The sequence below is a fragment of the Ranitomeya variabilis genome, chromosome 1 (genome assembly GCF_051348905.1).
Source record: "Ranitomeya variabilis isolate aRanVar5 chromosome 1, aRanVar5.hap1, whole genome shotgun sequence".
NCBI classification, from domain to species: domain Eukaryota; kingdom Metazoa; phylum Chordata; class Amphibia; order Anura; family Dendrobatidae; genus Ranitomeya; species Ranitomeya variabilis.
Genome location: NC_135232.1, coordinates 973,989,043 through 974,133,221, shown reverse-complemented (window position 1 = coordinate 974,133,221; position 144,179 = coordinate 973,989,043). Strand labels below are relative to the sequence as shown.

Here is a 144,179-nt window from a genome sequence, read left to right as displayed (position 1 = left end):
TTCATGGTGACAGGTTCCCTTTAAAAGGTCTTTTAACTACTCTTTTATGACATTTTCAGCTTTTTTTTTTTTTTTTAAACTCTGCATCTTTAACCGTTTAACCAGTTCCTGACCAGGCAAAAGCTGTAAAAATTTCTTTCATATATTCAAATAGTTTTTGCATCTTTTTCGTGATACGTGGGGCTTAATTTTTCTGACACTGTCTTACTTTATTATTTTTATTTTTTGCCAATATTGGGTGATGTCGGTGAGAAAATAAAGAAAATATGTCTGTTTTTCATGCTTTTTATTTTATTTTTAGGACCACTGAAATAAGAAATACATTTAAAAAATTATTCCCCTTTCTGTAACAGTTATTTTTATATTTCAGATACATTTTTTTCTGATGAGGGTGGTGCTAGTAACAGCGATTCGGATTGACCGTGGCTTTTTTATTGCTTATTTATTTTTTTTACCATTTAATTTTTAATTTATTTCACATATTTTTCCTACATAAAGTAATTAAATGACAGTTGGAAGGCATTTTAGTATTTAAATACTTTACTTTTCACCTAATTTGTTACTGGGGCTGGTATATTAGCATTAGTTACAGCAGAAAAGGAGCCTCCTGCCATAGCCCAGTGGGTCTCCTTTGACCCAACAGCTCCTGTTACCTCCATTCATATGGTGATCACATGAGTATAGAGCAATTGAAAAGTACGGAATAGTAACAAACAATTCCTGCCTTCTCTATAGGGAGTCTGGCTGTGTCGCACAGTTGGCTCCCCACTCCCGCAGCTGCACAATCGCATGCAGCTACTCTACTATGCAGTGACATTTTAGTTATTGATGAGCGAGTATACTCGTTGCTCGGGTTTTCACGAGCACGCTCGGGTGGTTTCCGAGTATTTGTGACTGCTCGGATATTTAGTTTTCTTTGCCGCCACTGCATAATTTACAGCTGCTACCCAGCCTGAGAACATGTGGGGGTTGCCTGGTTGCTAGGGAATCCCCACATGTATTCAGCCTGTCTAGCAGCTGCAAATCATGCAGTGGCGGCAAAGAAAACTAAATCTTCGAGCAGTCACAAATACTCAGAGACCACCCGAGTGTGCTTGGGAAAACCCAAGCAACGAGCATACTCTCTCATCACTAATTTTTGTGCGCCACTGCATAGTACAACACATTTATCATTTATGGGTGGTCTAAAAATAGTTAAGCATTTTGTTCCTGATTCATCAAGACTGGTCTTATTTGTGTTAGTCTTGATCATAGGGCGTGCTGGAGTCAGGTGCACGCTTCCTATTCAGGCATATCTTAAAAGAGGCATATGCTTCTGTGCGCCTTCCACGGATTTTTGGTGTAAGGTAAGCCACAGCTTCTCATGAATTAAACACGCTGACGTCACCACATCCATCCCCCCACAGCTCCGCCCCTTATCATTAAGCTGGTTGAAACTGGAGTGAAGACACTTTTCAAAGGGAATGCATTGTAAAATGATTTATTTTATTGTACATTTAGTGTAAATTTTAAAGATGTTCTCTTGCAATAAGACAACAAACTCTGTCCATTTTCCCTATGGGAGTATATGGCACATCATAATGTGCGTCACCTGCTTCAGACCATTTTTTACCAAGCACATACTTGGCATTCCCGATCATTACATTCATTATTATTATTATTATTATTATTATTATTATTATTATTTATTGTTATAGCGCCATTTATTCCATGGCGCTTTACATGTGAGGAGGGGTATACATAATAAAAAACAAGTACAATAATCTTAAACAATACAAGTCATAACTGGTACAGGAGGAGTGAGGACCCTGCCCGCGAAGGCTCACAATCTACAAGGGATGGGTGAGAATACAGTAGGTGAGGATAGAGCTGGTCATGCAGCGGTTTGGTTGATCGGTAGTTACTGCAGGTTGTAGGCTTGTCGGAAGAGGTGGGTCTTCAGGTTCTTTTTGAAGATTTCGATGGTAGGCGAGAGTCTGATGTGTTGTGGTAGAGGGTTCCAGAGTAGGGGTGATACGCGAGAGAAATCTTGTATACGATTGTGGGAAGAGGAGATAAGAGGGGAGTAGAGAAGGAGATTTTGTGAGGATCGGAGGTTGTGTGTAGGTAAGTACCGGGAGACGAGGTCACAGATGTATGGAGGAGACAGGTTGTGGATGGCTTTGTATGTCATGGTTAGGGTTTTGTACAGGAGTCTCTGGGCAATGGGGAGCCAGTGAAGGGATTGACAGAGGGGAGAGCAGGATTCTTTTTTGTTGCCAAGAAGGATGGCTCCTTGAGACCCTGTATTGATTATCGCCTTCTTAATAAGATCACGGTCAAATTCCAATACCCTTTACCTTTGCTCTCTGATTTGTTTGCTCGGATTAAGGGGGCTAGTTGGTTTACCAAGATTGACCTTCGGGGGCGTATAATCTTGTTCGTATTAAACAGGGTGACGAATGGAAAACTGCATTTAATACGCCCCCGAAGGCCACTTTGAATACCTAGTGATGCCTTTCGGGCTTTCTAATGCTCCTTCTGTATTTCAGTCCTTCATGTATGATATTTTTCGCAATTATCTTGATAAATTCTTGATTGTGTATTTGGATGATATTTTAATTTTTTCCAATGATTGGGAGTCTCACGTGAAGCAGGTCAGGATGGTATTCCAGATCCTTCGTGATAATGCTCTATTTGTGAAGGGGTCTAAGTGCCTATTTTGGGTCCAGAAGGTCTCTTTTTTGGGGTTTATTTTTTCTCCTTCGTCTATAGAAATGGATCCTGTTAAGGTCCAAGCCATTCATGACTGGGTTCAACCCACATCTGTGAAGAGCCTTCAGAAATTTTGGGACTTTGCTAATTTTTATCGCCGTTTCATTGCCAACTTCTCTAGTGTGGTTAAGCCCCTGACCGATTTGACGAAGAAGGGCGCTGATGTGGCAAATTGGTCCTCTGAGGCTCTGGAGGCCCTTCAGGAGCTTAAGCGCCGATTTACTTCTGCCCCGGTCTTGCGTCAGCCTGATGTGTCCCTTCCTTTTCAGGTTGAGGTTGACGCTTCTGAGATTGGGGCAGGGGCCGTTTTGTCACAGAGGAATTCTGATGGTTCCTTGATGAAACCATGTGCCTTTTTCTCCCAAAAGTTTTCGCCTGCGGAACGCAATTATGATGTCGGCAATCGTGAGTTGTTGGCTATGAAGTGGGCATTTGAGGAGTGGCGACATTGGCTTGAGGGAGCCAAGCACCGCGTTGTGGTCTTGACCGATCATAAGAATCTGATTTACCTCGAGTCGGCCAAGCGGCTGAACCCTAGACAGGCTCGATGGTCCCTGTTTTTCTCCCGTTTCGATTTTGTGGTCTCGTATCTTCCGGGATCTAAGAATGTTAAGGCGGATGCCCTCTCTAGGAGTTTTTTGCCTAATTCTCCTGGAGTTCTTGAGCCGGTTGGCATTCTTAGAGGAGGGGTGATTCTTTCTGCCATCTCCCCTGATTTACGGCGGGTGCTTCAGGAATTTCAGGCTGATAAACCTGACCGCTGTCCTGTGGGGAAGCTGTTTGTTCCTGATAGATGGACAAGTAAGGTAATTTCTGAGGTCCATTGTTCTGTGTTGGCCGGTCATCCTGGGATTTTTGGTACCAGGGATTTGGTTGCTAGGTCCTTTTGGTGGCCTTCCTTGTCGCGGGATGTGCGTTCTTTTGTGCAGTCCTGTCGGACCTGTGCCCGGGCTAAGCCTTGCTGTTCCCGCGCTACTGGGTTGCTTTTGCCTTTGCCTGTCCCCGAGAGGCCCTGGACGCATATTTCCATGGATTTTATTTCGGATCTTCCTGTGTCTCAGAGGATGTCTGTTATCTGGGTGGTTTGTGATCGGTTCTCTAAAATGGTCCATTTGGTACCTTTGTCTAAATTGCCTTCCTCCTCTGATTTGGTTCCATTGTTTTTTCAGCATGTGGTTCGTTTGCATGGCATTCCGGAGAATATTGTGTCTGACAGAGGTTCCCAGTTTGTCTCCAGGTTTTGGCGTTCCTTTTGTGCTAGGATGGGCATTAATTTGTCTTTTTCTTCGGCGTTCCATCCTCAGACAAATGGCCAAACTGAGCGAACTAATCAAACCTTGGAAACCTATTTGAGATGCTTTGTGTCTGCTGATCAGGATGATTGGGTGGCTTTCTTGCCGTTGGCCGAGTTTGCCCTTAATAATCGGGCCAGTTAGGCTACTTTGATTTCGCCTTTTTTTTGTAATTTTGGTTTCCATCCTCGTTTTTCTTCAGGGCAGGTTGAGCCTTCTGATTGTCCTGGTGTTGATTCTGTGATGGACAGGTTACAGCAGATTTGGACTCATGTGGTAGACAATTTGACGTTGTCTCAGGAAAAGGCTCAGCATTTTGCTAACCGCCGTCGGTGTGTTGGTCCTCGGCTTCGTGTGGGGGATTTAGTCTGGTTATCTTCTCGTCATGTTCCTATGAAGGTTTCTTCCCCTAAGTTCAAGCCTCGGTTTATTGGTCCTTATAAGATTTCTGAGATTATCAATCCAGTATCTTTTCATTTGGCCCTTCCAGCCTCTTTTGCCATCCACAATGTTTTCCATAGATCGTTGTTGCGGAGATATGTGGTACCTGTGGTTCCCTCTGTTGATCCTCCTGCCCCGGTGTTGGTTGAGGGGGAATTGGAATATGTGGTTGAAAAAATTTTGGATTCTCGTTTTTCGAGGTGGAGGCTTCAGTATCTTGTCAAGTGGAAGGGTTATGGCCAGGAGGATAATTCTTGGGTGGTTGCCTCCGATGTCCATGCCGCCGATTTGGTTCGTGCTTTTCACTTGGCTCATCCTGATCGGCCTGGGGGCTCTGGTGAGGGTTCGAGGACCCCTCCTCAAGGGGGGGTACTGTTGTGAATTCCGTTCTGGAGCTCCCTCCTGTGGTTGCTAATGGTATTTTTGTGAGTTCTGCCCTTGGGCTCCCTCTGGTGGTTTCGAGTGGAACTGCTGCTCCTTTAGGTAGCTGTGGCAGCTGCCTTCACTAATCGCCTTGCCTGGGTTTGTTATTTAAACCTGCTCTGGGCTTTAGTTCATGCCAGCTGTCAATGTTCTTGGTTGGATTTGGTTCTCTCCTTGGATTTCTCATATGGCCTGTCCTTGTCAGCAAAAGATAAGTTTTTGCTAAGTTTTTGTTTGTCCATTTGCCTGGACTCTATTGCTCTGCAAATATGTCTCTTTTTGTCCAGCTTGTCACTATGATTGAATGTAGGTCAAGATGTTTAAGATTTCCGCGAGGGTGTGAAAGTTTGTGGGGTGGGGATTGTAGACATGGAGTGGAGAGAGATGAGAATGTGAGAAGGTTGTGGTCAGAGAGAGGAAGAGGTGAGTTAGAGAGGTTAGATAGGGAGCAGAGGCGGGTGAAGATGAGGTCCAGTGTGTGACCATCTTTGTGAGTGGCTGCAGAAGACCATTGAGTGAGGCTGAAGGAGGAAGTGAGAGATAGAAGTTTAGTGGCAGCTGAGAGGGAAGTGTCAATGGGGATGTTGAAATCTCCCATGATGATAGTGGGGATGTCCGCAGAAAGGAAATGAAGTAGCCAGGTGGTGAAGTGGTCAAAAAAGGTGGTGGCTGGCCCTGGGGGGCGGTAAATGGCAGCCAGTTGGAGGTTGGAGGGGGAGTAGATGCGCACAGAGTGCACCTCAAAAGAAGGGAGGGTAACAGAGGGTGGCAGTGGGATTGGGGTGAAGGAGCAGTTATCTGACAGGAGAAAACCAACTCCTCCGCCATGCTTGCTGCTGGGGCGGGGTGTGTGAGAAAGGTGGAAGCCACCGTAAGAGAGTGCAGCAAGGGAGGCTGTGTCGGAAGGGGTGAGCCAGGTTTCGGTGATGGCGAGGAAGGAAAGTTTGGTAGTAACAAAAAGATCATGGATGTAGGAAAGCTTGTTACAGACAGAGCGAGGGTTCCACAGAGCTCCTGTTAGTGGGACTGGGGAAGTGGGGGCTGGGCGAATGGGTATAAGGTTAGAGAGGTTACGGAAGTTTGTGATGGAACGTGGGTGGGAGGTAGAAATGACTGTGGGAATATGGTGAGGAGGACCAGGATTTGGAGAGATATCACCAGCAGTGAGAAGGAGCAGAGATAGTATTAGCAGGTGGGAGCAGGAGAGGGCATGAGGGGGCTGTCTGTGCTTTGAGACAGAGGATTGTATGTTAAGGAACAGTTCTGAGGAGGAGGTGAGATGGATGGGGAGGATTGAAGAGGAGATGAACAGTTCCTTACTTGGTGTGGGGATTGGGGGAGGTAGCAGAAAGTGAAAGATTATAGGGGTAAAAGTGACAACAAAATGAAACATTGTTTGCAGTGACTGGCCAGTTACCTTCAGGTTCAATTCAGGTTTTAATTCTAATGTAATCCACACTTTTAGAACACACTTCTAGAAATCACACTCCAGACTAAAGTCATGCAGACTTGTGCTATGCAATATATGGAAAACTAAGTGCATTCAGGTGTGAAGCAGAGAGGAGTGGTCTCTGCTCATCTTGGTCAGAGAATTAAGGGTGGACCAGATGCATACAATCATGCCTAAGTAAACAAGGTCATAAATATCACAGGGTAAGTTGGGGTTAGCTGAAAGGCATGCCATGAGAATGCTAGGAGCAGAGGAAAGTCTATGTGCAAAGCTGGGTGATGTACTATGTGCACTTCATAGCAGGAGAGCTGGGTGGATGAACATACCATGAGAATGCTAGGAGCAGAGGAAAGTCTATGTGCAAAGCTGGGTGATGTACTATGTGCACTTCATAGCAGGAGAGCTGGGTGGATGAACATACCTGTTGGAAGAATAGAGATGCTTGTTAGAGTGCGATGGTGGTAGGTAGCAGGGCACAGTCTGTATACATCTTTCAGGTTTTAATTCTAATGTAATCCACATGACCATTATACATAGTTATTACATGTTTTTAAGAGGCAATGTCCACTTTTCTAAGTGTTTTTTATTTCATTATTTATAAAACCAAAAATTTACCGTAGAAACATTTTGTTACAAATAATTAATTACTTATAATTAATTACTAATTTATTTAAATTACAAATAATTACAATTGTCTTATAATTTTGTTTCCACGGCTTCTTTGGACACACTATACCTCAATGATGTACCACGGAGACAAACAGTAGGTCTGTGTAGGACCTGCAGAAATAAAACAGGAGAACATTTTTAATTGCAGTCTTTTACAATATACTTTGGTTAGATCATCAATATTTCAGTCCAGGACAACTCTTTTAAGAGTTGCTTCATAAATGCAAAGTATTGCCCATTCACAGGATCAGTGGTATCTTACTGATCATACCGGATCTTTCACCATTCTATGATTGGCACTTTGTAGTACCTCGTTTGAGTGGAGTGATGGTCCCGAATGCACACACCGCTTCGACAGTCTACTGGATTGGGACAGTCTTGGCTCCCTTCTTACATCTGTTGGTCTGGTCACTAAAGGTGGCTGTACACATTAAAAGTTTGTTGAACCCATTTTTTTTTTATTTCGATTATCAGACATCCATCACATGTGTATGTTAAGGCCCCGTCTCACTAAGCGATTTACCAACGATCACGACCAGCGATACGACCTGGCCGTGATCGTTGGTAAGTCGCTGTGTGGTCGCTGGGGAGCTGTCACACAGACAGCTCTCCCCAGCGACCAACGATTAGGGGAACGACTTCGGCATCGTTGAAACTGTCATCAACGATGCCGAAGTCCCCCTGCAGCACCCGGGTAACCAGGGTAAACATCGGGTTACTAAGCGCAGGGCCGCGCTTAGTAACCCGATGTTTATCCTGGTTACCAAAAAAAACAAACAGTACATACTCGCCTTTCGGTGTCCCTTGCCGTCTGCTTCCTGCTCTGACTGAGATCCGGCCGTACACTGAGAGCAGAGCGCAGCGGTGACGTCAGCGGTGCTGCGCTCTCACTTCTCACTGTACGGCCGGGAGTCAGTGAGAGCAGGAAGCAGACGGCAAGGGACCTGACGGACACCGAAAGGCGAGTATGTACTGTTTGTTTTTTTTGGTAACTAGAGTAAACATCGGGTTACTAAGCGCGGCCCTGCGCTTAGTAACCCGATGTTTACCCTGGTTACCAGTGAAGACATCGCTGGATCGGTGTCACACACACCGATTCAGCGATGTCAGCGGGGCCTCAACGACCAAAAAAAGGTCCAGGCCATTCTGACACGACCAGCGATCTCGCAGCAGGGGCCTGATCGCTGGTACGTGTCACACATAGCGAGATCGCTATGGAGGTCGCTGTTGCGTCACAAAACTTGTGACTCAGCAGCGATCTCGCTAGCGATCTCGCTATGTGAGACGGGGCCTTTAGTGTCCTCTGATGTTTTGGGAAAGGCGTATAAGGTATATTGGATTTCATCATGCTCTACCCTTTGTTCCTACAGGAGATAAGCTACCAGCAGAGGTCTTAAGCCCCCGTCTCACTAAGCGAGATCGCTAGCGAGATCGCTGCTGAGTCACAAGTTTCGTGACGCAACAGCGACCTCCGTAGCGATCTCGCTTTGTGTGACACGTAGCAGCGACCAGGCCCCTGCTGTGAGATCGCTGGTCGTGTCGGAATGGCCTGGACCTTTTTTTGATCGTTGAGGTCCCGCTGGGTAGCACACATCGCTGTGTTTGACACCTTACCAACGACCTCGTTGACGACTCAGACACTGAATCGTCATAATAGCTCCCATGTGAGATCGTTGTACAGGTCGCTACAGGTCGCTGGTGAGATGTCAAACAGTGAGATCGCAGCTGCGATCGTTAGTAAGATCTCACTGTTTGACATCTCACCAGCGACCACATAGCGACGCAGCAACGATCCCTGACAGGTCGTATCGTTGTTGGGATCGCTTTAGCGTCGCTAAGTGAGACGGGGCCTTTAGCTGAGGGGTCCGGCAGGGGCTCATTCTTGCCTCCCCATTGTGTGCATTTGTATTGGGTTGAAGAGGAAGATCTGTCAATAGTGATCTCCTGACAGCTACTGAAGGTGTTTGATTTCCTTAAGACAATGTGATTAGTTGAGTCAATGTACAAAGTGAATAGCGTCTTCCTGTTAGCTTAGGTATACTATCAGTTTACAGCTGTCATTCTTACAGCAAAGGGAATATTTTAATTTATTGCATTGGTATAGCCTCCATTATTATAGCGCAGAATATTACAGAGCAGATTGCAGACGGTGAGCTTTAGTCTTTCTGCTTATCTTAATTTATATGTGTGTAATAGGTTGTAAGTTAATTTTGCTATCTTAACTTTCAATTACAGAACATATTGATAATACAGATAGATATGCATGTTGGCACCTGATCACTTGCTTTAGATAACATTAACACTTAAGGCGCACATGCACAGATCATAGCCAACTTAACCTGCCAACTATCTTATGTGTATGGTGAGGTACTCTCCGTTGAGAGCAAATGTTGGTGAAAAGAAGTATCTCTTAGTAGAAGAATTAATTTAACTGTAAATATGGCACGATCAGAGGTGATGGTTTATTCACCACTGAAAACACTTGTACCCCTGACCGAACTGAGCGTACATGTATACATAGGAGGCTGGAAGAATGTGAGTAGGTTGGGACTTCTAAAAGGTGTATATTGCTTGTATATATCATTCATCCATAGGAATGTTTTTACATTTGATTATTCAGCTAATTAATTTTTGTTCCTTTCTGGGACGGGGCAGGGGCTACCGCAGTGACCACAGCCTCTGCGCCCTGATGACGCTTCGTTTAAATATCATCAAAAAGGAAGTGAAAACAAATTAGAAAAGCAGTTACATAGTGTAGTTAGGGAAGGATAGGGATTTTGTTTATTCCAGTATATTAGAAAATAGTTTAGATTATGGCACTAAATAGATAGGGATTTAGGTGGAAAATGACTTTGGACTTCAGACCATGCCTTTAAAAATAATTTTACCTAATGAACAAGCATGTTGGGCATTCATAGCGTGATTGGCAGCCTGTTTACACTGGCCGATTAGCGGGAAAAAATAGTTCCTTGTAATTTTTGTTCCCAATAATCATGTAGTAGAAATGATTTTTTGTTATTCGGCTAATGTGACTTATAATGTTTGTCATTAAATTAATATAAATTGAGGGTGATTCCGGAACGGAAACTGTATTGATAATAATAGTATTGTGTAGACAGAAATGTAGTAAAGTTTCTTTTTAATCTGGAAAGGATGCATGTCTCATACGTTTGATAAAAATGCTGCATTGTTTGCTATGTAACGAACATTATATCTTAGATTTCTTTTAGTACAGTCACAAATTTGATTTTTATTGAAATTCCAGTAGCATTAGACAAAATTAAAAGCAATGGATGGATGACACATGCACTATATATAGAGAAAAAACTATATATTGGTAAAGAATATATGGGTCAATTCATCAAGACTGGCATAGCTCAAGTTCATGCTATATCACTCTTGACAGGGTATGTGGCACCAAATTCATTAAGAGGCATTTGCCACATAATGAATTTGATGTCTCTAGTATGTGGAATTTGTCTTTGTGCGCTGCCCCAGAAATGCTACTCCAGCGCAGCTCCTCCCCAACTCTGCCGATTTCAACAAATAATCCAGTGTGGCGTTAAGCTGTCAAAAGTGGCAACATTTTGTGCAACTTCATTGTGCAAAAATGTTGTGACTTTTCAGTCCTTTTACATCACTTTTGGGGTAAAAAAGCTTTGCTAAATCTGCCCTATAATTTTTTTCGCTTCTGTGAATAAATTGGGGGAGGTCAATATACTTACTACACTCGTAACTAGGGTTGAGCGAAACGGATCGGACAAATTCAAAAATTTCAGCGCCATTTTTCAGCCAATGAAGGAGGACGCAGAGTGTGGGCAGCGTGATGACATAGGTCTCGGTCCCCACCATCTTAGAGAAGAGCATGACAGTGATTGGCTTGCTTTCTGCGGCGTCACAGGGGCTACAAAGGGGCGTACACGCCGACCGCCATCTTACTTCTGCCGATCTTAGAATAGGGAGAGTTTGCTGCAGCTTCATCAGAAGGGATATAGTTAGGGAGGGAAGATTAACCCCCAAACTGCTTGTGCTGTAGCGATTTCCACTGTCCAACACCACCTTTTTTTTGCAGGGACAGTGGAGTCTATATCTTTGTGCATCAGCTCTGTAGCTTATTAGGCTGCCTTATAAGGCTCCCTGATAGCTGCATTGCTGTTTGCACGCTGCTGTGCAAACCAACTGTTTTCTTAAAAGCAAAAATCCTGTTGCTCCTTTCTGCACAGTTATCTTGTGTATTTGTCCACACTTTTGTGTGCAGCAGTCCTTTTTATTGCTGCCATACTTGTCCTGAGATCATTGTAGGGAGATTGAAATTGTACTACAGTCCTTGTATTTTTTCATATACCTTCCAGCCACTTTCTGCCACTTACATTGTGTTGTTTTATACACTGGGCCTGAGTTTTGGTTCAGTCTCCCCCAAAAAAAGGGAGATTCAAATTCTCACAAAGTGGATATACTTCAGTCCTGTTAGTTTGTCGTATATCAGCCAGCCGCTTTCTGCCACTTACATTGTGTTGTTTTATACACTGGGCCTGAGTTTTGGTTCAGTCTCCCCCCAAAAAAGTGAGAGTCAAATTCTCACAAAGTGGATATACTTCAGTCCTGTTAGTTTGTCGTATGTCAGCCAGCCACGTTCTGCCACTTAGATTGCGTTGTTATATACACTGGGCCTGAGTTTTGGTTAAGTTTCCCCCCCAAAAAAAGTGAGATTCAAATTCTCACAAAGTGGATATACTTCAGTCCTGTTAGTTTGTCGTTTATCAGCCAGCCACTTTCTGCCACTTACATTGTGTTGTTTTATGCACAGGGCCTGAGTTTTGGTTCAGTCACCCAAAAAAAGGGAGATTTAAATTCTCAACAAGTTTATATACACCTTCTACCCAGGGCCGTATTTAGAGTTTCTGCTGCCCTAGGCACTTTTAGCTCTGCCTCCCCCTTTGGTGAGTATGACACTATCGGAAGTGACTTTGGCAAGAATCGCTGATGTGAAAGTCGCCTTTTGCAGCAGAGACGTCAGTTTTTCTGCATCTACCGCGTAACGGATCACTTACAGCAACACTGCGTTCGACCTCATTCATTCCCTATGGGATTTGCGGCACTTGCCATGATCTGGCAAATGCGGTACCATACCTCCCAACTTTTGAAGAAGGGAAGGAGGTATAAAGTTTGCGGCGCACATGATGCTCCATACTGTATAATGGCCACACATGATGCTCCATACTGTATAATGGCCACACATGATGCTCCATACTGTATAACGGCCACACATGATGCTCCATACTGTATAATGGCCATTGGCCACACATGATGCGCCATACTGTATAATGGCCACACATGATGCTCCATACTGTATAATGGCCACACATGATGCTCCATCCTGTATAACGGCCACACATGATGCTCCATCCTGTATAACGGCCACACATGATGCTCAATACTGTATAATGGCCACACATGATGCTCCATCCTGTATAACGGCCACACATGATGCTCGATACTGTATTATGGCCACACACAGTTCTCCATACTGTATAATGACCCCCCCTCCTGTATGCATGGCTCATATTCACCCCCCTGTATGCATGGCTCATATTCACCCCCTACTGTATGCATGGCTCATATTCACCCCCTACTGTATGTGCAGCGCCCCAGAGTCCTGGTCGTTGCAGTACTGTGGCTCCGCCACTATGGGGAGCCATGGTGCATCCGATGGCACTGAAGGAGTTCATCTGATCAGGTATCACAGACACCAATATATTTCACAGCCGGGCCTCCGGGGGGAGCTAAGGGTTCTATTCATTAGGCCACTCCCCACCATAGTGGGTAAACTGGGGGTCAGGCAGGAAGTTAGATCAGAAAGCTGACTGGATTGGACGAAGCAACACCTAGTGGCAGAGGGTGTTGTGGAGGAAGAGACAGTAGGGTCTCTGTCAGGGGTGGGATCCTGACAGAGGCTTGGCATTGAAAAGAACGTAACGGGTCCGCGCCAGCTCCGGGAAGCGGCGGGACCCAAGAAAGGACTAGAAGCGAGATAGATTGTGCTGAGTGAGAAACGAGATCAAGCAATAGGAGAATTCCAGTAGGGGTCGTGCTGTAAGACCGGAGCAACACCCTACTGAGGCGCATTACCGGTGGCCGGAACGCCGAGGGAGTATTATAACATTCAGCTTCAAGCAATACTCTGAACAGCGGCAGGACAGTCAGTTTAAGGCGGGCTGTCTAACACATATCACCTATGAAGTCTTGGGAGGCAATTGCGGGAGAGGGGCGTCTCTAGGGTCCCGGAAGAACTCCAGGCCTATCTGACAAACGGGTGCCGTTCCAACTGTAACATCAGGAAGGGACGGAAGATTAGAAGAACATCATTTAATCGAGTTGTGAGGGAACTTAAGAAACAGACACAACGGTTGTGGGGTACTTTCCGTAAGCACAGCAGGGAAGGACTACAACACATAGCGCTAAGAAGGAAGGCACCGATTTCCACCTGTGAAGTGAACTCTGGAGGTGCCATTGGACCGGCCGGACTTGCGCAGCCTGGTGAACCGTATTCTGGACTGAGGACTCAGAGATCTCCAGTAAAGAGGTAAAGAGACTGCAACCTGGTGTCCTCGTTATTTACCGCGACCTGCACCCCACAACTGCACCGTTACAACACCACTTATTGCACTGGACGTCCCCCACTGACAGACAGGGCCACGGACCGGGTCTAGCCACCGTGACAACCCCAGAGCAGAGACCCAGAGGCCCGGCTCCGGGTACCCCTCGGCCCTGCGGTGGTGTGGGGGGCGCTCCAAACTTGGCGTCACGAACAGGATCTACTTAAGCCTGAAGAATCAGGTCATGTGTGCCTTGGAACTGTGATTTACTGTGCTTGGACTGTATTATGTTGCAAAGACTGTGTCCCGACATTCCCCGCCAAAACCGCCGCCATTATAACACTATGTGGCGCGCAGGGAGCATGGGGCGTGTCCTCGTGGGCGTAGCTTGGAAGAGTGGCGCGAAGATGGAGCCCGCCCCTCACCGTTATTACTATGTCCAGAGAATGTGCCCATCAAGGAGAAGGGCCCGCCTCCTAGTGTGGGATGGTGGAGGAGAGAAAGGCCGCCCTCCGGACGGGGAGGGGCAAGAACTGCTGGAGACCGCGAGGAAGAATCCGATTGGCAGCATGGAGCGCGGAAGCCACCCCGGAGAGGGAGAGGAGACCTGTGCCAGGTTCTACCAATGGGAGCCGGCGGAGTCTTTACCAGGCTGCATCACTAATCAGGAAATCCTCGGGGCGGAAGTGGAGGAGCTGTGCCGGCAGTTCCGGAGTCTGTGCCAGCGAGCAACCATCCCTGGCGAGGGGCCGCACCAGGCATCGCTCTCACCATCGACTACAGAGGAGACCGACACCGGAGATGCGGCGGGAGCAGGTAACGGCGCCGACCCGGGCGTGGCGATTGAGGAGCCCCTATTGGTGGATGTAGACTCGCCCCCACCACGACCACCCGGACAGGTGTGTAGCCGCATTGAATGCGAGAGGCCCTGGGAAACTCTGCAGACGGCCGATCGCCCCCTACAGCCCATTAAACAACCCACGCAGCTCCAGGGAGAATGGGTAACCTTCAAATGGACCCGCGCGGCCACTACCAATCTGATGGGGTTCCCAGGGGATGCCCAGGAGGAGGGGGAGAGTGTCGAGGTCATCCGCCAGAGGGAATACCGCCAACGGCTGCGGCAGCAAGAAGAGGAGTGGGCCCGCAAGAAGGAGCTCCGACGTCAGGCTGAGCGGGAGAAAGACCTTCAGAAGAAAGCCCAAGTCAGGCAGGCTACTGAGGAGAATTGGGGTCCGCAGCGATATGGCGTGGTCAACACCTTCCGGATGCAGGGAGGTTGGGGCTTTATTAAGGAGCCCGGTCTCGCCTTGGAAGTGTTCGTAAACCGGCGGGATGTAGAGGCGCATCTCATTGAGGGACACCCAGGCCGGGATCTCTATCCAGGAGACCGAGTTAAGTATACCCGCCACTGGGGGGATAAAGGGTGGTATGCCTTGCATGTACGTAAATACAAGCCGGAAGTGACACTACCACCCCCTGATGATTCCCCAAGACCTGCGGCCATTCCCCCGATCTCCCTGTGTGCCAAGTGTCTGCGGACCATCACTCCGAGGAGAACCGTGAGTACTCAGACCCCTATCCAGGGTGCAGATGCCCTTTATGTGGTGGCGGGAGGAGGGCAGTACTCACGGAGACCGCCTCCAGACTTAAAAGAATAAACCTCGATACCATGAATCTGTAAATAGTTACTGTTTTCTGTTGGGCTGCTAAACCCGTTCAGGGTAAACTCTTAAAGGGATCCCTTTGTTGACCCGGGATCCCTATTGTTTGTTTTTGTTACCAAAAGTTTTGCACAAGTTTTAAAAAACTGCTGAATCATGAACAGTGCATGATCCGAACTCTTTTGTATATAGTTTGCACCTTATTAAAGGCGCTCCCTACTGGTTTTACTTAAACAAGGACTCTTTGCGAAGATACCGTACTGGAACCTTTGATGAGTATGGACTGGTAGCTTGAGAAGATGTGCTACCTCTCAGAGATTTGGTCCCCTCTTAAAGGGGATGTTCATTTGTTGCACGTAAATGGTGATATTGCTTTAAGACCGGTAGCAATAATGTCAATGGAAGAAAATGCTGATAATATTTACATGTAAAAGTTATATGTATGCCATTAGTTAATTGTAAAGGAATGCTGATAATGTTCTCTGAAAGAAAAAGTAAAAGGAAGTAATGAGAAAGTTTAATGTTGTGAAAAGAAGATAGTTGATAATGTTGATAAGAAAAGGGGGGGGATAGAAGGTAAACCCTGCGTTCCCCATCGAAAGTTAGTAATGTGTTACTAAGGACAGAAAGTGAACCCGTAAGGGTTAGTGGGTGAGTCCTTATAGGAGCCAAGTAGAGCCGGCTCAGTGTTCTCAAACTGAAAGAAAAGTTATGTTCTATACTGTGTATAGTAGTTGAAAAGGCAGTAGGCCCTGGCTGAACGGGGCGGTCCTGTAACAGAAAGGAGAGGCAGTAGGTCTGGTGCCGATAGGACAGGCGGTCCTGCAGATCCAAGGTAGGAGATTGAAAAAGTTAAAGTGCCTTATAATGTGATTATAGAAAGGTCTTTAGTGGATTTAGAGTGTGAGTCCTTAAAGGCAATGTTAAATTATTGTTCAACAATTTTGCACTTAAGTAGAATGCCCGGTTGGGTAACAGAAGTAAATTATAGCATGTTGCTATGATATTTTTTGCCATGTTTGTAACGTTCAAGTGTCCTTACCTCCCATAAAGGGAAGCCTGTTCAAGTATACCTATTGTCATTGCACTCAACAAAATTGTATGTCTTTTTGCTAACTTGTATTGTTGTTTTCTTCCCAGTCCCGGAGTACTGTGTTTAACCAGGGGGGAGTGCAGCACCCCAGAGTCCTGGTCGTTGCAGTACTGTGGCTCTGCCACTATGGGGAGCCATGGTGCGTCCGATGGCACTGAAGGAGTTCATCTGATCAGGTATCACAGACACCAATATATTTCACAGCCGGGCCTCCGGGGGGAGCTAAGGGTTCTATTCATTAGGCCACTCCCCACCATAGTGGGTAAACTGGGGGTCAGGCAGGAAGTTAGATCAGAAAGCTGACTGGATTGGACGAAGCAACACCTAGTGGCAGAGGGTGTTGTGGAGGAAGAGACAGTAGGGTCTCTGTCAGGGGTGGGATCCTGACAGAGGCTTGGCATTGAAAAGAACGTAACGGGTCCGCGCCAGCTCCGGGAAGCGGCGGGACCCAAGAAAGGACTAGAAGCGAGATAGATTGTGCTGAGTGAGAAACGAGATCAAGCAATAGGAGAATTCCAGTAGGGGTCGTGCTGTAAGACTGGAGCAACACCCTACTGAGGCGCATTACCGGTGGCCGGAACGCCGAGGGAGTATTATAACATTCAGCTTCAAGCAATACTCTGAACAGCGGCAGGACAGTCAGTTTAAGGCGGGCTGTCTAACACATATCACCTATGAAGTCTTGGGAGGCAATTGCGGGAGAGGGGCGTCTCTAGGGTCCCGGAAGAACTCCAGGCCTATCCGACAAACGGGTGCCGTTCCAACTGTAACATCAGGAAGGGACGGAAGATTAGAAGAACATCATTTAATCGAGTTGTGAGGGAACTTAAGAAACAGACACAACGGTTGTGGGGTACTTTCCGTAAGCACAGCAGGGAAGGACTACAACACATAGCGCTAAGAAGGAAGGCACCGATTTCCACCTGTGAAGTGAACTCTGGAGGTGCCATTGGACCGGCCGGACTTGCGCAGCCTGGTGAACCGTATTCTGGACTGAGGACTCAGAGATCTCCAGTAAAGAGGTAAAGAGACTGCAACCTGGTGTCCTCGTTATTTACCGCGACCTGCACCCCACAACTGCACCGTTACAACACCACTTATTGCACTGGACGTCCCCCACTGACAGACAGGGCCACGGACCGGGTCTAGCCACCGTGACAACCCCAGAGCAGAGACCCAGAGGCCCGGCTCCGGGTACCCCTCGGCCCTGCGGTGGTGTGGGGGGCGCTCCATATGCATGGCTCATATTCACCCCCCTACAGTATGCATGGCTCATATTCACCCCCTGTATCATGGCTCATATTCACCCCCCTGTATGCATGGCTCATATTTTCCCCCCTGTATGCTTGGCTCATATTCCCCCCCCCCGTATGCATGGCTCATATTCACCCCCCTGTATGCATGGCTCATATTCACCCCCCTACTGTATGCATGGCTCATATTCCCCCCCCTGTATGCATGGCTCATATTCCCCCACTGTATGCATGGCTCATATTCACCCCCCTACTGTATGCATGGCTCATATTTCCCCCCCCCCTGTATGCATGGCTCATATTCCCCCACTGTATGCATGGCTCATACGCCCCCCCCCCCGTATGCATGGCTCATATTACCCCCCCCCTGTATGCATGGCTCATATTCACCCCCCTGTATGCATGGCTCATATTCACCCCCCTACTGTATGCATGGCTCATATTCACCCCCCTACTGTATACATGGCTCATATTCACCCCCCTACTGTATGCATGGCTCATATTTCCCCCCCTGTATGCTTGGCTCATATTTCCCCCCCGTATGCATGGCTCATATTCCCCCCCTGTATGCATGGCTCATATTCACCCCCCTGTATGCATGGCTCATATTCCCCCCCTGTATGCATGGCTCATATTCACCCCCCTGTATGCATGGCTCATATTCCCCCACTGTATGCATGGCTCATATTCCACCCCCCCTGTATGCATGGCTCATATTCCACCCCCTCCCGTATGCATGGCTCATATTCCACCCCCCCTGTATGCATGGCTCATATTCCACCCCCCCGTATGCATGGCTCATATTCCACCCCCCCCATCTTGAATGGCTCATATTCCACCCCCCCCTGTATGCATGGCTCATATTCCACCACCCCCGTATGCATGGCTCATATTCCACCCCCCATCTTGAATGGCTCATATTCCACCCCCCCCTGTATGCATGGCTCATATTCCTCCACCCCCGTATGCATGGCTCATATTCCACCCCCCATCTTGAATGGCTCATATTCCACCCCCCCCTGTATGCATGGCTCATATTCCACCACCCCCGTATGCATGGCTCATATTCCACCCCCCATCTTGAATGGCTCATATTCCACCCCCCCCTGTATGCATGGCTCATATTCCACCACCCCCGTATGCATGGCTCATATTCCACCCCCCCATCTTGAATGGCGCGGCTTACCGTCCTCCTTCTTCCTACCTCCCCTGTCCCCCCATCCCTCATACTCACCTGTTCCTCACCGCACGGCCGCGACGTCCCTCTGGCTGTCCCGACTCCCGGCGCGCTGCACCTTCTTCCTGCGTGAGCGGTCAGGTGATACCGCTCTGCTCATTAAGGTCATGAATATGCGCATATTCATGACCTTCATTAGCGGTACCACATGACCGCTCATTCAGGACGAGCTCCAGACGCCGAGACCATGCATCGCTGGAGCAGGGTGAGTATCGACTTCAAGGAGGGCGGGTGAGCGGCCAGGGGGGAAGGCGGGGGGGCATTGGGGCGGGGTCGGTCGGGAGGTGACCCAGCTTAAAAAAATAAATAAATAAATAAATAAATAAATAAAAACAAACCTTGCTCAGGTGTCGCCCCCTGCATTTTCCCCGCCCTAGGCCCTAGTGGCAAATACGGCCCTGCTTCTACCTTCACAACCTATAGATTTTCTTCCAAAATTAAGTTTTTGCTTCCAAAACAACAGAGAGCAATTAAAGCTACAGCACTACAGTCCAAATACTCATAATCATATTTTTGGGGACTGTATAACATAATGGAAACAAATAAGCAACATCATATCAGCAATAAATATGTGAGAATCACCAAAAACAGACAAAAAACCAGGAGATAAGGGATTTTGCCAAGCAGCAAAATGCAGGGTGGAAACCACACCGCACTAAATTCCTAAATATATAAAATTGGTAGCACGGCAGCAGGATTTACCCACCCTCTACAGATCAATCATGGCTACAGGTATAGCAAGCTAATATGCTACATCTTACATTTTCCTCATCTTTTTGTGCTAGAGGTTTAAACTAGTTAGTTACCTTTTTGAACATGATATATTATCTTAGTTCAATCATACTCTGTTTGAACCTTTCTTTTAAGTCCATTATGACTTAAATGCCATGGTTGTTTCTACATATGGAATCTCAGATTGGGGCCTTTTATATATTTAGGAATTTAGTGTGGTGTGGTTTCCACCCTGCGTTTTGCTGCCTGGCAAAATCCCTTATCTCCTGTTTTTTTGTCTGTTTTTGGTGATTCTCACATATTTATTGCTGATATGATGTTATCATTTAGAATATTTAAATAAAGTTTGTTATCTTTATAAATTTTGCTTATTTGTTTCTATTATGTTATACAGTCCCAAAAAATATTATTATGAGTATTTGGACTGTAGTGCTGTAGGTTTAAATACACCTTCTACCTTGTTTTACAGTACCATATAACGGTTCTTATTTTGGTTAGATTTTCCAAAAAATGAGGAAGTCTGGTGGAAGAGCCCGTGGGCGGTTGTTGCCAGCTGGTACTGATGGTGGTGGTGGTGCATCTGGTGGTAGTGGCAAAAGCACAATAGCACCTAAGGCTGGAGGTGTTGAGCCAGCGTCATTGTCTGGCTACACAAGGCCTCGAAGGCTCCCTTATCTGGGAGTAGAAAAAACGCTTTTAAAGCCGGAGCAGCAGGAAAAAGTTTTGGCTTTCCTTGCTGACTCAGCCTCTAGCTCTTTCGCCTAGTGTTCAGAAAGTTCCAAATATAAAAGCAGCGAGTCGTCAGTGGATGCTCCCGGTCAGGAACAAGACATTTCCTTGTGTCCTTCACCCAAACCAAAAGTGAAGGATGCGTCAGGCGATACTACAGGTTACTCCATGGAGCTCTTTACACATACCATGCCTGGGTTAGAAAGGGAAATTGTTAACTGTCCATTACAAGATGAATCGGACATGGAGTGCACTGATGCATAGCCACAGCTAGATTGTTATGCTGCTCTATTGACTCAGATCACTACATTGCCCTCGCAGTGTACTGAGCCAGAATCTGACCCTGATGAGACTATGGTGCCCCGTCCCCAACGCTATAGCACCTTACACGGTGACACAGAGGAAGGTGCACATGATATTGAAGAGGAGGTGATAGATGACCCAGTTGTTGACCCAGATTGGCAGCCATTGGGGAAGAGGGTGCCGCTGCCAGTAGCTCAGAAGCGGAGGAGAATGATCCACAGCAGTCATCTACATCGCAGCAGCTGTCATCTGGCAGGCCATATCAGGCCAAAAACGTTTGTCAAAAACAAAAACAGTTTTAGGACAGCGTGGCCATCCAGTGAAAGTAGCACAGCGTGCAATGCCTGAAAAGGTATTCCGTAGTAGGAAGAGTGTAGTGTGGCAATTTTTTAACCAAGATCCGAATGATCAGTCAAAACTTATCTGTAAGAAATGCTCAAAGACCTTTAGCAGAGGGAAGAATCTTACAAATGTAAATACAACGTGCATGCGTAGACATTTAACCAGCATGCACTTGCAAGCCTGGACTAACTACCAAACGTCCCGTACCGTTGGTGCACCTGCTCAGAATGAAGGTAGACAGCAACGCTACATTGCTTCCCTCACTGTAAGCCCACCGGTTAGGACACCACCAGCAGCAAATGTGGAGGTAAGGCCAAAGCAGTCAGGGAATCACAAGGTTATTGGTAGGAAACACTGTATGTAGGCCAACATCAAGAATACCATCAGCAACCCTCTCTCAATCCGCCATGTCCACCACCGCTAGTTCCACCATATGCAGCTCTCCAGTCCAGCTCACCCTACAAGAGACTCTCGTTAGGAAAAGAAAGTACTCACCCTCTCATCCGCGTACACAGGATTCGAACGTCCACATTACTATACTAATCTCATTAGAGATGATGCCCTTCCGGTTGGTTGAAAGCGAAGCTTTCAAAGACCTGATGGCCTACGCAGTACCACGCTATGACCTACCCAGTCGGCGCATCTTTGCGAGAAAAGCCATCCCAGCCCTCCACCAGCATGTCAAAGACCGCATTGTCCATGCACTGAGGCAATCAGTCAGTGGAAAGGTGCACCTCACAACAGATGCATGGACCAGTAGGCATGGCCAGGGACGTTACGTGTCCATCACGGTGCACTGGGTTAATGTGGTGGATGCAGGGTCCACAGGGGACAGCCATAGTGGGACAGTTCTGCCTAGCCCACAGTCTAGGAAACAGTTGGCTGTAGGCGTTCGCCACCCCTCCTCCTAAAGAAGCGAAAGCTCGTCCACAGAGCGCAGTCGCACAACCACTCCATCCGCAGCTGCCAGTGTTGCACACGAGGTGTCCCATTATCGAACAGCTAGTGGTAAGCGTCAGCAGGCTGTGTTACAAATGAAGTGTTTGGGCGACAACAGACACACCGCGGAAGTACTGGACGAGTACTTGCAGCAACAAACTCAGTCATAGCTGGGCAGTGTACATCTTGAGGCAGGCAAGGTAGTCAGTGATAATGGAAGGAATTTTATGGCTGCCATAGCCCTTTCAGAACTGAAACACATACCTTGCCTGGCTCACACCTTGAACCTGGTGGTGCAGTGCTTCCTCAAAAATTATCCGGAGTTACCAGCCCTGCTCCTGAAGGTGCGAAGACTTTGCTCGCACAAACGCCGGTCGCCCGTACACTCCAGCCATATGCTGAACCATCAGCGATCGCTGAATCTTCCCCAGCACGCCTAATAATCGACGTTGCAACAAGGTGGAACTCCACACTGCACATGGTTCAGAGGCTGTGCAAACAGAGGCGTGCTGTAACTAATTTGTGGGAGGATACACATACACGGGCAGGCACTTGGATGGCAGACATGGAGTTGTCTGGTGTGCAGTGGTCGAAGCTACAAGACCTCTGTCAAGTCCTTCAGTGTTTTGAGGAATGCACACGGCTGGTAAGTGCATACGACGCCATCATAAGCATGAGCATCCCACTAATGCGTCTGCTGATGCAAAGTTTGACGCACATTAAGGAGCAGGCGTCTGCAGCCGAGGATGAGGGAAGCCTTGATGACAGTCACCCATTGTCTGCTCAGGGAACTCTCCTGGACGAGGTGGCGGACGAAGAGGAGGAGGAGGATGATGGGGATGAATATTTATGGGAGGAGGATGCTTCTCAGGGGGCAATAGAAACTGGTGGCGTTGCAAGGTCAGGTACAGGGTTTTTGCGGGACACAAGTGATGTTGATTCGCAAGAAATTGCTCCTCAACCCTGCACAAGCAGTGAATTGACACCTGGAACATTGGCCCACATGGCTGTCATGAATCCCAATGGCTAGGGATAGCACAGGACAAGCAAGGTACAAATATATAACGGACGAGCTCTAGGGTGATGGAACCTGGGCTGACCGCTGCCCTACGCCTGACAAACGCAACTAGAGATAGCCAGGGAGCGTGCCTACGTTGGTTCTAGACGCCACGCACCAGCCTAAGAGCTAACTAGTACTGCAGAGAAAATAAAGACCTCACTTGCCTCCAGAGGAACGAACCCCAAAAGGTATAGTTGCCCCCCACATGTATTGACGGTGAAATGAGAGGAAGGCACACACATAGAGATGATATATATAGGTTTAGCAAATTGAGGCCCGCTGTAAACTAGAAAGCAGAACGATACAAAAGGGGTCTGAGCGGTCAGCAAAAAACCCTAATCAAAAAACCATCCTGAGATTACAAGAACCCATGTGCCAACTCATGGCACATGGGGAGAACCTCAGTCCACTAGAGCTACCAGCTAGCATAGAGACATAATAAGCAAGCTGGACAAAAAAAACCAAACAACTGAAAATCAGCACTTAGCTTATCCTGAAAGATCTGGGAGCAGGTAGGCAGGAACAAAACAGAGCACATCTGAATACATTGATAGCCGGCAAGGAAATGACAGAAAGGCCAGGTAAAATAGGAAACACCCAGCCTCTGATGGACAGGTGGAAACCAAAGGCCGCAACCCACCAAAGTCACCCAGTACCAGCAGTAACCACCAGAGGGAGCCCACAAACAGAATCCACAACAGTACCCCCCCCTTGAGGAGGGGTCACCGAACCCTCACGAGAACCCCCAGGGCGATCAGGGTGAGCTCTATGGAAGGCGCGGACCAAATCAGTCTCATGAACATCGGAGGCGACCACCCAGGAATTATCCTCCTGACCATAACCCTTCCACTTAACCAAATACTGGAGTTTGCGTCTGGAAACACGAGAATCCAAGATCTTCTCAACAACATACTCCAATTCTCCCTCCACCAGCACCGGAGCAGGAGGCTCAACCGAAGGAACAACGGGCACCTCATACCTCCGCAACAACGACCGATGGAACACATTATGAATAGCAAACGATGCTGGGAGATCCAAACGAAAAGATACAGGGTTAAGAATCTCCGAGATCCTATAAGGACCGATGAACCGAGGCTTGAACTTAGGAGAAGAGACCTTCATAGGGACAAAACGAGAAGACAACCACACCAAATCCCCAACAAGAAGTCGGGGACCCACGCGGCGACGGCGATTAGCAAACTGCTGAGTCTTCTCCTGAGATAACTTCAAATTGTCCACCACCTGATTCCAAATTTGATGTAGCCTGTCCACCACCACGTCCACTCCAGGACAATCCGAAGACTCCACCTGACCAGAGGAAAAACGAGGATGAAACCCCGAATTACAAAAAAAAGGAGAGACCAACGTGGCAGAACTAGCCCGATTATTAAGAGCAAATTCGGCCAGTGGCAAAAAAGCAACCCAGTCATCTTGGTCAGCAGAAACAAAACACCTCAAATAAGTTTCCAAGGTCTGATTAGTTCGCTCCGTCTGGCCATTCGTCTGAGGATGGAATGCAGACGAGAAAGACAAATCAATGCCCATCTTGGCACAAAATGTCCGCCAAAATCTAGACACAAACTGGGATCCCCTGTCAGAAACGATATTCTCCGGAATCCCATGCAAACGAACCACGTTCTGAAAAAATAAAGGGACCAACTCAGAGGAGGAAGGCAACTTAGGCAAGGGCACCAAATGAACCATCTTAGAAAAGCGGTCACACACAACCCAGATAACGGACATTTTCTGTGAAACCGGGAGATCAGAAATAAAATCCATGGAAATGTGCGTCCAAGGCCTCTTAGGGATGGGCAAGGATAACAACAACCCACTGGCCCGAGAACAGCAAGGCTTAGCTCGAGCACACACTTCACAAGACTGCACAAAGGTACGCACATCCCTAGACAAGGAAGGCCACCAAAAAGACCTGGCCACCAAGTCTCTAGTACCAAATATTCCAGGATGACCAGCCAACACAGAAGAATGGACCTCGGAGATGACTCTACTGGTCCAATCATCCGGAACAAACAGTCTTTCTGGTGGACAACGATCCGGTTTATCCACCTGAAACTCCTGCAATGCACGTCGCAAGTCTGGGGATATGGCGGACAATATTACCCCATCCCTAAGGATACCAGTAGGCCCAGAGTCTCCAGGAGAGTCAGGCACAAAACTCCTGGAAAGAGCATCTGCCTTCACATTCTTTGAACCTGGCAGGTATGAAACCACGAAATTGAAACGAGAAAAAAACAACGACCAACGAGCCTGTCTAGGATTCAAACGCCTGGCAGACTCAAGGTAAATGAGATTCTTGTGATCAGTCAAGACCACCACACGATGTTTAGCACCCTCAAGCCAATGACGCCACTCCTCAAATGCCCACTTCATGGCCAAAAGCTCCCGATTACCCACATCATAATTGCGCTCGGCGGGCGAGAATTTTCTAGAGAAGAATGCACATGGCTTCATCACCGAGCCATCAGAACTTCTCTGTGACAAAACCGCCCCCGCTCCAATCTCGGAAGCATCAACCTCAACCTGAAAAGGAAGTGAAGCATCTGGTTGACACAACACAGGAGCAGAAGAAAACCGGCGCTTAAGTTCCTGAAAGGCCCCCACGGCCGCAGGAGACCAATTAGCAACATCAGCACCCTTTTTAGTCAAATCAGTCAAAGGTTTAACAATACTGGAAAAATTTGCAATGAACCGACGATAAAAATTAGCAAACCCCAAGAACTTCTGAAGGCTCTTAACAGATGTAGGTTGTGTCCAGTCACAAATTACCTGAACCTTGACGGGATCCATCTCAATAGTAGAAGGAGAAAAAATGTACCCCAAAAAAGAAATCTTCTGGACTCCGAAGAGACACTTTGAGCCCTTCACAAACAGAGAATTGGCCCGCAGAACCTGAAACACCTTCCTGACCTGTAGAACATGAGACTCCCAGTCATCAGAAAACACCAAAATATCATCCAAATACACAATCATAAACTTATCCAGATATTCACGGAAAATATTGTGCATAAAGGACTGAAAGACTGACGGAGCATTGGAGAGTCCAAAAGGCATTACCAAATACTCAAAATGGCCCTCAGGCGTATTAAATGCGGTTTTCCACTCATCACCTTGTTTTATCCGCACCAGATTATACGCACCGCGAAGATCTATCTTAGTGAACCACCTAGCCCCCTTAATGCGAGCAAACAAGTCAGTCAATAATGGCAATGGATACTGATATTTGACTGTAATCTTATTCAGAAGGCGATAATCTATACAAGGCCTCAGGGAACCATCTTTTTTTGCCACGAAAAAAAAACCTGCTCCCAGAGGGGACGAAGATGGACGAATATGTCCCTTTTCCAAGGACTCCTTAATATAATTCCGCATAGCAGTATGCTCTGGCAGTGACAGATTAAATAAACGACCCTTAGGGAACTTACTGCCAGGAATCAATTCTATAGCACAGTCACAATCTCTATGAGGAGGGAGCGAATTGAGCTTAGGCTCCTCAAAAACATCCCTATAGTCAGACAAAAACTCAGGGATCTCAGAAGGAGTAGATGAAGCGATTGAAATCAGAGGTGCATGATCATGAACCCCCTGACATCCCCAGCTTAACACAGACATTGTTTTCCAGTCCAGGACAGGATTATGAGTTTGTAACCATGGCAGCCCCAGCACTAGTACATCATGTAAATTATACAGTACAAGGAAGCGAATCACCTCCTGATGAACGGGAGTCATGCGCATGGTCACTTGTGTCCAATACTGCGGTTTATTCATAGCCAATGGTGTAGAGTCAATTCCCTTCAGAGGAATAGGAACTTCCAGAGGCTCCAGACTAAAACCGCAGCGTTTAGCAAATGACCAATCCATAAGACTCAGGGCAGAGCCCGAATCCACATAGGCATCAACGGAAATGGAAGACAGTGAAAAAATCAGAGTCACAGACAAAATGAACTTAGGCTGCAGAGTACCAATGGCAAAAGATTTATCAAGTTTTTTTGTGCGTTTAGAGCATGCTGATATAACATGAGCTGAATCACCACAATAAAAACACAATCCATTTTTCCGCCTATAATTTTGCCGTTCACTTCTGGACTGAATTCTATCACATTGCATAGTCTCAGGTGCCTGTTCAGAAGACACCGCCAACTGGTGCACGGGTTTGCGCTCCCGCAAACGCCGATCAATCTGTATGGCCATAGCCATAGACTCATTCAGACCTGTAGGCGTAGGGAACCCCACCATAATATCCTTAATGGCCTCAGAAAGACCATTTCTGAAGTTTGCAGCCAGGGCGCACTCATTCCACTGAGTAAGCACCGACCATTTCCGAAATTTTTGACAATATATTTCCGCTTCATCATGCCCCTGAGAGAGGGCTAACAAAGCCTTTTCAGCCTGAATCTCCAGGTTGGGTTCCTCATAGAGCAATCCCAATGCCAGAAAAAACACATCCACACTGAGCAATGCAGGATCCCCTGGTGCCAATGCAAATGCCCAATTCTGAGGGTCGCCCCACAGGAAAGATATTACAATCCTGAACTGTTGAGCAGGGTCTCCAGAGGAGCGAGATTTTAAAGAAAGAAACAATTTACAATTGTTCCTGAAATTCAGGAAGGTAGATCTATCTCCAGAGAAGAACTCTGGAATAGGAATTCTAGGTTCAGACATGGGAGTGTGAACAACAAAATCCTGTATGTTTTGAACTTTTGCCGCGAGATTACTCAGGCTGGAAGCCAAACTCTGGACATCCATGTTAAACAGCTAAGATCAGAGCCATTCAAGGGTTAAGAGGAGGTAAGAAGCAGCTAGACAGCAATTAAGGGCTAGGCAGCAAAACTCTGAAGGAAAAAAAAAAAATATATCCCTTAAACACTTCTTTTTCTCCTGCTTCAGCCCAAACAATTAACACTTTGTGGGCCGGCTATACTGTCATGAATCCCAATGGCTAGGGATAGCACAGGACAAGCAAGGTACAAATATATAACGGACGAGCTCTAGGGTGATGGAACCTGGGCTGACCGCTGCCCTACGCCTGACAAACGCAACTAGAGATAGCCAGGGAGCGTGCCTACGTTGGTTCTAGACGCCACGCACCAGCCTAAGAGCTAACTAGTACTGCAGAGAAAATAAAGACCTCACTTGCCTCCAGAGGAACGAACCCCAAAAGGTATAGTTGCCCCCCACATGTATTGACAGTGAAATGAGAGGAAGGCACACACATAGAGATGATATATATAGGTTTAGCAAATTGAGGCCCGCTGTAAACTAGAAAGCAGAACGATACAAAAGGGGTCTGAGCGGTCAGCAAAAAACCCTAATCAAAAAACCATCCTGAGATTACAAGAACCCATGTGCCAACTCATGGCACATGGGGAGAACCTCAGTCCACTAGAGCTACCAGCTAGCATAGAGACATAATAAGCAAGCTGGACAAAAAAAACCAAACAACTGAAAATCAGCACTTAGCTTATCCTGAAAGATCTGGGAGCAGGTAGGCAGGAACAAAACAGAGCACATCTGAATACATTGATAGCCGGCAAGGAAATGACAGAAAGGCCAGGTAAAATAGGAAACACCCAGCCTCTGATGGACAGGTGGAAACCAAAGGCCGCAACCCACCAAAGTCACCCAGTACCAGCAGTAACCACCAGAGGGAGCCCACAAACAGAATCCACAACACATGGCTGAGTATGCCTTGCGTATCCTAAAAAGGGACCCACGCATTATCAAAATGATGACCGATGACGATTACTGGTTGGCCTGCCTCCTGGATCCACGATATAATGGAAAATTACAAAATATCATGCCACATGAGAATCTTGAGCAAATATTGGCTACCAAACAAGCAACTCTTGTAGACCGTTTGGTTCAGGCATTCCCAGCACACAGCAGCGGTGATGGTTCTCACACGAGCCGTAGGGGGCAACATAGCAGAGGTGTTAGAGGTGCACAAATCCGAAGTGGCGTTGGACAGAGGGGTTTTATGACCAGGTTGTGGAGTGATTTTGCAATGACTGCTGACATGACAGGTACTGCTGCATCGATTCAAAGTGACAGTAGACAGCATTTGTCCAGTATGGTTACGAACTACTTTTCCTCCCTTATCGATGTTCTACCTCACAGGTCATTCCCCTTTGATTACTGGACATCTAAAATAGACACCTGGCCTGAATTGGCAGAATATGCATTACAGGAGCTCGCTTGCCCTGCTGCTAGTTTTCTATCAGAAAGAGTCTTCAGTGCTGCTGGTTCAATACTGACCGAAAAAAGGACACGTCTGGCTACTCAAAATGTTGATGATCTAACCTTCATGAAAATGAACCAATCATGGATTTCAAATTATTTTGCCCCACCTTCCTCTGCTGACACGTAGCTTGCCTGAAAAATGTCTTGCTTTTGGCCTCCTCTTACTTACTTCTCCAATTCCTCCATTTGCAGCTGCTGAATGTCCACCATAGGCCATTTTTATACCTCCCTAAATGGGCTGACTCCCCCCACAGGGCCGTGGTCACCACCTGGCGCAAGCACCCGTGCAGTTTTCCTCCACTGAACAAAGCAATGCCGCCTGTTTAGTCCTGTTGCCACATTTGAACTGCATTTAGCCCACTTTATTATTTGGGCCTACTAACTGTGTCTGCCACTCATTACAGTTTTCCTCCACTGAACAAAGCAATGCCGCCTGTTTAGTCCTGTTACCACATTTGAACTGCATTTAGCCTACTTTATTATTTGGGCCTACTAACTGTGTCTGCCACTCATTACAGTTTTCCTACACTGAACAAAGCAATGCCGCCTGTTTAGTCCTGTTACCACATTTGAACTGCATTTAGCCCACTTTATTATTTGGGCCTACTAACTGTGTCTGCCACTCATTACAGTTTTCCTCCACTGAACAAAGCAATGCCGCCTGTTTAGTCCTGTTACCACATTTGAACTGCATTTAGCCTACTTTATTATTTGGGCCTACTAACTGTGTCTGCCACTCATTACAGTTTTCCTACACTGAACAAAGATTGCCGCCTGTTTATTCCTTTTACCACATTTGAACTGCCTCTAGCCCACTTTATTATTTAGGCCTACTAACTGTGTCTGCCACTCATTACAGTTTTCCTCCACTGAACAAAGCAATGCCGCCTGTTTAGTCCTGTTACTACATTTGAACTGCATTTAGCCTACTTTATTATTTGGGCCTACTTACTGTGTCTGCCACTCATTACAGTTTTCCTCCACTGAACAAAGCAATGCCGCCTGTTTAGTCCTGTTACCAGTTTTGAACTCCATTTAGCCTACTTTATTATTTGGGCCTATATCTGTGTTTCCTCCTCATCCTACCCATTGCCCAGCCACTGCTAGACGAGTATGCTGGTACATTGACCCAGACCACTACATTCCCCTTGCAATCTACACAGCCAGAATCTGACCCTGCTGAAAGTCAGGTTCCCCTTCCCGCATACTATACCACCTTACACGGGGACAAAGAGGAAGGTGCAGATGAAAGTGCAGGTTCCTTCATCAGGTGGGGGGGCATACTCGTTGGCGACGTCACTGGCACAGGGCCCCTCATATTGCGCAAAAGTGTCTCTGCCAGTGGGAGGCGCTACCCGCCGTCAAACACACCGCCGTACTATGAGGGGCCCTATGCCAGTGCCAACGAGTGGGCCCCCCTGCTTGCTCAGGATCACAGCACTTGCAAAGTTGAAATACTTACCTCTCCCTGCTCCACCCCTGTGAAGTGTTCCACCCACGGAAATCTTGAGCCAGCCCTACCCCCCCACAACTTTAGCCAAATGACCCCCAGTTTTCAATGCCTAACTATTATTATAAAGTAAATTAAGATTCACAAGCTTAAGTAATAAGAATTGATGTTTTTGGAATTAAAATGGGCACTGTATGTGTTTTCCTGTCCTCCACTCACTGCCGACTTTGATTCCCCATTGACTTGCATTGGGTTTCGTGTTTCAGCCGGCCCCTGACTTTTCGCAATAATCGGCCGATTTCACCCGACCCAACTTTTGACAAAGTCTGGTTTTGCGAAACCCGACTCGACCCGAACATAGTAAAAGTCGCTCAACTCTACTCGTAACTGAATTCCTTTGAGGGGTATTGTTTCCAAAATGGGGACCATTTGAGAGTGTTTCTTATGATTTGGATTTGAGACCTATGCAAACCTCAACTGGTATCTAGAAAATGTTGTAATAAAAAGTAGATCCTAAATTCTCAAGGTGCAAATATGGAATATTTAAAATAAAATGTAGTTTTAGGGGGTAATGTTATGGACCTGGTGGTTAGGAGCACCCGGAATGACCTGATGAGTAACCTTAAAATCGGGACTAGCTTTGGGGAAGTGGGAACTCTGCTGACCGCAAACCCTACTCCTATCACATACACTAGAAATAGCCGTGGAGCGTACCTAACTCTCCCTAGACGCCTCTTCACAGCCTAAGAGCTAACTACACCTAAAGATAGAAATAGAAGCCTTACCTTGCCTCAGAGAAATTCCCCAAAGGTAAAGGCAGACCCCCACATATATTGACTGTGAGTTAAGAGGAAAATCATAAACACAGGAATGAAACAGGTTTTAGCAAAGGAGGCCCGATTTCACTAAATAGTCAGAGGATAGAAAAGGGAACTATGCGGTCAGCACAAAAGACTACAAAAAACCACGCAGAGTAAGCAAAAAGACTCCCCACACCGACTCACGGTGTGGAGGTGCCACTCTGCACCCCCAGAGCTTCCAGCTAGCAAAGGAATATCATGATAGCAAGCCGGACTAGAAATAGCAGTACTAAGAAATATATTCAGGAAGCAGAAACAACAAATGAGCTAGCAAAGACTTAGCTTCTGCTGGAGTAGACAGGTCCTCAGAGAAGTCCAAGAGAGATCTGAACCAATACTGGAACATTGACAGCTGGCATGAAGTAACGATCTGAGTGGAGTTAAATAGGAAGCCAGCATAGAAATAAACGAGAGCAGCTGATAAAGCCAACCTCAGTGACCAGCAGTTCCGCTCGAAGCCACCAGAGGGAGTCCAAGAACAGAACTAACCAAAGTACCATTCATGACCACAGGAGGGAGTCCAAGAACGGAATTCACAACAGTACCCCCCCCCCTTGAGGAGGGGTCACCGAACCCTCACTAGGGCCCCCAGGCCGATTAGGACGAGCCAAATGAAAGGCACGAACTAAATCGGCAGCATGGACATCGGAGGCAACAACCCAGGAATTATCCTCCTGACCATAGCCCTTCCAATTAACCAGGTACTGAAGCTTCCGTCTCGAAATACGAGAATCCAAAATTTTTTCCACCACATACTCCAACTCCCCCTCAACCAACACCGGAGCAGGAGGATCAACGGAGGGAACCATAGGGGCCACGTACCTCCGCAACAACGACCTATGGAACACATTATGGATGGCAAAAGAAGCTGGAAGGACCAAACGAAATGACACAGGGTTGAGAATTTCAGAAATCTTATAAGGACCAATGAAACGAGGCTTAAACTTAGGAGAAGAAACCTTCATAGGAACATAACGAGAAGACAACCAAACCAAATCCCCAACACGAAGTCGGGGACCAACACAACAACGGCGGTTAGCGAAACGTTGAGCCTTCTCCTGGAACAACGTCAGATTGTCCACTACGTGAGTCCAAATTTGCTGCAACCTGTCCACCACAGAATCCACACCAGGACAGTCAGAAGGCTCAACCTGCCCCGAAGAAAAACGAGGATGAAAACCAGAATTGCAAAAAAAAGGCGAAACCAAAGTAGCCGAACTAGCCCGATTATTAAGGGCGAACTCAGCCAATGGCAAGAAGGTCACCCAATCATCCTGATCAGCAGAAACAAAGCATCTCAGATAGGTTTCCAAAGTCTGGTTGGTTCGTTCGGTTTGGCCATTTGTTTGAGGATGGAAAGCCGAAGAAAAAGACAAATCAATGCCCATCTTAGCACAAAAGGACCGCCAAAACCTAGAGACAAACTGGGAACCTCTGTCCGACACAATGTTCTCCGGAATGCCATGCAAACGAACCACATGTTGAAAAAATAATGGCACCAAATCAGAGGAGGAAGGTAATTTAGGCAAGGGTACCAAATGGACCATCTTAGAAAAGCGATCACAAACCACCCAGATGACAGACATCCTTTGAGAGACAGGAAGATCTGAAATAAAATCCATGGAAACATGCGTCCAAGGCCTTTTCGGGACTGGCAAGGGCAAAAGCAACCCGGCACGAGAACAGCAGGGCTTAGCCCGAGCACAAGTCCCACAGGACTGCACAAAAGAACGCACATCCCTGTTGTGAATTAGACTTTTTTGGCTCCCTCTTGTGGTCACTAGTGATATGACTCTGGGATTGTCTTTCCTCAGTTTGGCACCCACCTGGGTCGTTAGTCCAGGGGTGTTGCTATATAAACTTCCTGGTTTCTCAGTCCAGTGCCTGGCATCGTTGTAATCAGTTCCTTTCTGTTTGCTCCTGTCTGCTGGTCTTGGATCTTGCAAAATTAAGATAAGTCCTGCTTCCTTGTTTTTTGGTTATTTGCTTTGCTCTTATTTTTTTTGTCCAGCTTGTACTAAATGTGATTCCTGATTTTGCTGGAAGCTCTAGGGGGCTGGTGTTCTCCCCCCGGGCCGTTAGACGGTTCGGGGGTTCTTGAATATCCAGCGTGGAAATTTTGATAGGGTTTTTGCTGACCATATAAGTCATCTTACTATATTCTGCTATTAGTCAGTGGGCCTCTCTTTGCTAAATATCTAGTTCATTCTTACGTTTGTCTTTTCTCCTTACCTCACCGTTATTATTTGTTTGGGGCTTGTATCCAACTTTTGGGGTCTTTTCTCTGGAGGCAAGAAAGGTCTATCTTTTCCCTTCTAGGGTTAGTTAGTTCTCCGGCTGGCGCGAGACGTCTAGAACCAACGTAGGCACGTTCCCCGGCTGCTGCTATTTGTGGTGCTAGGATTAGATATATGGTCAGCCCAGTTACCACTGCCCTATGAGCTGGTTTTTTGTGTTTGCAGACTTGGTATGTACTTTTGAGTCCCTCTGCCATTGGGGTCATAACAGTATGCCAGGCCAAGGTTGAATGTTTAATGCATTGCAGAAGTGGGATTACAAGAAAGGAAAGTCTGAGTTTTTTTTTTTTTTTTCTTTCCTCTCTTTTTTCCTCCCCTTTACCTCTGAGTGGCTTGTGCTTGCTGCAGACATGAATGTCCAGACTTTGATTACAAGTGTGGATCAGCTTGCTGCTCGTGTGCAGGGCATACAAGATTTTGTTACCAGTAGTCCAATGTCTGAACCTAAAATACCTATTCCTGAACTGTTCTCTGGAGACCGATTTAAGTTTAGGAATTTCAGGAATAATTGTAAATTGTTTCTATCTCTGAGACCCCGTTCATCTGGAGACTCAGCTCAGCAAGTAAAAATTGTTATCTCTTTCTTACGGGGCGACCCTCAGGATTGGGCCTTCTCGCTAGCGCCAGGAGATCCGGCATTGGCAAATATTGATGCGTTTTTTCTGGCGCTCGGATTGCTTTACGAGGAACCCAATCTTGAAATTCAGGCAGAAAAAGCCTTGCTGGCTATTTCTCAGGATCAGGATGAAGCTGAAGTGTATTGCCAAAAATTTCGGAAATGGTCCGTGCTTACTCAGTGGAATGAGTGCGCTCTGGCCGCAAATTTCAGAAATGGCCTTTCTGAAGCCATTAAGAATGTGATGGTGGGTTTCTCCATTCCTACAGGTCTGAATGATTCCATGGTGCTGGCTATTCAAATTGACCGGCGTTTGCGGGAGCGCAAAGCCGCGAATCCTCTGGTGGTGTTGTCTGAACAAACACCTGATTTAATGCAATGTGGTAGAATTCAGACTAGAAATGAACGGAAAAATCATAGACGTCAGAATGGGTTGTGTTTTTACTGTGGTGATTCTACACATGTTATATCAGCATGCTCTAAACGCCTAACTAGGGTTTTTAGTCCTGTCGCCATTGGTAATTTGCAACCTAAATTTATTTTGTCTGTGACTTTAATTTGCTCATTGTCCTCCTACCCTGTTATGGCGTTTGTGGATTCAGGTGCTGCCCTAAGTCTTATGGATCTGTCGTTTGCCAAGCGCTGTGGTTTTGTTCTTGAGCCGTTGGTAAATCCTATCCCTCTTAGAGGTATTGATGCTACGCCATTGGCGGAAAATAAACCGCAGTTTTGGACACAGGTAACCATGTGCATGACTCCTGAACATCGGGAGGTGATTCGTTTTCTTGTTCTGCATAAAATGCATGATTTGGTCGTTTTGGGTCTGCCATGGTTACAGACCCATAATCCAGTCTTGGATTGGAAGGCAATGTCTGTGTCAAGTTGGGGCTGTCAGGGAATTCATGGTGATTCCCCGCCGGTGTCTATTGCTTCCTCTACTCCTTCGGAAGTTCCTGAGTATTTGTCTGATTACCAGGATGTATTCAGCGAGTCCAGGTCCAGTGCTCTTCCTCCTCATAGGGACTGTGACTGCGCTATAGATTTGATTCCAGGTAGTAAATTTCCTAAGGGAAGATTATTTAATCTGTCTGTACCTGAGCATACCGCAATGCGTTCGTATATCAAGGAATCTCTGGAGAAGGGGCATATCCGTCCATCCTCTTCCCCTCTTGGTGCGGGATTCTTTTTTGTGGCCAAGAAGGACGGACCTTGTATTGACTATCGGCTTCTGAATAAAATCACTGTTAAATTTCAGTATCCTTTGCCTCTGTTGTCGGACTTGTTTGCCCGGATTAAAGGTGCCAAGTGGTTCACCAAGATAGATCTTCGTGGTGCGTACAACCTTGTGCGCATTAAGCAAGGAGATGAATGGAAAACTGCATTTAATACGCCCGAAGGTCATTTTGAGTACTTGGTGATGCCTTTCGGGCTCTCTAATGCTCCTTCAGTGTTTCAGTCCTTTATGCATGATATTTTCCGGAAGTATCTGGATAAATTTATGATTGTTTATCTGGATGATATTCTGGTTTTTTCTGATGATTGGGACTCGCATGTAGAGCAGGTCAGGATGGTGTTTCAGGTTTTGCGTGAGAATGCTTTGTTTGTTAAGGGCTCAAAGTGTCTCTTTGGAGTACAGAAGGTTCCCTTTTTGGGTTTTATTTTTTCCCCTTCTGCGGTGGAGATGGACCCAGTCAAGGTCCGAGCTATTCATGATTGGACTCAACCCACGTCAGTTAAGAGTCTTCAGAAGTTCTTGGGTTTTGCTAACTTCTACCGTCGTTTTATCGCTAATTTTTCTAGCGTTGTTAAACCTTTGACGGATATGACCAAGAAAGGTTCTGATGTTGCTAACTGGGCTCCTGCAGCCGTGGAAGCCTTTCAAGAGTTGAAGCGCCGGTTTACTTCGGCGCCTGTTTTGTGCCAGCCTGATGTCTCACTTCCCTTTCAGGTTGAAGTGGATGCTTCTGAGATTGGGGCAGGGGCCGTTTTGTCGCAGAGAGGCCCTGGTTGCGCTGTAATGAGACCATGTGCTTTTTTCTCTAGGAAGTTTTCGCCTGCTGAGCGGAATTATGATGTTGGCAATCGGGAGTTGTTAGCCATGAAGTGGGCATTTGAGGAGTGGCGTCATTGGCTCGAGGGTGCTAAGCATCGTGTGGTGGTCTTGACTGATCACAAAAATCTGATGTATCTCGAGTCTGCTAAACGCCTGAATCCTAGACAGGCCCGCTGGTCATTGTTTTTCTCCCATTTTGACTTTGTGGTCTCGTATTTACCAGGTTCAAAGAATGTGAAGGCTGATGCTCTTTCAAGGAGCTTTGTGCCTGACTCTCCTGGAGTCGCAGAACCAGTTGGCATTCTCAAAGAGGGAGTTATCCTGTCAGCCATTTCTCCGGATTTGCGACGTGTGTTGCAGAGATTTCAGGCTGGTAGACCTGACTCTTGTCCACCTGACAGACTGTTTGTTCCTGATAAGTGGACCAGCAGAGTCATTTCCGAGGTTCATTCCTCGGTGTTGGCAGGGCATCCGGGAATTTTTGGCACCAGAGATCTGGTGGCTAGGTCCTTTTGGTGGCCTTCCTTGTCACGGGATGTGCGGTCATTTGTGCAGTCCTGTGGGACTTGTGCTCGAGCTAAGCCTTGCTGTTCTCGTGCCAGCGGGTTGCTCTTGCCCTTGCCTGTCCCGAAGAGGCCTTGGACACACATTTCCATGGATTTCATTTCAGATCTTCCGGTGTCTCAGGGCATGTCTGTCATCTGGGTGGTATGTGATCGCTTTTCCAAGATGGTCCATTTGGTATCTTTGCCTAAGCTGCCTTCCTCTTCCGATCTGGTTCCTTTGTTCTTTCAGAATGTGGTTCGTTTACACGGCATTCCTGAGAATATTGTGTCTGACAGAGGATCCCAGTTTGTTTCCAGGTTCTGGCGATCCTTTTGTGCTAAGATGGGCATTGATTTGTCGTTTTCGTCTGCCTTTCATCCTCAGACTAATGGACAAACGGAGCGAACTAATCAGACTCTGGAGGCTTATTTGAGGTGTTTTGTTTCTGCAGATCAGGATGATTGGGTGACCTTCTTGCCGTTGGCTGAGTTTGCCCTTAATAATCGGGCTAGTTCCGCTACTTTGGTTTCGCCATTTTTTTGCAACTCTGGTTTCCATCCTCGTTTTTCCTCGGGACATGTGGAGCCTTCTGACTGTCCTGGGGTAGATTCCGTGGTGGATAGGTTGCAGCGGATCTGGAATCATGTGGTGGACAACTTGAAGTTGTCACAGGAGAAGGCTCAGCGTTTTGCCAACCGCCGCCGCGGTGTGGGTCCCCGACTTCGTGTTGGGGATTTGGTATGGCTGTCTTCTCGATTTGTTCCTATGAAGGTTTCCTCTCCTAAATTTAAGCCTCGCTTCATCGGTCCTTACAAGATATTGGAAATCCTTAATCCTGTGTCCTTTCGCTTGGATCTTCCGGTGTCGTTTGCCATTCACAACGTGTTCCATAGGTCTTTGTTGCGGCGGTACATTGTACCTGTGGTTCCTTATGTTGAGCCTCCTGCTCCGGTGTTGGTTGAGGGCGAGTTGGAGTACGTGGTGGAGAAGATCTTGGATTCTCGTCTCTCCAGGCGGAGGCTTCAGTATCTGGTCAAGTGGAAGGGCTATGGTCAGGAGGATAATTCCTGGGTGGTTGCCTCTGATGTGCATGCGGCCGATTTAGTTCGTGCCTTTCACGCTGCTCATCCTGATCGCCCTGGTGGTCTTGGTGAGGGTTCGGTGACCCCTCCTTAAAGGGGGGGTACGGTTGTGAATTAGACTTTTTTGGCTCCCTCTTGTGGTCACTAGTGATATGACTCTGGGATTGTCTTTCCTCAGTTTGGCTCCCACCTGGGTCGTTAGTCCAGGGGTGTTGCTATATAAACTTCCTGGTTTCTCAGTCCAGTGCCTGGCATCGTTGTAATCAGTTCCTTTCTGTTTGCTCCTGTCTGCTGGTCTTGGATCTTGCAAAATTAAGATAAGTCCTGCTTCCTTGTTTTTTGGTTATTTGCTTTGCTCTTATTTTTTTTGTCCAGCTTGTACTAAATGTGATTCCTGATTTTGCTGGAAGCTCTAGGGGGCTGGTGTTCTCCCCCCGGGCCGTTAGACGGTTCGGGGGTTCTTGAATATCCAGCGTGGAAATTTTGATAGGGTTTTTGCTGACCATATAAGTCATCTTACTATATTCTGCTATTAGTCAGTGGGCCTCTCTTTGCTAAATATCTAGTTCATTCTTATGTTTGTCTTTTCTCCTTACCTCACCTTTATTATTTGTTGGGGGCTTGTATCCAACTTTTGGGGTCTTTTCTCTGGAGGCAAGAAAGGTCTATCTTTTCCCTTCTAGGGTTAGTTAGTTCTCCGGCTGGCGCAAGACGTCTAGAACCAACGTAGGCACGTTCCCCGGCTGCTGCTATTTGTGGTGCTAGGATTAGATATATGGTCAGCCCAGTTACCACTGCCCTATGAGCTGGTTTTTTGTGTTTGCAGACTTGGTATGTACTTTTGAGACCCTCTGCCATTGGGGTCATAACACATCCCGTGACAAGGAAGGCCACCAAAAGGACCTAGCCACCAAATCTCTGGTACCAAAAATCCCAGGATGACCAGCCAACACCGAGCAATGAACCTCAGAAATAACTCTGCTAGTCCATCTATCAGGGACAAACAGTTTCTCCGCTGGACAACGGTCAGGTCTATCAGCCTGAAACTCCTGCAGCACCCGCCGCAAATCAGGGGAGATGGCAGACAGAATTACCCCCTCTTTGAGAATACCAGCCGGCTCAAGGACTCCTGGAGAATCAGGCACAAAACTCCTAGAAAGGGCATCCGCCTTCACATTCTTAGAACCTGGAAGGTATGAGACCACAAAATCGAAACGGGAGAAAAACAGCGACCATCGAGCCTGTCTAGGATTCAACCGCTTGGCAGACTCGAGATAAGTCAGATTTTTGTGATCCGTCAAGACCACCACGCGGTGCTTGGCTCCCTCAAGCCAATGTCACCACTCCTCAAATGCCCATTTCATAGCTAGCAGCTCCCGATTGCCAACATCATAATTACGCTCAGCAGGCGAAAACTTTCTAGAAAAGAAGGCACATGGCTTCATCACAGAGCCATCAGAACTTCTTTGAGACAAAACAGCCCCTGCTCCAATCTCAGAAGCATCAACCTCGACCTGAAAAGGGAGCGAAACATCTGGCTGACGCAACACAGGGGCCGAAGAAAAACGACGTTTCAGCTCCTGAAAAGCCTCAACGGCCGCAGAGGACCAATTCACCACATCAGCACCTTTCTTTGTCAAATCAGTCAAAGGTTTAACCACACTAGAAAAATTAGCGATGAAGCGACGGTAAAAATTAGCAAAGCCCAGGAATTTCTGGAGGCTCTTCACAGATGTAGGTTGAGTCCAATCATAAATGGCCTGAACTTTAACAGGATCCATCTCGATAGTAGAAGTGGAAAAAATGAAGCCCAAAAATGAAACCTTCTGAACTCCGAAGAGACATTTAGACCCCTTCAAAAAACAAGGAATTAGCACGAAGGACCTGGAATACCATTCTGACCTGTTTCACATGAGACTCCCAATCATCCGAAAAGACCAAAATATCATCCAAATACAGTGCCTACAAGTAGTATTCAACCCCCTGCAGATTTAGCAGGTTTAATAAGATGCAAATAAGTTAGAGCCTTCAAACTTCAAACAAGAGCAGGATTTATTAACAGATGCATAAATCTTACAAACCAAAAAGTTTTGTTGCTCAGTTAAATTTTTATACATTTTAAACATAAAAGTGTGGGTCAATTATTATTCAACCCCTAGGTTTAATATTTTGTGGAATAACCTTTGTTTGCAATTACAGCTAATAATCGTCTTTTATAAGACCTGATCAGGCCGGCACAGTTCTCTGGAGTTATCTTGGCCCACTCCTCCATGCAGATCTTCTCCAAGTTATCTAGGTTCTTTGGGTGTCTCATGTGGACTTTAATCTTGAGCTCCTTCCACAAGTTTTCAATTGGGTTAAGGTCAGGAGACTGACTAGGCCACTGCAACACCTTGATTTTTTGCCTCTTGAACCAGGCCTTGGTTTTCTTGGCTGTGTGCTTTGGGTCGTTGTCTTGTTGGAAGATGAAATGATGACCCATCTTAAGATCCTTGATGGAGGAGCGGAGGTTCTTGGCCAAAATCTCCAGGTAGGCCGTGCTATCCATCTTCCCATGGATGCGGACCAGATGGCCAGGCCCCTTGGCTGAGAAACAGCCCCACAGCATGATGCTGCCACCACCATGCTTGACTGTAGGGATGGTATTCTTGGGGTTGTATGCAGTGCCATCCAGTCTCCAAACGTCACATGTGTGGTTGGCACCAAAGATCTCGATCTTGGTCTCATCAGACCAGAGAACCTGGAACCAGTCAGTCTCAGAGTCCTCCAAGTGATCATGAGCAAACTGTAGATGAGCCTTGACATGACGCTTTGAAAGTAAAGGTACCTTACGGGCTCGTCTGGAACGGAGACCATTGCGGGGGAGTACGTTACTTATGGTATTGACTGAAACCAATGTCCCCACTGACATGAGATCTTCCCGGAACTCCTTCCTTGTTGTCCTTGGGTTAGCCTTGACTCTTCGGACAAGCCTGGCCTTGGCACGGGAGGAAACTTTCAAAGGCTGTCCAGGCCGTGGAAGGCTAACAGTAGTTCCATAAGCCTTCCACTTCCGGATGATGCTCCCAACAGTGGAGACAGGTAGGCCCAACTCCTTGGAAAGGGTTTTGTACCCCTTGCCAGCCTTGTGACCCTCCACGATCTTGTCTCTGATGGCCTTGGAATGCTCCTTTGTCTTTCCCATGTTGACCATGTATGAGTGCTGTTCACAAGTTTGGGGAGGGTCTTAAATAGTCAGAAAAGGCTGGAAAAAGATATAATTAATCCAAACCAGTGAAGCTCATTGTTCTTTGTGCCTGAACTACTTCTTAATACTTTAGGGGAACCAAACAGAATTATGGTGGGTTGAGGGGTTGAATAATAAATTACCCTATGAAAAAACTTTTCACAATTTAAAAAAAAAATAAACAAAGAAATTACATTATTTTTTGCTGCAGTGCATTTCACACTTCCAGGCTGATCTACAGTACAAATGTCACAATGCCAAGTTAATTCCAAATGTGTAAACCTGCTAAATCTGCAGGGGGTTGAATACTACTTGTAGGCACTGTATACAATCATGAATCTATCCAGATACTTTCGGAAGATGTCATGCATAAAGGACGGAAACACAGATGGAGCATTTGAAAGCCCGACTGGCATTACCAGGTACTCAAAATGGCCCTCGGGCGTATTAAATGCTGTTTTCCATTCATCGCCCTGTTTAATACGCACAAGATTATACGCCCCTCGAAGATCTATCTTGGTGAACCAACTAGCCCCCTTAATCCGAGCAAACAAATCAGACAGCAGAGGCAAAGGGTACTGAAATTTGACCGTGATTTTATTGAGAAGGCGGTAATCTATACAGGGTCTCAGAGAACCATCCTTCTTGGCCACAAAAAAGAACCCTGCTCCCAACGGTGATGAAGACGGGCGAATATGCCCTTTCTCCAAGGACTCCTTTATATAACTCCGCATAGCAGCGTGCTCTGGCACAGATAAATTAAAAAGTCGTCCCTTAGGAAACTTACTACCAGGAATCAAATTTATAGCACAATCACAATCCCTATGAGGGGGTAGGACACTGGATTTGGGCTCATCAAATATATCCTGGTAATCCGACAGAAACTCAGGGACTTCAGAAGGAGTGGAAGCAGAAATTGACACCAACGGAACATTGCCTTGTACCCCTTGACAACCCCAACTAGACACAGACATTGATTTCCAATCCAATACTGGATTATGAACCTGTAGCCATGGCAAACCCAACACGACCACATCATGCAAATTATGCAACACCAAAAAGCGAATATCTTCCTGATGTGCAGGAGCCATGCACATGGTCAACTGAGTCCAGTACTGAGGTTTATTCTTGGCCAACGGCGTGGCATCAATTCCCCTTAATGGAATAGGATACTGCAAAGGCTCCAAGAAAAAACCACAGCGCCTGGCAAACTCCAAGTCCATCAAATTCAGGGCAGCGCCTGAATCAACAAATGCCATAACCGAGTAGGATGACAAAGAGCAAATCAGAGTAACAGACAAAAGAAATTTAGGCTGTACAGTACCAATGGTGACAGACCTAGCGAACCGCTTAGTGCGCTTAGGACAATCAGAGATAGCATGAGTGGGGTCACCACAGTAAAAACACAGCCTATTCTGACGTCTGTGTTCTTGCGTTCTGGTCAAAGTTCTATCACATTGCATAGGCTCAGGCCTCTGCTCAGAGGACACCGCCAAATGGTGCACAATTTTGCGCTCGCGCAAACGCCGATCAACTTGGATGGCTAAGGACATTGATTCATTCAGACCAGCAGGCGTGGGGAATCCCACCATAACATCCTTAAGGGCTTCAGAAAGACCCTTTCTAAAAATTGCTGCCAGGGCACACTCATTCCATTGAGTAAGCACAGACCATTTTCAAAACTTCTGACAATATATCTCCGCTTCATCCTGACCCTGACACAAAGCTAGCAAGATTTTCTCTGCCTGATCCACTGAATTCGGTTCGTCATAAAGCAATCCAAGCGCCAGAAAAAACGCATCTACATTAAGCAATGCAGGATCTCCTGGCGCAAGGGAGAATGCCCAGTCTTGAGGGTCGCCACGCAACAAAGAAATAATAATTTTTACTTGCTGAATGGGGTCACCAGAGGAGCGGGGTTTCAAAGCAAGAAACAGTTTACAATTATTTTTGAAATTCAGAAACTTAGATCTATCCCCAGAAAACAAATCAGGAATTGGAATTCTAGGCTCTAACATCGGATTCTGAACTACATAATCTTGAATGCTTTGTACCCTTGCAGTGAGATGATCCACACAAGAAGACAGACCTTGAATATCCATATCTACACCTGAGTCCTGAACCACCCAGAGGTTAAGGGGAAAAGAAAGACAAAACACACTGCAAAGAAAAAAAAATGGGTTCAGAACTTCTCTTATCCCTCTTTTGAGATGCATTAACACTTTATAGGCCAGCTGTACTGTTATGGACCTGGTGGTTAGGAGCACCCGGAATGACCTGATGAGTAACCTCAAAATCGGGACTAGCTCTGGGGAAGTGGGAACTCTGCTGACCGCAAACCCTACTCCTATCACACACACTAGAAATAGCCGTGGAGCGTACCTAACTCTCCCTAGACGCCTCTTCACAGCCTAAGAGCTAACTACACCTAAAGATAGAAATAGAAGCCTTACCTTGCCTCAGAGAAATTTCCCAAAGGTAAAGGCAGACCCCCACATATATTGACTGTGAGTTAAGAGGAAAATCACAAACACAGGAATGAAACAGGTTTTAGCAAAGGAAGCCCGATTTCACTAAATAGTCAGAGGATAGAAAAGGGAACTATGCGGTCAGCACAAAAGACTACAAAAAACCACGCAGAGTAAGCAAAAAGACTCCCCACACCGACTCACGGTGTGGAGGTGCCACTCTGCACCCCCAGAGTTTCCAGCTAGCAAAGGAATATCATGATAGCAAGCCGGACTAGAAATAGCAGTACTAAGAAATATATTCAGGAAGCAGAAACAACAAATGAGCTAGCAAAGACTTAGCTTCTGCTGGAGTAGACAGGTCCTCAGAGAAGTCCAAGAGAGATCTGAACCAATACTGGAACATTGACAGCTGGCATGAAGTAATGATCTGAGTGGAGTTAAATAGGAAGCCAGCATAGAAATAAACGAGAGCAGCTGATAAAGCCAACCTCAGTGACCAGCAGTTCCGCTCAAAGCCACCAGAGGGAGTCCAAGAGCAGAACTAACCAAAGTACCATTCATGACCACAGGAGGGAGTCCGAGAACGGAATTCACAACAGGGTAATATTGAGGATGAATCAAACGCACAGGTTCTGGCACATCTTTGAAAAAACAGACTTTATTAATTCAAAGTTAAAATTCACCATATACATTGTAGTAAAGCAGAACATCCTAAACTAAATGTGACCACTGTCCTTCACATTTCGGGTCGTTTGTATGCACAATCTTTACTCATGTCTATAGGGTAATATATGTTGAGCTGTGTTTCCGCACAGAGAAAGCAGTCACAGTAGGATGTGCCAACTGAACTTCTAAACCTTGAGTGAATAGAAGTTTAAATGGGTTATCCGGGTATTTTATAATTTTTACTTATTGGGCTAAGAACTTATAAGCAAGTAGCAGCAAATACCTGCCTGTTATATTCATTGCTGATCTCTGCTGGCTCAGAGCAGTCACGCACCTCTCCTGCCAGTGATTCTGGTGCTTTTGCAGACGTCATGTCGATAGAGCAGCACTTTGTCTTCTGCTCTTCTCTGTTGACATGGCGTCTCTGCCAATATAATGCCTATATAATGTTGATTGACAGCAGGCTCCCCAGTGCCTAACTGCGAAGAGCCAGCTGTCAGTCAGCATGTCGTGTGCAGTGACGCCCCATCAACAGACTGGAAGACCTTCCCTGTTGATGAGAGGTGAAATGAAGCAGGGGATTGTCCCCGTGCAGAATAGACAGGTAGTTGGCAACTACCTGCCTGTTTGTTCCTAGCTCCATATACAAAAATATTAAAAGTCCTGGATTACCCCTTTCAATTAATACTATCCAAAAAGCTTAATGATATAACTTGTATTTTATGTTCAACTTGACATATTCCATTTACTAATTCTGCAGCAGACAGAAGCCGGGGGGGAACCACCTGTCCAAATAGTCTATGGAACAGCTCTGTAGCTGGTGGCTGTACCTGATACTTGCTGCCCCTGGATCGAGCAGCACGTGCCTTTCAATCCCTCAGCGTCCTTTCCGTTCAGCCTTACTCCGTTTGGGGACTCCCTCAGCCGTTTTGCACCGGTTCTGAAGGCGTCAGACCATGCAATAAGCTGCCACATGATGAGCGACCTGCCCTGTTATGATCCCAATGGCAGGGGACCTCAAAGATTACAGCAAAGTCTGCAAAACATAAATACCAGCTCATAGGGAAGTGGTAACTAGGCTGACCATATACCTGATCCTAGCGCAAACACTAACAGCAGCCGGGGAACGTGCCTACGTTGGTCCTAGACGTCTCGCGCCAGCCGGAGAACTAACTACCCCTATCAGGGAAAATAAGACCTCTCTTGCCTCCAGAGAAAAGACCCCAAAGTAATACAAGCCCCCAACAAATAATAACGGTGAGGTAAGAAGAAAAGACAAACGTAAGAATGAACTAGATTTAGCAAAGAGAGGCCCACTGACTAATAGCAGAATATAGTAAGAAGACTTATATGGTCAGCAAAAAACCCTGCAAAATATCCACGCTGAATATCCAAGAACCCCCAAACCGACTGACGGTGTGGGGGGAGAATATCAGCCCCCCTAGAGCTTCCAGCAATAACAGGAATCACATATTTTACAAGCTGGACAAAAAATATGAATGCCAATGATCAAGAGTACGAAAGCAGAACTTAGCTTATCTTGCAAAGAACCAGGACCTGAAGACAGGAGCAAACAGAAGTGAACTGATTACAACGATGCCAGGCACTGGACTGAGAATCCAGGAAGTTTAAATAGCAACACCCCAGGCCTAACGAAGCAGGTGAGCACCAACCTGGTAAAAGACAATCCAAGTGCCAAATCACTAGTGACCACAAGAGGGAGCCAAAAAGTATAGTTCACAACAGTACCCCCCCTTTAAAGAGGGGTCACCGAACCCTCACCAAGACCACCAGGGCGACCAGGATGAGCTGCGTGGAAGGCGCGAACCAAATCGGCCGCATGAACATCAGAGGCGGCCACCCAGGAATTATCCTCCTGACCATAGCCCTTCCATTTGACCAAATACTGGAGCCTCCGTCTAGAGAGACGAGAATCCAAGATCTTCTCCACCACGTACTCCAACTCGCCCTCAACCAACACCGGAGCAGGAGGCTCAACAGCAGGAACCACAGGCAAAACGTACCGCCGTAACAAAGACCTATGGAACACGTTGTGAATGGCAAACGACACCGGAAGATCCAAACGAAAAGAAACCGGGTTAAGAACTTCCAAAATTTTATAAGGACCAATAAAGTGAGGCTTAAACTTAGGAGAGGAAACCTTCAGAGGGACATACCGAGAAGACAACCAAACCAAATCCCCAACACGAAGTCGGGGGCCCACACCGCGGCGGCGGTTGGCAAAACGCTGAGCCTTCTCCTGTGACAACTTCAAGTTGTCCACCACATGATTCCAAATCCGCTGCAACCTATCCACCACGGAATCTACCCCAGGACAGTCAGAAGACTCAACATGACCCGAGGAGAAACGAGGATGAAAACCAGAGTTGCAGAAGAATGGCGAAACCAAAGTAGCGGAACTGGCCCGATTATTAAGGGCAAACTCCGCCAATGGCAAGAAGGTCACCCAATCATCCTGGTCCACAGAAACAAAACATCTCAAATAAGCCTCCAGTGTCTGATTGGTTCGCTCCGTTTGACCATTAGTCTGAGGATGGAAGGCAGATGAAAACGACAAATCAATGCCCATCTTAGCACAAAAAGATCGCCAGAATCTGGACACAAACTGGGATCCTCTGTCGGACATGATATTCTCCGGAATGCCATGTACACGAACCACATTCTGAAAAAACAAAGGAACCAGATCGGAAGAGGAAGGCAACTTAGGCAAGGGTACCAAATGGACCATCTTGGAAAAACGATCACACACCACCCAGATGACAGACATTCCCCGAGACACCGGAAGATCAGAAATGAAATCCATGGAAATGTGCGTCCAAGGCCTCTTCGGGACGGGCAAGGGCAAGAGCAACCCGCTGGCACGAGAACAACAAGGCTTAGCCCGAGCACAAGTCCCACAGGACTGCACAAATGACCGCACAGCACATCCCGTGACAAGGAAGGCCATCAAAAGGACCTAGCCACCAAATCTCGGGTACCAAAAATTCCCGGATGCCCTGCCAACACCGAGGAATGAACCTCGGAAATGACTCTGCTGGTCCATTTATCAGGAACAAACAGTCTGTCGGGTGGACACGAGTCAGGCCTACCAGCCTGAAATCTCTGCAACACACGTCGCAAATCCGGAGATATGGCCGACACGATCACTCCCTCTTTAAGAATACCAGCTGGCTCCGAGACTGCAGGAGAGTCAGGCACAAAGCTCCTAGAGAGAGCATCAGCCTTAACATTCTTCAAACCAGGCAGGTATGAGACCACAAAGTCAAAACGAGAGAAAAACAATGACCAACGAGCCTGTCTAGGATTCAGGCGCTTAGCAGACTCGAGATACATCAGATTTTTGTGATCAGTCAAGACCACCACACGATGCTTAGCACCCTCGAGCCAATGACGCCACTCCTCAAATGCCCACTTCATGGCCAACAACTCCCGATTACCAACATCATAGTTCCGCTCAGCAGGTGAAAACTTCCTAGAGAAAAAGGCACATGGTCTCATCACAGAACAACCAGAGCCTCTCTGCGACAAAACAGCCCCAGCACCGATCTCAGAAGCATCCACTTCAACCTGAAAGGGAAGTGAGACATCAGGCTGGCACAAAACAGGCGCCGAAGTAAACCGGCGCTTCAGCTCCTGGAAGGCCTCCACGGCTGCAGGAGCCCAATTAGCCACATCAGAACCTTTCTTGGTCATATCCGTCAAAGGTTTAACAACGCTAGAAAAATTAGCGATAAAGCGACGGTAGAAATTAGCGAACCCCAAGAACTTCTGAAGACTCTTAACAGACGTGGGCTGAGTCCAATCATGAATAGCTCGGACCTTGACTGGGTCCATCTCCACGGCAGAAGGGGAGAAAATAAAACCCAAAAAGGAAACCTTCTGCACTCCAAAGAGACACTTTGAGCCCTTCACAAACAAAGCGTTATCACGCAAAACCTGAAACACCATCCTGACCTGCTTTACATGAGAATCCCAATCATCCGAGAAAACTAGAATATCATCAAGATACACAATCAAAAATTTATCCAGATACTTCCGGAAGATATCATGCATAAAGGACTGAAACACTGAAGGGGCATTAGAGAGCCCAAAGGGCATCACCAAGTATTCAAAATGACCTTCGGGCGTATTGAATGCAGTTTTCCATTCATCTCCCTGCCTAATGCGCACAAGTTTGTACGCACCACGAAGATCTATCTTGGTGAACCACTTGGCGCCCTTAATCCGAGCAAAGAAGTCTGACAATAGCGGCAACGGATACTGAAACTTAACAGTGATTTTATTCAGAAGCCGATAGTCTATACAAGGTCTCAAAGACCCGTCTTTCTTGGCCACAAAAAAGAATCCCGCACCGAGAGGGGAAGAGGATGGACGAATATGCCCCTTCTCCAAAGACTCCTTGACATAAGAACGCATTGCGGCATGCTCGGGTACAGACAAATTAAATAATCGTCCCTTAGGAAATTTACTGCCAGGAATCAAATCTATAGCGCAGTCACAGTCCCTATGAGGAGGAAGAGCACTGGACCTGGACTCACTGAATACATCCTGATAGTCACACAAATACTCAGGAACTTCTGAAGGAGTAGAAGTAGCAATAGACACCGGCGGAGAATCGCAATGAATTCCCTGACAACACCAACTTGAGACAGACATAGCCTTCCAATCCAAAACAGGATTATGGGTCTGTAACCATGGCAGACCTAAAACGACCAAATCATTCATTTTATGCAGAACAAGAAAACGAATCACCTCCCGATGTTCAGGAGTCATGCACATGGTCACTTGTGTCCAATACTGCGGTTTATTTTCCGCCAGTGGCGTAGCATCAATTCCTCTGAGAGGAATCGGAACCTTTAAAGGCTCCAGGACAAAACCGCAGCGCTTGGCAAACGACAAGTCCATAAGACTCAGGGCAGCACCTGAATCCACAAATGCCATAACAGGGTAGGAAGACAATGAACAAATTAAAGTCACAGACAAAATAAATTTAGGCTGCAAATTACCAATGGTGACAGGACTGACAACCTTGGTTAGGCGTTTAGAGCATGCTGATATAACATGTGTAGAATCACCACAGTAAAAACACAGCCCATTCTGACGTCTATGATTTTGTCGTTCGGTTCTAGTCAGGATTCTATCGCATTGCATTGAGACAGGTGTCTGTTCAGACAACACCGCCAGAGGTTTAGCGGATTTGCGCTCCCGCAAACGCCGATCAATCTGAATAGCCAGCGCCATAGAATCATTCAGACTTGTAGGAATTGTAAAACCCACCATCACATTCTTAATGGCTTCAGAAAGGCCATTTCTGAAATTTGCGGCCAGAGCACATTCATTCCATCGAGTAAGCACGGATCATTTCCGAAATTTTTGGCACTACACCTCAGCTTCATCCTGGCCCTGAGAGATGGCCAGTAGAGCTTTTTCTGCCTGAATTTCAAGATTAGGCTCCTCATAAAGCAATCCGAGCGCCAGAAAAAACGCATCAACATCCGGCAATGCAGGATCTCCTGGCGCTAACGAGAAAGCCCAATCCTGAGGGTCGCCACGCAAGAAGGAGATAATAATTTTGACTTGCTGAGCTGAATCTCCAGACGAACGAGGTTTCAAAGAAACAATTTACAATTATTCCTAAAATTCCTAAATTTAAATCGATCTCCAGAGAACAGCTCAGGAATAGGTATCTTAGGCTCTGACATAGGACTGCTAACAACAAAATCCTGAATGCCCTGCACACGTGCAGCAAGCTGATCCACACTAGTAATCAAGGTCTGAACATTCATGTCTGCAGCACAGCTTCAAGCCACTCAGAGATAAAGGGGAGGAAGAAAAAAAAAAAAAAAAACTCAGAACTTCTTTTCTTTTAATCCCACTTCAGCAATGCATTAACTATTTATGGGCCTGGCATACTGGTATGATCCCAATGGCAGGGGACCTCAAAGATTACAGCAAAGTCTGCAAAACATAAATACCAGCTCATAGGGAAGTGGTAACTAGGCTGACCATATACCTGATCCTAGCGCAAACACTAACAGCAGCCGGGGAACGTGCCTACGTTGGTCCTAGACGTCTCGCGCCAGCCGGAGAACTAACTACCCCTATCAGGGAAAATAAGACCTCTCTTGCCTCCAGAGAAAAGACCCCAAAGTAATACAAGCCCCCAACAAATAATAACGGTGAGGTAAGAAGAAAAGACAAACGTAAGAATGAACTAGATTTAGCAAAGAGAGGCCCACTGACTAATAGCAGAATATAGTAAGAAGACTTATATGGTCAGCAAAAAACCCTGCAAAATATCCACGCTGAATATCCAAGAACCCCCAAACCGACTGACGGTGTGGGGGGGGAGAATATCAGCCCCCCTAGAGCTTCCAGCAATAACAGGAATCACATATTTTACAAGCTGGACAAAAAATATGAACAATGCCAATGATCAAGAGTACGAAAGCAGAACTTAGCTTATCTTGCAAAGAACCAGGACCTGAAGACAGGAGCAAACAGAAGTGAACTAATTACAACGATGCCAGGCACTGGACTGAGAATCCAGGAAGTTTAAATAGCAACACCCCAGGCCTAACGAAGCAGGTGAGCACCAACCTGGTAAAAGACAATCCAAGTGCCAAATCACTAGTGACCACAAGAGGGAGCCAAAAAGTATAGTTCACAACACTGCCCGTATTGTTTAGTCTTTTCTAGCAACTGCAGTCCCACTAATACTGCACCGCTAGCACTGTTGCTGTTGTTCCTCCTGAAGAGGTCCTGGCCATGGATATGGCTGGGCCTTGTTCTTGTAAACATTGTGTGGCATGGTGTTGCCTGGGGCTAGCCAGCCCAACCTAGCTGCATGGGTGCCCTGGCCCCAACCGACTCTATCAGGAAGTCTTTCCTGCCTTATCCACCCCACCCCTCCTATGTTAACTATTCACATGTTTCTACTACAGTGTAATGATCTCTGTGCCCCCATGTAGTGGCTAAATTCAGCACTGCGCTTTCCCTATAAAATTTCAATAGAAACAGTACAATAGCAGCAGAAAAGTGTTTTACATATGTACAATACTAATCACATTTGTATCACAACGAGACATACTGAAAAGGGGTTGAACGAGATACTGTACACTGCAAACCCTTACACCTGCATACACACCATGATTTTCAAGCAGACGACTCTTCATTTTTGGTCCATTTTATGCGGCGACCCAATGGTCGGCATTTTCTTTTCTTTAATATGTGTATAAACTAAAGAATGGCGCTGAAGACTGGTCAGGTCCAGGTCACTTCTTTTAATTGCTTCATGGCTTTGGACATCTGATGCAGATAAAACAAAGAAAAACTAAAAAGTCTGAACATATGAACAGTAAGTGATTATTTTTTTTACATTGCTGAGTGGAAGAACTCAGACACTTTACTTGCAGATAAAACAATAAGGTAAAAGTCTTGTGGTGATTGTTCATTCTTTATGCCAAAGTCATTTACAAGGGCTGCAATACATGGGGGTAGAAAGGAGACACTAGAGAATATACTGCACTATGCACTTTAGTGACTCCTCTATTTTGTGTTCACAATCTGCAGTCAGCACATTCTCCATTCTCACTACTAGGTTACTTTGCTGCCACTATATGGATCATAACGTTACTTTGTAAAATGATTAATTTTACCATATTTGAATAAAAATTGATTTTTATGAAGCTGGAACTATTTCCCTTTTTGCCTTTGGATTACTTTGCTGGTGAAACTTTATTGTGTTCTCATAAAACACTATATTGGTATTATAATTGTTTGACCAAACAGTAATTTGAAAGTGCTTCAAAGCTATGGTATGGTTATCATATAGCCGCATTTATGTGTACAGCATTTTTTACATCAATTTAGGAAGTAAAAATCTCCATATAATATAAGCTTATTCTGGAATTGTAATACCAGATTTATTCAAATTTATTTTGATTCCTCTATATGCTGTGCTAGGAGGTAACATTCTAAATACATGTAATATATTAATCTGGTCCCTGGGTAACAGAGATGAGCTCAATACCTGCATAGCATTCCACACTGCTCAAAAAAATAAAGAGAACACTTAAACAACAGAATATAACTCCAAGTAAGTTAAACTTCTGTGAAATCATACTGTCCACTTAGGAAGCAACACTGTTTGACAATCAATTTCACATGCTGTTGTGCAAAAGGAATAGACAACAGATGGAAATTATTGGCAATTATCAAGACACACTCAGTAAAGGAGTGGTTCTGCAGGTGGGAACCACAAACCACATCACAGTACCAATGCTTTCTGGCTGATGTTCTGGTCACTTTTGAATGTTGGTTGTGCTTTCACACTCGTGGTAGCATGAAACGGACTCTATAACCCACACAAGTGGCTCAGTTAGTGCAGCTCATCCAGGATGGCACATCAATGCGAGCTGTGGCAAGAAGGTTTGCTGGGTCTGTCATCGTAGTGTCCAGAGGCTGGAGGCTCTACCAGGAGACAGGCCAGTACACCAGGAGACATGGAGGGGGCTGTAGGAGGGCAACAGCCCAGCAGCAGGACAGCTAACTCAGCCTTTGTGCAAGGAGGAACAGGAAGAGCACTGCCAGAGCCCTGCAAAATGACCTCCACAGACCACAAATGTGCATGTGTCTGCACAAATGGTTAAAACTGACTCCATGAGGATGGTCTGAGTGCCCATCGTCCACAGATGGTGGTTGTGCTCACAGCCCAACACCGTGCAGGACGCTTGGCATTTGCCACAGAATACCAGGATTGGCAAATTCACCCTGTGCTCTTGACAGATGAAAATAAGTTCACACTGAGCACATGTGACAGACGTAACAGAGTCTGGAGACACCGTGGAGAGCGATCTGCTGCCTGCAACATCCTTCAGCATGACCGGTTTGGCAGTGGGTCAGTAATGGTGTGGGGTGGAATTTCTTTGGAGGGCCGCTCAGCCCTCCATGTGCTCGCCAGAGGTAGCCTGACTGCCATTAGGTACCGAGATGAGATCTTCAGACCCCTTGTGGGACCATATGCTGGTGCGGTTGGCCCTGGGTTCCTCCTAATGCAGGACAATGCCAGACCTCATGTGGCTGGAGAGTGTCAGTAGTTCCTGGAAGATGAAGGCATTGAAGCTATGGACTGGCCCGCCCGTTCCACAGACCTGAATCCGATTGAACACATCTGGGACATCATGTCTCGCACCATCCACCAACATCACGTTGCACCACAGACAGTCCAGGAGTTGGCGGATGCTTTACTCCAGGTCTGGGAGGAGATACCTCAGGAGACCATCCTCCACCTCATCAGGAGCTTGTCCATGCGTTGTTGGGAGGTCATACAGGCATGTGGAGGCCACACACTACTGAGCATCATTTCCTTGTCTTGAGGCATTTCCACTGAAGTTGGATCATCCTGTAACTTCATTGTCCACTTTGATTTTGAGCATCATTCCAACTCCAGACCTCCGTGGGATATGATATTAGTTGTGATTTACGTTGATAATTTTAAGGTTTTATTGTTCTCAACACATTCCACTATGTAATGAATAAAGATTTACAACTGGAATATTTCATTCAGTAATATCTAGGATGTTGGATTTTAGTGTTCCCTTTATTTTTTTGAGCAGTGTATAAACAATTGTATACTAAATGGGATTTTTTTAAATCTATATTGGCATATATACTGTTTAGCTTCTGTGTCCCTCCAATTTACAGCACTTTTTTTTTAACGTACCGTATATACTCGAGTATAAGCCGAGATTTTCAGCCCACTTTTTTGGGCTGAAAGTAACCCTCTCAGCTTATACTCGAGTCATACCTAGGAGTCGGCAGGGCAGGGCGAGCAGAGCTGTGTAATAATACTCACCCCACTCCACTCCCATAGGGGTGGAGCCGCATATTCATTACTGTAATGAGCGGTACCATGTGACCGCTCACTACAGGAAGAAGCTGCCGGTGCCGGGAACAGATGTGCAGGGACCGCGCCAGGAGCAGGTGAGTATAACGCAGTGCGCGATATTCACCTTCTCGCTGTTCCACCGTCAGCGCCGCTGCGTCTTCCCCGTCCTCTGCAGTGACGCTCAGGTCAGAGGGCACTATGACGCGATTAGTGGGCGCCGCCCTCTGCCTGAGCACCAGTGCAGAGGACGGAGAAGACACAGTGGCACTCAGCGGTGGAACGCAGGGCAGGTGAATATAGCAAGTGCCGGGGGCCTGAGAGGGGAGTATGTGATTTTTTTTATTTTTTTAATCGCAGCAACAGCATATGGGGCAAATGTCTGTATGGAGCATCTTATGGGGCCATGTGCAGCATTTTATGGGGCAGATATTTGTATGGAGCATTTTATGGGGCCATGTGTAGCATTATAAGGGGCAAATATCTGTATGGGGCCATGTGCAGCATTATATGGGGCAAATATCTGTATGGGGTCATGTGCAGCATTATATGGGGCAAATATATGTATGGAGCGTCTTATGGGGCTATGTGCAGCATTATATGGGGCAAATATCTGTATGGGGCCATGTGCAGCATTATATGGGGCAAATATCTGTATGGGGCCATGTGCAGCATTATATGGGGCAAATATCTGTATGGGGCCATGTGCAGCATTATATGGGGCAAATATCTGTATGGAGCATCTTATGGAGCTATGTGCAGCATTATATGGGGCAAATATCTGTATGGGGCCATGCGCAGCATTATATGGGGCAATTATCTGTATGGAACATCTTATGGGGCCATATGCAACATTATATGGGGCAAATATCCGTATGGGGTCATGTGCAGCATTATATGGGGCAAATAACTGTATGGAGCATCTTATGGGGCCATGTGCAGCATTATATGGGGCAAATATCTGTATGGGGCCATGTGCAGCATTATATGGGGCAAATATCTCTATGGAGCATCTTATGGGGCCATGTGCACCATTATATGGGGCAAATATCTGTATGAAGCATCTTATGGGGCCATAATCCACATTTGTGGAGCATTATACGGGGCAAATGTGTCTATGGAGCATCTTATGGGGTCATAATCAACATTTGTGCAGCATTATATGGGGCATATTTTAATATGGAGCCCATCAAACTGTATGGATGTTATGACCCCAATGGCAGAGGGTCTCAGGAATCAATACCAAGTCTGCAAACACAAAAAAACAGCTCATAGGGCAGTGGTAACTGGGCTGACCATATATCTAATCCTAGCACCACAAATAGAAGTAGCCGGGGAACGTGCCTACGTTGGTTCTAGACGTCTCGCGCCAGCCGGAGAACTAACTAACCCTAGAAGGGAAAAGAAAGACCTTTCTTGCCTCCAGAGAAGAGATCCCAAAAGTTGGATACAAGCCCCCAACAAATAATAACGGTGAGGTAAGAGGAAAAGACAAACATAAGAATAAGCTAGGTATTTAGCAAAGAGAGGCCCACTAGCTAATAGCAGAATATAGTAAGATGACTTATATGGTCAGCAAAAACCCTATTAAAATATCCACACTGGATATTCAAGAACCCCCGAACCGTCTAACGGCCGGGGGAGAACACCAGCCCCCTAGAGCTTCCAGCAAGGTCAGAACTCACATTTAGTACAAGCTGGACAAAAATAGTAGCAAGCAAGTAACTCAAAAAACAAAGAAGCAAGACTTAGCTTAATTTAGCAAGACCCAGGACCAGCAGACAGGAGCAACAGAAGGATCTGATTACAACGATGCCAGGCACTGGACTAAGGATCCAGGAAGTTAATATAGCGACACCCCTGGACTAACGACCCAGGTGAGTGCCAAACAGAAAAAAGACAATCCCAGAGTCATACCACTAGTGACCACAAGAGGGAGCCAAAAAGTCTAATTCACAACAATGGAGCATTATATGGGGTGTATTTTGTATGGAGCCTCTTATGGGGCCATCATGAACTGTATAGAGCATTATATGGGGTTCCTGATTCAATATGGATAATCAAAAACACTTAAACTACTGATGTCTCAATTAATCTAACTTTTATTGGTATCTATTTTTATTTTTAAAATTTACCAGTAGCTGCTGCATTTTCCACCCTAGGCTTATACTCGAGTCATTAAGTTTTCCCAGTTTTTTGTGGCAAAATTAAGGGACTTGGCTTATACTCGGGTCGGCTTATACTCGAGTATATACGGTACTTAAAAGCTCAATAAAATTATTATATTTTACATGATTTATTACATCACTTATTTACTGGTATTGTTGTAATTGCTGTGCAAATGTTCAGGGTTTTTTTAGGTTTTAGTCCTTTGTCAGGCAGCTTACGGAGATGTGCACGTGCCCTAAAGCTGATTTTATTACTTTAAACTTGTTGAAGTTTTTGAAACATTTTATTAGGAAATTGAAAAATCTGCTTAGACCCTGACTTTAGGCAAGACCTAATAGGACCATGCATAAAAATGACCTAGGGGAACTAGCGTTAAACCCAACTGTCACAACAGCCCATGTGCATCCCACAAACTATATACTGGGGTGCCAATGGGGTGAGTTCACTCTCACTGGTAAATTGCTTAGGTGCTGCAAACTACCACAATTCCTAAAGTGTTAGTGGTAGGACTGGGAGTTATCTCTGATCCTGGCCGTTAAGTCGGCATGTCTCCTGTTACAGCTCCTACCAGTGGGAAAACCCTATAATGCATACTTATTCTGAACCTCTCCCATTAAATACCATGCTGTGTATAAAAAGAAATAAATAGCAGTGACTAATACATAATACAATACACGATATTTTAAAGTAGAGAAACAGGAACCTACACCTCGTCACTGTCAGCTGTTATGTTCTGCCAGCGTCTGCCAGATGTTTACATCACTTTTAATTGAGTTTTGTAACATGACATAGTCTTGGCTGCAGAGTTTTACATTGAGACACAAGCTGTACACATAATGTTAGCTGATAAGTAGGATTCATCATCAAAAGTCTCAATGAACCCTTCAAGGGGGTTATGGTGTTACCGGATTTGTTGTAGTCAGGTGGCTTATTAGAGAAAGAGGATTGCAGTTTCCTGCTTCTTGAGAAAAGAATGAAGTTTAGAAAATCTTCTGGATCACAGGGTGACAACTGGTTTATGAAATGACAATAGGAGTTTTCTGAAGTTTCTTATATGTTTATGTGAAAATACTTGGGACTTCTACAGCTTCTATTCACACATCAAGATTAAAGGGTTTGACAAGGAATAAAAACAAATGTACACCAATTTATTCTTCAAACAGTACCTCTTTTACCATAGCCTGTGTTTGGTTTTTAAAGGGGTTGTCTGGCCTTAGGGTACAAGTCTGCAGTCACTCTGTGTGTAACTCCAGACTTGTGAATCCCTGCTTGCACCTGGAGCCGGTCGGGGGTCGTGACCACATGCATGTGATTTGCATACATGCGGTCAGTTGCTAACTAGACGTACGCGGCCTCGTTCAATAAAGTGTGTTGAGTGAGGACAGACACATCTACTCACATTTTGCCCGGTAGTATACAAATCGCTGGATCAGTGAAGGAGAGATCAGTGTCAAGGATTACACCGAGGCAGCGAGCTTGTGGGACTGGGGAGAGTGGGCAGCCTTTTACTTTAATGGATAGGTCTGTTGGGGGAGTCAAGTGAGATGGGGGAAAGATGATGAATTCTGTTTTGCCCATATTAAGTTTTAGAAATCTAGTGGAGAAGAAGGATGAAATAGCAGACAGACATTGTGGAATTCTGATTAGTAGGGTGGTGATATCTGGTCCAGAGATGTAGATCTGTGTGTCGTTGGCATAGAGATGATATTAAACGCCGTGAGATTCTATGAGCTGTCCCAGGCCAAAGGTGTAAATGGAGAAGAGCAGGGGCCCTAGGACTAAACCTTGCGGGACTCCGATAGGGGATGAGTTGAGGAGGTGGTGTGCGAGTGGGAGATGCTGAATGTCCGGTCTGTTAGGTACGACGAGATCCAAGATAGGACCAAGTCTGTGATGCCAAGGGATGAGAGGGTCTGTAATAATAGGAAATGGTCCACTGTGTCAAAGGCAGAGGACAGGTCCAGGAGGAGGAGGACAGAGTAGTGTCGCTTGGCCTTGGCGGTTAATAAGTCATTGGTGACCTTAGTTAGGGCATTTTCAGTGGAGTGGTTTGACCGGAAGCCAGATTGTAAGCGGTCGAAGAGGGAGCAAGAAGAAAAGTGGGAGGACAGTTCAAGATGGATGTGTTATTCCAGTAGTTTTGAGGCATAGGGGAGAAGTGATATAGGGCGGTAGCTAGATACAGAACATGGGTCAAGAGGGCTTTTTGAGGATAGGTGTGATTGAGGCATGTTTAAAGCTTGAGGGGAAGACACCAGTTGATAGTGATAGGTTGAACAGATGGGTTAGGGTTGGGATGAAGACTGTGGTGAGGTTTGGGATGAAGTGGGATGGGATCGGGTCAAGTGCACAGGTGGTGAGATGCAATCTTGAGAGTAGAGTGGAGAGTCGATCTTCTGTAATGGTGGAGAAGTTGGTTTTGGAGGAGGAGGGCTGGGCAGTTAGTAGAAAGTGCTCTGGGGGTAATTGACCAAAACGGTCTCTGATGTTATCAATCTTCTGCTTGAAAAATGAGGCAAAATCTTCGGCCGAGATGAGCAGATAGGGAGGGGGTGCTGGGGGATGGAGGAGAGAGTTTAAAGTGTTGAATAACTGTTTAGGGTTGTGAGACAGGGAGGATATGAGAGATGAGAAGTAGGTTTGTTTTGAGGAAGCAATACCAACCAGTACCTTACATATATTGATATGGTTTTTTTTGCACGTTTTATTTTTTTCGGGGTGCAGTTGGGCCCAAATGGTTTTGTAAACTGTGGCCTCTGTTCACACAGGATGCATTATAGTTAGCACTGGGCACCTTGCCCATGTTTTAACTGTTTGCAATGATGAAACCACTATAGCGAACTTTACTGCTGCAGCTAATCATGGAGCTCAGAGGCACAGTCCATCTTCATTGGCAGACTTGCTATGCCTGTATCTGGGGAGGGAGAATATGTGTACATTTATTATTTTACATATGTGCAAGACTTTAGAATAAAAAGTGTATCCACAGACATCATCCTTAACTAACTGAACCAACGTAGGCCAATCATATGATCATTTTTATGTCTATTTGACTAATAAGCAAAGTCCAAAAACATGACATAACAGGGACCTCTGCTTTGCTTAGTGTCAGTTGGCAGTCACACAGTATACAGAATATTGCCATGACTGCATGCGTCAGATCCAAAATGGAATATTTAATGTATCATTTGGAATCAGTAATTTGATATTTGCCTAATTTTACTTTAATTTTATTTTTTAAAACCTGACCGTAATATTTTAAGGAAAGCTTAGCTAAAGCGTGTGGTTTACAGTGAATGACGATACAGTATCTTATAATCTGCGTGCTGATAGCCCTAATATAATGTGATGGTATCTGATACACTTTATGGTATGGTATGAAGCAAAGTCCAACTATTACACGGCAAAATGTTTCCTTATAAAGAAGATACATACATGAGGAAAGAAGGGACACAGAGAAAGAAGAGACATGTGGGCAGACGCACAGCTGGCTCAGTGGTAATATAATGTCTCATGGTTTGGTGCATTAAAGGGATGTTACACTTGGTGCTACTTTAAGGCATAATGCATTTGGTCATATTACAGCCCTGTGTCACACGTACCGTACATACAGTTGTATGGCGCCATAATACAGCATCGATCAATTTCTACTACTGCGCCCTACTGTACCGTCATCTACCTCCAATGTAATGTGGTGGCAGATTGAGATTTTGGTCTTTCGTATACATATTGCATTTGCTCTAGTGACTTAATCCTGATATATTCTGATTTCAGATGAAAGCACCTCCCGATACGGTGCCATCCAATTTATCTCTGTACAGCCTTGCACACATGACTGTGTCGTGAGTATGAGGCATAAGGCAAGGTTTAGACGTATACGGCCCACAATGGCCATGCATCCTGTTCAGGCCACGTGCACACGTTAAGTATTTGGTCAGTATTTTACCTCCGTATTTGTAAGCCAAAACCAGGAGTGAGTGAAAAATGCAGAATTGGTGATGTGTTTCTATTGCACTCCTGATTTTGGCTTACAAATCCTGAGGTAAAATACTGAGCAAATACTGAAGGTGTGCACATGGCCTTATTGTGATAAATTTCTACCATTACACCCACAACACACTTGTATTTTTATTAGCTACTGTTCAATGCAACTTTTTATACTTTGTGCATATTCTGTGTATCTATGTAGAACATAAGAGAGTTCATGATTTGTAATTCTTCCTGGTCAATGCATCTTGGCTATAGCTGAACAATTGCCAAATAATGTCTTTACATGATGACAAGCGAGACCTGCACAGATTATTTAAAGGGAACCTCTCGCCTCTGAAAATGCTATTTAGCTGCAGATATGGGGTTAATCTGCAGATGAAGAGCGTCACAATGCTACCTGGCTGCCACACTGAATGTGCAGAAAAGAAAAAATTATTTCCTTCTAGTTGCCGCTGGCTGCACAGATTGGCTAGACACAGCTCACCGTACTGTAAGCAAGTCCTGACATTTTGATTGACCGCTCACTGTGGACAGATGCACCGTACAGCCGGCAGCCTCCATGAGGAAATAAATTATTTTTTTACGGGTAGCCTTACTTCTAGTAAGGCGGCCTGGCAGCATTGTAAATCTATTTATGTGCAAATTAACCCCATATCTGCAGTTAAATAGCGTTTTCAGTGGTGACAGGTTTCCTTTAAGAGCAGTTATATGAAGGCACTTTATTCACTTGTAGTATGTGTTATCATATTCAATAGCTGGTATTTAACCAGGAATTGATAACATTTACGTCTAGTATGGTTATATTTATTAGGGATGAGGATTTCTGTTTGTCTTCATATTTACTGTAAAGATGGTGGACAGAAACAGACTGTAACATGTGGCATCTACTGTTTGACTTCCATAGCTTTTCAAGTGTTAATTGTACACGAGTCATAGGCGTATATTTATTCCTTAATTAAAAATGAAGTGTCAGTCTTGAAAGAGCTGCCTACATTTCAACCAATCCTACTAAGCTGTATAAAGCACAGGTCCCAACCCACATGCTATGAGAAAGTATTGGGCTTGCTAAGAATGTGAGCTCATTAAAGCCACTGATAAATCAGCAAGCAACTTCTGAAGATGAAAAATCCACTGTTGGATGTACTATCATTTCTTTTGGACAAGATATTATTCTTTGTGAGAGCAAATCCAAAGTGCGTTCCTATAACTGATAAAAATGGTAAAGTGTATGAAACATCGCTCTTTAGAAGAGGTGATCTTCTAGAAGTTCCACGCACTCTCTTCGTCCATTTCGGCATCTACCTTGGAAACAATCGAGTTGCACATTTAATTCCAGATATTCTTCCAGCTTTGACTTGTGAAAAGGCTCACGTTGAGAAGGTTGTGACTAACAAGAGATTGATAGCTGGAGTGCTCGCTAAAATGGCTAGTGTGAGAGTGGACAACGTGACCGATTTTGCTTATGGTTCAATTATATTAGTTAACGACATGGACCGACATTTTAAAAACGATCCTCTATCTAACGAAGAAGTGGCTCAGAGGGCTGAGAAACTTGTGGGAGCCACATCTTATAGTTTGCTGTGGGACAACTGTGAGCATTTTGTGACTTTCTGCAGATACGGTGCCGCTGTGAGCTTACAGACTGATAAGGTAACTAGATAAGAGAAATGTAGCCCAATATGAGCTGTGTGTGGATGCATGTGAATGACCACATCTTAACAATTCTGGTTAAAGATAACTGAGCAATATAAAGTACTCGTTTTAGGTCCTATGTGTGCCATGACTGAGACTTCTGCTCAAACATGATGAGTGACCACTCCAACCATGTTCACTTTAGCCAAGACTATTTTAAAGAAGGAGACTCACAACATTTCTTATAAGAATCCAAAAACAGGTTTCTCCTTGTATATTATTGTAAATATATAGATAAGAGCCTACATTTGAGAAAGCCTATGTCTTCTGCTTAGGGGGAATTTTACTGGTTAGAGTGTTGAATACTTAAGTTGTTTGCTCCTCTGTACTCCATTAGCTCAAATAACAAGTAGGGTGTATGCACCTTATAGATGTTCACCTGCATTCTTCTCTACAGACTCACTGTTTGCATTGCTAACCTGCACCACAGGGTGCTGAACACAGATGCTTTTTGTAATGTGAAGAAGCTCTTTTCATTCTGTCAATGAGCTTTTCAGGTTGGACCCTGACCTGTCCTCTGATGCCATTTTCTAATGATTCCCGAATAATCCAATAGTAGATAAAAGTAAACATTCCCTAATTGCATTCAAAACCTAATTACTGTGTGATTTCCAAAACAAGCACTGGTGCAAGAGACTAAACATTCTGGTTAAGTCAGTTAGGCCTAATGTGGCTAGAAGAAAACTTACAGCTAAATTAAAGACTGATGTTTCTCAATGGTACTCATCATGCAGGGCATCTGTAAAATTGCAAAGGTTCGCAAAGTGATTTACCATTCATCAGAACGTCAATTTAAACTTTATAATTGGATGAAAAGATGATGTTGAGTCATATATCCTCAACGTACATGTCACTCGTTAAAGAAAACATCAACTTCAGTATTCTCACACCCAGCTAACCATGTAGGGTGCTGTGAGAATATTTCACTTAGAAAATTATTGGTCATAAACGTGCAGTGCGATATGATTCAATACGTGATTAAGTACTAACAGCATTTTAGGGGATTCTCGAATTGTGAAACTTCCTGCCTTGTCACTTATACATTTAAGCAACTAAGATCAGTATACAACAAGGATCATTTCCATTAATATTATTCTAAGCACATTTATGTGCATAGAAGTAAGATGTAAGTAAGTGAAAAGAGCGCGGTACCGCTGCACGCCAAGAGTACAACATAGACTCATCCAACTACTATCACTTTAAGGTTATTAAAATATAAATATAATGGGTACAAGGCTTTTTGGATACAAACCCACAGGTCCAGGAAGATAAAAATAAAAAATAAGCAACACTCCAATTTAAATGTGCAAATGGTGGATAACTCTTTATTAGCCCGTGTGGGAAACTTTCAGGTCCACAACAGAACCTTTCTCCAGCCTGCTCTGCTGCGAAACCAAAATGTTGCCAAATGACAAAGAGTTATAATTTAAATTGGAGTTCTGCTTGTTTTTCTATTTTTATTGCTCATCTATCTACCTCTATCTGTTTTGCTGTGTGTGTGTGTGTGTATACGGTAATATATATGGTAAACTGCATCACGCTCTCTCCCGCACCTGAAATCCGCTGCCTCGGGGTAACTCTCGACTCTGCCCTGTCCTTCAAACCGCACGTCCAAACTCTTGCCACCTTCTGTTGCCTCCAACTCAAAAATATTGCCAGAATCCGTCCCTTCCTCAGCCCACAATCTACTAAAACTCTTGTGCATGCCCTCATCATCTCCCGCCTCGATTACTGCAACACCCTCCTCTGTGGCCTCCCGCTAACTCCCTTGCACCACTCCAGTCTGTCCTCAACTCTGCTGCCCGGCTAATCCACCTCTCTCCTCGCTACTTCCCTGCTTCACCCCTCTGCAAATCTCTCCACTGGCTCCCAATTCCCCAACGAATCCAGATCAAACTACTAACACTGATCTACAAAGCCATCCACAACCTGTCCCCTCCCTATATCTTTGAACTAATCTCCCAGTATCTTCCCTCACGTAATCTTCGATCCTCCCAAGACCTACTCTCCTCCACACTTATCCGTTCCTCACACAACCGCCTCCAAGGTTTCTCCCGAATATCCCCCATCCTCTGGAATTCCACGCCTTAACACGTCCGATTATCCACCACCCTTGGATCCTTCAGACGGAACCTGAAAACCCATCTCTTCAGGAAAGCCTACAGCCTGCAATAACCATTCTGACGCCTCACCAACCACCCGAGCTGCCGCCTCACCACCACCAGTGCTGCAGCACACCGACCTCCTGTCTCTTACCCATTATCCCGAAGAATGTAAGTCCGCAAGGACAGGGTCCTCTCCCCTCTGTACCAGTCTGTCACTGTAAATTTGTTTACTGTTAACGATATCTATAACCCTCTATGTAACCCCTTTTCACATGTACAGCACCATAGAATTAATGGTGCTATATAAATAAATAATAATAATAATATACAGTATAAGAAGGAAAAGTTGTGAAAATCACAGGATTGTTAGACATGTTAGTGATATGCAAACGATGAAAAAATGTTCAAAACCTCTTGATTTAAATAAGGTGTTGACAGCTCCCTTCACAAATGCTGACTAATGATGTCCCAGTTTTGCTTCATGGGAGACAAGTCGGCAAATGCTGCAGGCTATGGTAGTGCATTTAGGCTGCTACGGCTGTGACGAGTCCTACTTTTGTCTTAGGCACAACAATAGCCAGAGATTGGTCTGGTGACCACATGGTCGACACCATCAATTTGCCTTCATTAGGGAATGTCACACTGGTCCTATTCCCGATATTATGGTATGGGGTGGCATTATGCATGGTAGTTGGACTAATATTTATTCCAAATGCACAAAAAGCTCAGAGCTACCTTGATTTAATTATGTAATTAGTGGTACAAATGTCTCAGGAGCTGTTTTCAACACGCGTAACATCACCAGGCTGGATGTTGCTTGTGCTACTGTGAGCAGCCTGTATGGCTTAAATGTCCTATCATGGCCTGCAGCATCTACAGACTTGTCTAACACCACACATATCTGGCATATCATTAGTCAGTAATTGCAAAAGTTGCAGCCAGCAGCTTGATGATTAGTGTGCCCAAGTGCATTCAGCGTGTCAGAACATTTCTCAGACAACCATTAATAACCTCACTTATAACATGCTGAGACATGAAAGTGCATGTATTTCTGCGTGTGGTGCTCATTACTGGTACTAAATAAATCAAGATATTTTGTTTCCATTCATTCATAACATATAATAAACATGTCTATTGATACTATGACAAGGTAGCTGTCATCACCAACAAAGGCTTTTGCACGAAATGTTAATTTAAACGTCACTAACTAGGTTCAGTACTTTTTCCCTGTGTTATTTCTCATTATTAAATATAATATGTGAACATTTATGGTTTGATTTCTTTGCCTGTGTGGATTGTATGGGCTGTTATCGACATCTGGTGAGACGTTCATGTCAATAGCACAATAGCACCTCTAGAAAAACTTTATATATATATATATATATATATATATATATATATATATATATATATACCGTATATATATATATCATGACCTCATGACCTTAAGTGTTGGCACCCTTGACATTCTTCCAGAAAATGTAATATTCCTCCCACAGCATTATTGTAATTTCTCATGTTTTGTTTCGTTTTTCCTTTGTGTGTATTGGAACGACAACAAAAAAAAGAAAATTGGATATAGTCTCACACAAAACCCCCAAAATGGACCAGACAAAATTGCCACCCTCAACTTAATATTTGGTTGTACACACTTTGGAATAAATGACTACAATTATTCGCTTCCTATAACAATCTACAAGCTTCTTACACTTCTCTACTGGAATTTTGGACCACTCTTCTTTTGCAAACTGCTCCAGGTCTCTCATATTTGAAGGAAGTCTTCTCCCAACAGCAATTTTTAAAATCTATTCACAAGTGTGTTTAATGGAATTTAGTTCTGGACTCATTCCTGGCCACTTGTTTCTGTCCATTTCTGGATGCTTCTTGCAGTATGTCTTGAAGTAAGTTCTGCTGGAAGACCCATGATCTAGGACGCAAACCCAGCTTCCTGACACTGGACACTACATTACAACCCAAAATCCTTTGATTATCTACAGATTTCATGATGGTTACAAACAGTCATGGCACCCAGTGCCAGAGCCAGAAAAACAACCCCAAAAGATCTTTGAACCTCCACTATATTTGACTGGAGATATTGTGTTCTTTTCTTTGTAGGCCTTATTCCATTTTCGGTTAACAGTAGAATGATGTATTTTACAAAAAACTCTATCTTGGTCTCATCTGTGCACAAGACGCATTCCAGAAATATTTTGACTTACTCATGTACATTTTGGCAAACTGCAGTCTAGCTTTATATGTCTCTGTGTCAGTAGTGGGGTCCTCCTGGGTCTCTTGCCATAGTGTTTCATTTCATTCAAATGTCAATGGATAGTTCGCTTTGATACTGATGTACCCTGGGCCTGCGAGAAAGCTTGAATTTCTTTGGATTTATTGGGGCTGTTTATCCACCATCCTGACTATCCTGCGTTACCACCTTTCATCAATTTTTCTGTGCCATCCACGTCCAGGGAGATTAACTACAGTGCCATGGGTTGTAAACATCTTGATTATGTTGCGCACCGTGGACAAAGGAGCATCAAGATCTCGGGAGATGAACTTGTAACCTTGAAATTGTTGATATTTTTCAACAATTTTGGTTCCTCAAGTCCTCAGTTTTCTTCTCCTGTTTCTGTTCTACGTGCTTAGTGTGGCACATACAGACACACAATTCAAAAACTGAGTCAACTTTTCCCTTTTTTATCTGAGTTCAGGTGTGATTTTCATATTGCCCACACCTGTTATTTGCTACAGGTAAGTTTATACAAGCATCACATGCTTGAAACAAAGTTGTTTACCCAACAATTTTGGGGTTTAGTATGAAATTATGTCCAATTTGTCTTTTTTTTCTTGCCTTTTTTTGTGTTGTTCACAAAGGAAATAAACATTGGCATAACAAAGCATGTATAATTGCAATGATTTTTTTTGGAGAAACACTTCATTTTTTTGGAACAATTTCAAGGTTGCCAACACTTTCGGCCATGACTGTGTATATGTATGTGTGTGTATGTATATGTATATGTGTATGTATATATATGTATATATATATATATATATATACATATATATATATATATATATATATATATATATATATTTATTTATTTATTTATTTATTTATTTATTTATTTATTTGGATAACAGATATGAACAGCAAGGAACCTTCCAGATACCGAAGATCATTCCCAATTTTCAGTGGAGAGGTGGTCTCATATGAGTGCTCATTATCTGTTGGAGTTATATATCCTGAATCTGTTTATGTTAATGAACAGGAAGATTGCACGTGAATATTTTAATAAAAAAATACATTTGATTCTGGGGCTTTATGTAACTTTTGATTTTCTGGTATGATGACCCATTTAGGGAGCCTATTCAGAGGTGGACTTCCTGGTGTGTTTTGGACCATTGTCTTACTGCATAACCCAAGTGTGCTTTAGCTTGCGGTCACGAACAGATGGCCGGACATTCTCCTTCAAGATTTTTTGGTAGATAGCAGAATTCATGGTTCCATTAACCACAGTAAGTCTTCAGTATCCTAAAGCAGCAAAACAGCCCCAGACCATCACACTACTACCACCATATTTTACTGTTGGTATGATGTTTCTTTTTTGAAATGCTGTGTTACTTCTGCGACAGAAGTAAAGGGACAAACACCTTCCAAAAAGATCAACTTTTGTCTCATATGTCCAGAGTATTCTCCCAAATGTCTTGGGGATTATCAAAATGTTTTGTGTCAAAACTGAGATGAGCCTTTTTGTTCTTTTTGCTTAGCAGTGGTTTTCACCATGGAACTCTGCCATGATGGCCATTTTTGCCCAGTCTCTTTCTTATGGTGAAGTCATGAACACTGACCTTAACTGAGGCAAATGAGGCCTGAAGATCTTTGGATGTTGTTGTGGGGTCTTTTGTGACCTCATGGATGAGTCATCGCAGTGCTCTTGGGGTAATTTTTATTGGCCTGCCACTCCAGGGAAGGTTCGCTACTGTTCCATGATTTTGCCATTTGTGGACAGTGGTTCTCACGGTGGTTCGCTGGAGTCCCAAAGCTTGAGAGATGGCTTTATAACCTTTTCCAGACTGATAGAGCTCAATTACTTTTTCTCATTTGTTCCAGAATTTCTTTGGATCGCGGCATGATATCTAGCTTTTGAGGATCGTTTGGTCTACTTCATTTTGTCAAGCAGGTCCTATTTAAGTGATTTCTTGATTGAGAACAGGTGTGGCAGTAATCAGGCCTTTGTGTGGCTAGGGAACTCAAACTCAGCTTCCAAAAGATGTGATACACCACAGTTAGGCTGGTTTCACACGTCAGTGATTCCGGTACGTGAGGTGACAGTTTCCTCACGTACCGGAGACACTGACACACGTAGACCCATAAAAATCAATGCATCTGTGCAGATGTCATTGATTTTTTGCGGACCGTGTCTCCGTGTGCCAAACACGGAGACATGTCAGTGTTCGTGGGAGCGCACGTTTTACACGGACCCAATAGAGTCAATGGGTCCGCGTAAAACACGGACCTCACACGGACATTCTCCGTCTGGGGTCCGTGTGCGTGCAGGAGACAGCGCTACAGTAAGCGCTGTCCCCCCCACATGGTGCTGAAGCCGGTATTCATATCTTCCCTGTAGCAGCGTTTGCTATAGAGAAAATATGAAGAATAGTGTTAAAAATAAAGATTTAGGTGTCCGCCGCCCCCCCACCCCCTGTGTGCCCCCCCGCTGGTCAGAAAATACTTACCCGCTCCCTCGCTCCTTCCTGGTCTGGCCGCGCCTCCTACTGTATGCGGTCACGTGGGGCCGATCATTTACAATCATGAATAGTCGGCTCCGCCCCTATGGGAGGTGGAGCCACATATTCATGACTGTAAATGATCGGCCCCACGTGACTGCATGCAGGAGAAGCCGCGGCCAGACCAGGAAGCAGCGAGGGAGCGGGTAAGTATTTTCTGACCAGCGGGGTGGCGCACAGGGGGTGGGGGGGCGGCGGACACCTAAATCTTTATTTTTAACACTATTCTTCATATTTTCTCTACAGCAAACGTTGCTGCAGGGAAGATATGAATCGCAGCTTCAGCACCATGCAGAGTGGGTACCACACGCTCCGTGTGGTACCCACTCGCCATACGGGCGGCACACGTGTGCCGCACGTATGGCCTCCGTGAGTTCCCAGGCACACGGACACGGATAACTCCGGTACCGATTTATTCCGGTACCGGAATTATCTGGACGTGTGGGACAGCCCTTAATTTGTTTTTTTAAGGTGGGGGGCAATCACTTTTTCACACAGGGCTATGTAGGTTTGGATTTATTTTTTCTCTTAGTAGCTAAGACCTTAATTTAAAAACTGCGTTTTGTGTTTACTTGTGTTATCTTTGTCTAACATTTAAATTTGTTTGGTGATCAGAAGCGTTTAAGTGTGACAAACATGCAAAAGAATAATCAGGAAGGGGGCAAACACTTTTTCACACAACTGTATCTCTATCCTTGCACGTCTTTAGCAACTAAAAATCTGTCATTTCTATTCTGCATTGTATTTCGGTACGTGTCGCTCAGATAGCACATGGATGGTATACACGTGCACATGTATGGCACACTAATGGTACACACTGATAATACACACGGATGGCACACTGATGGTATACATGTACACATGGACAGCTGACAGAAAACCATGCGGATATTAAAAATGGACCATCTCACACGTACATTATTTTTTATGTGGACGTGTGAAGGTGCCTTAGGGTTTGTGCACACAACGTTTTTTTCTGGTGGGTATGTTCCATAACCTGCTTGAAAAAGTGGCAAAAAATTGCTGAAAAGAATGAACATAAGCATTTTTGTGTAAAAACGACTTGCTGTGCATATGCTCGGTGTTTTGAGCTTTTTCTAATAGCATCAGGTTTCCAAAGCCACGTAACTTTTAAAAGAAGTGAACTGACCATTCTTCGCCAGCTTCTGCTTGGAAGCCACTTTCTATTTTATACATACAAGTAAAAAAATTTTTTAACAAAGCTGCAAAAATAGACAGAAAAGATGCAAAATAAAATGCTGTAGCTAGTGTTTTCTTGAAGCCTCTTCTACTTGAAAAACTCGACGGGTTTGCACAAGTTCAATAGATGTCACATACTTGTACCTATTTTGGTGCCAGAATCCACATGAAAACACCTTATTTTTTACAATGGGGAAACTGCTGGACCATTTATTGTGGCTGGGTTTTTACCAACGCTTTTTCCAAAATCACTTGATTAAGGTCAATTACTATATGTAAGCTGTAATATGTAATGTTTGTCTGGGAGACTGTGTAAACCAGATTTTAATATTTCAGCACAGAACCACAACAGGTCAAAGTGCAAAACCACAGCAGAAACATAAGGTTTTGCAGCCGATTGCTGCTTCAAATTCTGGAGAGAAAAACATCAGGTTTTCCCCAACTCACTTATAGAGGATAAAGGGTAGAGTTCCTTCACAAAGAGAAACCAAAATAAAAGTGTAACACAGAATCTGCTATTATAACATTTTTTTTTTTTTTTAAAGGGACTGTCTAGGTGTTTCACAAAAGTCTGCAGTCACTCTGTATGACTGCAGACTTGTGAATCCTCACATCGCACTCGGGCACAATGTGAGGATTCTCTAGTGCCGACTGTAAGGCCGGGGTCACACTATAGCGTAATACAGACGAGTGATATGCGATAGAAACTCGGACCAGTATTCTTCTATGGGGCAGCTCACATCCCCGTTTTTTTCCTAGTCCGTTTTCAGTGTGCTAGTGAAATCGCAGCATGCTGTGATTGTCACAGACACTCTGCCGACTCGCACCCATATGAGCCTATGGGTGCGAGTGAAAGCGCACATCACTCGGATATCATCCAAGTGATGTGCATTATACGCTGACCCCGGCAATGGAGGAGATGGAGAAAGTCATTTCTCCGCCTCCTCTGCAGCTGTGCTCCGATCCTCCCTGTGCGAGAGACTCGGAGCACTGACACTCGGCTCCCACTCGCAGCAGAGCAGGAGCTGAGGGTCATTACCATATTGCATCCGATGCTCTCGCATCGGATGCAATACGTTAGTGTGATCCTGGCCTAAGGGTACCGTCACACAGTGCCATTTTCATCGCTACGACGGCACGATTCGTGACGTTGCAGCGTCGTATGATTATCGCTCCAGCGTCGTAGACTGCGGTCACACGTTGCAATACACGGCGCTGGAGCGATAATTTCATGACGTATTTGCGATGTAGAAGCCGTTGGTTACTGTGCGCACATCGTATACAACCTGTGTCACACGATGCAATCATGCCGCCACAGCGGGACACTAGACGACGAAAGAAAGTTTCAAACGATCTGCTACGACGTACGATTCTCAGCGGGGATCCGGATCGCAGTAGCGTGTCAGACACAACGATATCGTAACGATATCGCTAGAACGTCACGAATCGTGCCGTCGTAGCGATGAAAATGGCACTGTGTGACGGTACCCTAAGACTGAGCGATCACCTGACTAGATGCATGCAACCTCGCTCAATTCACACGTATTGAATGAGGCTGTGCAAGTCTAGTCAGAATGTGGCCAGAAGTATGCATATTGCATACGTATGGTCACATTGCCACATAGCCATGCAATGTAAGTGACTGCAGACTTTTGTAAAAAGCCTGGACAACCCCTTTAATAATGGAAATTCCTTAATCCATAGGATAGGGGATCATTTACATGTCACTGTGTGACAAGCCTCTGGTATCTAAACCAAAAGGAACCAAAAACCCTATATAATGAAACTTTTAATTACTAATGTTATAAAAATCAATTCACAATTTTTTTAGAAAATAAATACAAGTGGCACGTCATAAACCCTTGAAATAGGGGAAAAATTGTGTAAATACTAAACAGAGAGTTTACCAGAATATGTTGTAACAATCCTACACTGGCCCTTATGGGTCCCTATTGAACAGATGGCCTACCTAACAGCCAAGGTTGGCACCCTAAAATTCGATATTGCGCCCCTGCTCAACGTCGGCAGTCCCTTAAAGTCCCTGTGTCCCTATTCTAGAGTTATAACAAAATAGACCAGCATTCACAAACTACAGAAATTCTGTATGAAAATAGTAAGCTGTGTATGAAATATATCTCTGATAGTTTAACTCAGTGTCAGAGAGCCAAAAGTTCATATAGCTCTAGGTGGCATCTCTGCTTGTCAACTAGAAACCTCATGGGTCAAATTGCAGCTTCAACAATTAAAGTGCATATGTGCTAAATATGGAATGCATATAGTAAAAATGTATATAGACCACCTTCAGATATAAATAAAGTGCTGTATGCAAGCAGTAAAGTGCCTTATCATTAATCATAGACAATTAGCCATTTCATTTTGCAAAAGATCACAATGGATCACTTAGCTGGTTGTAGTGGTTTCCAGTATTGATGTCTTTTGTCCCTATGCGTTTTGCCTCACCTGTTATCGGGGTTCCTTAGGGGATCAAAAATAGGAGTGTGACGCATTTTGTACTACAAAACCAGCCCCCAATTAGATCTTTTTTCGGAAACATAGGTGGCTTTCACATTACTGGTAGAGCAAAGACTCTGGAAAACCGACATAACTACCGCCCTCTCAAATAAAATCCAGTGAATTCTGCACTCCCAAATCCAATTCAGACACAACCCCGGACAGAACCACTCACTTTTGAGGAAGATTTGGACTGATCTCTGTTACGGCGGTGTCCCATCATTTTAGACGTCTTTTTAGTTCACGTGTGGGCAGATCTGTGCACACCTAAAAAAAAAAAAGATGGACACCACCGAAACAGATGCCAAACCAACTCCAAAGTGTCTCCATTTGCTTCATTATGGTGAGTGGTTTCGTCTGGGGTTTAGTCTGAATCACATTTTTGTGGGATTTACATGGAAACCTCAACGTAAGTAATCGACGTAGAACACAAGAATGTGATCCCAGCCTTATACTGAAAGCAATAGCAAAATACTATGTTCCACAAAACCATCCCCCAATGAGATCTGTTATCGGAAACATAGGGGGCTTCCACATTACTGGAAAAACGACATGGCTCCCGTCTCTTCAAATAAAATCCAGTGAATTCTGCACTCCCAAATCCAAATGCCCCTCTTCTTCTGAACTCCACTGTGCCCAAACCACTGTAAGCAGGGTCAATAGCGATGTGTGTGAGGATAAATGTGTCATGAAGGTTGCTATCTTTCGTGATCTGAAACCCAGAAGCTTCTCTCTAGCATGTAATGTGCTGAGTAGTGTTGAGCATTCCGATACCGCAAGTATCGGGTATCGGCCGATACTAGCGGTATCGGAATTCCGATACCGGGATTCCGATACTTGCCGCGTATCGGATACCGGAATCGGAAGTTCCCAGATTCAAAATGCAGAAATTCAGCCAATGAGAATGATTTCAAGTGTGGGCACATCCTGTTCAGCATGGAGGGCATGAAACTACTGGCATGGCTGTGATTGGCTGCTGAAATGATGTCATGATGCAGTTTAAAAGTCGCTGGCGCCATTTTGCGATCACTCTGCTGTGAATTCAGTTAGTGACAGGACGCTGTTTGCTGACTGAGGGACAGTTTAGAGATAGCGATTTGCTTCTTTGTGCTTTCCAAAGGCTAATTTAGCAACCGCTGTGTTCACCTACTATTCACCTTCCTTTTGCCTTGTAGCGCTGTTTTCACAGCGATCTGCAAGGTCTCTCTGTGTGTGTGTGTGTGAGTGCAGCCCACTCTCTAGTCTGAGTGCAGCCACATAGGCCATCCATAGCTGGTTGTATTCAGTTCAGGGAGGGTGGTTCATTGCCTCATACTGTCCTTTTTTTTTTTTTTTTTGAAGTAGTGCAGGCTGCTGCACATTTTTTCCAAAAATTCCTATTAGTGTCTTTCCACCCGTCTCCAGCTAATTTGTGGAAAAACACTACATAGGATAAAGTAGAGGAGGGTTTTTGGGCCTTGCAGCGCCGTTTACGGCTGTCTGCACGGTCTCCGTGTGACTGCAGCTCGCCCTGTAATCTGTGAGCAGCTATAGCCTGGTTGTCTCCAGCTCAGGGTTTTTCACTGCGTCATACCGCCAAATCAATTTTCTTTTTTTTCAAAGTAGTGTAGTCTGCTGCTAATTTATTTTAAAAAATCCTATTAGTGTCTTTCCACCCGTCTCCAGCTAATTTGTGGAAAAACACTACATAGGATAAAGTAGAGGAGGGTTTTTGGGCCTTGCAGCGCCGTTTACGGCTGTCTGCACGGTCTCCGTGTGACTGCAGCTCGCCCTGTAGTCTGTGAGCAGCCGTAGCCTGGTTGTCTGCAGCTCAGGGTTTTTCACTGCGTCATACCGCCAAATCAATTTTCTTTTTTTTCAAAGTAGTGTAGTCTGCTGCTAATTTATTTTAAAAAATCCTATTAGTGTCTTTCCACCCGTCTCCAGCTAATTTGTGGAAAAACACTACATAGGATAAAGTAGAGGAGGGTTTTTGGGCCTTGCAGCGCCGTTTACGGCTGTCTGCACGGTCTCCGTGTGATTGCAGCTCTATCCGTTGTCAGTTCAGCCCCAAAAAAATAAATAAATAATAAAGTTCACCAAACACACCAGTTACACACCACTTTACATTTGTGTAGGCCACATTAGCTCATATTCAAGTCTAGTCCACACTTTAGAAAATTAGTGTGTCTTATACCTGTTAAGGCCCCGTCTCACTAAGCGATTTACCAACGATCACGACCAGCGATACTACCTGGCCGTGATCGTTGGTAAGTCGCTGTGTGGTCGCTGGGGAGCTGTCACACAGACCGCTCTCCCCAGCGACCAACGATCAGGGGAACGACTTCGGCATCGTTGAAACTGTCATCAACGATGCCGAAGTCCCCCTGCAGCACCCGGTAACCAGGGTAAACATCGGGTTACTAAGCGCAGGGCCGCGCTTAGTAACCCGATGTTTACCCTGGTTACCAAAAAAAACAAACACTACATACTCGCCTTTCGGTGTCCAGGTCCCTTGCCGTCTGCTTCCTACTCTGACTGAGATCCGGCCGTACAGTGAGAGCAGAGCGCAGCGGTGACGTCACTGCTGTGCTCTCACTTCTCACTGTACGGCCGGCAGTCAGTGAGAGCAGGAAGCAGACGGCAAGGGACCTGACGGACATCAGAAGGCGAGTATGTAGTGTTTGTTTTTTTTTACATTTACGCTGGTAACCAGGGTAAACATCGGGTTACTAAGCGCGGCCCTGCGCTTAGTAACCCGATGTTTACCCTGGTTACCAGTGAAGACATCGCTGGATCGGTGTCACACACACCGATTCAGCAATGTCAGCGGGGCCTCAACGACCAAAAAAAGGTCCAGGCCATTCCGACACGACCAGCGATCTCGCAGCAGGGGCCTGATCGCTGGTACGTGTCACACATAGCGAGATCGTTACTGAGGTCGCTGTTGCGTCACAAAACTTGTGACTCAGCAGCGATCTCGCTAGCGATCTCGCTATGTGAGACGGGGCCTTTAGGAGGAGTTGCTCAGGAATAAGCACACAAAGCCGTTAGTACTTTTCTGCTTATCTTTATCAGTCAACCAAGATGAAGAAGGCAGTGAGTAAGGCACGTGGGCGTGGGCGTGGGCGCGGAGCAGGGAGGGGACGTGGGGATTCTGTGCCTGCTGCGGGCACCGGTGAGTCATCAGCACCCACTTTCACAAGGGAACAGTCGTTCATGCGCAGCTTTGTCGCCGAGCGCCGTACACCGCTGCTGCGTGAAGACCAAATTGAAGCCGTTGTGGGATGGATGGCAGCTAATGCATCAACTTCCATTAGTGCCACATCCTCTCAGACACAGAGCACTGGAGAGCAGCCATCTGTCTCTTCACCACCTGCAAAATTGCCCAGGCAGACAGAGATCCCAGGACAGGAGCAGTCTCTACTTCTGTTCTCTGAATCATCTCTTGGCTTGGAAACAGGGGGCCAGCCAAGCAGCATTGGAGAAATGGAAGAAGAGGCAGGGTGCAGTGATGCCCAACCGCTTTTTCTGTCTTCCTCTGAAGAGGCGGGTGGGCCAGTGGCTCCGGTCACCACCTCGCAGGCCGCATCAGCTGATGATGACACTCAGGTGCCACTTACTGGTGCGTGCTCTGCTGCTGAGACTACCCAGGAGGAGCAGTTGGGGGCAGAGGGTAGTGTAGATGATGAGGTCCTTGACCCATCTTGGCGTCAGGGACAGGAAGGTGGTGGGAGCAGCTCTGAGGAAGAGATTCCCCGTACGGCCCAAAGAGGGAGAGGGAGGGGGAAGACTGCGGATCCTGCAGCCTCCGCTTTGGCACCCGTAAGGAGCATGTCTCTTCCAAAAGTCAAAAGGGGGGCTCCCAAGACTTGCAGTGCCTGGTCCTTTTTTGACACAGTTGCAGATGACATTTGCTATGTCAGATGCAAGGTGTGTCATCAAAAAATCAAAAGAGGTCAAAAAGTCGCCAACCTCAATACCTCCAACATGTGGAAACATGTGCGCAACAGGCACCCGGCGGAGTTAGACAAACACACTGAAGAGCTAGGCCAACCAACAGCGGCAGCTACCACCTCTTCAGCTCGTGTTGCCTCTTCCTCTAGCTCACACGCAGCTGGTTCGGCTTCCTCCCAGGATCGCCGTGGAAGAACCTCTGGCCCTGTTGTCCAGAGACCCGCTGTCATTCCACCCGCAGCACCACTTTCCCAGTCATCCACACACTCCCAGCCCAGTCTACAGCCATCGGTAGTACAGGCATGGGAGAAAAGGCGGCCTTTCTCGTCAAACCACCCACGAGCACAGGCTCTGACTGCAGGCATTGCCAAACTTCTGTCACTGGAAATGCTGTCATTCAGGCTGGTGGAGACTGACAGCTTCCGTGACTTGATGTCATTGGCAGTCCCACAGTACAATGTGCCCAGCCGCTTTTACTTCAGCAGGCAAGCCGTCCCTGCCCTGCACAAGCATGTGGAGGGACACATAAAACACGCGCTACTGAACGCCGTCAGTAGCAAGGTCCACCTCACCACCGATGCGTGGACCAGTCAACATGGACAGGGGCGATACCTTTCCCTCACTGCCCATTGGGTTAATGTAGTTGAGCCGGGTACAGACCGTGCGAGTGGCGCAGGACGTGTCCTGCCCACTCCAAGGATTGCAGGAATCCATTCTGTACGCATTGACTCCTCCTCTTACACCAGTTCCTCAGAATCATCGCTGCAGGAGCCGTCACAGTCCACCTCCACATGGACCCGTGATGAACGTGTACCTGTTACGACCGACATGAGCACAGCCGTGGCCAAACGTCAACAGGCCGTCTTGAAATTAATTTTTTTGGGGAATCGTAGCCACACAGCGCAGGAGCTCTGGAATGCCATCAAGCAGGAGAGCGATGTGTGGTTTGAGCCAGCGAATCTCCAGCCAGGCATGGTAGTGTGTGATAATGGCCGAAATCTGGTGGCAGCCCTGGGCCTCGGCAACCTCACTCACATCCCATGTCTGGCACATGTGCTCAATTTGGTCGTGCAAAGTTTTTTGAGGGACTATCCGGATCTTGATGCACTGCTGCACAAGGTCCGCCTAGAGTGTGCTCACTTGCGGCGTTCCAGCACGGCAAAAGCGCGCATTGCGGCTCTGCAGCGCCGACACCGCCTGCCGGAACATCGCATCATATGTGACCTACCTACCAGGTGGAATTCCACGTTACATATGTTGGAGCGGTTGTGTGAGCAGCAGCAAGCTGTAATGGAGTACCAGCTGTATCAGGCGCAAAAAAGTCGCAGTCAGCGCCGTACAGACTTCACAACCACAGAGTGGGCCACTATGAAGGATGTCTGCCAGGTTTTGCGTCCCTTTGATTATTCCACGCGGATGGCGAGTGCAGATGATGCACTAGTCAGCATGACTGTCCCCCTTATCTGCCTGCTTGAAAAATCACTGCAAGCGCTAAGGGATGATGTTGTGGAAGAGGTGGAGGATGAGGATTCACCACTTCCATCATCTTCTGGACAGTCAGCGCCACGTGGTTCCTCACAAACGCGTAGGCAGGGGACAGTTTGTGAGGAGGATGAGGAGGAGTCAATGGAGGAGGAAGACATCCGTCCAGAGGAGGGAGTTACACAATTGTCCAGTACTCAGTGTGTACAGCGAGGGTGGGGTGATGACGAGCGGGCAGAGATCACGCCTCCAGCTGGGGACAGCGTTTCTTGGGCAGTTGGCAGTCTGCAGCACATGGTGGATTACATGCTGCAGTGCCTGAGAAACGACCGCCGCATCGACCACATTCTCAACATGTCTGATTATTGGGTGTTCACCCTCCTCGATCCTCGCTACCGGGACAACGTAGAAAGCCTCATCACACCGTTGAACCGGGAGCGAAAAATGCGGGAGTACCAAGACACACTGGTCAGTTCCATCATCTTCTCCATTCCAACTGAGAGAAGTGCTGCTACTGCATTCCAAAGCAGCTCAGTGCGTCCAGGCAGTGGTGGAGGCTCTGCACAAAGAGGGAGCAGAAGCAGTGCCTCTGCCCAAGGCAAGACCAGTATGGCCCAACTGTGGCACAGTTTTGTGTGCCCCCCACAAAAGTCTACACCATCACAGACGGCTCCAGTCAGCAGGAGGCAACGGTTCCGTCAGATGGTGACAGACTACATGTCTTGCCCTCTTGCTGTACTCCCAGACGGCTCTTCCCCTTTCAAGTTTTGGGTCTCAAAGCTGGATACATGGCCAGAGCTAAGCCAGTATGCATTGGAGGTGCTGTCTTGCCCTGCGGCCAGTGTATTATCGGAACGTGTCTTTAGTGCTGCAGGTGGTGTACTAACTGACCGTCGCATGCGACTATCCTCCGATAACGTTGACCGGCTTACTTTTCTGAAAATGAACAAGGCCTGGATCTCGCAGGAATTTGCCACTCCTCCTCCTGATTAAATAATTAGGTCACTGTATACGTTATCCAGGTCTCCTGTTGTGTTCATCTTTCTACCACCTGAACTTAAATTCCTGGGCTCCAACACCGCCAGTTGAGGCTCAGACGTGCCGTCTGCACAGTCAAAACATACGACCCAGTGTTATTGGGTTTCAGTAACGTCAGCTGATCCCCAGCTGTGTAGCCGGCAATGTGTCATGCGACCGCCACGCTGACACAACAACTGAAATGTAAGGGAATCTGTCCCCCCCCCCCCCAAGGCGTTTGTTACTGAAAGAGCCACCTTGTGCAGCAGTAATGCTGCACAAGGAAAAAGGTAGCTATTTTGGTTTTGCTCCTTGCACACGCAAAACTTAACACTTATAAAATGTGTCCACTGATACCGTAAAACCGTCCCGGAGGTGGGACTTTCCTTCGTAATATGACGCAGCACAGCCGTCATTCCTACCCCCCCGGCGCCGCGCCCCGGCTCCTCAGCGTTGTTTGATTCCGTCCCGGAGCCTGCGCTGTTATGTTATCCCGTCGCCAGGCACACTTAGCGCTGCCCGTCTTCTGGCATCATTTGGTGTCAGGCTGGCTGCGCCTGTGCGGCCACGCTGGCCGAGAGCCCGCCTCGCAGTGTCTTCTGATTTAATCCCACTGGGGGCCTGGGATCTATGGACATGCGCAGTGCATATCTGAACCTCCACCTCTCACTCATCTCCCTATGGCTTCTTCAGACTGTTCGGTGTCAGCTGGTCCCTAATAGCATGCCACGGCCGTGACACCGCACAGTCTGAAAAAGAAGCCGTAGGGAGGGGAGTGAGAGGCGAGGATATGCACTGCGCATGGCCATGGATCCCAGGCCCCCAGTGGGATTACATCAGAAGACACTGCGAGGCGGGCTCTCGGCCAGCGCGGCCGCACAGGCGCAGCCAGCCTGACACCAAATGATGTCAGAAGATGGGCAGCGCTAAGTGTGCCTGGCCACGGGATAACATAACAGCGCAGGCTCCGGGACGGAATCAAACAACGCTGAGGAGCCGGGGCACGGCGGCGGGGGGGTAGTAATGATGGCTGTGCTGCGTCATATTACGAAGGAAAGTCCCACCTCCAGGACGGTTTCACGGCTTCAGGGGACACATTTTATAAGTGTTTAGTTCTGTGTTTGCAAGGAGCATGATGAAAAGAGCCACCTTTTCCTTTTGCATCTTTTGTGCTGCACAAGCTGGCTCTTTCAGCTACAAACGCCTTGGGGGGGGGGTTAAAGGTTCCCTTTCGACTTTCTCAGGCTTCGGCCTACATTGTGTTCCTCTGCTTTTCCACCTGCCCCTGGGCTCCAACACCGCTAGTTGCCGTCCAGAAGTGCTGTACGCACAGTCAACAGTCGCTCCTCTGTTATTGGGGTTCAGTAACGTCAGCTGTTCCCCTGCTGTGTGTGTGGCAATCCCTCCTACCTCCTCCAACCTCCTCCTCCTCCACCTGTCCCTGGGCTCCAACACCGCCAGTTGCCGTCCAGAAGTGCTGTACGCACAGTCAACAGTCGCTCCTCTGTTATTGGGGTTCAGTAACGTCAGCTGTTCCCCTGCTGTGTGTGTGGCAATCCCTCCTACCTCCTCCAACCTCCTCCTCCTCCACCTGTCCCTGGGCTCCAACACCGCCAGTTGCCGTCCAGAAGTGCTGTACGCACAGTCAACAGTCCCTCCTCTGTTATTGGGGTTCAGTAACGTCAGCTGTTCCCCTGCTGTGTGTGTGGCAATCCCTCCTACCTCCTCCAACCTCCTCCAACCTCCTCCTCCTCCACCTGTCCCTGGGCTCCAACACCGCCAGTTGCCGTCCAGAAGTGCTGTACGCACAGTCAACAGTCCCTCCTCTGTTATTGGGGTTCAGTAACGTCAGCTGTTCCCCTGCTGTGTGTGTGGCAATCCCTCCTACCTCCTCCAACCTCCTCCAACCTCCTCCTCCTCCACCTGTCCCTGGGCTCCAACACCGCCAGTTGCCGTCCAGAAGTGCTGTACGCACAGTCAACAGTCGCTCCTCTGTTATTGGGGTTCAGTAACGTCAGCTGTTCCCCTGCTGTGTGTGTGGCAATCCCTCCTACCTCCTCCAACCTCCTCCTCCTCCACCTGTCCCTGGGCTCCAACACCGCCAGTTGCCGTCCAGAAGTGCTGTACGCACAGTCAACAGTCCCTCCTCTGTTATTGGGGTTCAGTAACGTCAGCTGTTCCCCTGCTGTGTGTGTGGCAATCCCTCCTACCTCCTCCAACCTCCTCCAACCTCCTCCTCCTCCACCTGTCCCTGGGCTCCAACACCGCCAGTTGCCGTCCAGAAGTGCTGTACGCACAGTCAACAGTCGCTCCTCTGTTATTGGGGTTCAGTAACGTCAGCTGTTCCCCTGCTGTGTGTGTGGCAATCCCTCCTACCTCCTCCAACCTCCTCCTCCTCCACCTGTCCCTGGGCTCCAACACCGCCAGTTGCCGTCCAGAAGTGCTGTACGCACAGTCAACAGTCCCTCCTCTGTTATTGGGGTTCAGTAACGTCAGCTGTTCCCCTGCTGTGTGTGTGGCAATCCCTCCTACCTCCTCCAACCTCCTCCAACCTCCTCCTCCTCCACCTGTCCCTGGGCTCCAACACCGCCAGTTGCCGTCCAGAAGTGCTGTACGCACAGTCAACAGTCCCTCCTCTGTTATTGGGGTTCAGTAACGTCAGCTGTTCCCCTGCTGTGTGTGTGGCAATCCCTCCTACCTCCTCCAACCTCCTCCAACCTCCTCCTCCTCCACCTGTCCCTGGGCTCCAACACCGCCAGTTGCCGTCCAGAAGTGCTGTACGCACAGTCAACAGTCGCTCCTCTGTTATTGGGGTTCAGTAACGTCAGCTGTTCCCCTGCTGTGTGTGTGGCAATCCCTCCTACCTCCTCCAACCTCCTCCTCCTCCACCTGTCCCTGGGCTCCAACACCGCCAGTTGCCGTCCAGAAGTGCTGTACGCACAGTCAACAGTCCCTCCTCTGTTATTGGGGTTCAGTAACGTCAGCTGTTCCCCTGCTGTGTGTGTGGCAATCCCTCCTACCTCCTCCAACCTCCTCCAACCTCCTCCTCCTCCACCTGTCCCTGGGCTCCAACACCGCCAGTTGCCGTCCAGAAGTGCTGTACGCACAGTCAACAGTCCCTCCTCTGTTATTGGGGTTCAGTAACGTCAGCTGTTCCCCTGCTGTGTGTATGGCAATCCCTCCTACCTCCTCCAACCTCCTCCAACCTCCTCCTCCTCCACCTGTCCCTGGGCTCCAACACCGCCAGTTGCCGTCCAGAAGTGCTGTACGCACAGTCAACAGTCCCTCCTCTGTTATTGGGGTTCAGTAACGTCAGCTGTTCCCCTGCTGTGTGTGTGGCAATCCCTCCTACCTCCTCCAACCTCCTCCAACCTCCTCCTCCTCCACCTGTCCCTGGGCTCCAACACCGCCAGTTGCCGTCCAGAAGTGCTGTACGCACAGTCAACAGTCGCTCCTCTGTTATTGGGGTTCAGTAACGTCAGCTGTTCCCCTGCTGTGTGTGTGGCAATCCCTCCTACCTCCTCCAACCTCCTCCTCCTCCACCTGTCCCTGGGCTCCAACACCGCCAGTTGCCGTCCAGAAGTGCTGTACGCACAGTCAACAGTCCCTCCTCTGTTATTGGGGTTCAGTAACGTCAGCTGTTCCCCTGCTGTGTGTGTGGCAATCCCTCCTACCTCCTCCAACCTCCTCCTCCTCCACCTGTCCCTGGGCTCCAACACCGCCAGTTGCCGTCCAGAAGTGCTGTACGCACAGTCAACAGTCGCTCCTCTGTTATTGGGGTTCAGTAACGTCAGCTGTTCCCCTGCTGTGTGTGTGGCAATCCCTCCTACCTCCTCCAACCTCCTCCAACCTCCTCCACCTGTCCCTGGGCTCCAACACCGCCAGTTGCCGTCCAGAAGTGCTGTACGCACAGTCAACAGTCGCTCCTCTGTTATTGGGGTTCAGTAACGTCAGCTGTTCCCCTGCTGTGTGTGTGGCAATCCCTCCTACCTCCTCCAACCTCCTCCTCCTCCACCTGTCCCTGGGCTCCAACACCGCCAGTTGCCGTCCAGAAGTGCTGTACGCACAGTCAACAGTCGCTCCTCTGTTATTGGGGTTCAGTAACGTCAGCTGTTCCCCTGCTGTGTGTGTGGCAATCCCTCCTACCTCCTCCAACCTCCTCCAACCTCCTCCTCCTCCACCTGTCCCTGGGCTCCAACACCGCCAGTTGCCGTCCAGAAGTGCTGTACGCACAGTCAACAGTCGCTCCTCTGTTATTGGGGTTCAGTAACGTCAGCTGTTCCCCTGCTGTGTGTGTGGCAATCCCTCCTACCTCCTCCAACCTCCTCCTCCTCCACCTGTCCCTGGGCTCCAACACCGCCAGTTGCCGTCCAGAAGTGCTGTACGCACAGTCAACAGTCCCTCCTCTGTTATTGGGGTTCAGTAACGTCAGCTGTTCCCCTGCTGTGTGTGTGGCAATCCCTCCTACCTCCTCCAACCTCCTCCAACCTCCTCCTCCTCCACCTGTCCCTGGGCTCCAACACCGCCAGTTGCCGTCCAGAAGTGCTGTACGCACAGTCAACAGTCCCTCCTCTGTTATTGGGGTTCAGTAACGTCAGCTGTTCCCCTGCTGTGTGTGTGGCAATCCCTCCTACCTCCTCCAACCTCCTCCAACCTCCTCCTCCTCCACCTGTCCCTGGGCTCCAACACCGCCAGTTGCCGTCCAGAAGTGCTGTACGCACAGTCAACAGTCGCTCCTCTGTTATTGGGGTTCAGTAACGTCAGCTGTTCCCCTGCTGTGTGTGTGGCAATCCCTCCTACCTCCTCCAACCTCCTCCAACCTCCTCCTCCTCCACCTGTCCCTGGGCTCCAACACCGCCAGTTGCCGTCCAGAAGTGCTGTACGCACAGTCAACAGTCGCTCCTCTGTTATTGGGGTTCAGTAACGTCAGCTGTTCCCCTGCTGTGTGTGTGGCAATCCCTCCTACCTCCTCCAACCTCCTCCTCCTCCACCTGTCCCTGGGCTCCAACACCGCCAGTTGCCGTCCAGAAGTGCTGTACGCACAGTCAACAGTCCCTCCTCTGTTATTGGGGTTCAGTAACGTCAGCTGTTCCCCTGCTGTGTGTGTGGCAATCCCTCCTACCTCCTCCAACCTCCTCCTCCTCCACCTGTCCCTGGGCTCCAACACCGCCAGTTGCCGTCCAGAAGTGCTGTACGCACAGTCAACAGTCGCTCCTCTGTTATTGGGGTTCAGTAACGTCAGCTGTTCCCCTGCTGTGTGTGTGGCAATCCCTCCTACCTCCTCCAACCTCCTCCAACCTCCTCCTCCTCCACCTGTCCCTGGGCTCCAACACCGCCAGTTGCCGTCCAGAAGTGCTGTACGCACAGTCAACAGTCGCTCCTCTGTTATTGGGGTTCAGTAACGTCAGCTGTTCCCCTGCTGTGTGTGTGGCAATCCCTCCTACCTCCTCCAACCTCCTCCTCCTCCACCTGTCCCTGGGCTCCAACACCGCCAGTTGCCGTCCAGAAGTGCTGTACGCACAGTCAACAGTCGCTCCTCTGTTATTGGGGTTCAGTAACGTCAGCTGTTCCCCTGCTGTGTGTGTGGCAATCCCTCCTACCTCCTCCAACCTCCTCCAACCTCCTCCTCCTCCACCTGTCCCTGGGCTCCAACACCGCCAGTTGCCGTCCAGAAGTGCTGTACGCACAGTCAACAGTCGCTCCTCTGTTATTGGGGTTCAGTAACGTCAGCTGTTCCCCTGCTGTGTGTGTGGCAATCCCTCCTACCTCCTCCAACCTCCTCCTCCTCCACCTGTCCCTGGGCTCCAACACCGCCAGTTGCCGTCCAGAAGTGCTGTACGCACAGTCAACAGTCCCTCCTCTGTTATTGGGGTTCAGTAACGTCAGCTGTTCCCCTGCTGTGTGTGTGGCAATCCCTCCTACCTCCTCCAACCTCCTCCTCCTCCACCTGTCCCTGGGCTCCAACACCGCCAGTTGCCGTCCAGAAGTGCTGTACGCACAGTCAACAGTCGCTCCTCTGTTATTGGGGTTCAGTAACGTCAGCTGTTCCCCTGCTGTGTGTGTGGCAATCCCTCCTACCTCCTCCAACCTCCTCCTCCTCCACCTGTCCCTGGGCTCCAACACCGCCAGTTGCCGTCCAGAAGTGCTGTACGCACAGTCAACAGTCCCTCCTCTGTTATTGGGGTTCAGTAACGTCAGCTGTTCCCCTGCTGTGTGTGTGGCAATCCCTCCTACCTCCTCCAACCTCCTCCTCCTCCTCCACCTGTCCCTGGGCTCCAACACCGCCAGTTGCCGTCCAGAAGTGCTGTACGCACAGAGCCAAACACCTCGCCTATGTGTTAGTGGGGTTCAGCACCGCCAGCTGTTCCCCTGCTGTGTATACGGCAACGTGTACTGCGACCACCACGCAGGCACAACAAGTTAAATTTAAGGGAACCTGTCCCCCCCCCCCCATGCGTTTGTTACTGAAGGAGCCACCTTGTGCAGCAGTAATGATGCAAAGGGAAAAAGTGCCTCTTTTCGTGGTGCTCCTTGCATATGCTGAACCTAACACTTATGAAATGTGTCCCCTCACAGCGTTCAACCGTCCGGTAGGTGGAACTTTCCTTTGTCATGTGACGCAGCACAGCCGTCATTTTTACCCCCTTGTCGCCGTGCGCCGCCTCCTCAGCGTTGTTTGAATCTGTCCCGGAGCCTGCGCTGTTAGGTTACCCCTTGGCCATGCACACATTTTGCGCTGCCCGTCTTCTGACATCATTTGCTGTCAGGCTGGCTGCGCCTGTGCGGGTGCGCTGTCCGAGATTCAGCCTCGCGGTGTCGTCTAATGTAATCCCACCGCGGGCCTGGGATCCGTGTCCATGCGCAGTGCATATCCTCGCCTCTCACTCCCCTCCCTACGGCTTCTAAAGACTGTTCGGTGTCAGCTGGTCCCTAATAGCATGCCACGGCCGTGACACCGCACAGTCTTTAGAAGCCGTAGGGAGGGGAGTGAGAGGCGAGGATATGCACTGCGCATGGACACGGATCCCAGGCCCGCGGTGGGATTACATTAGACGACACCGCGAGGCTGAATCTCGGACAGCGCACCCGCACAGGCGCAGCCAGCCTGACAGCAAATGATGTCAGAAGACGGGCAGCGCAAAATGTGTGCATGGCCAAGGGGTAACCTAACAGCGCAGGCTCCGGGACAGATTCAAACAACGCTGAGGAGGCGGCGCACGGCGACAAGGGGGTAAAAATGACGGCTGTGCTGCGTCACATGACAAAGGAAAGTTCCACCGACCGGACGGTTGAACGCTGTGAGGGGACACATTTCATAAGTGTTAGGTTCAGCATCTGCAAGGACCATAATTAAAAGAGCTAAGTTTACCTTTTCCAGCATTAGTGCTGTACACGATGGCTCTTCCAGCTACAAACGCCTGGGGGGGGGGTTAAAGGTTTCCTTTCAACTTGCTCCAGTGCAGGCTTCGGCCTACACTCCGCTCCCCCTGCTCCTCCTGCTGACCCTGGGCTCTAACACCGCCAGTTGGGGCCCAGATGTGCTAGCTGCACAGAGAAAAACACCTCGCCAATGTGTCAGTGGGGTCCAGCACCGCCAGCTGTTCCCCTGCTGTGTAGCCGGCAACGTGTCCTGCAAAAGCCACGCAGACACAACAGACCCAAAGCTGCCGCCAGTGCAGGCTTCGGCCTACACTCCCCTCCCCCTGCTCCTCCTCCTCCTGCTCCTCCTCCTGCTGTCCCTGGGCTCTAACACACCGCCAGTTGGGGCCCAGATGTGCTAGCTGCACAGAGAAAAACACCAGCCAATGTGTCAGTGGGGTCCAGCACCGCCAGCTGTTCCCCTGCTGTGCAGCCGGCAACGTGTCCTGCAAAAGCCACGCAGACACAAGAACTGAAATTGAAGGGAACCTGTCCCCCCTCCCCCAGGCGTTTTTACGTTATCCAGCCACCTTGTACAGCGGTAATGCTGCATGTGTGCAAGGTGGCTCAGAAACGTATTCTCCTCGCACATGTGGAACTGAAAACACGTCTGAAATGTGTCCTCTGTGTGACCATTTAACCGTCCCGGTGGTGTGACTTTCCTTTGTAATGACACGCTGCAACCCCCTTGGTAGCGCTGCCCGTCTTCTGGCATCATTGTTTGGCTGGCTGCGCCTCTGCGGCCGCCCTGACCCACACAACGCCCCTCGGTGTCTTATTTATTGGGACTGCGAGGGTGTGATTCATGGGCAGGATCAGTGCATCAGTTCGCCTGTCCCTCCTCTCCTTCCGCCTTCTTCGGACTGTGCGGCTTCATGGCCGTGGCATGCGATAAGGGATCAGATGACGCCGCACAGTCTGAAGCGGGTGTAAGGACCCGAGTGTGAGAGGCCAACATATGTGCTGCGCCAGGCCCTGAATCCCAGCCCCGCAGTGTTTTAACAATGTTAAGACACTGCGGGGCTGGGATTCATGGTCATCGCGAACCGCACCGGCCGACATTACATGATGCCAGAAGATGGGCAGCGCTAACGGCGCTAGGCCAGGGGATAACACGACAGCGCAGACTCCTGTACAGCAAATAACAACGCTCGGGAGGCTGCACCCAGCACCAAGGTGGGATTCTTGACACCTGTGCTGCGTCTCATTACAAAGGGAACTCGCGCCTCCATTACACAGTTTGACTGTATAAAGGGCTGAATGTTATACGTGTTCCATTCAGCGTGTGCAAGGAGAAAAATTACAAGAGCAACCTTTGACTTGCGCAGCACTGCTGCTGCATAAGCTGTGGCTCTTCTACTTTGTAACCCCTGAGGGGGGGTTAAAGGTGACTTTTGAAATCGGTTCAATTAGGCTTCGGCCTACACTCTGCTCCACCTGCAGAGCCCGGGCTCCAACAACGCTAGTTGCTGTCCGGAAGTGCTGGCTGCACAGAGCCAAACACCTCGCCAATGTGTCAGTGGGGTCCAGCACCGCCAGCTGTTCCCCTGCTGTGTAGCCGGCAACGTGTCCTGCAAAAGCCACGCAGACACAACAGACCCAAAGCTGCCGCCAGTGCAGGCTTCGGCCTACACTCCCCTCCCCCTGCTCCTCCTCCTCCTGCTCCTCCTCCTGCTGTCCCTGGGCTCTAACACACCGCCAGTTGGGGCCCAGATGTGCTAGCTGCACAGAGAAAAACACCAGCCAATGTGTCAGTGGGGTCCAGCACCGCCAGCTGTTCCCCTGCTGTGCAGCCGGCAACGTGTCCTGCAAAAGCCACGCAGACACAAGAACTGAAATTGAAGGGAACCTGTCCCCCCTCCCCCAGGCGTTTTTACGTTATCCAGCCACCTTGTACAGCGGTAATGCTGCATGTGTGCAAGGTGGCTCAGAAACGTATTCTCCTCGCACATGTGGAACTGAAAACACGTCTGAAATGTGTCCTCTGTGTGACCATTTAACCGTCCCGGTGGTGTGACTTTCCTTTGTAATGACACGCTGCAACCCCCTTGGTAGCGCTGCCCGTCTTCTGGCATCATTGTTTGGCTGGCTGCGCCTCTGCGGCCGCCCTGACCCACACAACGCCCCTCGGTGTCTTATTTATTGGGACTGCGAGGGTGTGATTCATGGGCAGGATCAGTGCATCAGTTCGCCTGTCCCTCCTCTCCTTCCGCCTTCTTCGGACTGTGCGGCTTCATGGCCGTGGCATGCGATAAGGGATCAGATGACGCCGCACAGTCTGAAGCGGGTGTAAGGACCCGAGTGTGAGAGGCCAACATATGTGCTGCGCCAGGCCCTGAATCCCAGCCCCGCAGTGTTTTAACAATGTTAAGACACTGCGGGGCTGGGATTCATGGTCATCGCGAACCGCACCGGCCGACATTACATGATGCCAGAAGATGGGCAGCGCTAACGGCGCTAGGCCAGGGGATAACACGACAGCGCAGACTCCTGTACAGCAAATAACAACGCTCGGGAGGCTGCACCCAGCACCAAGGTGGGATTCTTGACACCTGTGCTGCGTCTCATTACAAAGGGAACTCGCGCCTCCATTACACAGTTTGACTGTATAAAGGGCTGAATGTTATACGTGTTCCATTCAGCGTGTGCAAGGAGAAAAATTAAAAGAGCAACCTTTGACTTGTGCAGCACTACTGCTGCATAAGCTGTGGCTCTTCTACTTTCTAACCCCTGAGGGGGGGTTAAAGGTGACCTTTGAAATCGGTTCAAGTAGGCTTCGGCCTACACTCTGCTCCCCCTGCAGAGCCCGGGCTCCAACACCGATCGTTGCTGTCCGGAAGTGCTGGCTGCACAGAGCCAAACACCTCGCCAATGTGTCAGTGGGGTCCAGCACCGCCAGCTGTTCCCCTGCTGTGTAGCCGGCAACGTGTCCTGCAAAAGCCACGCAGACACAACAGACCCAAAGCTGCCGCCAGTGCAGGCTTCGGCCTACACTCCCCTCCCCCTGCTCCTCCTCCTCCTGCTCCTCCTCCTGCTGTCCCTGGGCTCTAACACACCGCCAGTTGGGGCCCAGATGTGCTAGCTGCACAGAGAAAAACACCAGCCAATGTGTCAGTGGGGTCCAGCACCGCCAGCTGTTCCCCTGCTGTGCAGCCGGCAACGTGTCCTGCAAAAGCCACGCAGACACAAGAACTGAAATTGAAGGGAACCTGTCCCCCCTCCCCCAGGCGTTTTTACGTTATCCAGCCACCTTGTACAGCGGTAATGCTGCATGTGTGCAAGGTGGCTCAGAAACGTATTCTCCTCGCACATGTGGAACTGAAAACACGTCTGAAATGTGTCCTCTGTGTGACCATTTAACCGTCCCGGTGGTGTGACTTTCCTTTGTAATGACACGCTGCAACCCCCTTGGTAGCGCTGCCCGTCTTCTGGCATCATTGTTTGGCTGGCTGCGCCTCTGCGGCCGCCCTGACCCACACAACGCCCCTCGGTGTCTTATTTATTGGGACTGCGAGGGTGTGATTCATGGGCAGGATCAGTGCATCAGTTCGCCTGTCCCTCCTCTCCTTCCGCCTTCTTCGGACTGTGCGGCTTCATGGCCGTGGCATGCGATAAGGGATCAGATGACGCCGCACAGTCTGAAGCGGGTGTAAGGACCCGAGTGTGAGAGGCCAACATATGTGCTGCGCCAGGCCCTGAATCCCAGCCCCGCAGTGTTTTAACAATGTTAAGACACTGCGGGGCTGGGATTCATGGTCATCGCGAACCGCACCGGCCGACATTACATGATGCCAGAAGATGGGCAGCGCTAACGGCGCTAGGCCAGGGGATAACACGACAGCGCAGACTCCTGTACAGCAAATAACAACGCTCGGGAGGCTGCACCCAGCACCAAGGTGGGATTCTTGACACCTGTGCTGCGTCTCATTACAAAGGGAACTCGCGCCTCCATTACACAGTTTGACTGTATAAAGGGCTGAATGTTATACGTGTTCCATTCAGCGTGTGCAAGGAGAAAAATTAAAAGAGCAACCTTTGACTTGTGCAGCACTACTGCTGCATAAGCTGTGGCTCTTCTACTTTCTAACCCCTGAGGGGGGGTTAAAGGTGACCTTTGAAATCGGTTCAAGTAGGCTTCGGCCTACACTCTGCTCCCCCTGCAGAGCCCGGGCTCCAACACCGATCGTTGCTGTCCGGAAGTGCTGGCTGCACAGAGCCAAACACCTCGCCAATGTGTCAGTGGGGTCCAGCACCGCCAGCTGTTCCCCTGCTGTGTAGCCGGCAACGTGTCCTGCAAAAGCCACGCAGACACAACAGACCCAAAGCTGCCGCCAGTGCAGGCTTCGGCCTACACTCCCCTCCCCCTGCTCCTCCTCCTCCTGCTCCTCCTCCTGCTGACCCTGGGCTCTAACAAACCGCCAGTTGGGGCCCAGATGTGCTAGCTGCACAGAGAAAAACACCTCGCCAATGTGTCAGTGGGGTCCAGCACCGCCAGCTGTTCCCCTGCTGTGCAGCCGGCATCGTGTCCTGCAAAAGCCACGCAGACACTTGCTCTTGTACCTTCTGCTCCCCATCCTGGTTCCAGTACCGTCAGCTGGTTCCGGGCAGAGCCTTTGGCTTAGGTGCCTCCCTTTGGTATCCGAGTTCCACCAACGTCAGGTGGTCCTTGGTAGTGCTTTCAGGCACGGGTACCTCCTGCTTAGTAACCGGGTTCCAGTAACGTCAGCTGGTCCTCGGTAGTTCCATTGGCTCTTGGACCTTCGGCTACCCATCCGGGTTCCAGCACCGTCAGCTGGTTCTCGGCAGTGTCTTTTGCTCTTGTACCTTCTGCTCCCCATCCTGGTTCCAGTACCGTCAGCTGGTTCCGGGCAGAGCCTTTGGCTTAGGTGCCTCCCTCTGGGTATCCGAGTTCCACCAACGTCAGGTGGTCCTTGGTAGTGCTTTCAGCACAGGTACCTCCTGCTTAGTAACCGGGTTCCAGTAACGTCAGCTGGTCCTCGGTAGTTCCATTGGCTCTTGGACCTTCGGGTAGCCATCCGAGTTCCAGTTCCATCAGCTGGTTCTCGGCATTTTCTCAGCCTTCTTGTACCTTCTGCTACATTTCCAAGTTCAAGAGACTAAACACAATGACCCAGAAGACCACCCCTAAGATGACGACGACACCAGAGACGACAACCACCGTGATGACGACGACCCTGGAGACGATGACCCCGAAGACCACCCCGATGACGACGACCCCGGAGACGACGACCCTGAAGACCACCCCGATGACGACGACCCCGGAGACGACGACCCTGGAGACGACGACGACCTGGAAGACCGAGAAGCAGAAGAACAAGAGGCTGCAGAACAAAGAGCAGAAGAACATTAAGCATAACACTAAATATCAGAGCAAAAAATATTATCTAAATTATAAGCAGAAGAAGACTAAGCAGTGTATGGGGGTGAGTCCGTTCCTCCTCGTGGTGCCCCTGGATAAAGCCTGATGCTGCAGGCCAAACTGAACGCGGACAAATGTAACTGTTTTGTGACAGGCAGAACGGAAGGTGTAATCTTCAAACTTTTATAGATAACAACTACGGGAATGCCTGTCACAAATAAGAATATGATGAAGAAGTTGAATATGATGAAGATAATAGTAAAATAAAAAGAATATGAACAATGTAACCCAAAAAATAATAGGTAGAAGATGAAGAAGAAGATGAATAAGGTGAAGAAGTTGATGTCAAAGAAGCTGATGATGAGGATAATTAAGAAGAAAGCGTGGGAGAAGTAAAAAAGAAGGTGAAGGGCGTGGAAGTAGTGAAACATCAATATCTGACATAAAAAAAAAAAAAAAAACATAGTCAAATTCTTTCTAACGCCGAACTTCATAAAAAAAAATAAAAAATCCTGCTATTCTATTACATTGGGCTAAACCTCTGTCCCTTTAATATCTCCGCCACGTCCCCCAATACATCCTACAATATTCTTAGTTGTTTTCCTTCATGTAGAATGAACCTACAAGTGTATAAAGGGTTTATTTTAATTCCGATATTTTCGTCCCATTGACTTGCATTGGGATCGGGTATCGGTATCGGATTGGATTCCGATACTGTGACGGTATCGGCCGATACTTTCCGATACCGATACTTTCCGATATCGGAAAGTATCGCTCAACACTAGTGCTGAGTAGTGATGAGCGAGTGTACTCGTTGCTCGGGATTTCCCGGGCACGCTCGGGTGTCCTCCGAGTATTTATGACTGCTCGGAGATTAAGTTTTCATCACAGCATCTGAATGATTTACAGCTATTAGCCTGCTTGATTACATGTGGGGATTCCCTAGCAACCAGGCAACCCCGACATGTACTCAGCCTGGCTAATAGCTGTAAATCATTCAGCTGAGGTGATGAGAACTAAATCTCCGAGCAGCCATAAATACTCGCAGGTCACCCGAGCAACGAGTACACTCGCTCATCACTAATGCTGAGGGGTAATTCAGCCATGACAGAGTTTTTTTTGTGAATAGCTGTAAGAGATGGGCGGGATGCCTACTCACCATACTTCCACCTCAGGGTTGTAGTTGGGGAAGTTAAATGTCCACCTACTGAGGTTTTTTTTTCTATGCTGTGTGTTTGGAGACAAGAAAGTCTCTAGTCTGGAGCTCCAGTGGGAGCTGAAGTTTGTTCTATCCTGAGCAGGCGAATCTCGAAGGCGTATAAAGTGTGCTACAAGTTCTTTTGTTTTGCAATTAGGCCAGAAGGGCTATGTTTATTTTGTTAAATCCTACACTGGTTTATGCAGTGTTTAAATAAATTTCGATTTTACAAAATAGTCGCTGCAGCTGTGGATGAATTCATTGACAGGTGCAATTTCTACAATGGGGTCACTTTTGGGATTTTTCTGCTGCTCCTTCACCTTGGGGTCTCCACAAATGTTGCCCACAAACTATTTTAGCAAAATCTGTGCTCCAAAAGTCAAATGGCGTTCCTTCCTTCTCAGCCCTGACGTGTGGACAAAGAGTAATTTCTGATTACATATGGGGGATCACCGCATTTGGGAAAAGTTTCCAATATTGGGTCACCTGGTGTGGGTTTCTGCTGTTCTGGCACCTCAGGGGCTCCGCAAATTGAGCCCACAATGTATTCAAACAGAATCTGCATTCTGAAAGCCAAGTAGCTTGCCTTCCCATCCGATCCCTGCTATGTTCTCAAACAGGAGTGTTCAACCATATTCAAGAGAAATTGCATAAAAAATTGTAGTGTCCAATTTCTCCAAATACCACAAATGTAAATTATAAATTTGGTACGGTATGGAAGTGTATAAACCAACCACATCACAGCTGAGCCACTGATAATGGGGCTGCCATGTGAAATTGTCAAAAGTGGATGCTATTGTATACTATGTATCCTGGGATGTTGATCCCTAAGGCCTGCAAGTAGTGATCCACCCAGGCTCCTAATTTTCACTCATGGATATTATGCCTAATATAATGGGTCTAAATAGAGGAGGGGAGGTGTTTTTGTGAATTTTCAGTAGGGAATGGTAAATTGGTATTACAGGATTTTCAACATATAGGTATTCTTTTAATTTTATTTTCAATAGCGCCTATATGTACCCCTTCTGTCAAGAAACCAGAGCTCAGCTTGGAAGTTGTTAGTCAGATTAGAGGCATTGAAAAAGTGCATAAACCCATCAGGGGTGGCAACAATTATAAAGGAAAGATTCTCTGCTGAGAATCTATCTGGATATTTATGCTGAATACTAGGTTTCCATCTGGTCTTAATGTCAGACAGGACCTGATTTTACAATATTTATAACAAGTTCCATAATAGAGTTCTTTAATTTACTAGGTGTGGTGGTGGTTTTTTTTTTTCTTTCTCTCATTCATTTCTTTCTCTCATTCACTCATTCAACTGCAGGTCTCCTTATTGGAGTACAACTGACATGTGATTGACTTTTTTATTCTATGTAAGGATGTGTTCAGACATGCATTGTGCAACCAAGAGTAAGGCTTTGAAAACTGAAACGCTTAGGTCCTTATGCTACTGGAGGAACTGCCAGTGTTTTAAAGTACCTAATAAGTTGTTTATTTTATCGATCACAGTTGTGGATTTTATCGATCACATACCTGCTGCCTCCCTGGAATTCCTTTCTATCTGCTTTGCTATTCAGCCCGTCCCAGTCTACCACCTGGTCTTGCTGCAACTTTCAGGGTGAGCTGACTCTCCACACCCCCCACACACTCCCTCCTTAATGTGGTTGCTTGTGGGGAGTTTTCATTGTTTAGGCACATCAGGGGCTCTCCAAATGCGATGTGGCATCTGCTCTCGATTCCAGCCATTTTTGCGTTCAAAAAATCAAACTGTACTCATTCCCCTCCGAGCCCTTCTGTACGCCCACACAATAGTTTTCCTCCAGATAAGTGGTATTAGCATACTCACAAAAATTGCACAACAAATTTTGCATTCCATTTTATCTTGTCACCCTTGTGAAAATAAAAAAAATCGGGGCTAAAGTAAATTTTTTGTGGAGAAAAAAAAAAAGAAAGAGTTAATTTTTTTTTTTCCTTCCACGTTGGTTTAGTTCTTGTGAAGCATCTGGAGGGTTAATAAACTAATTGAATGTAGTTTTGAGGACTGGGGGTGCAGCTTTTAGAATGGTGTCACTTTTGGGTATTTTGGGTGTTTTCTGTAAGATAAGCCCCACAAAATTACTTCAAATGTGATGTGATCCTTAAAAAGATGTTTGTTTGTTTGTTTAAAAAAAAAAAAAAAACTTTGTTGGAAAAATTAGGAATTGCTGGTGAAATTTTTACCCTTTTATCTTTCTATCACAAAAAAAGTTTTAAAAAAATGATGCAGAGCTAGACATGTGGGAAATGCTATTTATTAACTATTTTGTGTGACTGAACTCTCTGGTTTAAGGCAATAAGAATTAAAAATGTGAAAATGGTTCCAAATTTTAGCCAAATTTCCAATATTTTCACAAACGCAACTCATATTGAACACATTTTACTACTATTATGAAGTACAATATGTCATGAAAAAATAATCTCAGATACACTGGGATCCATTAAAGTGTTCCAGAGTTATAGCCACATAAAGTGAAACTGGTCAGATTTAAAATATTTGACCTGGTCATTAAGGTCAAAATTGGCTCTGTCACTAAGGGGTTAATTGTTTCATCATTGTCTGATTCTTCTCATAGGATTGTACATATTGTGATAATCGGATTATCACATTTTCTGGATTAGGGTATGTGCCCATGTTGCGAATTCTGCTGCGGATTTTTCCACAGCGGATTTGGAAAATCCGCAGTGCAAAACCACTGCGGTTTTCACTGCGGATTTTCTCGCGGTTTCTTCTGTGGATTCCTCTGCGGGTTTTCAACTGCACTTTCCTATTGGTGCTGGTTGAAAACCGCTGCGGAATCCGCACAAAGAATTGACATGCTGCTGAAAATAATCCGCTGCGTTTCCGCGCAGATTTTTCCGCAGCATGTGCACAGCGTTTTTTTTTTCCCATAGGTTTACATGGTACTGTAAACTTTGGGAAAACTGCTGCGGGTCCGCAGTGTCAAATCCGCTGCGGATCCGCAGCAAAATCCGCAGCGTGTGCACATACCCTTATTGTATTTTATACTTAAGAAAAATGTTGTGTGGCATTCCTTATTTTTTTTTATTCTATTTCAAGTTTGGGATTTGTTAGGCATTAAGTAGGATACACTTTTAGAAAGAGAAGCATGGCTTAATGGCGTTGACTGTTCTTTGTCCCCATGAATTTTAAAATGGTATCAGTACCAATGTCAAATACCATTACTAATAAAGAACATGACATGTTTGCATATATTACAGAAATGCCTGTTCTGTCGTATGCTGAAAGAAAAATCTGTAAAAGGTATGTCCACCTTCAGGGTCCACTTTCTGGAGAGGGGACTCCAAACACTTTGAAATACCTATAATAACAAACACAGCTGGTTCTTGCCCACACTGGGTCCAGCGCTGACTTTCCAAAACTGCTGCTTTTTTAGTGTTTTGGCTGTAGCAGTGACGCAACACCCCTGTAACCTATCCCTGAGCTCAGCGTATAGGGTCATCGTGCAGAAGGCCCTTGTACATGACATCTTGGTCCTCCTGTAAGGCTATGTGCACACGTTGCGGATTAGCCTTAGGAATTTCTGGTGCGGATTCTGCCTCTTCTGGCAGAAAACGCAGCTGCAGATTTGTCACGTTTTTTGTGCGGATCCTCAGCGTTTTTTGTGCGTTTTTTGCAGATTTGCTGCGGTTTTTACCCCTGCGGATTTTTATAATGGAATGGGTACAAAAACGCTGCAGATTCAAAAAAAGATGTGACATGCTACTTCTTTTAAACCGCAGCGTTTCCACAGCGGATTTTCCCCAACATGTGCACAGCTTTTTTTTCTCATTGATTTACTGTACTGTAAATTAATTGCGGATCTGCAGCGTTTCTGCACCGCAAAAAACGCTGCGGATCCGCAGAGAATCCGCAACGTGTGCACGTAGCCTAAAGCTATGGTTGGATGAACTTCAATAAACTAAATAAAACTATTTATAAAGCAACAATAAAAATGATTAACTCGCCAAAATCCCCTTTCATAAATTAAGAAATTGTTTTTCTAAATAATCATATTTTGTATTATTGTGTCCAAAAAATCGAATGTATCAAAATTTAAAATTATTTAACCTTATGTTAAATACCTGAAAGAGAAAAATCAGAAATACAATTTATAGATCGCTGTATTTCCTCAAAAAATACAGTGAAAAGATCAAAATTTCACATGTACCTCAAAATCATATCAATAAAAACATCAGCTCACAAAAAACAAGCTCTTAGTAGGGTATACTACATGGACAGGAAAAAAAAAATTACTGGTTTCAAAAAATGAAAACACAATTATTTTTTTACTTCTAAAATAAAAACAAATTTGGACAAGTTTGGTCCCACCGTAATTGTATGGACGTGGAAAATCATGTTGCCCAGGTAATTTTTACCACACAATTAACACCATAAAAACAAATTTCCCCCAAATATGGCGGAATTGCACTATGTATTTTGTTTATTTCGTAATTTCAATGCATTGGAATTTTTTTTCTTGTTTTTCAATACATAGTAGGGAAAAGTGAATGGTGTCGCTCAAAGCTACAACGCCCACGAAAAACAACCATTTACAATGGGGAAAATAAGTATTTGATACACTGATGATTTTGCAAGTTTTCCCACCTACAAAGAATAGAGGTCTGTAATTTTTATCATAGGTGCAATTCAACTGTGAGAGACAGAATTTTTAAAATAAACAGAAAATCACACTGTATGTTTGAATGTTATTGCATGAAATAAGTATTTGATCACCAACTAGCAAGAATTCTGGCTCTCACAGACCTGTTAGTTTTTCTTTAAGAATCCATCATACTCTGCGCTCATTACCATATTAATCTTGTTTCCTGTTAAAAAAAAAAAAAGGATACCTGTCCCCATACTCAATTGATCACACTCCAACCCCTAGAACACAGTCCCAACCGTGAAGCATGGTGGAGAAACATCATACTTTGGGTGTGCTTTTCTGCAGAAGGGACTGCACCATATTGAAGGGAGGATGGATGGGGTCATATATAGCAAGATTTTGGCCAACAACCTCTTTCTCTCAGCAAAAGCATTGAAGATTGATCGTAGTTGGTCTTACAGCATGGCAATGATCCAAAACATACAGCCAGGGTAACTAAATAGTGGCTCTGTAAGAAACATTTCAAGATCTTGGAGTGTCCTAGCCAGTCTCCAAACCTGAACCCAATAGAAAATTGTTGGAGGAAGCTGAAACTCAATGTTACCCAGCAACAGCCCCGAAACCTGAAAGATCTGGAGAAGATCTGTATGGAGGAGTGGGCCAAAATCCCTACTGCAGTGTGTGCAAACTTGGTCAGGAACTACAGGAAACATCTGACCTCTGTAATTGAAAACAAAGGTTTCTGTGTCAAATATTAAATTCTGTTTTTCTATTGTATCAAATACTTATTTGATGCAATAAAATGCAAATTAATTATGTAAAAATCATACAATGTGATTTTATGGAATTTCTTTTTTTTAAAGATTCTGTCTCTCACAGTTGGAGTGTATCTACAATAAAAATTACAGACCTCTCCATTCCTTGTAGGTGGGAAAACTTCAAAATCGGCAGTGGATCAAAGATTTCTTTTCCCCACTGTATATGGATATGTCCATAGAAAAATAAAGAAATATTTTTTGGAAAAAGGGGGAAAAAAAATGAAAGCTGAAAAATATAACATTTCCAACCCCCTAAAGGATTAAGTAGCTACTTAATCCCTTAGGGGATGCTGTCCCCTAATGCTGTCATTAGCCCCTTAACCATCAGGGGTATTTTTGGTTTAGCATTTTCATTTTTTGCTCCCCTTCTTGCCAGAGCCATAACTTTTTATTTTTTTGGTCAAAATGGCCATGCGAGGGCTTTATTGCGGGACGAGTTGTACTTTTGAAAGAGACCACTGGTTTAACCATGTCATGTAAAAGAAAACATTCCAAGTGCGGTGAAATTGCAAAAAAATGCAGTCCCACACTTGTTTTTTATTTGGCTTTTTTACTATGTTTACTAAATACTAAAATTGACCTGCCATTATGATTTTCCAGGTAATTACGAGTTTCTAGACCCCAAACATGTATAGGTTATTTTTTATCTAAGTGGTGAAAAAATAAATTCCAAAGTTTGCAAAAAAAAAAATAGGTTGCCATTTTCTGAGACCAGTAGCGTCTCCATTTTTTGGGATCTGGGGCTGGGTGAGGGCTTAGGCTATGTGCACACTTTGCGGGGTCCTCTGTGGGTTCTCCCGCAGCGGATTTGATAAATCTGCAGGGCAAAACCGCTGCAGTTATCCCTGCAGATTATCGCGGTTTGTTTTGCAGTTTCCGCTGCGGGTTTACTCCTATACTATTGATGCTGCATATGCAGCTTCAATAGTAATGTTAAAAATAATAAAAAATGGTTATACTCACCCTCTGACGTCCCGATCTCCTCGGCGCTGCACGCGGCGGTCCGGTTCCAAAGATGCTGTGCGAGAAGGACCTTCCTGACGTCACGGTCATGTGACCGCGACGTCACGGTCATGTGACCGCGACGTCATCTCAGGTCCTGCTCGCACAGCAACCCTGAGACCGGACGGCCGCGTGCAGCGCTGAGAGGTGAGTATAGCATCATTTTTTATTTTAATTCTTTTTTTTTTTTTACACAAATATGGTTCCCAGGGCCTGGAGGGCCTCTCCTCCACCCCAGGTACCATCCACACATGATCCGCTTACTTCCCGCATCGTGGGCATTGCTTCAATAGTCTCCATGGAGAAGCTGCATTTATCCGATTGCCTCTGCTACATAGAGCAGGGCTGCAGCCTGCAGCAGATAGGCTCACTTGCTATGAGCGCCGACCACCAGACGGCGCTCATAGCGATCCAGCAATGACAACCACAGGGGTCTCCTGCTGACCCCGGGTTGTCATGACAATCCATCGGCGACCCACGGTCATGTGACACGGGCACCGATGGGAGGAGGTAAAGATGCGCTTCCTGTGCGTCCATGTTAAATGTCAGAGTTTGACAGCGTCATTTAACATGTTAACCCCTTTCTGACATCGGACGTACTATCCCGTTGAGGTGGGGTGGGCCCGTATGACCACCGACGGGATAGTACGTCCAGCACGATCGGCCGCGTTCACGGGGGGAGCGCGGCCGATCGCAGCCGGGTGTCAGCTGACTATCGCAGCTGACATCCGGCACTATGTGCCAGGAGCGGTCACGGACCGCCCCCGGCACATTAACCCCCGGCACACTGCGATCAAACAGGCTTCCCTGAGACCCCCGGAGCAACGCGTTGCTCCGAGGGTCTCTTACCTCCTCCTCCCCCCTGCAGCAGGCCCGGATCCAAGATGGCTGCGGCATCCGGGTCCTGCAGGGAGGTGGCTTCACTGCACCTGCTCAGAGCAGGCACCGGGAAGCCTCCAGGAGCTGTGCATGTCAGATCGCCGATCTGACACAGTGCACAGCAAAGTGTCAGATCAGCGATCTTACAGTACAACATCATGCCCCCCCCCTGGGGCAATGTTATAGTGTAAATTTAAAAAAAATTTCACGTGTGTAAAAAAAAAAAAAAGAAAAAAAAAAAAAAATCCCCCAAAAAATGCAAAAAAAAAAAATATATTGTTCCTATAAATACATTTCATTATCTAAATAATAAAAAAAACAATAAAAGTACACATATTTAGTATCACCGCGTCCGTAGCGACCCGACCTATAAAACTGTCCCACTAGTTATCCCCTTCAGTGAACACCGTAAAAAAAAAAAAAACCGAGGCAAAAAACAACGCTTTATTATCATACCGCCAAATAAAAAGTGGAATAACACGCGATCAAAAAGACAGATATAGATAACCATGGTACTGCTGAAAACGTTATCTTGTTCCACAAAAAACGAGCCGCCGTACAGCGTCATCAAAGAAAAAATAAAAAAGTTATAGTCCTCAGAATAAAGCGATGAAAAATAATTATTTTTTCTATAAAATAGTTTTTATTGTACAAAAGCACCAAAACATAAAAAAAATGATATAAATGAGGTATCGCTGTAATTGTACTGACCCGAAGAATAAAACTGCTTCATCCATTTTACCAAACACGGAACGGTATAAACACCTCCCCCAAAAGAAATTCATGAATAGCAGGTTTTTGGTCATTCTGCCTCACAAAAATCGGAATAAAAAGCGTTCAAAAAATGTCACGTGCCCGAAAATGTTGCAAATAAAAAACAAGACCTCATATGACTCTGTGGACCAAAATATGGAAAAATTATAGCTCTCAAAATGTGGTATCGCAAAAAATATTTTTTGCAATAAAAAGCGTCTTTCAGTGTGTAACGGCTGCCAATCATAAAAATCCGCTAAAAAACCCGCTATAAAAGTAAATCAAACCCCCCTTCATCACCCCCTTAGTTAGCAAAAAATAAAAATTTAAAAAATGTATTTATTTCCATTTTCGGGTTAGGGTTAGGGTTAGGGCTAGGGTTAAGGCTACAGTTAGGGTTGGGGCTAAAGTTAGGGTTAGGGTTTGGATTACATTTACGGTTGGGATTAGAGTTAGGGGTGTGTCAGGGTTAGGTGTGTGGTTAGGGTTACCTTTGCGATTGGGGTTAGGGATGTGCTTGGTTTAGGGTTTCCGTTATAATTGGGGGGTTTTCACTGTTTAGGCACATCAGGGGCTCTCCAAATGCGACATGGCGTCCGATCTCAATTCCAGCCAATTCTGCGTTGAAAAAGTAAAACAGTGCTCCTTCCCTTCCGAGCCCTCCCATGCGCCCAAACAGGGGTTTACCCCAACATATGGGGTATCAGCGTACTCAGGACACATTGGACAACAACTATTCAGGTCCAATTTATCCTGTTACCCTTGGGAAAATACAAAACTGGGGGCTAAAATATAATTTTTGTGGAAAAAAAAGGATTTTTTTATTTTCACGGCTCTGCGTTATAAACTGTAGTGAAACACTTGGGGGTTCAAAGTTCTCACAACACATCTAGATAAGTTCCTTGGGATTAGTTTCAAATATGAGGTCACTTGTGGGGGGTTTCTACTGTTTAGGTACATTAGGGGCTCTGCAAACGCAATGTGATGCCTGCAGACCAATCCATCTAAGTCTGCATTCCAAAAGACGCTCCTGTTGTGAATTTGCTTTTTGCTCCCTCTAGTGGTTACTAGTTTTTTGACTCTGGTTTTTCTGTCATTCCTTTTATCCGCATCTGGGTCGTTAGTTAGGGGTGTTGCTATATAAGCTCCCTGGACCTTCAGTTCAATGCCTGGCAACGTAGTTATCAGAGCTAGTCTGCTGTGCTCTTGTCTACTGATCCTGGTTCCAGTTATATCAGCTAAGTCTGCCTTTTGCTTTTTGCTATTTGTTTTGGTTTTGTATTTTTGTCCAGCTTGTTCCAAATCTATATCCTGACCTTTGCTGGAAGCTCTAGGGGCTGGTGTTCTCCCCCCGGACCGTTAGACGGTTCGGGGGTTCTTGAATTTCCAGTGTGGATTTTGATAGGGTTTTTGTTGACCATATAAGTTACCTTTCTTTATTCTGCTATCAGTAAGCGGGCCTCTCTGTGCTAAACCTGGTTCATTTCTGTGTTTGTCATTTCTTCTTACCTCACCGTCATTATTTGTGGGGGGCTTCTATCCAGCTTTGGGGTCCCCTTCTCTGGAGGCAAGAAAGGTCTTTGTTTTCCTCTACTAGGGGTAGCTAGATTCTCCGGCTGGCGCGTGTCATCTAGAATCAACGTAGGAATGATCCCCGGCTACTTCTAGTGTTGGCGTTAGGAGTAGATATATGGTCAACCCAGTTACCACTGCCCTATGAGCTGGATTTTTGTATTCTGCAGACTTCCACGTTCCTCTGAGACCCTCGCCATTGGGGTCATAACAGCTCCTTCCCTTCCGAGCTCTGCCATGCGCTCAAACGGTGGTTCCCCCCCACATATGGGGTATCCGCGTACTCAGGACAAATTAGACAACAACATTTGGGGTCTAATTTCAACTGTTACCCTTGGAAAAATACAAAACTTGGGGCTAAAAAATAATTTTTGTGGAAAATTTTTTTTTTTATTTTCAAGGCTCTGCATTATGAACTGTAGTGAAACACTTGGGGGTTCAAAGCTCTCACAACACATCTAGATGAGTTCATTAGGGGGTCTACTTTCCAAAATGGTGTCACTTTTGGGGGGTTTCAATGTTTAGGCACATCAGAGGCTCTCCAAACGCAACATGGCGTCCTATCTCAATTCCAGTCAATTTTGCATTGAAAAGTCAAATGGCGCTCCTTCGCTTCCGAGCTCTACCATGCGCCGAAACAGTGGTTCACCCCCACATATGGGGTATCGGCGTACTCAGGACAAATTGTACAACAACTTTTGGGGTCCATTTTCTCCTGTTACCTTGGTAAAATAAAACAAATTGGAGCTGAATAAATTTTGTGTGAAAAAAAAAGTTAAATGTTCATTTTTATGTAAACATTCCAAAAATTCCTGTGAAACACCTGAAGGGTTAATAAACTTCTTGAATGTGGTTTTGAGCACCTTGAGGGGTGCAGTTTTTAGAATGGTGTCACACTTGGGTATTTTCCATCATATAGACCCCTCAAAATGACTTCAAATGTGATGTGGTCCCTAAAAAAAGAAAACTCCCTAACAAAAAAAAATTTTGGTTCCAAAATTGTGCTGATGTAAAGTAGACATGTGGGAAATGTTACTTATTAAGTATTTTGTGTGACATATCTCTGTGATTTTATTGCATACAAATTCAAAGTTGGAAAATTGCGAAATTTTCAAAATTTTCGCTAAATTTCCGTTTTTTTCACAAATAAACGCAGGTAATATCAAATAAACTTTATCACTATCATGAAGTACAATATGTCACGAGAAAACAATGTCAGAATCACTGGGATCCGTTGAAGCGTTCCAGAGTTATAACCTCATAAGGACAGTGGTCAGAATTGTAAAAACTGGCCCGGTCATTAACGTGCAAACCACCCTTGGGGGTAAAGGGGTTAACAGCTGCAGGTGAATCGCAATTCCACACGCCGCTATTCCGGGCACATGATAGCTGATCAGATCAGCTATCATGTGCAGGAAAAGGTGCGGGCTCATCGCTGGAGCCCACACCAAACAGGGGGAAGCGTCCAATGCTGAACTGAATCAAAACACTGGCTGCAAGAGCAGTTTAGTTTATTTCAGAGAAAACGTAACAAAAGTTGTCCGGAGACAGTGTTTCTGGTGACTAGTCTGATGCGTGTCCTGGACAGTTTCTCCTTAGCCCACTCCAGTTGACTGACAGGTCTCGCTGTGTATGTACCTAGGAAGAGACATGTCTGAATCTGCCTCGGGATAGTCATGGTCCCTGACTGACTCTTCAAAGCATGTTTTGTATGAAATACGGCGGCGTTTCAGAGAAAATATACCTGTCTGCAACTGAGCATCTGGTGTCTTGATTCATGCCTCCTCTGGTTCGGGCAACATGAATCTGATGACACCTTTACTTTAATTCACATAAGAAATGTAATTTATATATCGTGTGCAAAGTAGACACACTGTACCATACTTAATGAAGGACCTGAGCGGTGGTGGTACATGACTAAGGGATGAATAGAAAATCTGTCATGCAGCGCCCCTCTCAGGCTTGGCACCGGCACCAGAAATACCACAATGTATTACACTGGAGTGAAATACATGTACATGTGGCTTTACATAATCTCATTACACAACAACAAAGTGTACAAGGACAGACCTAGTTTTCTTTATAAATCAAGGACATGCCTGGGTTTTAATCTTTACACTTTGACACATGAACAACTCTGATAAAGAAACAATTGTGTCCACGGAACAGCTCCTGTTAATCTACGGATTGAGAACAGCTCAGAACTTGGAAGCCTAGATTAGTCCTCACAATTCCCACCAGTCTGTATATTTGAACTCTGATTTAGTTTCCTTTTACATTTTTGCAATTCAATATTTGATATGGTGTAGTAAAGATAAGTACAGTTATGTACTTTTAGGTCACGTGCGCATGTTCAGTATGGGGTCATTATTTTACCTCAGTATTTGTAAGTTGAAGCGCCCCCACCGCCGCAGGGCCAAGGGGTACCCGGTACCGGGCCTGGGTGAGCCTCTGCTCTGGGATTGTCACGGCGGCTAGGCCCCGGTCCGTGACCCTGCCGTGGGGCGCACAGTGAATAACAGGTGTAGATGATGTAGATGGGGGGTGAGGCTGTGGTAAATAACGAGGACACCAGGTTGCAGTCTCTTTACCTCTTTACTGAAGATCTCTGGGTCCTCAGTCCGGTATACGGTTCACCAGGCTGCGCAAGTCCGGCCGGTCCAATGGCACCTCCAGAGTTCTCCTCACAGGTGGAAATCGGTGCCTTCCTTCTAGCGCTATGTGTTGTGGTCCTTCCCTGCTGTGCTTACGGAAAGCCCCCCACAACTGTTGTGTCTGTTTCTTAAGTTCCCTCACAACTCGATTAAATGATGTTCTTCTAATCCTCCGTCCCTCCCTGGTGTTCTGGTTGGGACGGCACCCGTATGACGAGTAGGCTCGGAGCTCTTCCGGGACCCTAGAGTCGCCCCTCTCCACAAGTTGCCCCCCAAGACTGCATAGGTGATTTAAGTTAGACAGCCCGCCTTAGACTGACTGTCCTGCCGCTGTTTAGAGTATTGCTTGAAGCTGAATGTTATGATACTCCCTCGGCGTTCCGGCCACCGGTAGTGCGCCTCAGTAGGGTGTTGCTCCGGTCTTACAGCACGACCCCTACTGGTATTTCTCCTTTTGCTTGATCTCGTTTCTCACTCAGCACAATCTATCTCGCTTCTAGTCCTTCCTTGGGCACCGCCGCTACCCGGAGCAGGCGCGGTCCCGTTACATTCGTTCAAGTTGCCAAGCCTCTGTCAGGATCCCACCCCTGACAGAGACCCTACTGTATCTTCCCCCACAACACCCTCTGCCACAAGGTGTTGCCTGGTTCCAACCCAGTCAGCTTTCTGATCTAACTTCCTGCCTGACCCCCAGTTTACCCACTATGGTGGGGAGTGGCCTAATGAATAGAACCCTTAGCTCCCCCCGGAGGCCCAGCTGTGAAATGTATTGGTGTCTGTGATACCTGATCAGGGGAACTCCTTCAGTGCCATCGGACGCACCATGGCTCCCCATAGTGGCGGAGCCACAGTACTGCAACGACCAGGACTCTGGGGCGCTGCATAAGCCAAAATCAGGAGAGGAACAATCAGAAGAAAAGTGTTATAGAAACATATCACCACTTCTGTATTTATCACCCACTTCTGGTTTTGGCTTACAAATACTGATGTAAAATACTGACCAAATACTGAATGTGTGATTGTGGCCTTATGGATTTCTTTTAGATTTACGTCACATTCTCCCAAAAGGTGAAAACTGCAGCCAAATCAACAATAGAAACTAGAAAATATTCAGAAAAATAACATCAATTGTATGCAGAAATGTTACAAATATGAATGTCAAAATAATAACAATTGAATGTCAGTTATTCAAAATCTATTGATTAAATGCATACTAAGCTAACAGATATTCCTTCTTACACTCCCATACACTTGCATGTGTTATTAATTGAGAGAGAAGAGTACGCTACAGCCAGACATCTCTGGTGGTGGCTTATCTCCACTGAGAACAAAAGTGCATGCTTTTAACTAATATGTTGCATTTAACACTGAAGCTACCCCCTTTTTAGACACTTCTATGACATGGAGAGAAATTATTCAGGGGTGTATGCCAGAAATCATGTGGGGGAAAAAGTGACAAATTTTGGCATTTTTATGGGCTGTAGCCTCCTAGTACTTGTACAAAGATAGCACAGGGTCCCCCAGCCTTGATTATGGGTAGAAATTATGTTGCAGTCAATTTAAATTTATTGTGACAATCAGAAAAAGAAAAAAATCAACAGCCATTACTATAGTTTGTGTAAGAATTGTGTTTCCTATAGGATCCAGGCAGCATTAGGATAGTAAAGTTGACTGGGCATTTTAAAAGGCTTACGTGCTCTCAGAATTGTTTCTCAATTCATGTAGTTACGTCTTTTTCCAGCACCATTGTTTCTATGTGCTGTAAATGTGAAGAGGGTTTCCGTTGAAAACACATAGTGGCTTGCAAAATTATTTACCCTTTTGGCTTTTTACCTATTTTACCTGTTTAAAGAGACTCTGTCACCTGAATTTGGAGGGAACAATTTTCACCCATAGGGGCGGGGTTTTCGGGCGTTTGATTCACCCTTTCCTTACCCGCTGGCTGCATGCTGGCTGCAATATTGGATTGAAGTTCATTCTCTGTCCTCCATAGTACATGCCTGCGTAAGGCAAGATTGCCTTGTGCAGGCATGTACTACTTAGGAAAGAGAATGAACTTCAATCCAATATTGCAGCCAGCATGCAGCCAGCGGGTAAGGAAAGGGTGAATCAAACACCCGAAAACCCCGCCCCTATGGGTGAAAATTGTTCCCTCCAAATTCCGGTGACAGAGTCCCTTTAAATATTTTTGCAATCCGATTTGTGTGTGATGTATCAGCACTCAATAGTCTGTGTTGAAGTGACAAAAATATAGGCATAAATTAAATTTATGAGATCAAATAACTAAAAATCGTCATGTGCATATGTACTCGCCCCTTTTGGTATGAAGCCCCTAAAAAATTCTGGTGCAAGCAATTACCTTAAGTCACATGCTTAGTGAAAGGAAGTCCACCTGTGTGCAATCTAAGTGCCACATGGTCTGTCACTATTTACACACCTTTTCTGAAAGGCCACCAAGGCTGCAACACCATTGTGCAAGAGACACCGCTAACCAAACCACACCATGAACACCAGGGAGATCTCCAAACAAGTCAGGGGCAAAGTTGTTGGGAAGTCAGGTCTTGGTTCTAAAACAATATCCCAATGTCTGATGATCCCCATCAAATGGAAAGAACATGGTACAACAGCAAACCTGCTAAGAGAGGGCCACCCAACAAAACTCTCAGCCATGGCAAGGAGGGCATTAATCAGAGCGGCAGGACAGAGACCAAAGGTACAGTGCCTTGCGAAAGTATTCGGCTCCCTGGTACTTTTCAACCTTTTCCCACATATCATGCTTCAAACATAAAGATACCAAATGTAAATTTTTGGTGAAGAATCAACAAGTGGAACACAATTGTGAAGTTGAACGAAATTTATTGGTTATTTTAAATTTTTGTGGAAATTCAAAAACTGAAAAGTGGGGCGTGCAATATTACTCAGCCCCTTTACTTTCAGTGCAGTAAACTCACTCCAGAAGTTCATTGTGGATCTCTGAATGTTCCAATGTTGTCCTAAATGCCTAATGATAAATATAATCCACCTGTGTGTAATCAAGTCTCCGTATAAATGCACCTGCTCTGTGATAGTCTCAGGGTTCTGTTTGAAGCACAGAGAGCATCATGAAGACCAAGGAACACAACAGGCAGGTCCGTGATACTGTTGTGGAGAAGTTTAAAGCTGGATTTGAATACAAAATGATTTCCAAATCTTTAAACATCCCATGGAGCACTGTGCAAGCGATCATATTGAAATGGAAGGAGTATCATACCACTGCAAATCTACCAAGACCTGGCCGTCCCTCTAAACTTTCATCTCAAACAAGGAGAAGACTGATCAGAGATGCAGCCAAGAGGCCTATGATCACTCTGGATAAACTGCAGAGATCTACAGCTGAGGTGGGACAGTCAGTCCATAGGACAACAATCAGTTGTACACAGCACAAATCTGGCCTTTATAGAAGAGTCGAAAGAAGAAAGAACCATTTCTCAAAGATATCCATAAGAAGTGTCATTTAAAGTTTGCAACAAGCCACCTGGGAGACACACCAAACACGTGGAAGAAGATGCTCTGATCAGATGAAACCAAAATCTAACTTTTTGGCAACAATGTCAAACGATATGTTTGGCGTGAAGGCAACACAGCTCATCACCCTGAATATACCATCCTCACTGTCAAACATGGTGGTGGCAGCATCATGGTTTAGGCCTGCTTTTCTTCAGCAGGGACAGGGAAGATGGTTAAAATTGATGGGAAGATGGATGGAGCCAAATACAGGACCATTCTTGAAGAAAACCTGTTGGAGTCTGCAAAAGACCTGAGACTGGGACGGAGATTTGTTTTCCAACAAGACAATGATCCCAAACATAAAGCAAAATCTACAATGGAATGGTTCACAAATTAAACGTATCCAGGTGTTAGAATGGCCAAGTCAAAGTCCAGACCTCAATCCAATTGAGAATCTGTGGAAGAGATGAAAACTGCTGTTCACAAACAATCTCCATTAAACCTCACTGATCTCGAGCTGTTTGCCAAGGAAGAATGGGCAAGAATTTCAGTCTCTCGATGTACAAAACTGATAGACATACTCCAAGTGACTTACAGCTGTAATCGCAGCAAAAGGTGGCGTAACAAATTATTAAGTTAAAGGGGCCGAATAATATTGCACGCCCCACTTTTCAGTTTTTTAATTTCCACAAAAATTTAAAATAGCCAATAAATTTCATTCAACTTCACAATTGTGTTCCACTTGTTGCTGATTCTTCACCAAAAAATTACATTTGGTATCTTTGTTTGAAGCATGATATGTGGTAAAAGGTTGAAAAGTTCCAGGGAGCCGAATACTTTTGCAAGGCACTGTAACTGTAACATTTCCACATTTCTCTGTGTCTGGACACAGTTAATTACTGTCTGTCGTCCAATTGAGAGCTGGGGTATGCTGAGCTCTCAGTATTTCATGGACAACTCGGCTGCCCAATCAGATGCTGGGGCATGCTGAGTTGTCAGTGTCATGATATACAGTTTAGCTGCCCAATTGGACTTTGGGTGTTGCTCGAGCTTCATCCATGTGTTTCCTGTTCAGGTAATTACCTGGCTATTTAGCCAGCTCTCTGCCCCAGACTAGTGCCAGGTATAGCTTTTTGCTCCCTGGTGTATATTTGCCTTGTTGTTCTGTGGTCCGATCTACTGCTGTCTGACCTTGGACCTCATTCTGCCCATCCTTTTGCTTTGACCCTTTGCTTAATCTGCTGTTTTCCTCGTATTTAGACCCCTGAACCGTGACTTGACTATTCTTTTTGTTTCATCCCTCTGTCTATGATGTACCCTTCTGGTTTTTGACTCCTGGACCGTGAACTGACTATTCTTTTGTATTGCCACTCTGTCTTCTGGCATTGCACCTTTTGATTATCCAGCCTCTCAGCTTGTTCGTGAGTAGTGACTAGCATCACATTACAATTTACCGTATACCTTTTTTCCTCTCTACTCCCGCCAGTGTGGAACCAATTTGTACACATTGTGATCAAGTGACAAATCTGACTCGGGTAGGTCAGGATCTGGCCAGGGAGAACCAGACATTAGAAGCATCACAGTCCCAGCTGCAGGGTCAGTTTACTAGTGCGAAGGATGCTACCCTGAACTGTCCACTGCTAACAGTAACTATGATTGCTGTACCTTCTGATGTACAGTTGGTCCTGAACCAGTAGTAGCTCTCCCTGATAAATTTTCTGGGGCAAAAGATCTGTTCAGATTGTTTAGGGAGAGCTTTAGGTTATTTTTTATACTATGACTATCTCCATCTGAATGAATCCCAGCCGGTGGGAATAGTTACCGTATATACTCGAGTATAAGCCGACCCCCCTAATTTTGCCACAAAAAACTGGGAAAACTTAATGACTCGAGTATAAGCCTAGGGTGAAAAATGCAGCAGCTACCGGTAAATTTCAAAAGTAAAAATAGATACCAATAAAAGTAAAATTAATTGAGACATCAGTAGGTTAAGTATTTTTCAATATCCATATTGAATCAGGAGCCTCATATAATGCTTCATAAAGTTTGATGGGCCCCATTAGATGCTCCATATTAAAATATGCCCCATATAATCCTGCATAAAGGGTAATAAGGGCCCCATAAGATGCTCCATAGAGATATTTGCCCTATATAGTGCTGCACAAGCGTTATGGCCCCATAAGATGCTCCGCACAGCCACTTGCTCCTTATAGTGTTGCAAAAGCATTATGGCCCCATACAGATGCTCCGCACAGCCACTTGCCCCATATAGTGCTGCACAAGTGTTATGGCCCCATACAGATGCTCCGCACAGCCACTTGCCCCTTATAGTGCTGCACAAGTGTTATGGCCCCATACAGATGCTCCGCACAGCAACTTGCCCCATATAGTGCTGCACAAGTGTTATGGCCTCATACAGATGCTCCGTACAGCCACTTGACCCTTATAGTGCTGCACAAGTGTTATGGCCCCATACAGATGCTCCGCACAGCCACTTGCCCCATATAGTGCTGCACAAGTGTTATGGCCCCATACAGATGCTCCGCACAGCCACTTGCCCCATTTGCTTTTGCTGCCATAAAAAAAAAATCACATACTCACCTCTCCGTCGCTCAGGACCCCGGCACTTTTACCTGCTCCTCGTGCGGCTCCGTCTTCGGCACTGACGTTCAGCAGAGGGCGCGCACTGACTACGTCACCGCGCCCTCTGACCTGAGCGTCACTACGAGAGGACGATGAAGACAGAGCCGCACTGGAACGAGGAGGGGTAAATATCGCGCTGCGCTCCCCCTCCCCGTATACTTACCTGTTCCTGGCGCTGTGTCCCTGCTTCTTCCCCGGCGCTGCATCATCTTCCTGTATTGAGCGGTCACCGTTACTGCTCATACATTAATGAATATGCGGCTCCACCTCTATGGGAGGTGGAGCCGCATATTCATTTATGTAATGAGCGGGACCATGTGACCGCTCAGTACAGGAAGAAGCTGCAGCGCTAGAAGCAGGGACGTGCAGGGACCGCGCCGGGAGCAGGTAAGTATAATTACACAGCCCCCGCCTCCCCTCACCTGCCGACCCCCGGGTATGATTCGAGTATAAGCCGAGAGGGGGACTTTCAGGCCAAAAAAATGGGCTGAAAATCTCGGCTTATACTCGAGTATATACGGTATATCCCTACTGCGAGGAGGCCCTGAGACTTTGACATTCTCTTTGCCCCCACTGGCTACAAAACAGTCTTGGGTTAATGCCTTTTTTGACCCGTTTGGGTTAATTTATGACAAACCAGGCAGGGCCCAGGTCAGAGGCTACGATTATGACACTGACACAGGGAGGCTGCACCGCTGAGGATTTCTATTCCGCAGCGGCCTCTCGGATACACTCAAGTATACTCTGGCTCTACATAGTCTACCTTGTTACTTGGAGGAGGTCATGACCCAGACTATTTGGTTGGATCGCCGAATTCGGAATAGGCGTGATGAGCGATATGGTGATTAAGTCATTCCCCAAACCTGTCCACTTCTTGAAGGAGAAATGAAATGAAGGTTGGAGCTGCCAGCTCTCGGGCCGTTGAGATGAGACGTCTGCACAATCTTGTACTCTGCTTTTACTGTGGTTGCACTGGGCATTTTCTTTGGGTTGCTCTCAAGCAAGCCAGCTGGCAGGAAACAGCTAAACCTGGGTGATTGTCGAGGTCACCCAGGCTTTCGGGTACCTTTATACTCCTCTGATAAAGTACTCTGAGTTGTTTTTAGTAATATGTTTTCAGAACCAGTGGTTATCTACATATGCTTTCATTGACTTTGGGTCTGCTGACAAGTTCATTGATTCAGGACTGGTCCTTTAAATTAGGATTTGGGACAATTAGATTAGAAAGATCCATTCAGATTGTCATCACTGATAACACACTGTTGCTCCAGAACTTTGTCTAGCTGGCAACGGTGGATTTCGCACTTAATCTGTTAGGGCTCCACTTAACAATATTCTTCTATCTGTGATAAGAAATGTCTTAATTCTGTACAAATTTGCTTCGCTATTCTGCAGGTTCTGCTAGCATACCTGAAAGACTTGGAGATGTGTTATTTAGCAGAGTCCGAGATCCTACCTCCCCATCGTCCTTATGATTGTGCTATAAATCTTTTTCCTAATGCTAAATTGCCTAAAGCTCACCTGTACAATTTGTCGGTACCTGAACGTACCACCATGAAAGAATATCCATGCTTCCTCATCACCTGTAGCTGCTGGTTTCTTTTTTTTTTTTTTTTTTTTAGAAAGAAAGATGGGGGACTCTGCTCTTGCCTCGATTTCTGTGAATTAAATAAGATTACAGATAAGAATACATATCCACTTCCTCTTATCCCCAACCTTTATAAACAGCTTACTGGGGCTAAGTGGTTTTCTAAACTTGATTTTAGAAGGGCTTATAATTTTAAACGTATCTGGAATGGTGATGAGTGGAAGACTGAATTATATTTGAGAATCTGGTCATGCCTTTTGGTTTAAACCGTGAACCTGCAGTGCTTCAGAACTTTATGAATGACATTTTTTCTGAAATTATTGGAAGGTTTATTGTGGTATATATTGATGACATTCTAATTTTTTTTCCTGTTCTGGATTTGCACTATGAGCAAGTTCGTTTTGTTTTACAAAAACTCAGGAAAAATTCTTAGCGAAATTGGAAAAATTTTTCTGTTCAAGAAATATAGTTCCTGGGGATCATTGTACCTGCTGAAGGGTTTAAGATGGATCCTGGGAAGGTTCAGGCTATAATTAATTGGGTTCAACCTCTGAATAGAAAATGTATTAGGGTTTTTTTTCTCAGATCATTAAACTCCTTACTGACCTCATATGTGAGGGGGCGGATCTTAAGGTTTGGTCGCCGGATGCTATTGGGGCCTTTAATAAATCAAGAGTCCGCTCCAGTTTTGATCCAACCCAATTTGATCCCAAATCTTTGACCAACTTACGGCTGTGTGCGTTTTTTTTCTAGGAAATTTTCATCTAAGAGAAATTGATGTTGGGAATCACGAGCTGCTTGTTAAATTGGCTTTTGAAGAATGGAGGCATTTTTTTGTAGGGACCTATTCATCAGGTCATAGTTGTGATGAATCATAAAAATTTAGTCTATATTGAATCTGCTAAACGTTTAATCCCAAGACAGGCCAGATGGTCCTTATTATTTTCTTAATTCAAATTTTCCATCACGTTAAGGCTAGGGTCCAAGAATATTAAGCCTGACACTTTGTCACACAGCCTTGATTCAGTTTCTCTTTCAGAACCACCATCGTCCATTCTTCCTCAGGGTATTGTGATTTTTATAGTTTCCTCGAGGTTGGAAGCAGAAATCCATGAGGTTCAGTCTTTAGCTCCTTCTGCTACTCCAGGATCTAAAGGCCCCGTCTCACTTAGCGATTTACCAACGATCACGACCAGCGATATGACCTGGCCGTGATCGTTGGTAAGTCGCTGTGTGGTCGCTGGGGAGCTGTCACACAGACCGCTCTCCCCAGCGACCAACGATCAGGGGAACGAGTTCGGCATCGTTGAAACTGTCTTCAACGATGCCGAAGTCCCCCTGCAGCACCCGGGTAACCAGGGTAAACATCGGGTTACTAAGCGCAGGGCCGCGCTTAGTAACCCGATGTTTACCCTGGTTACCAAAAAAAACAAACAGTACATACTCGCCTTTCGGTGTCCAGGTCCCTTGCCGTCTGCTTCCTGCTCTGACTCAGCCGCCGTACACTGAGAGCAGAGCGCAGCGGTGACGTCACTGCTGTGCTCTCACTTCTCAGTGTACGGCCGGCAGTCAGTGAGAGCAGGAAGCAGACGGCAAGGGACCTGACGGACATCAGAAGGCGAGTATGTATTGTTTGTTTTTTTTTACATTTACGCTGGTAACCAGGGTAAACATCGGGTTACTAAGCGCGGCCCTGCGCTTAGTAACCCGATGTTTACCCTGGTTACCAGTGAAGACATCGCTGGATCGGTGTCACACACACCGATTCAGCGATGTCAGCGGGGCCTCAACGACCAAAAAAAGGTCCAGGCCATTCCGACACGACCAGCGATCTCGCAGCAGGGGCCTGATCGCTGGTACGTGTCACACATAGCGAGATCGCTATGGAGGTCGCTGTTGCGTCACAAAACTTGTGACTCAGCAGCGATCTCGCTAGCGATCTCGCTATGTGAGACGGGGCCTTTAGTTATTTGTGCCAGTTTAAGATTACGTCTTTTGCAGTAGTAGTTGCATTATTCCATCTTGAGTGGTCACGCTGGGGTCGCTGCTACACAAATGCTATTGATACTCTTTTGGTGCCATCTATACTAAATTATATTAAAGATTTTGTATCCTTTTGTGAGTTTTGTGCACACTCTAAAGCCTGTAATAACTGTCCGGCTGGTGAATTGGCTCCATTGCCAATTTCAGAAAGACCGTGGACTCATTTATCCATGGATTTCATTACAGATCTGACTTTGTCAGGAGAAAAGACTGTTATTTGGGTGGAAGTTGACCGATTCAGTAAACTGGTACATTTTGTTCCTTTATCAGGGTTACCCAATTCTGAAACATTTTCTAGGTTGTTTATCAATCATATGGTAAGACTGCAAGGAATTTCTTTGAAAATTGCATCTTATAGGGGGTGCAATTTGTCTCCAAATTCTGGAGAGCTTTATGTAAGAAATTGGCGATAGATTTGTCATTTTCTTTACAACCCTGAAACCAACGGTTAGATAGAGAGGACAAATCAATTGTTGGAACAAATTCTTAGGTGTTTTGTTGTGGCTCAGCAGGAGGACTGGTCCTCATTCTTGACCCTTGCTGAGTTTGCATTTAACAGTCAGGTTAACCAGTCAACTAGAACCTCGCCTTTTTTTGTAATTATGGTTTTCATCTCCATTTTGGTGAATTCTCTAGGACGAGTTCTGGTTGTCCTGGAATAGAAGTTGCTTACAGAAACTTGGGGATGTCTGGACTGAGGTTCAGAAAAATATTGGGGTGCCTCAGCTTCGCCAGAAATGGAAGGCAGTGAGTAAATGATAGGTGGGTCCCATCTTCAAAGTAGTTGATAGTTTTAGATGACAAGCAAACCTTATTATGTTGAAAGTGCTTTTTCGAAGTTGGGTCCTAAGTTTATTGGTCCATATGAAATTTTGTAGATAGTTAATCCAGTGGCTTTTAGATTAAAACTCCCTCCATCTTATCACATCCTGAAAGTGTTCCATAGATCACTGTTAAAGATATTTATCTTTTCAGTTTTGTCACCTTCATCCCCACCGCCTTTGGTTTCAGTCAATGACCATTTAGAGTACAATGTACAAACAACTGTTGATTCTTGGAAAGTCTGTAATTCCCTCCAGTATCTCATTCATTGGAAGGGATACAGACCAGAGGAGAGATCCTGGGTTCCAGCTTGCGTTGCAAAGACCAATTGTCTGGTCAAGGCCTTCTATAATAGAATCCCTGGGAAACCTGGAAGTATGGTTGCCCCCCTTGATGAGGGGGTACTGTAACAATTCCACTTTTCTGTGTGTCTGGATGCAGTGAATTACTGTCTGTTGTAAAAAAAAAAAAAGTTCTCGCAGTGCTAGCGGGGATCCCACCGAGGTCACAGCAGTTCAGTCCGGCTGGGAACGCAGCTTCTGTGACCGGAGGTAACCTTGATGATGTCACCGCTGGTCGCTGAGCTCGCAGCAGTTCAGTCACCAGTGGTTCTCAGCCTGGCTGGTCGCATTTTGGCACCATCCAGGTTTAAAGCGTTTTTTTCCCCAGACATGGATTACAGCATGGAACAGAATGACGGAGACATGAGGAATATTGTTGTTTTATTATTTTTGTTTTCTTACAGAAGATGAGGGCTTCGATGGAATAGGTGTTTGGTAAGTATAATTGTGTTTATTATAAATAAAAAAGTGTTGTTTCATATCTGATAAGGGACTTTATTCTTGCTGTGTCTTTATTTACCATATAACTATAGGATTAGTAATGCCTTATAGTCTCTCCATTACTAAGCCGTGGGCTTGATGTCACCTGACAATACAAAGGTGACCTTAACCCCACAAATATTAACCCCACTTGCCACCGCTACAGGACTAGTTGGAAGAGCCGGCAAAGCACCAAAATAGGTGCATCTAATAGATGTGCCTTTTCTGGGCACCTGCGAGCTGCTATTTTTAGGCTGAGGGGGCCAATATACATAGGCTCTTACCAGCCTGAGAATACCAGCCCCCGGCTGTCTGCTTTAGCAAGGCTGGTTGTCAAAAATGGTGTTTACCCCTCACTGGTTTTAAAAATTATTTAAATTATTTTAAAAAATGGCATGGGGACCCTTCTATTCTTGATATCCAGCCTTGTTAAAGCTGGTAGCTGAGGGTTGCAGCCCCCAGCTGTGAGTTTTGCCTGGCTGGTTATCAAAAATACAGGGGAACCATCACTTTTTTTTTTTTTTTTAAATTATTTACAGCGCAGGAGCCAGCTAATGAATACACTCTTCAGCCGCTCCTGCTCTCGCTGTTATTAGCAGCAGCAGGTGTCGGATGATGGGAGCTGTAGTCCTATCCACTGACACCAGTGACCGAAGGTACACATTATATCTCCAATCACAGCTGAGCGCTCACGCTGTCTTTTGACAGCATGGGAACCATGGCTCTCTGACCGGTGGGGATGATTTCACCGCTGATCACAAGTGGTGTTTGCCGTGCTGTTATGCACATGACAGCATGACAAACACCTGGTGTTAGGGAAGCCAAACCCGAACAGTTGGGTGCACTCCATTTCTCTAAACCCAAACAGTAACACGGACTTCCTGATGAAGTCCATGTTTGGTGCCCATGCCGAACAGTAGGTGTTTGGTACGGACACCGAACTTTACTGTTCGGGTTTGCCCATCTCTAGTTGTGGCAAACCAGGAGTATATATGGAGAAAGGTAGAAGTCTTAAGAAAAATCTTTGAGACACACCAACAGAGAGAGGGAGGTATGAGGAGATGGTATGAGAATGGCAAACGTTAAATCTGCGGTTAATAAGTTTTAAGGATATTCAGGAAAGAGCAAGATCTTGGATGCCTAGAGAAGAGCGGATCTGTTGTAGAATGGAATGGTCAACTTTGTTCAAGGCACTGGTCTAGGAGTACAGAGTATTGCCTATTAGCTTTGGCAGTTATTGAGTCCTAAGTAACTTTGATTAGGGCAGTTTCAGTGGAGTTGTAGTAACAAGCCAGATTGCAGGTTGTCAACCAGTTATTTGGATAAGAGGTGAGAGGACAGTTCAATGGAGACATGCTGTTCATGGAGTTTTGAGGTGATATGAATTAGTGATATGGATCGATAGCTGGATGTAGAGGTTGGGTCAAGGAATGACTTCTTCAGGATGGGTGTGATGAATGCATGTTTGAAAGAAAAATAACTCCAGAGTTTAATGATAAGTTGTAAAGATGAGTTAAGGCTACGATGGGCATGGAATGAGGTAAAGCACAGAAATTGGGAGATTAAACTTGCAGAGAAAATTAACAACATTTTCTTTAGTGGTGGTGGAAAATAGGTTATGGGGAAGGGCATAGTTTTTTATATGGTGTGGCTGTGGTAATTGTGCATTAAAACTATTTCAGATGTAGACTCTGAGTCCAGAATTTTCCGGTCCTCAGATCTCCCTAGGAGTTTATCATCCTGATTTTAGGATTCCTTAAAGTAAGGTTTATTACTATGCTTAACTTACTCTTCTTTTATATCTATAACGTTATTATGTGTTCCATGTTCCCTTTTTTGTTTCCATGCCCTCTTTATGATTTTAAACCTAGTACCCTTGGGAAGGCTCTGTGGATCCTCAAGATTTTCTACTTTACCTCTGATACTGGTAACCTATAGTAACATAGTTAGCAAGGCTGAAAAAAGACATTTGTCCATCCAGTTCAGCCTATATTCCATCAGAATAAATCCCCAGATCTACATCCTATAGCCTAATAACTGTAGGATACAATATTGTTATGCTCCAGGAAGTCATCCAGGCCTCTCTTGAACCCTTCTCTTGAATCCTCTTTTATGTTGGTGGAAAAACCTTCTCTCCTCCAGACACAGAGAGTCTCCCCTTGTAACCGTCACCTTCCTTGGTATAAGAAGTGGAAATGGCGCGCACTCTGATCAATGAGGACAGGTGCAGGCTGAACCTGGATGCTATCCAGTTGGCTCATAAATTCATAAGAAACAGCCACACACAAATTCTTGGAATTTTTCAAATGCACAAAAGGAGTAATTTATTGTATTCACCACAGAAGTATAGCGAAGTTGATGTAACTTTTCGGCCCCGTAGTGGGCCTTTGTCAAACCTCACTTGTTGTAGAGATAATAGTAGAAGGTATGGTAGAAAAAGGACCCCGCATAGACGGGACAGACAATTATGATGAGCAGGCTCCAAGAAGGGCACTTGGCGATGTGTGGAGTAATTGGACGTCAGAGAAGGGGAAACAATCCCAGTCAGGACTGCGGGTCTGGGTTGTTGGAGTCCCTGTGATGATGTGTTTGACAAAGCCCCACTACGGGCCCGAAACGTTACCTCAACTTCGCTATACTTCTGTGGTGAATACAATAAATTACTCCTTTTGTGCATTTGAAAAATTCCAAGAATTTGTGTGCGGCTGTTTCTTATGAATCTATTTACCTTCCTTGGTATAAACAGATCCTCGGAGAGATACTTGTATTGTCCCCTTATATACTTATACATGGTTATTAGATCGTCCCTCAGTTGTCTTTTTTCTAGACTAAATAATCCTAATTTTGCTAATCTTTCTGGGTATTGTAGTTCCCTCATCCCCTTTATTAATTTTGTTGCCCTCCTTTGTACTCTCTCTAGTTCCATTATATCCTTCCTGAGCACCAGTGCCCAAAACTGTACACAGTACTCCATGTGCGGTCTAACCAGGGATTTGTACAGAGACAGTATAATGCTCTCATCATGTGTATCCAGACCTCTTTTAATGCACCCCATGATCCTGTTTGACTTGGCAGTCGCTGCCTGGCACTGGCTGCTCCAGGTAAGTTTATCATTAACTAGGATCCCCAAGTCCTTCTCCATGTCAAATCTACCCAGTGGTTTCCCGTTCAGTGTGTAATGGTGATATTGATTCCTTCTTCCCATGTGTATAACCTTACATTTATCATTGTTCAACCGCATCTGCCACCTTTCGGCCCAAGTTTCCAACTTATCCAGATCCATCTGTAGCAGAATACTATCTTCTCTTGTATTGACTGCTTTACATAGTTTTGCATCATCTGCAAATATCAATATTTTACTGTGTATACCTTCTACCAGATCATTAATAAATATGTTGAAGAGAATAGGTCCCAACACCGACCCCTGCGGTATGCCACTGGTCACAGCGACCCAGTTAGAGAATATACCATTTATAACCACCCTCTGCCCTCATTAACTAAGCTAGTTACTTACCCATTTACACACATTTTCCCCCCAGACCCAGCATTCTCATTTTGTGTACCAACCTATTGTTTGGCACAGTATCAAACGCTTTGGAGAAATCAAGATCTACCACGTCCAATGACTCACCTTGGTCCAGTCTACAGCTTACCTCTTCATAAAAACTGATTAGATTGGTTTGACAGTTTACATCAGTAAGCAACGTTTATGACATCCACCATGATTAAATGTATCTCACTAAATGTTAAAGGTCTTAACACAAATGTCAAGAGGCCATTAGGCTACTTTCACATTAGCGTCGTGCACTGCACGTCGCAATGCGACGTTGCGGCGCACCGACGCATACTGTGGAAGCGCCGCACAATGGGGGCAGCGGATGCTGTTTTTCAACGCATCCACTGCCCCATTGTGAGGTGCGGGGAGGAGGGGGTGGAGTTCCGGCCGCGCATGCGCGGTCGGAAATGCTGGACACGATGCACCAAAAAACGTAACATGCAACGTTTTTTGGTGGCGACGGTCCGACGCAACCGTCGCACGACGGTTGTGACGTGTGGCAATGCGTCGCACTGCGTCGCTAATGCAAGTCAATGGAGAAAAAACGCATCCGGCAAGCACTTTTGCAGGATGCGTTTTTTCTACAAAACGACGCATAGCGACGTGCAGTGCACGACGCTAGTGTGAAAGTAGCCTTAGTCCTTACTGAAATTAAATCCCTTAAAGCACATGTAGACAACTATTGCAAAAAAATGGGGAGACAAAAAGCGCAATAGGGTCTTATTCACGTTACACAGAAGAGAATATACACCAAATTTGCTCACCTGGTTAGGATGAGATAAGAGCATAAAGATAGCAGCTGCTGCAGATCCACAGGTCTTCAAAGACCAGAGAAAGTACTGTATTCAGATGGAAATTCGTAGTTAAAGTTCTGCGCTGCCGCTGAGATGAACTTCAGGAGAATGTAGTTGATTCAGTGGTTTTATTCAATGCGTTTCAGGAGTCTAATGCCCCCTTCATCAGAGACCCCTGAAACGCGTTGAATAAAACCACTGTGAATCGACCACATTCTCCTGAAGTTCATCTCAGCGGCAGCGCGGAATTTTAAAGCACATGTGGCATTCCTACAGGAAACCCACTTTAACAACACCAGCTCCTTTAATTTTACTCTTAACTGCTTCCCTAAAATATTTTCTACCACACAAGGCAGAAAGAAAACAGGTGTAGCAGTTCTTTTGTCAAAAACATGCCCTATTCAGGTCTACTCCTCTCACCTAGACTCTAAAGATAGATAGATAGATAGATAGATAGATAGATAGATAGATAGATAATGCTGTTCAGTGGAAATCCCATTTTACTTTGTAAAATCTATAGTCCTACTACAGCTCAAAACAAATTCCTTAGAAAAGTCATCCTTAAGATTTCACACCTGCCAGCCTCTGCCATAATTCTTGAAGGAGATTTGAATATGATCTCAAATAACTGGGACAGACTTTTGCTAAAAGGTCGGCCTCTAAGCCCATATCAAATGCACCACTCCGGAGAATTCCGCAAGCTTATCCGTAGCTATTCCCTTTATTACCTATGGACAATTAATAACCCTAAAGATAGATATTGTCAGGTGTCGAGTTCTCGCCTCTGCACAGGGGGAATCTCGCACCATGTCCTCTGCGGTCTCCCATTTTTCCCCAACCGCAGTGGAGTCTGCTCAGCAGAGACGTCGGTCCCAGCATCTGGCTCAAGCTGATACGGTTTGTCTGGTTACTGCTGCCGTCCCAGGTTCAGCCTTTGTAACCAGCATTGATCAGCAGCGAGCAGACGTTCCAGTGTCCTGTAGCAGCTCTGATTGGACCACCAGGATTGGACTATAAAAGGTTTGCATGGCCGCTCGGCCACGCGCTAGTATAGACTTGACTATATATATGTGTGCTGAGAGATTGATACTGGTGAATGCTCCTAAATGATCCCCATCCCTTTGGTTGTTGTCTGGGTACTAGGGTGAGTGGCGCAAGCAGTCAGCACCTAATAATGGCTTCTCAGCTACATTAACACTACTGGTCAGTGTAGGGTGGGAATTCCCACTTGATCTCTGCATCTGACTCAGGGTGTCCTCAGGCACGGGCTCAAAAGCCACCGAGGGTCAGAGCGAGATCAATCACCAGCGTAGTGGTGATGAATTTCAGGGATCCCACTAGCGTCCATCTGCTGCACCCTGTGACTGCTAACAGGGCACAGCGTTTCCTTTGTTTCTCTGCATCTCTGTGAAGCAACAGAGTTTGCGTCAGTTTATACCGGTTGACGGAACCCGTGTTTATTCTGGCGTAGTACCGCCATATAGTGCCTGTAATAATTATAGGGGATAATTCAGGAGACTCTTTGCGTGGAACAAGACAACAGGACACAGTTTTATAAGTGGTAAAGTTTATATTATCACACGGTGATTCAAGCAGGTGCAGAGAGAAACTCAAGTCCACAACACTTGGTGCAAATAATAAAGCAGCTTAGCAGTCAATAGGAAACTTCAGAGGTAGATGCAAACAAACAGAGTCTATGAAGCACAGTTATTCTTGAGGAAACTTTACATGAATAGATCCTTGACTTAGTCCAGACACAGATAGATATGCTATAGGCAGTTCAAATAATATCTTAGCTCAACCAGGGAGGCCTGGTTAATAGTCTCAGGTTTTGCAGAGCAGAAACAGCTTACATGTCCAGCAAATGCAGATGGAAGTAACAGGAGCAGCAGATGAAGGAGGATTACTGAACACTGGTGTATGCAGCAGGAACTCAGAGCAGAGTGGCAGGATCTCCAACACAGGTTCACAGGAGCAGGAGCAGGTGCAAGGCCAGGGAGTAATCAGGAGCTGGATGCAAAGCAGAATAATCTAGCACAGACTGAAGGCTGGGGTGGAGTTTTATAGCAGGAAGACAAGTGCACATGAGACCAAAGACGCCATGTTGGAAAAGGGCAGTAATGCACAAAAGGTAAAAAATGTTCAGAGTCCTGACAGTGCCATTACCTAGCAGCAGGTTCCATCTCTGCATGGTGGACCCCGGGTTGCAAACGCACCTTATTACTATCTTTATAATTATTCGGTGCGTTCCGCCAGCCCTAACAGATATTTCTCCTTTTTCTCACCGCCTCATGGTACTCATATTCACATAGACTATTTTTTTGGGAACACCCCCTCTTGCATATTCTTTAAGGATCTGAGATGGGTTCCATGACACCCTGGAGCGGACACTGTTCATTTTACATTTACGTATGTACCTCCAACCAGGGTTACTTGGAAACTCAACATGCATTCTTATCAGCAAGTGCTGCCAGCCCCAGTTTTCTTCTGGGATTTCATGACATGGTCTGACCGTGCCCCAATAGAGATCTCAATCAATGATTCCTTTATCTTTACCCGGTTTTGTAATTGGAAAGATTTAATGTATCTTTCTTATATAAACCTTCTATTTGAGAAGAACTGCTCCCATATTTACAAAACTACTTTGAACTAAATAGGGGATCAATCTTTTCAGAAGAAATTTTATGGGAAACCCACAAATCGATCTTCTGTGGACAGTATATTGCCATGGGCGTTAGACTAAAAAAATCTTATAAAATAAAAGAACAAGCCCTAGCCAGCAAAATAAAGATTCTGGAAGCAAATATGCTTTCCAAACCTTCCAAAAAGATACTTTAAACGTAGACGTTAGAGCTCAGTTAAAAAACATGGCACTGAAGCGAGTGGACAAACTACTCCTTTACACACGTTTGTGGTATTATGACAAAGCCAACAAACCCAATACACTGCTAGCTAAACAGCTTGGAGATCGCACGGAACAGTCTTCTCCCTATGCTTTACGTAACAAAAAAAAAAATCAAACCGCATGCAATCCAAAAGAGAGAGCAGATTTATTTCACGAGTATGTATCACAACTTTACTCACTCCCTAATCTTTCCCAATCTAATTTCCCCATATGGGATAACCTCATTATTTCCTTTTTGGACTCTTGCCTTTTGCCCACTCACGACAGAGGCAATTACACTATTAAATGCTCATATTATAGAGGAGGAAATCAAATATGTAATACAACAATTTCCAAATAGGAAAACATTGGGGCCAGATGGCTTGCCCTACTTATATTAAAAAACCTTCCAGGATGATCTATAACCCAATCTGATGCCCTTTTTTATTCCTTTCTAAAGTGATCTCCAAACCCTGAATCTGTTACATTCCTACATAACTTTAATTCTTAAACCGGACAAAGATAGATTAGACTGTAAGAATTACAGACCAATAGCCCTTCTTAATTCAGATATTACAATATTTACCAAACTACTTGCAGTACGTATGAACCCTTATCTACCCTCCCTGATTCTTAAGGATCAGGTAGGATTTATTCCATTTAGGCGAGGAGGCGACAACACTTGAACAATTTATCTTATAGAGCTAATCAAAATATCCACCCTTAAATACTTAGCAATTAATCTTACACCTTAATTTTCAACACTATATGAGAATAATTTTAAAATGCACGCGTCTCCTGCCTCCCGTGACGTCACGGCTTGTGATTGGTCGCGTCGCCCATGTGACCGCGACGCGACCAATCACAACGCCGGAACGTAATTTTAAAATACTGAATGCCTAGAAGGACCTGAAAATTACGTCACGGCTTGCTGTGATTGGTCGCGTCGCGGCCACATGGGCGGCACGCGACCAATCAGAAGCCGTGACGTCACGGAAGGAAGGAAAAGCGCGCATTTTAAGAAAAGAACGCTGCCGGTTCCCTCGGTGAGGTCCAGGCTGCGTCGGAGAGGTGAGTATAGCAATATTTTTTATTTTAATTCTTTTTTACACATTAATGTTGTTTCGATACCGATACCCGATACCACAAAAGTATCGGATCTCGGTATCGGAATTCCGATACCCGCAAGTATCGGCCGATACCCGATACTTGCGGTATCGGAATGCTCAACACTAGTTACGAGCTCATAGACATCAAAAATGACTAAATTCTTTTTTTATCTAAATGGTGAAAACAAATTCCAAACTTTGTTTAAAAAAATTTTTTTTTGCCTTTTTCCGATACCCGTAGCGTCTCCATTGTTCGTGATCTTGGGTTGAGTGAGGGCTTATTTTTTTGCGTTGTAATGTTTTTAACCCCTTCATGACCTTGGGATTTTCTGTTTTTCCATGTTCGTTTTTCGCTCCCCTCCTTCCCAGAGCCATAACTTTTTTATTTTTCCGTCAATTTGGCCATGTGAGGGCTTATTTTTTGCGGGACAAGTTGTACTTTTGAACGACATCATTGGTTTTAGCATGTCGTGTACTAGAAAATGGGAAAAAAATTCCAAGTGAGGTGAAATTGCAAAAAAAGTGCAGTCCCATACTTGTTTGTTTGTTTGGTTTTTTGCTAGGTTCACTAAATGCTAAAACTGACCTGCCATTATGATTCTCCAGGTCAGTACGAGTTCATAGACACCTAACATGACTGGGTTATTTTTTATCTAAGTGGTGAAAAAAAATTCCAAACTTTGCTAAAAAAAAAAAAATATATAAAATTGCGCCATTTTCAGATACTTGTAGTGTCTCCATTTTTCATGATCTGGGGTCGGTTGAGGGCTTATTTTTTGCGTGCCGAGCTGTCGTTTTTAATGATACCATTTCGGTGCAGATACGTTCTTTTGATCGCCCGTTATTGTATTTTAATGCAATGTTGCGGCGACCAAAAAAACTTAATTCTGGCGTTTCAATTTTTTTTCTCGTTATGCCGTTTAGCGATCAGGTTAATGCTTTTTTTTATTTATAGATCGGGCGATTCTGAACACGGCGATACCAAATATGTGTAGGTCTGATAATTTTTTTATTGATTTATTTTGAATGGGGCAAAAGGGGGGTGATTTAAACTTTTATATATATATATATATATTTTTTTTTACTTTTGCCATGCTTCAATAGCCTCCATGGGAGGCTAGAAGCTGGCACAACACGATCGGCTCTGCTACATAGCAGCGATCTGATGTTCGCTGCTATGTAGCAGAAATGCAGGTGGGCTGTGAGTGCCGCCCACAGGGTGGTGCTCACAGCTGCCAGGGATCAGTAATCATAGAGGTCTCAAGGACCTCTATGGTTACTATTCATCGGATCATGTGAAGGGGGTCGGCGATGCGATCATTTCCGTCCGGAAGCGCCGGTTAAATGCTGCTGTCTGCATTTGACAGCGGCATTTAACTAGTTAATAGCGGCGGGTGAATCGCAATTTCACCCGCCGCTATTGCGGGCACATGTCAGCTGTTCAAAACAGCTGACATGTCCCGGCTTTGATGCGGGCTCACTGCGGAGCCCTGCATCAAAGCAGGGGATCTGACCTCGGACGTACTATCCCGTCCGAGGTCAGAAAGGGGTTAATGATATCATTTTTGTGTAGATACAATCTTTTGATCGCCCGTTATTGCATTTGTTATTGCAATGTCGCGGCAACCAAAAAACTTAATTCTGGCGTTAATTTGTTTTTTTATTTGAGTGGGCAATTCTGAACGTGGCGATGCCAATTGTGCATGCTTTGTTATTTTTATTTTATTTTTAATGGGGCGAAAGGGGGGTGATTTGAAAATACATATATATATATATATATATATATATATATATATATATATATATATATATATATATATATATATATATATATATATATATATACTATCCTGTGTTGCAACCTTTCATCATTATTTTTCTCTTCCATTTATGTCCAGGGAGATTAGCTACAGTGCATTGGGTTATAAACTTCCTGATAATGATGCACACTTTGGACATAGAATATCAAGATCTCTGGAGATGTACTTGTAAGCTTCAGATCATTGATATTTTTCACCAATTTTGGTTCTCAAGTCTCAGACAGTTCTCTTCTCTTTCTATAATCCATGCTTCGTATGGCACACAAAGACACACAATGCAAAGATTGAGTCAACTTCTCCCTTTTTATCTGGTTTCAGTTGTGAATTTCATATCGCCCACACCTGTTACTTGCCACATGTGAGTTTGAACGAGCATCACTTCCTTTAAAACAAACTTTGACATGTTTGAAAAGATGCCAACAATTTTGTCCAGCCCATTTTTGGGGGTTTTGTGTGAAATTATGTCCAATTTCCCTTTGTTTATCTTTTTTGTTGTTGTTCCAATACACACAAACAGAATAAACTTGTGTATAACAAAAAATATGTAATTTTAGCAATTTTCAAAGAGAAATAATTACATTTTTGGAATAATTTCAAGGGTGCCAATGCTTTTAGACATGACTGTAGGATAAAGTAAAGTAATAATAGCAAACTATTAGATACATTGGGCTCATACAGTATATTGCATATACACTGCTCAAAAAAATAAAGGGAACACTTAAACAGAATATAACTCCAAGTAAATCAAACTTCTGTGAAATCAAACTGTCCACTTAGGAAGCAACACTGTTTGACAATCAATTTCACATGCTGTTCTGCAAATGGAATAGACAACAGATGGAAATTATTGGCAATGATCAAGACACTCTCAATAAAGGAGTGGTTCTGCAGGTGGGGACCACAGACCACATCTCCGTACCAATGCTTTCTGGCTGATGTTTTGGTCACTTATAAATGTTGGTTATGCTTTCACACTCGTGGTAGCATGAGACGGACTCTACAACCCCCACAAGTGGTTCAGGTAGTGCAGATCATCCAGGATGGCACATCAATGCGAGCTGTGGCAAACAGGTTTGCTGTGTCTGTCGGCGTAGTGCCCAGAGGCTGGAGGTGCTACCAGGAGACAGGCCCGTACACCAGGAGACATGGAGGGGGCCGTAGGAGGGCAACAACTCAGCAACAGGACTTCAACTTAAGCCTTTGTGCAAGAAGGAACAGGAGGAGCGCTGCCAGAGCCCTGCAAAATGACCTCAAGCAGGCAACAAATGAGCATGTGTCTGCACAAACGGTTAGAAACAGACTCCATGAGTATGGTCTGAGTGCCCGACGTCCACAGATGGGGGTTGTGCTCACAGCCCAACACCGTGCATGACACTTGGCATTTGCCACAGAACACCAGGATTGGCAAATTCACCACTGGTGCCCTGTGCTCTTCAGATGAAAGCAGGTTCACACTCAGCACATGTGACAGACGTGACAGAGTCTGGAGATGCCGTTATGCGCGATCTGCTGCCTGCAACATCCTTCAGCATGACCGGTTTGGCAGTTGGACAGCAATGGTATGGCATTTCTTTGGAGGGCCGCACAGCCCTCCATGTGCTCGACCCATGTGCATGGGACGTGTCACGCTTGGACAGTCACTTCATGAAAGGAGATCCTCAGACCCCTTGTGAGACCATATGCTGGTGCGGTTGGCCCTGGGTTCCTCCTAATGCAGGACAATGCCAGACCTCATGTGGCTGGAATGTGTCAGTAGTTCCTGCAAGATGAAGGCATTGAAGCTATGGACTGGCCCACCCAATCCCCAGACCTGAATCCGATTGAACACATCTGGGACATCATGTCTCGCACCATCCACCAACATCATGTTGCACCACAGACTGTCCAGGAGTTGGTGGATGCTTTAGTCCAGGTCTGGGAGGAGATCCATCAGGAGCATACCCAGGCATTGTAGGGAGAAAATACAGGCACGTGGAGACCACACACTACTGAGCATAATTTCCTTGTCTTGAGGCATTATCACTGAAGTTGGATCAGCCTGTAACTTCCTTTTTCACTTTAATTTTGAGCTTCATTCAAAATGCAGACCTCCGTGGGATATTAGTTGTGATTTACGTTGATAACTTTTAGGTTTTATTATTCTCAACACATTCCACTATGTAATGAATAAAGATTTACAATGGGAATATTTCATTCAGTGATTTCTAGGATGTGGGTTTAGTGTTCCCTTTATTTTTTTGAGCAGCGTATATTGCATATATTGCACACTCATGTGTAAAGTTTAACACCAAAGTTGTTGCTAAGTGGAGAAACAATGATAGTAAATAATGTCTTGGTAAAAAGCAAACTTGCGTAGGTCACAGGCTATAAATCAGGCCCCGTGTCACTCCACCCTGATGGCCGTTTCGTCCTGCTTCATCAGGTTTGTCCTGCTTCCTCTATTATATTATGTCCAAGGGCATCACTTTTTCTGCCTTTTTTATTATTTATAGCGGACCAAGCCTGTGAACTCATATTGTACGTGGCCTGATGAAGGTACCAATTTGGTATTGAAAAACATAGCCTGAATTTTTTTATCAATAAATAAACCTTTACTATATTTTCTGTGCTGTGGACAGTCATTCTCGGCAGCACCCATGTCCTGCATTTTTTTTTCTATATTGTATACTGTAATGTTGTTTTGTCTTCCATCGCTCAGGAACAGAGCAGAAGGTGACAGAATACAATTCTACAGGGCTTTACCAGGGTTGTTCTTGTAATTGCACAACCCCAGAAGGCGAATGTATTCTCCACTATTCTATCTTCCATCTTTTTATCTTCTATTGGCTGTATTATGCTAGGAGGTTCCGTGTATTTTTTTATTTTTCACAGCAATTACAAGCCTATTTTTAAGCAAATATAAAACCCAAATCTAAAATGTCATGATTTTTTTTCTCAAATTTTTGGATAGAAAATCTGCCATGAAATAAATTTGCATCAAAGTGAATGAGAATTTATGAAATATACCTGCAGTGCTTTTTTTTTTTTAAAACTCTTCTTTCTAATGCTGATTTGTTTTGGATTTTCACAGGCTTTCACAGGAGGTGGGGTGTATAGAGAATGGTGAGGAGCTAGAGAAGCTTTCTCATGGGACCCCAGGGGAGATAAGCATATTGTTTGTTTTAATTTTTGCATAATCAGCTGTTTAACTCTTACAAACATTGGGGAATGTTAAGCTTGAAAAAAAGAAGTCTGAGAGGAGACTTAATAACTGTCTACAAATATCTCAAGGGCTGTCACATTGTAGAAGGATGAGTTTTATTCTCATTTGCACAAAGAAAGACTTTAAACAGTGAAATTAAACTGAAAGGGAGAAGACACAGATTAGATATTAGAAAAAACTTTTTGACAGTGATCAGTGAGTGGAACAGGCTGCCGTGAGAGGTGGTGAGTTCTCCTTCAATGGAAGTCTTCAGAGGTTGGACAAACATCTGTCTGAGATGGTTTAGTGAATCCTGCATTCAGCAGGGGGTTGGACACGATGACACAGGAGGTCCCTTGCAACTCTAAAATTCTATGCTGAATGTATATTGCATAGGAAACACAAATCCTGCTCTATACATCAGAATACACTGAAATTGCTGTATACATCACATAGGAGTTACTGAGACTACCAGCTACATCACATAGGATACACTAAGACTATCAATCTATGATTCTATGTTTTCTACAGGGAAATCCGCATCAAAATACTCATGACTTGGTGTGGATGTGCATAGTTCTTTCCAACTCCTGAGAAATTCTTGCTTCTATTTCTTTTCTGGTACATGATGGACAATGACAAATGATATTGTGGTATCGTGCCTGAAGAAGGAACATCTGAAAGTTTGCAAACATATATTATTTTCTGGTTAGCCAATAAAAGTATCACTCCGAGATTACTTTTGTCATCATTGGGCAGAAAAGTATTCGCACCGATTTTTCTGAAATTTACATGAAATTTTGTCTGAATGTAGTTGGTTGCTTCTTGGTTTGTATTGATGAGAAGACAATGAAGTGCAAAGTCTATTAGTAATAGGATGCATGTACATATATCCTGAAAACTGATACCAAACCTCCCTTTTTTTTTAACTGTCCAAAGTAAATCTCCATTTATATGTAAATATAGTTTTGAAATGTGAAGATTGTATCATTTTAGAGCTTCTTGTGGTATCACCATAGCTAATTCCTTGCTTGCCCTGCTACACCAGCCAGCCAGAAAGGAAGTATCCAGTTAAACTTCTTTTCTCTTTCATGAGTAAGAACAATTATATACGTAAGCAAAAAGAGACCTGGAAAGTCTGGAAACTGGGCTGTAAAGTTGTCAATTCACAAAGCACAGAGCAGTGTGGAAGGTGTATGCTCTGCCCGATTTTATGCTGGGAGTAGGGATAAATTCTTGCCAAGTAGGCTTATAAGGTAATCTTTTGTGATGCCTTGTTAAGATAGCACAAAAAAGCCCGGCTAATGGCTGATGACAGCGCGCTGGCAGGCTCTGGGGGAAAAGCTGTCTGTATACAACTGGATAAAGGATCAAGTTCTCTTTTCTCCAAGTCTCAATGGCGTAGTCATTTTTCAGGTAAGATGAATGTGTCTTCCCATCTATCATTACTTGCAGGCTCTCTGGGAAGTTGAAGTCCTGTGGGTTACTAGTGCATTTACTTGGCTGCTGATGTTATTAGTTACAGAATAAGGAGCTTTGTAGACCAGACAGAGCTGCCCCTTTGTGAGCTTTGTTCCTGGGGCTTCTTCATTTACATAATGGATTAGCATGTATCAAAATGCACTTTAATGGGATTCTCCATTTTTGCTACTTTTTTTTTTTTTTTTTTTACTCAAGAATAGACTACAGCTAGAATTGTTCAAAAATCCTCAATGTAGTAATAAAACGGCCCTGTTTTAGTAACAATATTTCCTTTGTCATATCTCTAGGGGAATAAAAAGGCCGAATTTCTAAAACAAGCAATATTGCTACATACAGATCTTTCTTTTTGCGAAAATATAGTGTCTAATTAACCAGTGCTGAGACCATGAGTAATTGGTGAGTTTTTGTTGGTGCTAATTTTCCGTTTTCATTTCTGCACCCTTTTTTGATGCGTTTTTGAGTTAGGTTTTTTTTACACGCTTTATTATCGTATTTTGTCTTCGTCTCTGTTTGGTATGTCAAATTTTAAATAAAGCTGCTTTGTTTTGAATTCCTCCTGTTAAGTAGCTTGATGGGTAAAGCCATGTGCCGACTACAAGTGTTTGAACTGCATTTCTGCTGCGGAAACATAATCAAAAACATGTGCGGATTTTCTGCATCTCAATCTAATCTATGGGGAAAAACTGCAATTAAAACACATTAACCACAAGAGAAATTTTACAGCATTAAAAAAAAAACAGCACTAAGGGCATTAGATTTACATGAATTCCATTCACGCTGCCAGAACTGTAATATGTTTGGTTTTTTGAGCACCAAAATGTGCAGCAGAAAAAAAGTTCCAAAATACTCATTGTAGGAACTTGGCGTCATAATTAACACTCGTATCTCCTTCATCACTTGTTAAGGCAGTTTTGTTTTTTCATGTTATTAAAATATTGTTACTTAGGTAGAAGAACCTTTCCTATGCGCAAATATATTCACACTGTGCAATCATTGCATTTTGTAAACCAGTTAATTCAGTTGACCCAATTCATGTGCTGTCACCAGTATGACTGGTTTGTAGGACTGGTTTGTAGTTACACACAGTAGGGTAATAATAGCTATCTTAGTGCACTGGACACTTTAACTAGGAAACAAAGATACTAGAAGAAGTGTAGTCTTGTCCACTTTGCTCTTTTTCTTCATGGCAGACACTTGTCTTTATAGCTCAGTGCTGTCACTAGCATTCAAGGACTCAGTGCTGAAGTGTCACTATCCGATTCCAGTCACATCTACACAATGCACCATCCCTTTTACTAGATGTTTTGTGGAATTTGTCTCCTAATGGATACAACAGTGTAGACTCAAAACAACAAAGGAAACAAATATTTAAACTTTGGGCCTACAAATAACCCAAAATAATATATTGGTATGGAAAGAAAAAATACTTTTCATCACGAGGCACAGTAATGACCAGTACATTATCACCATTCTAGCTTGATTTTAACAATTTGACCAGGAGTTGAATATAGTAGAGTAGATGACTGGTAGTGTGTGTGTGTGTGTGTGTGTGTGTGTGTATATACGTATACACCCCATTCTGACTTGAATTCAACATTTTGACCATGGGTTTAATAAAGGTGAATACAGTAGACGGCTAGTAGTATATATATGTGTGTGTGCATGTGTATATATATATATATATATATATATATATATATATATATATATATATATATATATATATATATATATATATGTTAACTTGAGGACTTGTATATTCCGCTATCCGCTATTGTAAAACAATATTTATTAATTAAGAAAAATCTGAAAACCATAGAAGAAATCCATTGAATATGTACAATTCTATAAATAGCTCAAAACGTTGGAAACAGTGTTGATTTATTCTGTGTACATCGACTAGAATAGTATATTTTATAAAATAATTTTGTTTCCTATGTTTTATTATTTTTAATGTTTGTGTTTCATTACTGGAAAAGTTTCGGGGCCTCTTTAACATATGTAGTTTGACATTACAAGAATAAAAGCAAGTCTGCAACTGAACAATGGCCATTTACATTTTTATAGCATTTTTTTTCTTGTGTTTAACATTTTTATTAGAATGCCACGAAGGGCGACTCCCAGATAACTTTTGACCAATGCTTTCAGACTTTTCTCAGTGATGTCAAGAGATTCTCCCCCATGTGCCTAACAAAAAAACACAGATTAGCATGAAAGACAACTCGGCAGCTAATACATGCCTTGCAGTACTCAAGGTGAGCATCATGAAATCCCTTCTGTTCGGACTGATGGTCTTCATCTTTGAAAAAATCCTCATTTTTTCAAACTTAAAGAAGTTTAGCTTGGCAAAGAGGAAAGTTGGAGCAAGAAGTACTGAGTCTTGCACACTGAAAAGAGGAGACTTGTTACAGGTCCCCAGGACTCTCTTCGTTCATTTTGGGATTTACTTGGGAAATAACAAGGTTGCCCATCTGATGCCTGATATCCTCCCTGCAATTTCAGAAGACAAGTATCTAATTGGGAAAGTCGTTACCAACAAAAGGCTGATCCTGGGCGTCCTGGCTAAGGTGGCCAGTATAAGGGTGGACATTGTACAAGACTTTGCCTATGGTGGAAGTATAATAGTTAATCACATGGACAAGAGTTTCAAGACAAAACCTCTTTCTAATGAAGAAGTGGCTCAGCGGGCTGAGAAACTTGTGGGGGCCACATCATACAGCCTGCTGTGGGATAACTGCGAGCACTTTGTCACTTATTGCAGATACGGGTCTCCTGTGAGCTTTCAGACCGATAAGGTAAACTTTAGATTAATAGGATTTGTGCAGACCTTTGTCTATAGCTTTCTTTCTGTGCTTTACAATTTTTGATACATGACACAATACGAAATCGGAATTAGAAATTGGATCATATTCCCATACTGATACTGACTCAAAATTAGGATAACTTTTATCTGCAATTTTAGATTTGTTTTAGAACTGTCGATAAAACTTCAATAACACTGTATTAATAGATAAAAGACCATCTAATCTGCTTGTTATTTCAAGGTTGTTAAGATACCATCTTTATGAGGTTTTATGTCTGTATTTGGCCAGTATAATTACACTCTGTAATTACAACCCGCAATTTCATTTACACATAAAACGAGTGGAAGTATCAAGTACAAAGTAACTTTTTTCTTTTCCTTTAAAGCTGAATTTTATTCCCTTTTATTGCAGTGTGACGTATACCTGGTACTGTGGATGGGCCTGAAACAATTCACTTTAATTGTTAATAACCTTTAACCTTTCTAATAGTTAAATAGTTCCTGTAGTAACAGCAGACATAAAACCCTGTCTGGGCCTTGTGGTATCTGCTAAGAGTCTGAGAAGGTGTTACTTCCATATAATTGTCCAATAAAATGATTACTAGGGCTTTCCTCCTTGCTTTATGATGTGGAACAAATGCCTGTGATATGTGCAACACATGACTGATAGCAGAAATTAATAAGTGCAGTAAGTACTGGGCATTCGGACATTACATCTACATTTATTTATTTTCTTTGTTTTGCCCTATCATTTGAGGAATTTTTTGTATTCTTATGTCTTTTTAATTTTTTTTTTCATTTTGACTAATATATTTAATTCAAATATATAGGTTTAACTATAAACCTTTTAATAATTCTTGATACAAGTAATTAAATCCATCCTTTTTATATTTTTGTTGTGCGTACAGAGTTTGTAGCATGACACCTTTTTACCTTTTGGAGGGAACGACTCGCGTTACTAAAGTTCCTCAGAATTGTTTCATTGCATTATTATGTGCATTATTTGCTATAGAGGTGCATTTACTGACTTTATTTAATTTGTTAGCTTACACATTATGGCCATATAATATAATTCCCTATGTATACAATGGTGGACGGATGAAGTACATTCATTATGTGTGTCGTAGAGGTGCATGCAATGTATCCATACGTAATGTATTGCCTTTACTTTTCTATACTCACAGTTAATTTCTTTTTCTTATAGTTTTGTGATATACTGAAGAAGATCATTCGAGACCAAAGGAGCATTGTGATTTCTGCTGCCGTAGGATTGGCATTGACGCTTTGTTTGGGAATAGGCCCATTCACCACCCTTCCCAGTTTTCTTATTACCTTCAGCCTGTGGATGGCGAGCTAAGCTGGTATATGTGTGACGAGAGAGTGAATGGCCAAATATGCCGAGTGCCTTCAAAATGTGCTACATGCCTTGGTAGCAATGGAAAGTATCATCCAAACCTGCAAGTGAGAACATGGACATCACTAGCATTTCAGTACTTTACTATTGTAGCATTCTTGGAAAAAGACTAAAATGTTCTGAAATGCTATCATTAATTTTTTCGAGTTACCATGTATTACACAGACTAGTAATGTTACCAATATCATATTAACACCACGTGGTCTGATTATTAATGCAGAGTATTGCTGGATATCTATCAGGTAGTAGATGTCTACAGTACTGACTTATATACTAGTTTTTTTTCCTTGATGTGGATACTTATGCAATTGCTGTAAATCTTGGTATCCTGTTAACCATGCTGGGCATCTAACATGTTTCCCGTCTGTACCAATTTTTTTTTTAGTACTGGCTGAGTTTTGATTCCCAATCTTTTATTTTTTGTTACTAATTTGATAACCACATGGAAGTAAATTTTATCGAGTTTTGATTATATCGCCAACCATGTCTCGTAAGTGTCCCCATGTAGTACATGATTTCTATTTCCCATGAAAACTAGTTTGGACATAAACCGGTGTCTAGTTATTTCAACCGATACGCTACATGTAATCTGTGTTTTATGGAATGCGACTAATGCTTAAGTACGTTGGGAAAAGTAGATATGCGGCTTTCTAATTTACACTATCCAATTCTGCACAATTGTCAAAATCTCTGCTGGCTGTCAGTGAATTCAGTTATTGTTTTTTATATAACTTTTACAGAACACGTGCTTGAGCTGTTACCAATGAGGATCCAGTATAAAAAGTCCTCTGAGCTAAATGAATCAGTAGCACACGGTTTTGGACTGGCCCACAAGAGGAGAGGTGAATCCCCTGGTGGGCCCCTTGGCAGGAGTTGACCACTCTATCCCACTTATATGTTGGCACATTTCATTATGTATAGACAAAAGCATCATCTTGTAATTCATTCAACAAACTACCTAATGTATTCATATATAGAAGCAGAGATACATTTGTGAATGAGAGTAATGTATTGTTTGCCTATAGCTGAAAAGTGGCCCCCAGAGTCATTGCTTCTGTTGGGCCTTTTGCACCCCAATCCGACACTGGTAGCACAAGCTTCAGTCCTCATAATATACTACAATTTGGTCCGGACTATTACGGTTAGAAACGATTAACTAAAGGAAGCCTGAACATGCACTGCTCTCTGCATTCATTTCTAAGGGAGCTGCTAACATCACCACCATTTCCTAACCAATATTTATGATATACCCTATCACTAATGAGGAAATTTCATTGTTGGGATGACTTATTATGATTGTACCTGGTATCTTTTAGAGTTAATATGTTTTCCTTCTGTAACATTGTATTGTGTGATATTCCATCTGCTGCAATGCAAAATAAAAGCAAATTTTGATTACTAGTTGTAATATATGGACTTTACTATCCTAGTACTAAAAGCCGTGTGAAAACTAGTGAGAAGATACATCTGTTCGGAGTTTAGTTATTTATATAAAGAGTCTTCTTACTGAAAATCAAGTTGTTACCGGATTTCTGTAATTTCTCATCATACATATGATGCCAACGAATACCACAACCGTAGCCACAGATTTTGATCTCTCACTCATCAGCCCAGGAGTTTGCAACATAGCTTCGTCATATCTGACTCTCCATGGACAATCTTCCATAGAGAGCCAAATAGTAGAAAGCCAGCTTTTGGAATGTAGTAGAAAACCCTTGTACCCATAAGAAACCAAAGGAAGAACAGGGAGATTATATGAGCTCCTTTCAAATGTTTCCTCTAGGCAGATTAAACATGGGGCCAATATGATCTACGGCATCATTGCTATCAATAAAAGGCAATCCACATAGAAAAAGCACACGTTGTAGTGATTTGTAGCCAATTATTTGCATATGATAAATTGTGCACATGATCCGCAAAATGGCAAAAAGGGTTTTACACAGTATGAAAGAGAGACCACTCTTTTTTTTTTTTTTTTTTTTTTCTTGGTGTCAGGGGCATGACCTTTGGTCAAACAGTAGTCAGCGGATGATGGACAGCACAACAATCCCTACAAGAGAGCACATCTTCAGCTGCACAGAACATGCCACCGAAGAGAGAATTTCAGGGAACTCTCAAATTGTTGAATTGATTAATTTGTGATAACTGAGAAAGAAATTATCCAGATATAGACAATATGCAGAAACATTTCAGTGCCACTTAGCTAGCACCGGACATTTCTGACCGTTTTCAATTGTATTGTAATCGTATAATATAATGTACAGAAGACATAAATGGTAAAAAGCATAGAAAGTAAAAGGTTTCTACACTACTTTAAGGACAAGTCATCAATACAAGATTGGCAAAGGTTCGGCAACCAGGACCTCTACTGATCACCTTCAGTATTGGTGGGAGGTAAGCAGTGTATGGACCAGGACACCACAGCGCCATACACCGTAGGGTGGGTGCTGCCAGGTACTGCATCTCATCTCCAATTCTTTGTAACATTTTTAACAAACACGCAAATAAGTAGTAGTAGAAACCAAAAACATCATCTTTTAGACAAAAAAAAAGAAAGTAATATGCATATATAAACAGATAGGTTTACAATATGTAGCATTACTAGTCAGACTGGTCATTACCATTAATGTTAAGGATCAGTCTGACTAGTTATATTACATACTGGAGACTCATCCTCCACTAAAACCCACTAATTTCAGTTCTAACTGGCTTTCTGCAAGTGACATTCTACACTTAAAGTGGTTGTCCTGCCTTCGGCTACAATTATGCATTCACTCCACTGTATTGTAAACCAGTGGCGTAAGTTGAAACTCGTGAGCCGGGCAGCACGGTGGCTCAGTGGATAGCACTGCAGCCTTGCAGCGCTGGGGTCCTGGGTTCTAATCCCACCTTGGACAACATCTGCAAGGAGCTTGTATGTTCTCCCCGTGTTTGCGTGGATTTCCTCAGGGTACTCCGGTTTCCTCCCACATTCCAAAGACAAAAGACATACTGATAGGGAACTTAGATTGTGAGCCCCAATGGGGACAGCGATGATAATGTGTGCAAAACTGTAAAGCGCTGCAGAATATGTTAGCACTATATAAAAATAAAGATTATTATTTATTATGAGCCCCGATGCGAAAGCTCCAATGGGGCCCCAAATATTTTAAATCTTTAATAGCAATAGTCTTTTTACCTAGGCCAAAGGGAATTTTAGGGCCCCCTAGGCTCCAAGGCCCGGGTGCGACTTCAACCCCTGCACCTGTTGTACTTACGCCCCTGATTGTTACTGCAGACTTGTGAGTCTTTGCACTGCAAGCTGTGAAGATTCAATGGTGCTGGCTCCGGGACCAGGCAGCGATTTGCATAATTCCATCCACATTCCGACTTGACTGTATCCGGCCTCGATCAATACACTTACATTGTATGAGGCCGTGCCCATCTAGTCAGCATGGGATCCCACGTATGCAAATCAGCTAATTGTGGTCACGCACCTGCCGCACCCAGCATCTACATTCTCACAGTGTGATGTCTCTGACAGCAGGCCATACCTGCATGTCACCTCAGGGGGCTGTACCACCCCTCCTTGTGGTATCACAGCAGTCATATGGGATAGGGTGATTGTGACATCTCCCATAATTAGCCCCTTTGATGCTGATTGGTCAGTAACTATTATTCAGCCAATCGGCACCAAAGGGATTAATCTAACACAGCAATCACCACTCTGCACCCCATCTTCACCTCATAGTTGGCGTGCAGAGACATTGTATACCCCATGTGTTACATGAGAGAGGAAAATCATTGGAGGGCCTTGCAATCCTCCTGCAATCTGTCTCCTGCGATCTGTGCTGTGTCTCCTGCCTCCTGCAATCTGTCTCCTGTGCTATGTGACTGATCTGTGATCACAGCAGCAGCAGTTCCTTAACCCCTTTCTGACATCGGGTGTAACAGTACGCCGATGTCGGACTCCCCCTGTTTGGTGCTGAGCCTGCACCTTTCCGGGCACATGTCTGCTGATACATACAGCTGACATGTGCCCGTAACATCCGCGGGTGGAATCGTGATCCACCCGCAGCTGTTAACTAGTTAAATGCTGCTGTCAACTTTTGACAGCGGTATTTAACTCGCGCTTCTGGCAAGAGCTTCGGAAATCCCGCCCATCGGTGATCCCGTCACGTGATTGCGGGTCACCGATGGGTTGGTATGACAACCAGAGGTCTCCAGCAGACCTCTATGGTTGTCATAACAGATTGCTATGAGCATTTATGCTAAATACAGGCGATCTGATCATCGCCTGTTTATAGCAGTCAATTGGATTATGACAGCATCTAGTTTCCCATAGAGACTATTGAAGCATGTAAAAAAAAAAAGTTTTTAAAAATATATAAAAAAATAAATATATAAGTTCAAATCACCCCCCTTCGCCCCAATGAAAATAAAACAATAAAAAAATCAAACATACACATATTAGGTATCACCGCGTTGAGAATCGCCCGATCAGTATAAAAAAAATGTACCCGATCGTTAATCTGCGTAGTGAGAAAAAAAAGTAAAAACTACAGAATTACTTTTTTTTGGCCGCCGCAACATTGCATTAAAATGCAATAACGGGTGATCAAAATATCGTATCTGCACCAAAATGCTATCATTCAATATGACAGCTCGGCGCACCAAAAATAAGCCCTCCCCTAACCTGAGATCAAGACAAATGGAGACGCTACGGGTATTGGAAAATGGCGCAATTTTTTTTTTTTTTTTTTTTTTTTTTTACAATTTGGAAGTTTTTTTCACCACTTAAATAAAAAAGAACCTACACGTTTGGTGTCTGTGAACTCAAAATGACCTGGAGAATCATAATGGTAGGTCCGTTTTAGCATTTAGTGAACACGGTAAAAACAAAAACACTAAACAACCGCGGGATTGCACTTTTTTGCAATTTCACCACACTTGTACTGGAAAACAGGAAAAAAATTCCAAGATATGTTAATACCAATGGTGCCGTTCAAAAGTAAAACTCGTCCTGCAAAAAACAAGCTCTCATGTGGCCATTTTGGCCAAAAAATAAAAAAGTTAGGCTCTGGGGAAAAAAGGGAGCAAAAAACAAAGATGGAAAATGGCCCGAGGGGTTAAACTTTTTATTTTTTTTACCTTTTGCTGTGCTTTAAAATAGATAATATCCATTTCTTCATCAGTTCGGTATGATTACAGAGATACCAGATTTAGATTTTTTTATGCTTCGCTATTTTTACAGACTAAAAACAATATTTTACAAAAATTAATTTGATTTACAAAAAAAATGCTATTGCCGGGTAATTTCTTAGCTAGTGTATTAGGGGAACATACCTCGCAGTGTTAGTGACATCTAGTTTTCTTTCAGAAAAAAAAATAGTACATATTGCCATGACAAGGACATAATTTGAAGCGATTCAAAAATGTTGGCATTATACTGTAGTGATAATGCACCGGGTCCTCCCCGAGAATCTTAACTTTGTTTGTCTATATAAAATTCAGCCAGTAGTTGAACACTTCAGCAGAAAATTTGTTGAAATGTACAATCCCCAAATTGACATCTGTATAGATTAATCTCTGGTTCATTTCAAAGGGGGGCTAAAGTTCCGATAATACCTGCCCAGTAAGAAGGCCAAATACGGAATTAAACTGTGCAAGCTGTGCGAGAGTACCCCGAGGTACACCCACAGATTTACGGTCTATGAAGGGACGGACAACCAGATTCCCTCTCCCCCCCTGAATGGCCCTTTACCTCAAGGTGAGCAGGAAAATTGAGTAGGAATTGATGCATCTACTGCTAGCTATTTATTATCACCACTAAATAGATAACTTTTACACCTGCATCTCACTTTTCAAGACCCTCTCAGAGGTACAGTTGCACGTGGCAAAGTGCGAAGAAATCGGAGAGGCCCCCCTAAGACAATAATTGGGCAACTGGTGAGAAAGGGTGAAGAGCCCAATGCAGCAACAACATGGTAGTGGTCAAGTATTAGGACAAGTGAGATGGCCTTATCTTGACCACCATACACCGTGACAACAGCTGCCTTGCCACTGTCCAAGGTACCACAACACAAGTCTGAAAGCCAGATTGTATCTTGGATTCTTGGATTATAATAATGCATGGGGGGTGAAGATCTCTCAGATCAGGTCTTCAAACCATACAATGCTGTGCAAAAAGCTAAAATATGGTACAAAAAATTGGCAGTGCAGCTTGTACAGATGGCACTGTACAATGCTTCTGTTCTGTTTCGATCTGCAGCCAATGTGGGGACCTTCCTTCAGTTTCAGGAGGTAGTCATCAATGCCCTAATGTTTGGCACTCGGGAAGGTGAGGATCACAGTAAGTATGCTCCAAGAGGGGAATCCAAAAAGACATAATTTACCATAGGAAAACCTGCCCTGATAAATCTGGCTTGCATTAAGGGTTGCTTCAAAGTGTACCGCACTTCCACAAATTAATACAATTTGTTTTTACCTAGTTGGCACAACACACTTTTATAATCTGATGTACTCCCCACAATTTACACATACCACCACATTATAAATTCATTCACCAGTAAAACCAAAAGCATTATCATTACTATAACTACGCCTCTAAATAATTCCTTGAGGGGTGTAGTTTCCAAAATCGGGTCATTTGTGGGTGATTTCCACTGTTAAGGCACATCAGGGGCTCTCCAAATGCAACATGGCATATCCAGACCATTTCATCAAAGTCTGCCCTTCAAACCGTCACACATTCGCTTCCGAGCCCTGCCATGCACACAAACAGTAGTTTTGCATCAAATATAGAGTATCTGCATACTCAGGGGAAATTTCAGAACAATTTTTGGGGGTCGATTATCTCCTGTTACCCCTTTGAAAATAAAAAAAAATTGGGGCTAAAAAATATTTTTGTAGAAAAAAAATATTTTTATTTTCAAGGTTCAACATTATACATTTTTTTTAAAGCACATGGGGGCTGAAGGTGCTCACCACACATCTAGATAAATTCATAAATTCATGGGGGGTCTAGTTTCCAAAATAGGGTCAAGTGTGTGGGGTTTCCACTGTTTAGGCACATCATGGGCTCTCCAAATGTGACATAGTGTCAGCTCTCAATTCCACCCAATTTTGCATTCAAAAAGTCAAACGGTGCTCCTTCCCTTCCAAGCCCTGCCATGTCCGCAAACAATAGTTTTCCCCCACATATGGGGTATGGCCATACTCAGGAGAAATTGCAAAATTCATTTTTGTGCCCATTTTCTCCCTTTGCCTTTGGAAAAATAAAAAAGGGTTAAAAGAAACATTTTTGTGGAAAAAAATTAGATTTTTTTTTTAAATGTTCACGGCTTAACGTTATAAATTTCTGTGAAGCACCTGGGGGTTCAACGTGCTCCCCACACATCTAGATAAATTCCTTGTGGGGGTCTAATTTCCAAACTAGGGTCACATGAGGGGGGTTTCCATTGTTTAGGCACATCAGAGGCTCTCCAAACGCGACATGGTGCACACAGACCATTCTATAAAAGTCTGCACTCCAGTCACTCCTTCCATTCTGAGCATTGCTGTGCACCAAACAGTAGTATTCTACCACATATGGGGTATCAGTGTACTCACGGGAAACTGCACAACATTGTTGTGGTCCATTTTCTCCTGTTACCCTTGTGAAAAAAAAAATTGGGGCTAAAACATTTTTGTGGAAAAAATGTGACGTTTTTTTTTAATAAATTTTCATGGCTCAACATTATAAATTTCTGTGAAGCATCTGTGGGTTCAGGGTGCACACTACCCACCTAGAAAAGTTCCTTGAGTAGTATCATTTCCAAAATAGGGTCACATGGGTGGACTTTTCACTGTTTAGGCACATCAGGGGCTCTCCAAAAGCGACAGTGCGCAGACCATTCCATGAAAGTCTGCTCTCTAAATCATCATTCCTTCCTTTCCGAGCCCTGCCATGTGCCCTAACCATGGTTTCCCCCTACATATGGGGTATCGGCGTACTCAAGAGAAATTGCACAACAAATTTTTGTGTCGATTTTCTCCTGATAACCTTGTGAAAAAAAAATAAAAAAATGGATTTAAAGAAACATTTAAAAAAAAAAAAGTTAAAAGTTCAATTTTTCCTTCCATATTGCTTCAGTTCCTG

At 45.2% G+C, this 144,179-nt stretch overlaps 1 protein-coding gene across 6 annotated transcripts; it reads left to right on the top strand.

The window, feature by feature from the left end:
- Positions 1-61,618: 61,618 nt before the first annotated feature.
- Positions 61,619-137,461, top strand: LOC143792915 (lecithin retinol acyltransferase-like). 6 transcript variants are annotated; one of them, XM_077279379.1, is made up of 5 exons: positions 94,376-94,700; positions 94,800-94,908; positions 96,549-96,591; positions 133,944-134,638; positions 135,851-137,461. In XM_077279379.1, the coding sequence occupies exons 4-5, from the start codon at positions 134,054-134,056 to the stop codon at positions 136,001-136,003; spliced, it is 738 nt and encodes a 245-aa protein (XP_077135494.1). In that variant the 5' UTR covers positions 94,376-94,700; positions 94,800-94,908; positions 96,549-96,591; positions 133,944-134,053; the 3' UTR covers positions 136,004-137,461. The 6 variants fall into 6 exon arrangements, with proteins under 6 accessions (XP_077135498.1, XP_077135494.1, XP_077135495.1 ...); XM_077279380.1 differs by lacking the exon at positions 96,549-96,591; XM_077279378.1 differs by having other exon boundaries at positions 94,376-94,908.
- The last annotated feature ends 6,718 nt before the right edge of the window (positions 137,462-144,179 follow it).

Coding starts and splice junctions, on each gene's coding strand:
- LOC143792915 (XM_077279380.1), top strand. CDS start 134,054: ATGAAAGACAACTCGGCAGCTAATACATGCCTTGCAGTACTCAAGGTG. Junction 134,639..135,850: donor TGAGCTTTCAGACCGATAAG/GTAAACTTTAGA, acceptor TTTTTCTTATAG/TTTTGTGATATACTGAAGAA.